The 140,955-nt window shown below is 28.6% G+C and overlaps 2 protein-coding genes across 2 annotated transcripts; both read left to right on the top strand.

Moving 5' to 3' along the window:
* Positions 1–43,031: 43,031 nt before the first annotated feature.
* On the top strand, positions 43,032–87,238 carry LOC129961765 (Krueppel-like factor 8). Its single transcript, XM_056075326.1, has 7 exons — positions 43,032–43,094; positions 78,400–78,498; positions 79,629–79,800; positions 82,072–82,162; positions 83,069–83,340; positions 83,791–83,997; positions 84,978–87,238. The coding sequence occupies exons 2-6, from the start codon at positions 78,412–78,414 to the stop codon at positions 83,961–83,963; spliced, it is 795 nt and encodes a 264-aa protein (XP_055931301.1). The 5' UTR covers positions 43,032–43,094; positions 78,400–78,411; the 3' UTR covers positions 83,964–83,997; positions 84,978–87,238.
* Positions 87,239–96,612: 9,374 nt separating this feature from the next.
* LOC129961987 (vacuolar protein sorting-associated protein 29) lies at positions 96,613–111,012 on the top strand. Its single transcript, XM_056075639.1, has 4 exons — positions 96,613–96,722; positions 96,904–97,095; positions 98,129–98,364; positions 108,619–111,012. Exons 1-4 carry the CDS (start codon positions 96,720–96,722, stop codon positions 108,734–108,736), a joined length of 549 nt encoding a protein of 182 aa, XP_055931614.1. The 5' UTR covers positions 96,613–96,719; the 3' UTR covers positions 108,737–111,012.
* The last annotated feature ends 29,943 nt before the right edge of the window (positions 111,013–140,955 follow it).

Genomic DNA, 140,955 nt, shown 5'->3' with positions numbered 1-140,955 from the left:
GGAAAAAAGTGTGCTTGCATAAGTAGCATGTATTTCCCGTTTCTTTCGGATTCATGTCTTATAGCAACTTTGTAATCATGGTGAAGTGGATGTAAGAAATAAAATTATTAAATTATTGGATGATGACTCAAACATAATTGTTCACCATTAGAAATTATTCAGATATTATTTGCTTTTACTCATTCTTATTTAACTTTCTTGTTACATGTTTGTAAAGATTACATTTTGTAATCAATATTTCACTCTCTTCTACGTATACTAGAATTTTGACATTTGACATTTTATTTATTATTATCGATGACAATGCGCTATTTTAACACTTTAAAGGGCCATTTTTTTCTAGTCATATTATGTTAAAATATTTTTAGGCTTGAAATTGGAATAAGAAAAAGGATTCATTTAGCTTATTAGATAAATTTAATTTGATTAATTAATTAATTTGGTTAATTAATAATTAAGTAACAAATCAAGACACATCATTTTGTCTGAGATAAAGAACTGCAGCATCTAAGTTTCTGACTTACTAAAAAAATTTGTCAGAACTTATGCCAACCTACATAATTTCATACAAAGATTGATAAATTTGGTGGGAAGCATACTTCCCACTGCCCTAGAAAGGGTTAATATATTCAGAACTGTAAATTAATTGTAAGTTGATCAATTAATTTAAAATAATTTCAATTCTATACGGCTAACACCACCTGGTAGCGAATTTGTGAAATTTTTTAATAAAATTTATGATAATGAATTATACATTAAATGCTAAACTATAGAAAATAATTAAATTAAAAAGAAATTTCTATTTTTTAGCACATTAATACAAAATGTGTATGTATATAAACCTTGTTCAGGTCTGTTCTATAAAAGCTGGTATTCTTGTCACCGACAGAAGGTTAGACATAGTCTGTCACATTCCTTCAGATAACAAATACAATGAGGAATGCTTAATGTGATGGCATTTAATGTTATCTTTTATCTTTGTTTATATGCTTTGTCTAGATCATAAAGTCTGCATTGGCTTAAAAGAACAGCTACGTTACCATGTCTGCCTTGCAATCTATTGAATAGCCATAAACCACTATTGCCCACGATTGAATAATGAAAGAAAAATGGATAAACAAAATTGGACGTTTTTGAGTGTGAAAGTTAAAACTGAAATTCGTGATAGGTGTAAAAGTTTATCTAACATGAATCAACAGTCGACTCAGTCGAAGATTTTACAGCCTTTCCTTTGTAAAATCTTGAAAAATCGTGAGCTTTATGTGAACAAGGCCAAGCATATGGTGAGTTTGATGAGGTTGTGTTCCAACGAACGCCGATATTATTCAATCATGTGATATTTTGAAACCTAACATGTAGCACCCATCGTTCAACGAATTTATGAAATTCTTGGGAAATAATTAATATTCCATTATTCAGTTAATAGAAAAACATTCAAATACGTAATAAATCTAATTAATTCATACGGTATCATAATCATATGAAATGCAAATATAACCGCGCATATTTGCTTATTAATTTCTTATGTTATTCTGAATGAGTCGTGGTGATTTATTGGTACTGCCTCGATTTCATGACCAGAGTTCCTGGGTTGTTGTATATGAGAGCCTTAAGTATGCTAAATTCGTCGCGGATCAGTCAACTCACGTCGGTTTGATGCAGAAATTTAGAGAAAAGACGCCAGTTAGATGTCATCCTTATCTTCTGACCATTGTTCCAAGTAGAGGTCTATCTTAATACAGTTTCAAAATGGATGTTAATATATCTACATCAAATCATACTTTATGGTATGACTCATATCCTTTCTTCTTCTATAAAATGTTCAATGTATAGTACACTCCCGAATATCGGTTCGCGACTATCCGACTTTCGTACAATCCGGCCTAGTTTTTTTTTATCGTAATTAAATAAGGAAGGCAAGGCGTTATATTGGCAACACTGCCAAAGCATTGGAAGCGGACGTCTGCTGCGATTCTTCTACGCGTCGTGAGCAAAATGCAAGTTGTGACAGGAAAAGAGCAGCGTTCTGCTCGTTGTTCATTGTTTTGTTAATGGGTAAACGGACTTCAGTTCTTGCAGTTGTTCCTGGACTTAGTACTCAATAAGAAGCGAGAAAATACTTATTCTAACAGTGAGTTTTGGGTATAAAAACTTTGTCTTCTGGTATTTCTGGACAAAGAAATGAGTGCATACAACTCCGACCTATCCGGCTTTTTTGTCATCCGGCTTACCCTTCCGCCACATTAGGCCGGATATTTGGGAGTGTACTGTACTTAAAAATTAGATCGGGAAAGCGTATTAATTAGGTTTTAAATAAACATGAACTGACTTCATTTTATTCCATTGTGATAAATTCTTATACTTTTTGCCACTATTTATCTAATAAATGGCACCTTTAGATTTTTCTAGTAAAGATAGTTCTGCAAAGAATGCTTTCCAATTCTGCCGATTAAATCTAAGGATATCCCTAAAATTTCTAAATCTTATAGATAAATATGTCTACAGTTTCGACTGAAACATTTGATTATTACTAAAAGTGTTTCCACAATCGAACATTTTTTTTTTTTTAATTTGAAGTAAAGGAAGAGATCAACGGACCGTTACTCGTTGAAAATATAAATTTTCTGCGAGAGAATAAACCAAACTCTACAAATCTCTGGTGGAGGAGAAAGAATGTTTTTTTGGTTTGGTTTTTTAAAAAAATATGCAAATGCAAAACTAAATCATAAATCATTTTATTCTTCTGAAATAAATTATCGATGCAATGATTTATTTTAAATAATATTAATTAGATAAAGCAATGGTTTTGCTTTCATATCTGGCATGGAATATCTTAAATAATACCAATGCTTTTTTTAAATTCAAATCGCCAAACGATTTTCTATCCAGCAAGCAACTTTTAAAGAATTACATTGGACTAATTTTGGCTAACTATGTCTTATAATGTTAATAAAAATTAAGAACGTTATTTAAGTTTAGATATCATATTAAATATTTATTTACAATGTAAAACTATTTCTCAATACCCAAAACAAATGATACTTCAATAAATAAATCTATCACAAATCTGAAATTCTTCCAAAAATTATTGATATCCGTATGGAAACTGTTGGGATTTTAGGGCGTCGAACAGGTAATCTTGGAAGACCGGAATTAAACCAAATCAGTAGTTTTAAAATAATTTAATTCAAGATTCAGGCCCATCTTCCAAAACAAAATGAAGCAACAAAGCAGTTTAGTGCGAATCATCTTCAAGAGAATTGGCTTCAGTACCTCGCCCATAGCAGTAAATAAACAGTATTCAGTTCAATATGATAGCAATTTGAAAAAGAATATAGCAGTAGCATTAATTTTGAAAGAATAGTAACGAAATTGCAAAGATTTTTAACTCAATTCAAATTAATTCAAAATTTATTGGTTGTTAATTTATAAATCTTAGCCAACTGCACGGCAGAAAGAGAGAGAGAAAAAATAGCGAATTGTTATACTACACTGATCTGCAAGTGGATACGAAAACATGAAGAAAAAAATAACTTAAGAATAATATTGTGAATTACTTGATACTATTTGAATAAAACCGGTTAAAATAACCTTGTAAATCAAATAAAAGTATAAAATTAAATTTTTATGAAAGAATAAAATTATCGAGACTACTTCAACTACCACCTTAGTTTTTTTTGATAATCTAGTTTTGGGGGCTTAAATATGAAGAGCAGTGGTACAGGGGGAGCAGGGATAAGTGGCATCTGGGGTATAACATGACAATTTTTCGTCCCTAATCACCTTCAATGGCTTTGCAAGTTTAAACTATCCCCGGAACATGGCATTATTATTTCGGCCTTTCACTATAATTTTCTCTCAAAAGTGGCATATCAAGAATGTTCTAAAAAAGAGGAACAATGATTTATTTCCTTTACTATTGCAATTAGACATATACTTCCAAGATCATCAAATGAGGTACCCAAATGTATGAAATACTTTGACTTCTGTAGAACGGGGCAATAAAAAATTACAAAAATTAAATTCTTATTAACCTACCCATAACAGAAAAATTGTCAATAAGTAATATGCTCTTCTTACTCGCATCAATAAGGATAAAAGTTTCATATTTCTATCAGTAAAATTTAATGAAATATTAAAAGGCAAATTTGTTGACTTAGACCACTTTTTCATACTTCTGACCGGTGTTTGAAAGTAGCTTTCATTGTAATTTTCAGGGATAATATATATATCACGAAAGATCATTAAAAAAGCCAAATATGAAAATAGAAATGCATTTTAACTTTCATTAAATTTTTAAAAAATGGTCATTAATTGTAGTGCTAAAAAATTGTTGAAAATAAAGACTTTCGACAATAATACAAAATTGCATTCTTTTAACAATACTTGTGCATTTGCGGTGATTTCATCATTTATAAATAAAAGACAGAGATCTACGACAGAGAAAGGGACCGCGAACTGCCAAAATGGATACATAATGTCAATCAAAACTAACTGAATATATCATACACCATTCGGCATTCTGTTGTACAAATTAAAGCCAACCAAAGAGTTTCTAAAAATGCCACACCACAGATTTATAGAAAATTGCCTCTGAAGGTGAATCTTTGGTACGAAGAATGGATTTTTATCTTTCCAAAAGTTATAGTTTTTAAGATTACTCTTTCTATCGTGATTAAAGCAATATTCATCTGTCTGAATTGCGTTTCTCAGAATTTGATTTTACATAAGGTAGGGCCCATTTGTGGTCCTATCTAAGCATCGATAGTGCAGTTGTCCAAGTGTGTCGTGTAGTTACCGAAAAGATGTCCTCGAAATGTCCATATAATCGTTGTAACAATCCATGATTCCACGAATGCTACATGGATATCTATAGTTAGTTTTCATGGATAGTTATATTTAAATAATCTCTACACTGTTAGGTTTGTCTTGTTGAGTTCTGGATTGAATATACATAAACTGGCATGAAGGTAATTTGAAAAATAAGCCAAAGTCTTAATTTTTGCACCGAGTTTGTAATGCCTCATTCTTCCTGTCATTCTATAAGAAAATAAGATTCTGCTATTTATAATTCACTAAAACATTCTGTAAAAATATTTTCTAACAAAAATGCCTGGAATCCAGAAAACGATGTTTATATTTTTCTATAAAGCAACCAAAAGTGGCGTTACACCGGTAAAAAGCTCATAATTAGAATTAAAAAATTAGAATTTTAATAGCTATTAAAGGACTAGCTATTCAAAAAGAAATCGTTCATATGCTTGCATACTAGATGCAAAAAAGCATAAGTATATATATCTATAAGTCAGCATTACGAGCAGCATATCCAAACGTTCCTTGTTACATGTCATTCTTTTAGAAAGCACACAAGTGCGTGCAAAAAAATTTATTTACTTTTTCGGTATTTCAATACTTCTTTAAGATATCTTAAATGTTATCAGTTTCCTTTCTTTGTAAAATCGAAGTTTCAACTGTCGATCAACGGAAGTGAACAACATTATTCGTGATTATCAAATTTCTTTGAAGTCGCGATGACTGGATTATATACTAATGGCAAATATTCACATATGACAGTTTTTTGTATTGAATAAATTTGAATTTCTAAAATAGATGCTTACATCCAGCTTTGGGATCAGTTCCTCTAAAATAAAACATAAGCATACATCTTCGAATTTTGGAGACAGAAACATGAAACAGTGTGTACATAGATGAATGTAAGAGAAACTTTTTATTCATTGATTTTTTTTTCGTTGTGAAAGTTGTATAGGAATTTATTTTCTGTAATTTATCATTACTCCCCCCCCTTATACTTTTACAAAAGCCGATGTTTTTTCATACAGTTGCCCACCTTATATAACGAAACTTTGTAATTAGAAGTACATGCGTAAGTGCAATATTTAGGAAACTGAACACTTGTTCCATTCACTGACGCCTGAACGTTTTGTCACCATGGCACTTGATTATGTATACCTTCCTTTGCCCCTCTGATAGCTACACTTCTATAAAGAATCCAGAATTCTATATTATACTTATTTTATTTCTGTTATTCAAGCTATCCAATCAAAACGTGTTCGTTTTAAAGTTATGTTATTGAGTTTATCGTTACGACTCCGTCTTTTTTTAAGTTAACAAAAAGATGTTTGTTATAAAAATCAAATGTCGATTTATTTAAAATATTTTCCCTCGAAATACTGCGTTTGTCCATCTTTAGAGTAATAAACAAATTCTTTGAAGGAAAAAATATTGTTTCGATGCAACATGATTATCAATGAAATGTCTGATATTTGTATGAGAATTTATCTATCCAAAAAGGCACTCTGCACTAAGCGAAAGAAATAATAGATTGAAGGAGCATTATCTGATGAATGGGGGGTGAGATAACACAACCCAGCGAAGAGATTCTGAAGTTCCTTTCATTGATTTGGCAACATATGGGCGAGCCTTGTCATGTCTTTCGTCTTATAGATATTTCTCCTTAGTTCTTCGTTCAAACATTTTTTGTTCGTTCTTCTTGGTTGCTAGTATCGTATAACATTGTTGATTTCATCAAGTAATGCTACCAAATCTACTCATAATGGATACTGAAATCATCATTTTTTGGAAGTGTTATCGATAGGGCATGCTGTTTTTATAGGGATTTCTGTCCCACATGTCGACTCAGGAAAAGGAATCTTAGATATCTTTAAAAGGTATGAGTAAGTATTAAGGACTTTTATCCTTTCGTCCCTGGTGTGGTAATCACGGCATCAGCAATTTTGTTAACGCTTGTTCGAAATAATGAAATAAAAAAGTGAGAATTGGTTCTGGAAATAAAAGAACATTTTAGAATAATTTTGACATTGGCTAAATTAAGATAAAACTTTGGAAATTAATTAGCATTTAAATCAGATTAAGAGATATCATTACACACACACACATACATACATGCATATATATATATATATATATATATAACCAATCTAAAGTAAGAAAAAGTTTGAAAACGAAACTAAAATGAAAACGAAACAAAACAGTTTCGAAATCGCAACTAAAATTTATTACCTATTTAAACTAAAACCAAAAAGGAACTTCATAGTATTTAGAGAGCGCAATTGCAGCTACTTCTAAAACACAGATGAATTGATACAAAAGTATTAGAATCAAGTTAATAGGAAAAACAAAAACCAAATAAAAATTAAACCAAAAAAATTATTAAAAAATATTAAAAAAGAATCCGGCCTGAAGACTTTTTCAAGGGTCACCCTCAGGCAGGGATTCAAATAAAGGGATTTTTTCTGTGAGGACATACAGACATTAAGTCTAACAATGATTCCTCGTGACCCGAAAATCCCCCGAAATTATGCTCAAGAGATATACCATTTTAACAGAAAGGAAATACAAAATAACAAATTAGAAAAAAACCACAAAGTAAAAATACAATAAAAACAATAACAATAAAAACAAAAACAGCATTAAAATTAAAATTAAAATTAAAAACGAAAAGGCCAAGACATACCATCCAACAGTGAACGAAACTTTAAACAATCGATTGTGATTTCCTGTTTTTGAAAGTTAACGGTAAATTATGTAAACAGAGGTAGGCACCCAGCGCCATAAATATGCAAGTAAATTTCTATTTTTATTTAAGCCAAAAGATTAATCCCAAACCATACCTTGTTTAATTAAAAAATTGACATTACAGTAATTTCTAGGAAAATCATTTTTAATTAAATTTTTAAGGAGGATATTTGATGCTTCAATATAAGAATTTTTATTATTGCAAACCCTTTTGATCCTGTTAACTTGTGAGAAAATAAGATTTTTGAAAATTTTAGAGTTTAGATTGGAATGGTAGTTACATAGTTTTGTTATTTTAAAGTTGAAATCATCCCTTTTATCGTATATACCAACTATTGTTTTATCATTAGCAATTTCGATTTTTAAATCTAGAAAGGTAGCCTCAAGTTGATTTATATTTGTATCTTTTAGAATTAAATCTTTTGGATAGCAATTAGTAATAATATTAGTATTGTCGAAGTTAATCAAAAGTAGGTCATCAATATATCTCCACCCGTTTATTAAATTATATTTAATTATTTTTTTCTCATAGTAATGCAGGAAAATATTAGCTAAAGCACTTGAGAAAGCTGTCCCCATTAGAATGCCCTTGACTTGTTTATAAAAATTAATACCATTAAACACGTAATTTTCAGTAATATTAAAATTACATAACTCAAGCCAGTTATTTTTAGGAATGATATTTTCATTTAAATATTCGTCATATATAAAAGTGCAGACCTTTATTAATTTTTCATGAGGTAGATTAGTGTATAAATTTTCGAAATCAAAAGTATTAAGTTTATTAATGTTGTTATCTTTAAGAAAATCCAATACTTCTTTGTTACTAGAAATAATAAAGTTGTCTTCATTTTTTATTTTGTCCAGGATAATTTTTAAGTATTTAAAGAAATGTTTACCCGTATAGTAATTATAACTACCAGTGCTACAGGTTACGAATCTGAATTTTAATGGATTTTTATGAAATTTAACTGTTGGGAATAAATAAGGATAGTTAAGAGAGCAAGTCTTAGTTTTGGTTTTTTTTGCGAAAGCTAGCATTCTTTTATCTAATTCCTTTTTCCCGGTGTTCTTTAACATATAAGTTGCATTAGAGTTATATTCATTAATTAAAAGTTCTTTATAATAATATTTACAAATTAAACAGAAATTATTTGCTGATTTATCTATTACTGTAATAACAAATTTTTCTTTTAAATTTTTTATTTCATTTTTTAATGTTTTACTAAAATAAATCCCACGTTCTTTAGATCTGTCAAAATCAGTATTCAATTTTATTTTAATTTCCTTTAAAATTCTCACTTTCCATTCCCCGAAACTTTCCGCAGGCCAGTGGTATTTTCTAGATAATTTGGCAATAAAAACATCCAAATCATTACCAATAGAAATCAAAATTTTGTTATGGTTTATTTTTTCTCTTAATCTAAATTTTGTTCCTCTTCCCATCAAATCTCTTAAAGAGTTGGATTCAATAATTTTTAAATTACCTGTAATAATATGACCTTTATCAATATCTATAAAATCTTTATATTTTTCCTTGTAACAGTAACAATCTGTTTTATTTATTTTATCTAAATTTTTGCTATAGTAATTATAATTACAAATTTTTTTCTTTAAAGTTGAAGTGTAACTAAACGCTATTGATACATTAGTTTTATCTGCAAGAGGAAAAAATATATTATTATTATGTATAATTTTGGGTAATTTAAGATATTCGAAGTAAATATCCAAGAATTTAATCACACAGTATTCTTTGTAAACATTATTTTTATTATTAAAAAGTAAATCGTTTTTTCCAATGTTAAGTTTACATTTAATAAGATCTAGAATAATACATTTAGTGTACGAATTTTTAAACTCTAATTCCCCGAATTTATTATTTAAAAACCATTTCATTTTATTATTTCTAAGACCAAAAATGTATTTCCTAATTCTGTGAATGTTTTCACTATTGTGTTCCAGATTACAGTAATTTTGAAATTCCTCAAATATAATTTGAAAATTGCCTCCTTTCCCTTTACCTCTTTTAAATCTTTTAGAAAAGTTATCTTTATTTAGAAAATTTTTAAAAATGTTAAATTTGTTATAAATGCAATTATTGTTTAAATCTGCATAACCTTCCCCATTTAATTTACTATTGAGACCATAAGGAAATAAAGTTTTCAGGTTGCAAATATAAATGTTTTCCAGATCTAATCTTTTGTTTAATTCGTTAATATTGTCTTCTAGAATGTAGATATTAATATTGTTAAAGTTATGGTTTTGAAAATGCTCCAGTTCGAAGTCAGTGGTCCTATTTTTTATGAAGTTTTTTATATCGGATCTGTGATTGTTAATTCTTAAATTAAGCTCGGTGCTAGTTTGGCCAATATATTTTAAATTACATTCTGAACAATTAAGGAGATAAATCAAATTTTTGTTTTTACAGAATGTTTGTAATTTTGAGTTTTCATTTTTGATCTGTTCCTTATCTGCCAAAGGACATGTCCTACACTTTCCGTTTCCACAAATTTTATATTTTTTTGTATTTTTAAGATTTTTTAAACAAAACAATTGTGTCAGTAATTTTTTCTCCGTGAATGCTCCTGACACAAAGCTATCCACAGTGCCCCTTGGTAGAGCGCGCGACGGGCCATGCGCTATGATAAATTCGTTATTAACTTTTTGCATAGTTTAATTTATTTATTAAAATGAAAATATATCTCCTAAACGCCAAAAAACAAGGAATTCTCGAAAAAGTAAAATCAGGAAAAATGATCTGAAAATTCTTAAATTTTTTAGGCAATACACCAAAAAACCTATTGAACCACCAAAGAACATATTGGATCACTCAATAGATGGCGCTGGGTGCCTACCTCTGTTTACATAATTTACCGTTAACTTTCAAAAACAGGAAATCACAATCGATTGTTTAAAGTTTCGTTCACTGTTGGATGGTATGTCTTGGCCTTTTCGTTTTTAATTTTAATTTTAATTTTAATGCTGTTTTTGTTTTTATTGTTATTGTTTTTATTGTATTTTTACTTTGTGGTTTTTTTCTAATTTGTTATTTTGTATTTCCTTTCTGTTAAAATGGTATATCTCTTGAGCATAATTTCGGGGGATTTTCGGGTCACGAGGAATCATTGTTAGACTTAATGTCTGTATGTCCTCACAGAAAAAATCCCTTTATTTGAATCCCTGCCTGAGGGTGACCCTTGAAAAAGTCTTCAGGCCGGATTCTTTTTTAATATTTTTTAATAATTTTTTTGGTTTAATTTTTATTTGGTTTTTGTTTTTCCTATTAACTTGATTCTAATACTTTTGTATATATATATATATATATATATATATATATATATATATATATATATATATATATATATATATATATAAAATTTAAATATTAATCAGAAATCACATACTAATTTTTAAAGGCTACTGTCAAACCTTTTTTAAATACAATTTTCCTGCTTTATTTTTAGACAAGCAGTGCTACTAACGCCATCTATTAAAACTGGATAGAGTTATATATATAATACATATTCACCATCTTCTCTAACCATTCATCATCATCTCCACAAGATTCCCTTTTTTTTAGCCCATCCATGTAGGACAGTCATTAATGGGACACCACGGTATGCTAATTGGTTTCTCTGGCCCCTTTCCCCTCCCGCGCCTTCACCGATTACCTCTGTAAATGCCTCGACAATGCACAGTGTACAAGTTCCCTGCACCTCGAGTCACAATAAACACAGATACTGCTAACTGCTCTCGCCTCATTTCTTCGCTCAAGCGCCCACACTAATTTCTACAATGAGAATCGTTTTTGATGCGGAAGGTAAGGTTCATGAATGAATAACTTTAGTCTCACGAAAACTTAAAATAATGATAATAATAATAAAGAAGTGCCATTCAAAATCCGAAAGAATTGCCATATATCGTATGCATTAGGAAATTTAACTTGTAAAAATCGAAACGTTCTTAAAATGATATCCACAATATTTTTTTTACAAGTTCAAGAAGAGAACGGAAAGCGAACGGACTTGTGTGCGGAATAGATGTGACCACAGAAAGATTTTTAAAAAGTGGTCTGGCAATAGACATTCTTATGTAGCAGCTAAAAATAAATAGATGAAAAATAATGCCATTACTTTTTTTGGGGTGGAGGTGTTGTAATCATAATGGCACTTTTTATATGTAAAATACTTGATATGGAAGAACTTATTATGGATAATATTATTATAACGCATAAAGTGCTTTTAGGATATGAAGACACGCAAATAAAAAGTTAAAAAAATGTAGGGAACAGGTCACTGGAAATTTTAAGTGTTTAGTTTTGATAAATTGAGATCCAAAGCAAACTTGCAAATATAGAAAATTTAATAATAATTTTTAAAAAAATAAAAATTGCAGCATTTTTATATAGTAATCCGAAATACCTGTCATTTGAAGTTTAGAAAAAGTTAATAGGAAGTATTGTAAACACTACAAAATACTCCGTTTTTATATTAATTTAAATTTATTCACTACAGAAAACTAAAAAAAAAAAAAAAAATGTATACAAAAGCTAGCTTCCGACTATCTTATATAAATAAAAGTCATCGTAGCATGCAGGTACGTTTCTTACATATCTCTTTTTAAACAATTGAATCAAATTCAAAGAAATTTTGCTCACTCATTATTTAAAAAAGAGAAAGAATATTGTCAAATTTTCATAACTCAAAAATTAATTAAATATTCAATTAATTAGAAATCAACCATAATTTCGTTCCTAACTTCAGAGGAAATTATTCCAGAAGAAATATTTTTAACCTAAAATTCAAAATTTTACCATTTCAGTGATACCCATTTCATTTCTTTCGATTCTTTTAAATTTAAAAGAATTTTAAACGCATTAAAATTAACATTAATTTTTAATTACTCTACCATTATTTTTAAAAAAAAAACATATCCGTTTTATTTTATGCGCATTTTTTCTTCCTTCCTTTTAAAAGAAGAAGGAATAAAAAAATAGGTTTTAAAATAGTGATTTAATACAAATGTCTGAAAGCAAGCCAAAGTTAATTTCTCAAATGGAAAGAAAGTAAAGCTCTAGAAAGCAAATGAAACAGATGATTGATGCTTTCAGATTCTAAGAAATTAAACAATATGTTTTTTTTTTTCACTTAAACTCCGAAAAAAATTAACATTATCTTAAAATTAAAATTAAATTATTGTTTTCTTTTTAATGATACCAATTTCGTTTTCGTATAATTTTTGTTTCTTCAATGATTTTTAATTTAAAAAAATAATACTAAAAAAAATTATTTTGAAATTAGGAAATATATAGGCCTTTTTTTTTTTTTTTTTTTTTTTTGCTGGGACACTAAAATTGAACTATTCTACCAATGTGTGTGTGTGTGTGTAAACACATAATTTTTTAGCAGTTTCGTGGTCGAAGAGAGAAGACACTTTTGCAATTTTAAAACTTCTCTTCTTTCCATTACGGGAGGCATATTTTATTTAAAAGTAAGACGCGACGAGGTACATTAATCACAGCAGGACACAAGAGCAAAAGAGAAAAGAGCATAAAGATAGACAGAAATATTTCCCCCGATCATTATATACCATGAGATTTTGATAGGGATTTCTTTACACGTGTCGTTTTAGGTAAGGGAATTATAGGTATCTTTTAAAAGAATTTATTTAGGCTGACAGATTTTTATCCCTTCATTCGGAGTGTGAGAATTTGCCGATTTCAGCAATTTTAGAGCTCGTGTAGCATTAATTAAATAAAAAAGGTGAAATTGGATCAGGAAATAAGAGCACATTTTAGAATTAAGTTAATGCAGGTTAAATTAAGATCAAAATTAGGAAATTAACTAGAAATTAATTTAAATTTAGATACATCATTACATATGTATAAATTAATTCCCATACATCTGGCATGGAAAAAAGATTTTGTATATTAAAATATTTTATTCAAAAGTAATTTTTGAGTTAAACATATTATATATGAAAGAATGTTAAATTCGAACAATGCGAGATGTGTCAATTAATAATATTATAAATTTGGGAATGAAAACAAACTAGTCGAGGGGTATCCGAAAGAGTACATAAAAAAAAAAAGTGCGACGAACACCAGACGTTAGAAAATTTGAGCCGCTCAGTGTTGCCACGGAGAAGTGCAAACATTTAAATTTCCTTCCCATCGGGTTTTCTTGCTGAAGAATACTGCAGATGCTCGGAACACACCCAAAATTCCAAACAGCAGTCATCCTAATGATGGGGACAACTCCCATGTCTTCAGAGATGACACCGAGTTTGCTGAAGGCAGCTGTTGCCCCACTTCACGCCGCCCTACCTTTCCTCCCCCCCTTCCTCTTCTTTCCCGCCACGAGGCCAGGGCTTAACCGAAAGGTGAAGATGCGCTGCAAATGTTCATCCAAAACAGGTTTGTTGAAGGATTTAGGAGAATATGCTCAGCTGGTTCTTGCGACATGAGTTTATTTTTCTGGAAGAAGAAAATATATACACCCAGTTTGTATTCCCGTCGGCATTTATTCAGTTTTTTATTATTATTATTTCTCATCCTCGTGTTTTTAAAAGATGCTGACTAAGCTGGTATTTTGCGCAAATTTTATTCCATCCAATTACGCGTGTCTTGGGTGGAGATGGGAACGACGCCCTGAGTTTTATGGGGAGGAAAAAAATTCCCAATAATAATGCAGGTATGGATTTGTGCGGGTTGTAAGAAAGCAGACATGTATTGCACGAGCGAATATTTTGATCCTTTTTTAACTACAATAATAACGTTTATTAACCTTTGGCTTATGCAATAATAAAAATTATGCGAATACAAAGAAAATACAGATTTTTTTTTTTTTTTTGAAATTCGTTTATAATATAATGGGGGGAAAAAATGATTACTGTTACTCATTTTTGAAATGTGTAACCAATGAAGGAATAAATTTCAAAAAAGTAGGAATGAAATTCATCTGAACTGAAAAGTAAGAATCTGAAGAAGTTTTTATGAAGAAGAAAATGTCAGAAGCAAATAAAATAGTGCCATGAATTCTTGATAATTTGAGCCATTTCGTGTTGCCTCCAAAGATGTAATAGTTTAAATTTCTTGCTTATAGACATTAACTTAAGAGAAGAGAGTCTCTTCTAATCGATTTATAAACTTTAGATTGATTGTAAGTTTAGTAATCAAAATAAATGCCACACTTTTATGCGAAAAAAGCACGAAGAACATATTGCAAAAATTTAAAGGAGATTTGAATCTCTATTCGACTTACAGGAGCTTGAAACTTTTTTAAGCTTGATTCGTGTATCTTTTATTTTATTTTAAATATTTATTCCTAATTATAGGGTACAGCAACATGCACACAAAATAAACTTATTCAATATATATTATATTACAATGCGCTTGAGTATTAACACAATTACCAAAACATTGACATGCATTGTTGTAAAATATATTCTGTATTTGAAAATAATGTACTATACTTTAATGTTATTGATATAAAAATTAAAATTTTGATTAAATCTTATTCGAAAACTAAGCAAAAAATTGATAATCATTGATTGATTTTAATAAAAAAAATTATTTAAAACGAATTCTTAGTGAAAAACTAAATAAAACATTGATAATCGTTGTTTGATTGTAACAAAAAATTTATTTAAAAATTGGAAAAAAAAAAAAAAACTTTTCTTAATAAGCATCTTATACCCAAGAAGTAATTACATGTCAGATTTAGTAATTTTATATCTAACAATTTGCTCTATAAACAGTTTCGAACATTTTTACATCATGCTTGTCACATGATGCAATTTGCAAACGGTATGCCACTCTGTAAATATTAGCATGTTAAATTGTAACAAATTTCCCTTGGAAAGATTTTATCTGTTTAATGTAATCCTAAAGACAAGTTTTATCACATCTTTCAAAATTTGAATTTTACATTAATTAATTGCCAAAGTTTTATACTATTTAAATTCTTGTTCTTTTAAAGTTTTATAACAATTACGTTCTAAAGATTAAAAAAAAAACGAACAATTGTTCTAATTTATTTTTATTAATTCGTGCTTCTAAGATGTTTCTTGTCATTAAGTCATGCTATCCATTCATTTCATTTTTTTTTTGACATGTAATTGAATCTAAAATTTTATTTAGTTTTACAGGAAATATAAATAAAATGTTCCTTTTAACTTCACAATTAAAATAGAAATGTTGTTAACTTAGAAGTTATTATAAATATCAAAATCTGTGGATAACGATATTTCTTTTTCGAATCGCTTATTTTATATGTTAAGGAAATATTTTATGACCATATTTAACAAAATTATTCGATTGTTTACAAATATACTTTTTTTTATCGTTTGAAGTGAATAAAATTACTTTTACCCTTTTTTTAAAAAAATTCAATGATTAATTTAAACATTTTTATTTTTGTTGGATGCCTTCATGAATGGTTGGGATAACTGGCTTGTTATGAATTTTAAACATGATCCACTTTATTCCTCCTATTTTTTTCTAATAAAAACTTGTTTCGATGTGTTAAAACATTATATGAAGCGCAGATAATCAAGGACAACTTTTAATATTTTTTTTCAATCTTAGTAATTAATTTTAAATTACAAGAACATTTCATTGTTTACTAGTTAATGACTGATAAACATTTATAAATTCAAAGAATTTTCTTACAAGTAAATAGATGAAATGTACGTTGTATTTGGAATAATGTAAACTCTATATACCCTAAAAATAATTTTAAATACTAGTCGATGAGTTGACAATTTGAAATCGTTCTTCAAACGAATATCGAATAAAATATTTTTCAGAATCGTCAATTAAACTGGCTTGACTTGTTTTTAATTTTTCTTCTGATGTAGTGGAGATTTTTCAACTATACAGACTAAGCAGCTGTCTAGGGCCGCTTGGCTATGAGAAGGCCAGAAGCAGGCTGATTAAAATATTTCCTTTTCCTAGTTACCAAATAAATAATTTTGTAAAAAAAAAACAAGTTCTATGAATGATAAAATATTAGAATAATATTATCAAGCATATTTGGTCAAATTCCTATTTATTTCATTACGTTCACATAATTATTCGAATGTTTATCAATCCAAACATCGATTTCAATAATATTTAAAACAAACATAGATACCGGGAAAATGTTAATTATTATAAAGAAATGAAAACAAATATGCATTCATATTATTATTAATAGATGACAATTACTTTATTTGGCTCAGTTCTCTAAATATGCCTATTACTTAATTAATCATAAAAAAACATAAAAAAATCTTTTTTTTTAAAGAAATTTATTTATCATTTCTTGAAAAAGAATCCAACTTTTTTTTAAAAAATAATTTATTAGGATACAGACATATTTAATTTCTTGAAAAAAATCAGATTTTTTATTTTCGGATTTTTATAATATTTTACTCTCTGCTCATTCGTAGAACAATTACAAACGTCAACTCAGCTACTTGTATTTAAGATTATTTTTAGGGTATATAGAGCCTTCACTATTCCAACTAATGTGTACATTTCATCTATTTACTTGTAAGAATATTTTGAGTTTATAAATTTTTATTATTCATCATTCATTAACTAATAAACAATGAAATGTTCTTGCTATCTAAAATTGAAAAAGAATATTAAAAGATTGAAAAAGAATATTAAAAGTCGTCCTTGATTATCTGCACTTAAGAATAATGTTTTAACCCATCGAAATAAGTTTTTATTAGAAAAAAATATGAGATTTTGTTTAAAGTGGATCATGTTTAAAATTCATAACAAGCCAGTTATCTGAACAATTTATAAAGGCATGCTACAAAAATAAAAATGTTTAAATTAATCATTGAAATAACAATTTAAGAAAACGCAAAACATTTTATTCACTTCAGTCAATAAAAAATTATACGTGTAAACAATCGATAAATTTTGCGAAACGTGTTGTCTTAAAATATTTCCTACATATTTAAAAGCACTGATGCGAAAAAAAAAAAAAATATCGTCATTCACATATTTTGATATTTATAATAACTTCTAAGTTAACAACATTTCTTTTTAAATTGTGAAGTGAAAATGAAGGTTTTATTTATATTTTCCGGAAGAACTAAATAAAATTTTAGATTCAATCACATGCCAAAAAAAAAAAAATGAAACGAGTGGATAACATAACTTAAACAAGAAACATCCTAGAAGCATGAATTTACAAATATAAATGAGGAAGAAGGAAATTAAAATTTTTCGTATTTTTATTTTTCATTCTTTGGATCGTGCTTGTTATAAAACTTTAAAAGCACAAACATTTACAGTAGCAAAAAAAATTGAGAGTACACCTTACTTTTACTTGATAAATCCGACTTTTAATATAAATAACACATTGCCTGGAAGTGCAAACATGTTTTTATTTTTACACATAACAAATGGTTTAATTCAGAGTAAAAATAAAGAAAAATGAACGAAATTCTTTTAAATTGAAAAGTTTCAGAAGCATTTTAAATAAACATACGCAGAATTTTGCTTCAAAAAATTGAGTATACACCAATGAAATTTTTGCAATATCACGCATAGAAACAAAGTGTCACTATTATGTTGCATGTCTTTTGGCTTTTATACTGGCCTCTAAACGTCGTGGTACCGATTCGACCAAATTTTGGTGGTATCTGAAGATATTTTACCCCATTCTTCTTGCACCACTTGTTTTAAATGGGTTTTATTTCTAATTTTGTGTTTCTGGACGACTGTTTCGAGTGTGGCTCTCTGATATTCAATGGTATTGATGTCGAGGTACTGTAGTTTAACTGCTGTTTACAGTGAAAAATACACCATATTTTGACGTTACATGCATTCTGTTTGGGGTCGTTGTCCTACTGGAAAATGAAATTTCCATCTAAACCCAAATTAGTGAAACTAGTGATACTAGTTGGAACAAAAGTATCACTTAACTTAATTTTAAAGATTTATATTCGGAATTTCGAGAATCATGTTCCTGATAATTTTATTCTTATTGAATTTATTAGGATAAAGATATTAATGGTGAATGTATTTATTAAATTTACTAAAAATTTTGGCAAGCTCATTTTATTAAGGAAAAAAATTAAATGCATTCCTAATGGAGCTAATGAATTAATTAAGTAATGAAAAAGGAATTGATTAACTTGAAAGTATGAATTAAATTGGTTTGTCACAGAAAAAAAAATTGCTTGAAAAAATAATAGTTTGAATCCTATTCTTATAATCTTAATTTTCTTATAATCTTAATAGTTTGAATCCTATTCTTATAATCTTAATTTTCTTATAATCTTAATAGTTTGAATCCTATTCTTCATGGTAAAGCAACAACTCTCATTGCTTTGATGAAATTGATAGATAATTTGTTGTTATTGTTATTAAAAAGAATTAAATCCAATGACTATTGATAATTTCTTAAATACAATTTCTATTGAAACCAGAGGGCGTAGTCTTCACAAAAATTTCTCGCATACTCTTCAGTAAAAGCCTTATTCGCCCATCAAGCTCACGAGCATAAAATTGTGGACCTTGGTTAAGACAGCAACTGCCTTGCATGGCACTGGTGAACAATAACTACAAAATACTGATCTTTGACATAAATTTACTGTTTTATCTTGTATATTTTGTGATCTTTGAAGATTAATCCCTGCCATTTAGCAATAATCGAATTTGCATTTTAATCGGAAAATTGAATTTGTGTTTTAAACACGTTGTTTCCAACCGACTGAAACCACCATTTTTTATGGAATTATAATTGTAATCTTAAAATCACATACTAAATTTCATATACTTAAGTCATTGCGTTTTTCAGTTATTGCGTCTACATGCTTGTGAAAGTATAAGCCGACAGAAAGTCATGCCCATGATGGATTTAGTTCCAAATTTTATAATATTTACACTTTAGATATTAATATTGTACCATCTTTGTAGTTGATTTTATATTCGAACAGCCGCACAGGTAGACTTCGTCTGAATTAATTTCGCTCAAAATTTGAAAGAAATCTACATATTTGAGCGTAAGGACCGTATACCAAATTTCTTTAATCTAGCTCAATTCATTTTTTAATTATCTTTGTCACAGACAGACTGGACAAACAGACAGGCATAATGCCAAAAATGCATTTTTCAAACTCGAGGAGGTCTAACGCGTAGAAATTTTTGATGATTTCGAGTTCGAATTTTTTAATGATTGCAGCGCTTTTTCTATACTTCGGTTACGAGAAAGCAAAAAGGTTGTCAAAAGTTAAAAAGTCAAAATATATTAATGAAATCAATTCAAACTCATTCTCATCTATGAAATTGCACATTGTGCGGTTAATGGTCCTTACTTTAAAATAATTCTTTGCTTTTTAAATATTTTTTTTTATTTTTCATACCTATTTTCTTTAATAATTTAATGCTAATTCTTCCAAATTTTCCAAAATATATATATATATATATATATATGATAAAAAAATCAAACTTGAACTGCTTTTTTCAATATTGCTTTCTATTCTCATTCATATTATTAATGTCTATTAACATTATTAAAATAACTTTAATTAAAATGGTTTTGAGAGATTTTTAGATTTATAAATAACTGAAATTTATAATAATTTTTATAATAATAGATATGATAAATAGTTGAAACAATACTAACATGTAGTTAAACCTCGCTTAAAGGAGCAGAATTCGTTCCCAAATCTCACTCGTAATGTGAAATATTCATTAAACGAAACAATTTTTTCTATAGGAATCCATGTAAAATAAAACAACACTTTCCATTTAAATAAAAAGTCCTAAATAAATTTATAATAATGTAATTTATTATCCATAATACATGGGGTTTTTTTAACAAGAAAGTTGTCTGAAGTTATTTCAAAATTTGAGCAAATTGTTAAATGAATTTATGTCACTCATAGCTATTGTCTTATTTGGATGAAGTTTTTCAAAGTACGATGCAATAATTTATCATGTTTTCAAAATCTCCTTTATTTTACCAGGAGATTGTTGTTCTGCTACATTTATTATTTCCTCTTCTTTTGATTAAGTTGAAATACAACTTTTTACTCTGAGGCAGAATGCAAGTCCATAAGCTTTTCAATAATTCAGGTTATGTTTTTCCATCAAAGCATCGATGTTGTTGCTATCTTCCTTTAATCCCATTAACTTCTAAAAATAATCTCGTCAATTAAGGTTTCACAGGCACTTGCTCAAACCCCTGGGAGTCGCGTTCAGGAACGTTATCCGGCCAAAGCTTCTTCTATCAAAAAAAAAAGAATTATTTTCAGAAAAAAACACTCATCAAAGATAGATACCTGAGAATTCAGCCTAATACTGTGACATCACTCAGTTTGCGAAAATCGCTTTATAAGAAAGGTATTTTTTTTAACTTCTTATTCTGTTCGTTGACAGCTGATAATTTAGAGATGGTAAAAATGAAGCACTACACAACAGAGCAATGTGATAACGCAAGATTTTAATTAAATAAAAAACACAGTTTCTTTTAAAAATTTTTACATTTTTATTGGATTGTAAAGTGTATAGGATAGGGATATGTTTGGAATAACACATAGGGCAAATGGCCTCCAAGGCTTTGCTGGAACATACGCACTCTTTTACAGGGGTGGCGGCAGAGGTTTGCCGACGGGGGGACAAGACAAATCCTACAGGGGGACAAGCACAATTTCTCTAATATGGCTTCAAAATAACTCAAAACTAATTGTTACATTTAATTAAAGGATATTAAGTGTTATTTAGCTTTTTATAATTCGGATACTAACCCCTTCTTTCATTATTAAAAAAATTTATAAAGTAATTTATAAAAAAATTGTTCTCAATTTCTTTTACTGACCATCAAAAGACTGTCAATATTTGAGTCTATTTTTTATGTTGATTCTTGATATTTACTCGCTCTAAGTTCTAATTTTGGAAAAAATACAGTTATATTTTATTCTAGATTGTATTATATGGATAGAAACGCAGATTGCGCCAGATTGCCGTTTCATGTTAAATGAACAAATGAATACTCTTACCATGGAACCTATATAAAATGAATGTAGAAACTAAATTCACAAAGTTTTATAAAAAAAAAAAGTTTTTAGAAATCGAAAATAATAAACTAAAAAATATTCGATGTTCTCGCCATAAATCGATTTTTTAGCACAACGAGCAGGAATTCGGATGTATTTCGAATCTGAGGCGAATAAGCAAGCATACATAACAAAAATTTTCTATAATTCGGACACGAACAATATACAATGTTGAAAGGATACAAAGATATTGTTTCTTAAGAAGGTTGGAGAAAATATTTTGTAAATTCATGTACAAATTTACGATTTTATGTAAGATATGAAAAATGTACTTGTGAAAAACGAACTACTTAAATATTATGTTTCCCATGTATTGATTTTTCAATGTATATTTAAGATTAAAGACAGTGGAAGTGGTTTCCCCAAAACTTTCTCGCTCATTCTCTAATTAACTTGTCATTGATCTGTACGCCTTACATGCATTCGCGTGCAATAGTTACGAAAAATTAACCTTTGGTGTTAATTTAGCATTTTTACTGAATCTGTCATGTCAACCTTGGCGAGTTATTTGGCGATTAATCCCTGGCATGCAGTTAATAGTACCCAAAAATCGAATTTGTGTTTTAGACACGTTTTTCTCAACCGATTGAAACAAAATTGCACTTGTAGATACAAAATCACTGAGCAAATTTGATATATTAATTTATTATAATATTTAAGTCATTGTGTTTTTGAATTATCGAGTTTGCATGTTTCTGAAAGTACAGACCGATAGACAATCAATCCTTGGTTGGATTGAGCGCAAAATTTGACAGGAATTTATACTATGTATGTTGAATTTGTGCTTAATTTCATCTATCTAGCTCTCTTCGGTTTGCAATTCTCGTGTTAACTTATATTTGAACAGACGGACTTCCTCTGGGCATATTTTACTCAAAGTTTGATAGAAATCTGAAAATTTGGTGTAAAGACCGTATAACAAATTTCAACTGCATAGCTCAATGTGTTTTTCTGTTATCTGTCACAGATAGACGGATATTTTCAGAAAATGTGTTTTTCGCACCCCGGGAGGTCTAAATCGTGGAGATTCGTCAGAATCTCGAGTTCAGATTTTTTGACGATTACTATACTTCCTCTATACTATGTACACGAGAAAATAATGATTTTATTAAAAAAACATTAGATCTTATATATGAACTCCCCTATCTTCATTTTTATGCATAGTTAAATGTTGCCGCACTATCGATTATTTTGCCAAATATAGTCAAACTGCTTTAACCGTTACTTGGATATTTCGACTTTTTATAACATATTAACTTTCAGGTAGTTTTTAAATTATTAATTTTAAGAATGTGCAGCTCTCCATAACCAATCTGAAGTGGTTAAAATTTTTGCCGACGAAATTTTCAATGTCTCGCCGATGAGGGGGAGGGGGCAAGAGATTGCCGACAGGGGGGGAGGCAATCAACCCCCTGCTAACACCGCCTCTGCTCTTTTGTGAAATTTTCCATGACCATTTTGCATAAAAGTGGCTGAATTTCGCTGATGCAAAGCTGAATTTCCTTTATCAATATACGGGTGTTTGTGGGCTTGCTGGCATGAACCTTTGACTTCAAATAATCTCATAAAAAGAAATCCAATGGTGTTAAATCCCACGATCTAGGGAACCAGTTCTCAAATTTTCTGACTGTGGGCGCCAGAATGTCATTATTTTTTAAATACTGCTCAACAAGGAAAACACGTTGTTCTATCGTGTAACGCTCTATTTTTACTAACCCAAGCTATCAGCTGTCAAGTTTTTTTTTTTTTTTTTTTTTTTTTAATAGAGTTGCCAAAATTTTTCTGCACAAATGGTAGCAAATTCAAATCTTGCGTTAATTTTGTGGCATCCTTTAAAACCGAATTAAAATTAAAATGTAAAAGTTATTTTAAACAAAATAATAAAAATATTATATAACTTTTTTAGCACAATCTACAAGTGGTTATCAAAATAATGGAAACGCCACAAACAAATACAAGAATCTTTATTAATATTGCATAGGGACACCTTTCGCATGTAATGCAATTTGGATTCGTCTGGGAATCGAATCATAAAGGTGCTGAATAGCGTTTAGAGAAATATTGTTCCATTCTTCATAGAGATATTGAGAAAACTTCGGGAGAGGTGCCAGTGAAGGATATCAATTCCGAATTGAACGCTCTAAAATACACCATAACGGTTCGATTATATCAAGGCCAGAGACTGCGCGGATCAAGGTAGCTATTTCACTTCATCCTCGAGTTCATCAAACCACGACTGGACAAGTTCCGCTGCATGAATGGGGTCCTTATCATTCTGGAAAATTTCCTCTTTTACAGGTAACAAAGTTTACGTTATAGAATGCACATGGTCAGTTATAACTTTTTTATACTTCAGCGATTTTTCCTTTCTGGTTTACGATTGGGCCACAGAAAAACACGACACGGCTGACCATTCCAAGACAGTTCCACCTCCATGGCTGATAGTTGGAAGGAGACAATCACGATCACAAATTTATGCAGGTGTCCATCAAACGTGTATTCATTGTAGAGAAAACGTATGAAAAATGATTCGTCTGGCCATATAACTGTTTTCCACTTATCAATCGACCAAGTTTTGTAGTTATGGAACCACTTCAATCGACCAAGTTTTGTGCTTATGGCACCACTTCAATCGACCAAGTTTTGTGGTTATGGCACCACTTCAAACGACGTATGGTGTTAATATTGGTGACAAAGTGGCCAGTGGGTTGAGAATTGCTGCTATGCTGCAAATGTTTTGTTTATGGAAATGCCTTGAAGAATTTAGATGCTGATTGGAGATGAATTGTAATTATTGACATTGAAGAATCTAGATGCTGATTGAGCTTAGAAGTCATTTTGACTGTTGTGATTTTCTTTTCAGATATTACAATCCGCTTCAATATACCCATCGATCTCTTCCACTGAGCCTTTCCTTCCATCCACGATATTGCTTTACCAAGCTTGTCTTATTACTCTGTGTATATACTGTCATGACTTTAGATACCGAATCTCTGAAATCACCTGAAAACTGGAATATTTCGGTTATAGTTACTCCAGCTAATCGAGATGCTACAATTTGTTCTCTTTTGAAAATCTATGAGGGTCACATTTTAAGCTTTTGACAAAAATCCAAGACATATTCAACATTACTAAAATTAACTGATACTACCATGATATATACTTCTTATATTAAAAAATATGGTAGCTAGAATTATATTTTAAGGCTTACGAAGAGATTTTTAAATGTCACTTTTATTCACATGTGTTTACATTACTTCGATAATCACCTGTATGTGAATTAATACAAAATTTTCCAAATACAAAATAAATGATTCCATACTAATGGAGCGAATTTGATTACAAATAAAGTAAAATCTAAGATTAATATTTTTAAATTTAAACGAACTTGATTTTAATTTGAATAAGTGTGAGCACACAGCTCTTGAAAATAAAATGAAAACACACACAAACATGAAATTTTGCCATCCGAAAAGCTGCAGATTTCTTAGGGAGTTTCTTGCTTAACAATATGGCCCTGCGTGTCATGTGTTACTGTGAAGCCACTTAATTGCCACAATAACTTAAAAAAAAAAAGAATCATATTTTGAACTATTTGACGATAAACTAACAACTTTTTGTAGTATAGATTAATTTCAGGGAAAAAAATTGTATCATTTATGTTATTCACTGGGGAAATTGAAATTTTTTGTGGTTGCTTTTAATAACATAGCATTCATCTGCATGCTGTTGAACAGATTCCACAACAAAGAGCGGAAATAATTAGATCTAATTAACCAGATGACTTAAAGTAACTGCTCGTTCTTCTCAAGAATCTTGTCTGAGCTCTGAAAAGAGACATCAGCAATTTCTCCACGTCTTTCTCGGGTTTCCACAGTAGGATGCCGCCTGTAATTTGTGGTTAAAAAAATAGAGCATATTTATATTCTACAACTGAAAGATCGTGACTGTTAACCACAAAAATACTCTAAAAGTACTCACAAATACTGTTTCCACTAATTAATAATTCTAGTTTTTTTTTTTTTTTTTTTTTTTGAGTTTGTTACTTTCTATTTTAAAATTTCTGAACACTTCTTTTAGGAAAGAAATTTCCATGCTATTTATTACTTTTAAGCCAAAATTTTATTGCAATGCAAGATCACCGGAAAATTTCTGCATCTTGTAACATTCCCCGTTTCCCAGTACTGTTAAGACATTTACAGCCAGCTGTGTCGTCGCTGTTACTTACTAAACTCCTCGAGATAGCCAGATGGTGGATCTTTTCACCTGGCTGGTCTCGCATCTGTTCATTAGCGACTACAGTGAAAGACCACATGTGGAATTCCTCGTCCAAGAGGTATTGATAGTACCTTCAAAGAGAAAGGGGTGTCCAAACATCTGGAGGCTAGATGTTTCTCTTTGTGAAAGGACCTTCCCACGACCGCTTTGTGAAAGGACCTTTTCACGACCGCTGAGAGAGCATATTTCTGAACCCCGATTGGCCGAAAGAGAGCTCAAATGACCAATGTAAATTAAGAGGCGGAGATTGTCGCCAAAATAAAGTGCGGAGATTATTTTTTTTTTTTTTTTTTTTTTTTTTTTTTTAAGGGAGAGAAGAAACGAATTGCAGGCGGACTGTTGGACTACGCCCACGAGTTCGGAGTCGGAGAACCAACTGAGTTTCAAGAAAGCCTTCGACTTTGACTGTTGTATCTCCTACTACAGGTGTAAATAACTATTTATTTAACCAAGATTAGAACAAGTTGTTCTTTGTATATATAGGGCTGTAAAATAAAGAATTGTCTGGAAGTTCTGCTTCGTTATTTGATCAGTCTAGATCAAGACAATACAATCTCCTTGACCATGGTCCATATAAATCCTAAAGAATTGTGCCGAATCCTCTGTTCTTGAAAACTGTTTCGATTTGTAATACTGCTCATTTTGCTCTTATTATATTGTTTTGACCATAACAATCCAGGCATGACCCTGAGAGAGATTTTATATAGATCCGTTTCTAAAGATGGTAAATCAACTAATTTCATTGCACTCCGGGATTTCCCTTTCTCATTTCTGTGTGTATACGCTTCATACGAATTTCTAATCTTTAGGACTTTTCCTTCTGCATAGAGGGGGAAATGAACTACTGCTTATTAAGATAGTTTTTTTCAAGATATTTAAAAATGTATCAAGAATAATAATAAGTAGTTTGTTTAAGATACTTGCAAATTCAAAATATTTGTTTCCATATTTTTATTTAATAAAAGTGACCAGAAATACTAAATGCATGGGAAACACCACATTGAAAAAAATGATTTTATAAGGAGGAATGGAAAAAAATATTCATTGTCAATTGTTACGAAGGATAAATCCTTAAAAAAAAGAAGTTCAAATTTTTTAATGGATGAATTCCGAATGTTTAAGCAATTCTTAATTAAAACCTGCTATTATTGGAAAGGCTACTAATTTTCTAGAATAAATATCACTTTCAATATTGCATAACAATATAACATTTTTTTTCCTCTAAAAGTTGGTTCAAAAATTCATTTATCTTCCAAGTGGCTAAATCATTTCCTTCGCTATGTCAATTTCATGTTTTCATCTTCAAATTTCAGTGCTCTTCTGTTGTTCTCCAAAACTGTGATGTAGTTTGCGCATCTACTTATTATGTCTTTTAAAAATCTATGGAAAAAATATTAAACTGAGCCCTCTTCAGACGTTTCGACTGAGTGGTTCTGTTTTCCAACAACTGTTTTTACTCATATCATGTTTCAATTCCTACAAATTGTAATGATACTTTGATAAAACTAAAGAGCATGGTAGATTTTTAGTCAAATTTTGATAAGTCATACGAAGTAGTAAAAAAACTCGCTAAATATTACTTAGGTTAACATACCACTAAATATTAACTAGGTTACCTTCAATTTTTTAAACAATAAATTGAAAGATATGTTAATTAGGTTTGCATACCTGGCAATTTATTGTTTAAAAAAATTAAAGTTTAGTGATTGTGCCGCATTCTTTAGTTCAGTAGATATTTTCAACTTCATTTCAAGAAACTTTCAAATGTGTGAATAAAATTAAATAAAGTAACAGAAAAGAAAGCATCGTTTAAGAAATAAAAAGATTTAAGTTTTCAAAATTTTGAATTTCAATTATTTTTTTATCGTATATTTACATTAAACCCCCAAAAAATCTCTAAAGTTTTGTATGCTTGCTATTGAGAAGATATTTAAGTCTAAGTTTTAAATAAACAATCTCTCACCTCTCTGGGTGAGACTTTCTTTGTACTTATACTGCCATAAAGTTTAAAAGAATTGCTCCAGAAGATATTCTAAAGCACAAAATCACCTCTTTCCATTCGCAGACGTCTGACCATCAAATGTTCTGTGCCTCGGACTATAAAAGAGAGTACATGTGCACAACATCGTTCCCCTATAGTTGACACATGAATATACAGCAAATTAGCCGCCTTTGATGACCAGTTGGTTCACAGGCATTTGTGGTGGCTAATGCTTGCGATTTTCAATTGTGGTACTTTCAATTAAACAGTTTATAGAACTTTCTTTTAATGGTTTTCTCTGTAAAATATTTTTGCACTTTCATTTTCGAAATTTTTATCGTACTGCAACTATTTTATCACACTTTTTTAGATAATTATAGCTGTTCTATTCATTGTGCTATGCATTTCTCTAAATTTATTTCTACACTTTTATATATGCAATTAAAATAAAGATCAACATGTGCTCAAAAATGAACTTATTTTTAAAAGCTTTTCATCATGACTTCTTCAGAAATTAAGCTGTCGTTGTAAGAACAACAGTTTAAAAAAATATTAAAAGCATACTTTATACTGTAATTTTCTTAATCTATTAATAATGGTGATGTAAATCATACAGATATTAAACAGAATTCTTCTTCTTCTTTGATTTCTAATAATAGATTAAATAAAAAGCACGCGATTAAATATCTAACTAAACAATGAAAATGGTTTGGATTTCATTCACAATAATGCACTTAATTTTACTCTTGAAAAATATACTAAAAATATCTTAATTAAATCTAGAACTAAAAATTTTTTGAAGCAACTAAACTAGTAAGTTTAAAAGATAATGTATGCATTCCCACACTCCAAAACGTATATATGTGTCAAATTTAGTAGCTCTAGCCCAAATGACCTGACCTGTAAAGTGCCATCACACACATACATATTCTCCTTTATTTTTAATAGAGATAAAGATTGAATCTTAACCGATGAAGGACGCATTGTTTGGAAGGTGAAAGTCTCGGACGAGTTCACAGATGGGTCATCTAGTTTAAAGGGGAGAGGAAACAGTAGGAGGGGGTCAAGTTTTCTTTTCCTGATTTCGATTGAAGGTGGGAAGATTATTCGAATGTGCCAATAATTGTCTCATTATTGCGATCATCTTTAATACTAAAAGTTTTTTTTTTTAAGTAAAATATCTCAATTATAATAAGTTGAAAGTCCATAAATATATATATTTTATATACTCATAGATAAGAATATATATTTGTTTCATTTTTCTTAAATCGTCGGAGGTAAAGTGTCAGGGAAGTAGTAAAAGGGCGTGAGGTGACAACTTCCGGTCGGCATTTTGTTTATCAGTTAGCTGTATTTGAAGGGATATTCGAACACAATATTTTAGTTGGTGCATTGGCGATATTTGGATTAATATGATTACAGTGCAAACGAAAAGTTTGTGAGGGGCAAGAGAATGAAGTTTTATTTATCAATTCGATATTTTTCTAAAATATTGACTAACAGTTTGTTGAAATAATTTTGTTATAGAATGAAAAACGTATTGCTTTCGCAAAAGTGGCAAAACTATATTTATAGTGCGGAGAAAAACGTGATACTGCTTCGTGTAGTTTGTAAATCTGCTTTCTTGTAATTGTAAAAAAAAAAAAAAAAAAAGATCTGTTTTTGTGTAATTTTGACAATACTTGTAATCGTCAAAATCGACCTTTTCGATCCAAAAATACGTTATTTTTGAACAGAAAACTAGATAATTCATACAACTTTTTTAAATACTTATTGATTATCAAATCATAAAATCGATGCGATTAATCGGCAAATTATGATGATGCTAAAGACAGAAAATGAAATGGAAAATAATTGCATGAAAATTCGTGATTTCAAAGAGGAAACAAACGCTATCTAAAAATCGTTTTTATTGTCTTTAGACTATGATGATTGTGTAAACTGATTATGTCATCTCTTTGCACACCAAAATAGGAAAAACGGACAGAATTTCTGTTATTAGCAGTTAATTCGAAAATAACTGGAATAATCAAGTTGCAAAGAGTCAATACAATTATAAACCCAATGGAAATGTTAATGCAACTTATAGAAGGTTGCAAAAACAGTACGTTAAATGGATTATTAATGCCATACGCGCCAGTCTCAAAAAGCGCCATGATTAAATATATATATATATATATATATATATATATATATATATATATATATATATATATATTCAGGGCTTTTAATCACACAAAACCAAATTGCCAACGTTTCTATTTTTACAAAATTGCCCAGACAATTTTCAATACCTAAAAATTATTTAAAGGATTATATTTAAAGTTACACTTGGCTATTTTTAAGTCAAATTCGTCGATAATTCTATTTTTTTTCTCTAAGTCATTAATTTCTCATAGTAATAATGATAAGATATTGTCTACAGTTCGAATATATTTTGTTTAATTCAGTATATGAATCAAAAAAGCGCTAATTTCTTAATTTTGTTTATTATTTAAGTATGTTCATAGAGTGTGTCTTCAATGGTCGTAGCAGAAAAATCCTTAAACAGTTAACTGTTTCGACCTCTTCGGAAAAATGCATATCTGAATTGTCATAGACATATATATTGCATAAATATAATAAATAATTAGTTATAAATATAATAATTTTCATTGAATAAATTCGTCACAACGCAAAATGTTTTACTTTTCCCATGACGAGTATACTCGTCAAAAACAGCTAACTGGTTTTTGAATATTAACTAGAATTTTAATTAGAATTTAGATTTCTTTAGAAGGTCCGCAGGACCAATAAACAAAAATAAACGAGAATCAAAATTAAATAATTAGAAATTCAGTTTCTGTCAAATTATAAAGTCCCCCCCCTTCCTCTTCATATTTCTCTATAAACATGATTTTTCTAATTGTCACCTATGAATTTCAGTTTTTAGAATTTGATTCTGCAGTTAAACTAAAATTTGGACATATTCATGACTGTTGTTTTCTTGTATGATATGACTGCACAAGAGTTTCACTATACTATATTTATACTACAAGACTGCATAATTTCTGAAACTTGATTTTTGAAAGAACTTGAAATTACTTTATAATTAAAATGAGCTTTAAAATTTTTTGTAGAATTAATTGTTGTGAAATAAAATCTGATTTTCAAAAAATTATTAATGAATTAATTTTTTTAAATTATATAATCATTTTCAATATCAGCTTTAATTTAAAATGAAGTATAACAAATAATAGGAATAAAGGAAATAATATTTCAGTAATAATAATGAAGCGTATCTGGCTCATTCTACTGCATTTACAATAACTTTATACAAATAAAGCATTTTTTTTTTCAAGTAAAGAAACAGTTCTTGTTTGTTATACCTTCACTTATTTTTTCACTGCTACAATTTCGAATGCGCTACTGTCGCAATATTATCATTCATTTTCTTTGATTTATATATTCTAATCACGTAATTCTTTTAGATGCAAGGCTGATAATACTCAAAAGAAAAAAGAAAAACAAGCAGAAAAGCAAAAAATCGCTGTTAACTTATGATAATTTCTGTTTTGGAAATCTGTTTTCACCCATCTTGTTTTTAATTATCTCAATCGAATATAATTTGAGATTTATTAGCATTATTAATATAGTAACTAGATTTCTTTTTTAATTTGCGGATATCTTTTAAAATTGAGTTTTAAATCAGTTCTACTTAATTCAAATAAAATTTAGAAGTACAGTTTTCAGTCCGATAAAAATCCAAAGCGATATATAATTTTTTTTTTTTCTTTTGATGCAGGAAATATAAAGAAATTGAGATAAAGGAATTCTTGCAAACGTGATCAGGAGTTTTTACATAATGTGGGATATTTAAAATCATAAGACGATTTCTCACAATGTGAAATAAAATTTTATAGTCATTCTATTGTATTATTTTACAGTTATAATATTATTTACTAATTGTCTTTTGTTTGTTATATTTTTCCTTTTTCACGAGGTATTTAGTTTTACAGACTTAGGAATGGAATGATTTGTTACACTTTCCCGAATAATAATTATTTTTCGAAATCATTACGATGCATTTTAATAATCGTAAAGAATCTCGTGTTAATCTATTAAGTTCTATTTTTTAACTATATTAGACAAAGAGTTTCAAAACTTCTCGAGCTACATAGATAATAATAGTTTCTTTTAAAAAATTAAGAAAATTTTGATAGAATTGCTACATAAATGTTGACCGTTATAAATAAAACAATTGCATTTTCTTGTGTCGTCTTGGCACTGTTAGTATTACTTAAAATTGAGTTATTTATCCCACTAAACGGATTTTATTGCATCTTCTATTAATTCTCTCTTTTATTAATACTAGTTGGTATCCGGCGTGTTACTGCCGAAGAAATAATTTTGGGAATATCGTTTGAAATTTGAAATGGCTCTCTTGTTTAATTATAGAAGATAGAAAGAATGGCATTTATTTTCTTGTCGATAATGAGTACATTTATTGAAGTTGAAAGATATGTAAAGGAAAAGTATCAATAATATTTATTCTACTTTTTTTTTACTTTATTATTCAAGTGTTTTAGAGTAAACAATATATTTTTTTTTCCGTCTTCAGTGAAAACAAGTAAATTTCTTGGCTGTCCGACTCGTGAGCATTTAACATACAACTGGCCATGTGAAAAACGAATTTTCTTGGTTCAATCACACTTGAAGTGATTGCCCTTACGCCTTGTTGATGGTCATCGAGAATGCAAGTCGAATAGGGAACTGCAGTCGTTCAAAATCAAAAGGCATGTCGGTGGGAATAATGAAAATGCGTGGGATAAGCACATCTCCATTCGACTTTCCGTTAAGAATAGTTATCTCGATTCTCGCCGCATGTTGGTCTTCTGATTCTGATGCGCGTGATCGGTTAACACATAAACGTCGTCTTTCGATTGTTGCTGCATGTTGATCTTGAGATTCTGAAGCACGTGAATTTGCAATTCATAAACGATCTGCTTCATTGCTCGCTTGTCATTCCTCGTTTGTTTGAGTAGCTCGAATTTACTTATTTCTTTTGTCGATTGTTAATTATAAATTTAAAAACAATGTTGAATCATAGGAACGTATGAAAAGATTTGTTTGTAAATTTTATTGTGTCCAAAATAAATGTCAATAATTGCACTATGCTTGTAACCTTCGGGCAGTTGCAAGCAATAAGTTGGCAAAGTTTCATCGCAATCTGATGAAACTTTGGCAGCGAGTAACGGCAGCGAATAAAACACGAACGAACAAAAATTCATTTTTATATGTTAGATTTGGCAAATGCATTTAGTTATTTAAGCAAGGACGTTCTAAAAAAATCTCCTTTTCTTTGACAGCGATCTCTGACAATCTCCTCTGGTCATTCAGGCATTCACTCCAACCCCTTACGTCAGCTGTCCACCCTCCTACACTCCTTCGTCAAAAGTGTATCTTACATAGGGATTGCAGAAAGTTCGTTTATATAACCTGCTATCTGAGGACATTCCAACACTCGGTAACATCTATCTCATCTGTTGCATTGTCTGACTATAATCCATAGTAAATGCACATATTTACGGGATAGTTGTTCCATTAGATATTTATATATATATATTTTTAATGATAGGGACGTGGAAGTAAGTTTACTGAGAGTTGTTAAACCAGGGCTGGATTATTAAATAGGCATTGTAAGCAATTACCTTAGGACTCCACAAAATTATGAGGCTTTTAAAGTCTAACGATTTTTCTGCAGTATTTTCAGAGTAATCTAATTTGTGCTTTTGTTCGATTTACAAGGGCTCTATGTACCCGAATATATTTAAACTAAAACCAACTGTTCTTTTAAATTTTATAGATTTTTATAGAATGTTTTTAGATTTCTTTTTGTTATATTTTCAAAATCGTTTGCAAATTCTTATGATCGGTTTGTTTCCAGTTGGTTGTCTAATTCTGGTATATAACCATAGAAAACTTAGATTAGAGTAATCAGACTGATTTACTCGTTTTGGTTCAGATTACATTTAACTTTAATTTTTTTTTATTCCAGATATTCCAACTCACTCTCTTGCAAAAGTTTCGCTTTTATTATTTTTATTATGTCATTATTTATTTATTATTTATTGCAGTTAATCATAACATTTGTAACTTAAAAACCCCTTATATAGATATTAAATTAAAATTTATAAAAAAAAACCCATCCAGTTTTTGCTGTTTGAAAGCAACAAAGGAGAGGGGGTTCAACTTGCATTTTCTAAGGGCGTATACACAATTTAGTTCGGCCCTGTATTTAACACTTTGAAGGATAACAAAATAGAGATAACTTCAGGAACTATCTCTATTGATAAGAAGCGGGCAGCTCCATTTCTTGATTAACAAAAAATAAAATGAGTGAAGCTACTTCTTTCTTACACCAAATGAAAGAGTGGGCTTTGAAGGGGAAGAGGTTAAACCAAAAAGATAGAAATGTAGCTCGAATTCCTCCAAAAATGGACCTTTCTCTCTTTTTCAACAAACCTTTTAAATCTCAGAGACCTTTGGTAAGAAGTTTCTTTAAGCTAGAAATTGGTAGACGTGCTTTCAAAATTACGAATTCAATCATTAATAACTTCGAAATAAAAAAAAAATTATTAAACTAATCACCAGTAAAAATAGAATATGTATTCTATCCTTTTATAACCTTATTTATCATAAGATTTTTGTTTAAATGATTATAATATTTCTTCTTGTTGATTAATCATTTTTTATTTTTCAGTATTGAAATTTTTGGAGTTCATTTTATATTTGATATATTCATTTTTTTTTTTTTTTTTTTTTTTGTAAAATTCTATTTAATTTCTACCATTCTGTTTCCAATCTTTCAAGGTCGGGTGATATGTATTGCTTTTCATGATGCTATGCATGTTTCTGTTGTATGAAAGCTCGTAAACCAAAAGTTTTTAATAGATTTTATCCAAATATTGGCATTGTTAGAATTTACACTAGAACGCCTTTTTAAAATTCGATTTTAATTGTTTCAGAGCAGTTTTGTAAACTAGTTAGTGTTTTAATCTAGAAACTTCGTGCTATTTCTCAAATCCATTGAAATGTGTGAAATTATATAGCATGAGAACATTTTATAAAAGTTATATTATTTACGTGCAAAAATTCTTAGAAACAACTCTTTTCTCTTCTCTCAGTTTTTCTTTTTAAAATAATCTTTGAAATATTGAAACAGAATTTCATTGAATTCGTTTCGACACTGTTTTGCGTATAACATTTTCGAGGCAGATAAAAGCTGAAGGTTTATCGTTTTGAAGAGATCGTGCAGTATCATATTTTAAGTCAAGGTGGCTTTAGGTCTGGTTTTACCGGTCGCACAAAACTCTCCAAGCGCGGAAGACGCCTGCCCTCAACAAAACGAAGACTCGTCCTTTTACTTTTATCGTATACGAAGTACTCGTCAGAAGATTCGAAGTCGAGATTTTGACGGGTATTAGGGTTTTAGATCCCCTGAGTTCGATAAACACATTTTCGGCATTATGTCTGTCTGTTATGTCATAAAATGGCTTTGAGCTAGATAAATGAAATTTGGTACAACAAATTTGTAAATTTCTGTCAATTTCTGAGCACAATCTATTCAGAGGAAATCTGTTTGCCCATCTGTTCAAATATAAGTTAATACAATGATTACAAAGCGAAGAAAGCTAGATGGATAAAATTCCGTATACAAATTTAATATCTATAGAGTTGATACCATTTAAATTTTGAGCCAAATCCAACAAGGAGTTGACTATCTGTCGGTCTGTACTTTCAGAAGTATGTAAATATGACAGCACAAACGCGCGATGATTTAAATATAACAAATTTGATGTGTGATTTTTGTGACCTCAATTATAGTTCTGTGTCAAGCTTTGATTTCATTTGGTTGGGGGGGGGGAGGGAACATATCTAAAACATAAATTATATTTTCGAATACTATTAACCGCCAAAAAACCTCACCAAGGATCACATGATAGATTCAATAAAAATTCTAAATTCACGCCAAAGGTTAATATTTCGCAACTATTGTTCGCCATTGCCATGCATGGCATTCTTTGCCTTACTAACAATTTTTTGTTGGTGGGTGAGATATAGCATCTTTATTAGAAAGTACGCGCGAAAGTTTTGGGAAAATCACTTCCGCTGGTTCTGGAAAATCAGTAAGTTGCTTAAAAGAAACGTCACATCACAACACGTGAAAAAATATAGCAGCTCAAATATGCAACACATTCATAAAAATCTTTTGCAATATTGCCTTTGTTTCTATAACTATTATTACAAAAAAATGAAATGTACTCAACTACTTGTTTTCAAAAATATAGCCCCTATCTACATTCCAAATCCTATCTTAATAATATATCGTAAAATCCTTGAAATATGTTTCATAAGTATGTTATAATGAAATAAGTTTTGTGTTTTACAAAATATGATATGTGAGGGTATTGTTTTTTAAGTCTTTAAACGGCGCTCGATTTATATTCGGTTTTTTTTATTAGTGAATTAATTAAATTTTTTGCTGATTCATTTAAATGCGTAATTAAAGCTCCTTTGCTCATAAAAGTTATTTTTTTAATATTAAAAAATTATCAAAACATTTCAATTTTTAAATACCACCGATATAGAAATATACAAAGGTGACAAGGTGGCTAAAATTAAATGGCACGATAGCCACTTCGCCCCAAGAACATGACCCGAGAGGTTGTAGGAACGAAATGACCACTGGGATTTCGACCAAAGATTTAAAAAGTTCTGAGCTATGATGTACGAAGTAAGTAATAGTATTTTCTTTTCCAGCTTACTTGATATGGATCCTACTTGGATTCAAATGCTCTATGATAAATTTTTTATAAAATTATATTTGAACAAAAGAAACCGCCGAAAATAAAAATTCGGATGTTTCTTTCACCTTTCTATTTATTGATCTTGTATTCGTAGTATAAATAAAATGAAAGCATTGTACATAACAGAAATTAAAAAGATCCTGCCTTAAACTTCTATGTGTAAAAAAACGTATTTTTTGGAATATATTTTTGGTTGGTCAGAAAACACAAATTAATTTTCGTACAGGTCTATTGTGTGTCAATATGCCTATTCTTTTGCATGCGAATACTAAAGATAAAAAAACATAAAAATCTATATGGATGAATTTCGTATGTTAGTTTTGTACTAAACTAATTGATCTGCATGAAATTTTGAATTTAATACATCAACGGGGAAAGACACTGTTTCAAAATTCATATTCAGTTCTCTCCAGTATACGATAAACATAAAACATGACATTTTATGAAAGCATACGGCAGAGTTTTTTTTTTTTTTTTTTTTTTTTTAGTTTTAGTTATTTAAACATTCCGTTTTTAAAGCAACACTAGGGCTATTTTGGGACTGAAAGCATAATTTTGAACCGCGGTCAGATGACGGGGGCGACACCTGAGCTGGCTGAGCTCCAAACTTTCGAACCACACCAGCTGGCGGACATTTGCCCCCGACGGATTTAACTTGCACCAGAACCGCTTACACAATGGTTGTTTAGTGGAATCGGGTCTCGAACCCTCCCTTGTCGAAGACGAGGCTTTACCACCAGGCCACCATTAAGTTTACGATAGAATCGATGGCCGTTAATTTTAAGATAGAATTGATGCAAAAATACTCGCAATGGTTTATCTTACAGCGTGACATATTTGTGTGGTCACTACTTTACAATTCTGTGGGAAACAATGGGTCATGTATTGCATTCTATACAGAGCAAGATAAGTAGCAGGTGAAACATTCCTTTAATAATACATCTATTCAGATCTGATGTGAAAAATATTCTGCTCGTCATTAGAGGAATAAATGTGCTTCGTGGAAAAGGAAAAGTAATTAAATAATATTATATAAAGTGGAGAATCCATTGTACCTGTAATGTGATGGATTGCCAATGTCTTATAATGTGTGACAATTGCTCTTTTGAAAGAATGGTAACAAATTATTAGATTCTGTTCCCTACTAGGTTATTAAGTAATATTCGTGTGGTTCTGAAGGGTCTAAAATTGTCTACTGAGAATTGTCTACACAGAACAGACAGGTTGTTCTGTCGAGGCTGAATAATTGGATATAGATAATAAGAACGAATTCATTTTTAATTGCATTGAATGCCGAATGGAATAAACCAGCCTAGATTTTTTAAAAATATAAGATGTAAATTTTCTTCAGATATAAATATTAATAATTTAATATTGATGTGGATTATAATTAAAGTAATGAAAATTTAAGATTTAGTTGTTAGCAATTGCGAATAACTGGAATACCACAGCGTGCATATAATACCCTCCAAGAAAAGTTTTATTAAAAAAATTCATATAATTTTGTGTCTCTGTGTGTCCATTTACTCGATTGGGTTTATTACTTTTACTCTTCCCAATAGCTCTAACAACTTCATAAGAGATACAATTTAAAACTTTGAAAAGGGACTTTATGTTCCCATTGTCTCTGAAACAGACCTAACTTCACTTTCGATTCCGTTGTTTACATTTCGAATTACCTCCTTGTCTCTGACAACTCCATAGAAGAAGAAAACCAGTTTCATTTTTGCCATGATTGACGAAGCACACGAACCAATTCCCTCCCTTCGAAAACTGAGGGATCGACAAGGGAGTAACTCCAGAAGCCCGGCGTCTTCATCATCCTCGCTTTGGAGGGAGAGGGGGGCAGGTGATGGTTCCACCACTAAAGAAGCACTTAGCTGTTCTAAGTATGGGTCTGCACGCAGGGTGTGTCTCCATGAATGAATGATGAATACTTTTAGGTAGGGTGGTGGAGCTGATCTCTGCCCTCCCCCCAACATCCCCTGGAGTTTTTCCTCCAGAGATGCAGTGTTTTGGACTGGCAGATGGCCTGGTGGGGTTTTCTTCTTTGTTGATGGGTGTGTACTCAGAGAACGTGAACCTTGTTCCCACGTTTTGGAGGATAGTTCGAGTTCAAATGATCTTCTGCTCAGGCTGTAAATTGTATGGAACGGCTGTTATGCAGCTGGAAACCCATATTCAACTAAAAAAAAATTAAAGATTACTGCAGGAATAAAATTCGATACAATTAAATTTTTCACAGATATTGCATATTGATGAATTCTTAATTCAAGGTATGTGTCATTAAAGCAAAAACAATATTTATTATAATATTCTATTTTTGAAAATAAATTAGTTAATGGAATACTGAAAAAAGCTAAAATGAAAAAATTAATCCTTATTCTTTTTTTATATATTTTTGATTTCATATATCTGGGTAGAATTTTTTTTCATTTAGATTGTATTTTATTCTAAATCTATTGATTTCTCATGGAATTTAGTATAAATCTCAAGTTTGAGACTTCATTCTGCGACCAAAAGTGTAGCAACGAGAATATTTTGAAGTTTGTACTAATAGACACCTTATTTAAAGCTAGGGATTCTTAAGCTGGAAATTGCTATCTGAGTGAGTTTGTGGAAATTTCGCTACTCCTTTTTCAGAATTTTTTTAGAGCATGCTTGTAAAAATTGAAAACGACTTCGGTTAATTAGTCTGAAATTCGGTAAGGCAAACTTACCGAATTTCGAACTGATTTAGGGAGAATATATATCTGCATTACAGATATGGGTCTCTTAAACTGCTCAGAAGTGTTAGCTGAATTTAAATTAGAAGGACATCTCGATAAAAATTATAGGATTATTATTATTGAAAATTATTTCCTTAAAGTGCAATTTTCTTTCATTTTGTCGGTTTTCAGTATTTTTTAAAACCAGGAAGAATTAGAACAGATTCACGGTCATTATTGTCAGAGAATAATCTGACGAACACACAGACGATGAGATAAATTGTGTTCTAGACGCATTCGCATATTTTGCTTCTTCAAATGTTCATATACTCGTATTTATCTATAAATCAATAAATAAGAAGAGATTTTCGCCGATGCAGTTTAATCTTCCTCATTCTCTTAATTACATTAGCATTAATGACAATGTTTTCGTATTTATATAGAGTGCCCCTCCCAAATATAGATAACGACAAATCATAACTATAAAATAGGTTATATTCTATGGAATGACAGACAATATCTCTGAGTGGAAGAATGGATAATTTTTCATAAGTATCGGATGTTTATGTTTTCTTTTGGTGATTCGTACGCCTAAAGAATGCTTGTTAAGATTCTATTTCTTAAATTCTAAAAATTTGTTATGAAGCATTCAGCATTTTAAACAATATTTTTTTAACTGGGCACTTTAAAGTGAATTTATTCAGTGAGCATTAGGAGAAAGTACATCGCGTGTTCTATCTTCCTTGAGTAAGTTGTTTGTAGGCATAATGTAATAAATGCACTTGCACAGAATCTACTTCATCGTTGCTTTCTTTCTTCATCGCATCTCTCTATTATTTGTAAATAATAATGTATCCATGTCAAGAATGCCATCCATTAAATGTCAATTTCAAATGCAGTTGTCAATTAAATTGTGGTTTTGAACAGAAAACATTTCTTTACCTCATTTCTTGAGACAAGTCATTTTGATTTGAAATTTGTCAAACGCGTCGGGACGATTTAATTTTTGTTGGATGAAATCAGAAGTGACGTTGTGACACAACTTAGAATAACGGGCGGTTAGGTGACAGACACAGTTATGTTTGTCATATGATTATGACATTCTGTAAAAATGAATTCTAAAGGCCTGAAATAATATTATGAAAATGAACATTAAGACATTCTACAAGAGATAACGAAGTCTTCATAATCACTAAGAATTCCGACGAACAATAACAACAACAAAGCTTAGAAAGGTTTTGAAATAGTGAAGATAAAAGGGTTAACGTCTGCGATTGAAAGGAATGTCCCAAAATGTACCAACTTTTCAAAAGAGGCAGATTTGTTTTTGAAAATTAGATACTGAGAAATTTTCCTTCAAAACACTTAATATGCAGAGAATATCTATGATTTAGTTTTAAATTAGATATAAAAATTTAGTTTTAAATTAGATATAATAAATTGAGAACTTAAAACTATAACATTGTAAGTCGCTTTTTTTCTCCTTTTCTCAGAAATTGATTTGTCGTTAGAGACTCTATATTTAACAAAATAAAAAAGTTGTAATGTTATTTTTTGGGGAGTCTCTTGGATGGAAATTTACCACGGGTCTAGAAATGTATTTAATTTGCGCATTAGTTAACAATTTTAAATTTCACTTTTATTCTCTTTTAAATTACTTAAAACTACTAAAAAACCTTAACCTTCCCAGTCACTTTACATTTCTTCTCAGAATGGGTGCGTTAAATTGTTAAAATATTGTAAAGTATTATATTAAATTGTACCAAATAAAAATTCCTACTTAAAATCCTATTTCAATGTTACTGTTGTAATTTACAGTAATGATAGTTAGCACGCTCTGAAATTCTGGTGCGCGTTAAATCCGTCGGGACAAATGTCCTCTTACTGGTGTGGTGTGGTAATTTATAGGGGGGACTTCCAACTCGGGTGTCGCCCTTTTCATCTGACCGCTGTTCAAAATTACGAGGTTCGTCCCAAAATACCCCTAATGTTGCTTTGAAATGGGACATTAATATAACTAAACTAAACTAAATTAAATACTCTGGCTTTTAATTAGTATCAATAGTTGAGTGAGGACACATCCTATGTTTTGATAGCTTTCTCAATATCTAAAATGGCCATATTGAAATTTATAAAACCACCATTTTAAACTATAATGAAATAAAATTTAAAAATTTGATGGAAAATGACGTTTTCTTTCTAATTGAAAGTTTTCTTTAAATTTTTGAAATGCAGATAGTATGTAAAGTGTAAAGAATAAATTTTAAAATATTTAATTTTATGGATAGCGGAAAATTTGCATTTATTTCAATGTTGACGAAAGAACATTATCTTTTCTTTTTCCACATGTTCTTTTGAAGAAACTAACGAAGACATAATTGAATATATACTTGCATCTACCAATTCAAGGATATTGTTTCAGTGAATGATTCTTGAGCAACTTATTTGACAAAACAATGAATGTGAATTGAATGGATTGAATTATTTCTTCTTTTGCATATTTTAATTATTTTACATTTAAACTGAAAACTTGACAAAGTATTCTAACACTCATTGACAAAATAGAAAGAAAAGAAATTGTATTTTTAACTTACATTTTTTTTTTATTTAATAAAAGTTTTGATGGTCATTCTGAAAAACAAAAATGAATTAAAACTCAAAATTCATCGGGTTATTTCAGAAACGACGCTATAATCATTTCCCCCCCTCTCTTTTATACTTTAGTCTTTGTTTGTACGAGAGTAAAGATATAATAACTGTATACTGAATCATCAAATTTAATTAATTGATAACAGTTTTCTAAAAAACTTTTGTAGTAATTATTGATTGCGAAAGTTATGATTGAGGTTACCTTTGTATATTAAAATCAAATTGTATCATTTCTTTTTCTTTGCCTTGTAATAAATAAATGCTTAAATAAAATGTGTGGAAAAGACTTAGTTTTTTAAATTCATTGAGAGTAAAACAGTGACATATTTATGATATAAAGATATTTAATTAAATGAAATTCTAATTATGATTCGAAGGAATCTTAGTATTAAATCGGATTTTTAAAACGTATTTTATTCTAAAATTATGATTTTCCATGCATAATATTATAAAATATTTCTACTGCCATTTTTGTTATTAGTAAAACAACATTAATTACGTTAGGTCATGTATTATAGTTTGGTAATATAGCGAAATATTTGAAATCCTTTTTTCTTCATAAATAAAATAAATTCAAAGTTAAATATATCGTTTGCTAATTTTTTATTTATTTATTTATATATTTATTTTTGCTATTTTTATAAACAAAATAAATTCAGCCAAAATAAATAACCTTTTTTCCAGATGGATTGGATAATTCCGATAAAAAAAAAAAAAACTTAAAACATTTTCTTCTATTAAAAGATACATTTTTGTCACACAGACCTTAGTAATTCAACGCAAACATAATGTCATTTTACTTCCAACCGATCCTCTGGACAAGGGACGTGTGTATAAATTAAACCACAAATGAGGTGGAGATGGCCGTAAGCGCGGGAGTCGTCCCTAATTAGAGACAGCCGGTAGCCCGGATGTTGGGTGTGGCAGGGTAATCAATATGGCTGTAGTGTCAAGGTCGCTGCAAGAGAGGACCCTCTTCTTTTAAACACCGATGGACGTCCAATCAAGGTAAGACGAACGTTTCTCTCTCTTAAGTATAAACGAATGATAGATAGATATGCCTGACTAGGTTTTCGCGCGTTTTGCATACATGAAAATGTAAGGTACGTTTTTCTCTAAATGACAGTGGGATTTAACTAAAGAAGTTCTCATTTGTTGTTATTATTTATTGAGATTTGGTAAGTGGTTGGTTCAAAAGAGGAGAAATATTTTATTTGTTAACATGAATGAAAAATACGATTTTTAGTGCTTCAATTCTTACAGTTGCAGTTACAGATAGTTACTGTGAGAAATTTGTTTATTCATTCTATGTTTTTTTTTTTTTTTGTAAATATATATACATGTATATTAAAAATTTCATTTTGAATCACCCAACCACTTTATTTCTCATAAATATATATATAAATATTATATTTATTTCTCATAAATATATATATATTTTTAGAAATATCCTTTATAATGCTCTATTTTATAAAAATTCTTTCTTTATAAAAAATAATGGAAAATTTAATAGAGTCTATTAAATTTTCCATTCTTTTTTTCCCTTTCAATACAATACTATAAAAAGAATATTTTATATATTTAACGCAAAGCTCATTAGCCTTAAGTTTTATTTTTTTAAATTAGATTTTTCATAAAATTTATATATATATCTAGAGAAAATGAATTTTGGAAGGAGAAAAATAATATTGAGGACGGAAGAAAAGTAATTTCTGTTTTATTAGCATGCTACATATTTTTGCAGCAAAATTTTTATAAATGAATCCATACATTAGAAATAGAATTTAAAAAATAAAGCAATTGGTTTGAAATAATATCATTTGTGATATATATATATATATATATATATATATAATAATAATAATAATATCACATTCATTACTTGTCAAATAATGTGGAATAATAGAACAATAATAATGACTGATAATGAAAACAAAATTCACTTAAAGAAAAAATAATTTTTTAATATTTATTCATTAGTTTACGCGCTATTACAATATAGTTCTATATTAGAACAACTTCATAAACTTAATATAATTTGTAAAATATGATATAGTAACATGTCAATTTTCAGCTGCAGAGTTTGAATCTTCTTTAATATTTAATAATAATTTTTTTTTTTTTTTTTTGCATTGGAAGGCGTATATTTCATAAATTGCTGACATAATTCTACAAACTGAAACTTCTAAAATGTATAACCTAGTCTTAAATATCAATTTTTATAACGCAAATTTTTTTTGACAAGGATACTTTCAACCGAATAATCAATTAATCATCATGCCACTTTAAATTAAAATTCATAAAATTAGTCATTACGTTAATCAGATTTCATAAATTTCTTTTATTTACATTGTTGGTTCTAAATGTTATTTATGTTCTAGTGTAAAAGCATGTTTTATGTATCTACGTAAAAACTTATACATAAGTTTTAAAAATGAGTTTTTTTAAATTGCATTAATTTAATGTGTTTAAAAATTCTAATATGTTTTGATTTCAACTATAAATAAAATGTTTAACTGAAAATATTCGAGGAAAAGGATAGAAAAATAAAATTATTACATTCGTTATGATTGCGAATGCATTTCCGATTAAGTGTTCGAATATGCTCTTCCAAAACTGAAAACAATATTTCTAAAAACAGATTTTTATTTCATATTAGGTACTTTATTATGTATATGAGGGAACAACTTCGGTTGTTGTCTTTATATATAATTGTTTTTTAGAAAAATTACGATGTTGTTGAAATTAATAAATAAAGGATAATATCGTTTTTTTTAAAAAATAAATATCTTAATATCGCAAAAATTGATCGTTTCCTAAAGTAAGCAGTATGATAAAAACGCATTCATATACAAATTAGGTAAATGATAATAAGAAAGAAAAGAAGATAATAAAAACAAATAAATAAATAAATAAAATATATTTTGATAATTTTTCTCTTACTGAAACGCGCTACTTACAACAAAGAAAACGCATGGAAGGGACTGAGTTTTTTTTATTTCTCACTTTTTTTCTAGTTATTTACTAAATTTATGCAAGGTATAAAGCAGTTAATGGAATTATATGTCTCTTATTTTTTGCGGTAAAGAAAGAAGCTAGTGGAATGATTTTTAATTTTTTCACAAATTATCTATATATTAATAACTACTGGAAAAAAAATCAAGGCATTTTTTTTGACGAAATATTTATTATACTGAAATATCTTTTAAAATGGCATTCATACTGAAGGAAATATTTCCAAATATAGGTCTTCTTTGATATTACGGGTCTGATAAAGCATTTATATTCTCCCGCTTTGAAGGAAACACCCAAAACCATCTGCAACAGTGTAATGATGCCACTGTGTCAAACAGGCCATCATTTAGAGAGGGGATTTTTTTAAAATTTTCCATCTGCGACCCATTTTTGTCAGGGGAATAAATTCACGACGCTGTCTATTCGAAATTTTTTCACTATATATTCTACGTACAGGTAGATAGATCAATAAAGTCTTTATTAAAAAAAATGTATAAAAATAAATCTATTTAACATGGAATTATTTAGAAAGACTTAGTGAAATGTTTTAATTTATGATGGAAATATTGATTCATTTTATTTTCAACATTTTCTTTACAGCTGGTTGCATCATCTTAAAACTCAACAATAATGAATCTTAAGATGACGCAAAAACCATTTTTTGGAGATTAATAATTTTGGAAAATATGTTTTTCAATTTTCATTGATCAGGTATACCGATTATCCATATGGCGATTACCCTTATTTTTGCTCACGACTAAATCTTCTGCAACGCCTATTTCTTGATTTCTTTTACATTTTCTTTCTTTTGACTGAATAGAATTTTTGGTGACACAGCGAGGTGTCACCAGAGCATTTATAATAATAGTTTGTAGTTCCATAAATTAGCAAAGCATTGAATTAACTGTACCTGTAACGTTCGTTTGACAATTTGTTTACATTTGACTGTTGCCACTCGCCAATAAATTTTTAAAAAATCGATTTTTTCCTGTTAAAGTTTTATGTATATTGATTGCCCAAGTAATGAAGTGAACTGAGTATGTCTAGTGGACCTCTTTTATTTGCCTCCTGTTTGTTTTCAAAATTTATCACGAATCTATAATTTTGGTTCAAGACTACATGCCAAATTCTATCCATCTGGTTTATTGAGTTTCTGAGTTATCGCTTTAAAATACGCACGAATGGACGGAACGATACATTATTAACTATTTAAAGGATTTAGAATCAAAATCTGACTAGATAAATAATTTTGATGGCAAAATCATATACCATATTTCTTCCATATAACAGTTAGTATCCTGAATTATTGTATATATATATATATATATATATATATATATATATTCAGAAATAAAAAATAATTTGGAGGGGATTTTAACTGTACAAATGCGTACGTGCAGTTAGTTGTTTGATAGTTTGGACAATTTCAGTTCAAATATTTTCTAAGCTTTTAAATGTCAAAAGTAAGTTCAATATGCTCATAAGGTACTGTAATATAACTCCATGGTCTTCTATAATAAAACTTGTTTCAAATTCTTTTCAGCTATTGGGGGAAGTTCTCATAGAACACGATTACACCGATCCAAATCGGGAAAAAGGAAATTCTCCCTAAATATGGGTTTTATAAATCAATATATAATATTTATATATATATCGCTATATACATATTATTAAAGTGAGAGAGTGGATGAAAGAGAAAAAGAAAAGGTAAATTTTTAAGGGAAAAAGAATCAATAAAACAAATTTGTTTGGCAACGATGTCTGAAATATAATTTTCGGACAATAAGCTTGGCGAAAAAAAAAAAAAAAATTAAAGTGAACTATAGTTTATTCAATAATATTATTAAAAAAAAAAAAAAAAAAAAAAAAACGATTTATCTGCAAAAAAAAAAAAAAAAAGTTTATGAGAGAAATTTATAAATATTTAGCATCATTTAGCGAAATTAATAAAAATTCTTTTAGCTGGAAGTTTAAAAAATTGTTTTTTTTTAATGTTTTGATTGAAAATAAATTACAAAGTAAAGTATGGGGGCTTTATAGTTTTTTTTAGTAAATATTTTTTAATATAAATCATTTTCTTAGTAAATATTCTATCATATCATTTTTTTGCTGAACTGACTTTTTATAGTAATTCTTTGTCATACAACAGTTATTCATGCAACAGGTCAATTTTCAAAAATATGGCAATTATTTTATAAAAGAAGCTTCAAGGCATAAAAAGGGTTATTATGTCTTGGCGCTAAATTTGGCGAACAGCTTGTTCGCCAACTTTAGTTTTTGCTTAAAAAAATAGAACGAAGCCTGGTGGATTTTTTTTTCTTTCGAATTTTTAAAGCGAAATAGGACAAGAAGAAGTAATGTAAGTTGCTATCAGCGGTATCTATTTAACCTTGCTAAGATTTGCATTATCTAAGGGAACTGCGTTCTTGGCTGGTTTAAAGCAAGATTTAAGACTTTTTGTTCACATGAGCGCAAAAACACAAACATATATATTTAAAAAAAAATATATATATATATATAATTTACACATATTATTGAAGAAGTGCCATAACAGGAATAAATTAAAACGTTGTAATATACCAAATTCACTTTACCGTAATTTAAGCGATAAATTAGACTTTCCATAATTAGTGTATGCAGCAATTAATGGAATAAGGATAGCTTTAAATTAATAATAATAATTTTCTTTTTTAGCTGCTCTAATTGTTCTGAATTTTCTTATTAGTCTACTGCTGAGAGTTAAAATGTTTAAAAGCTTTTAGACAGAATATGTTATTATGAATCTAGTGATTATCAGAATTAAAATGTATTTTAGACGAAATGAATATTTATCGAAGATAGATAATTGTAATTTTGGCAGAGATGCTTATATTTTATTTTACACTGAATTAATTATCCGTAGTGTAATTTTCATGTGCATTCCTTGTTTTAGATGCCATGCTAACTTTAAATTAGCAAATTTTTAATCATTATCTGAGGCGAAGATATCTGTTCCTAATGGATCCTGATAACACAATTTTAGTCTCAAAAAATCAAAATACTTCTTTTTTTAATTAATCTAAAATAATTATAATGTTCAAATTTCATTACAAAAAGTCCATTAGAATTTCCAAATAATTACATTATTTTTTAAAAAATTTTATTTATCAGGATCGTAGCCACATTTAAGATTTATTTTCCTACTTTAACAGCGGAAGAGTTAAGCTCCGATTAAAAAAGTCCAGGTCAAATAAATTTATGAAGAGGGTTTTGGTGTAAGTAAACGAATAAACAACTCTACTTTATGTAATAAACGGACTATATTTGCTGAAAATGCTGAATTATTTCAATCCCTTGCGATGATTCTGAGAAGTAATCTGTTTATGTTTAACTTCATAAAGAAGTATTTTCAGCAGAAATAAATTTATGTTCGAGCAACAAAAAAGTTTTGATTGAATGTTGTGACATTTCCCAAAAAATGTTTCCTGCTGTTTATAAAATATGAATTATATTATACCTTCTATAAAAGATGTATACACAACATTTCTTACTAGTTTGCGTATATTAGCAGTTTATTTCAAATAACATCCTGTTATTTTCTATTCCCACTGTTTTAGTTTTCCACGAAAAATACCGTTTTCTTTCTTTTAAATTATTCATCTTTAAGATTTTTTTTTTAAATACAAAGATATCAATTTCGGAGTTATAGGAAATATTAAATAAACATTATATAATTTTTTGAAAACAAATAATAGTCACTAATAAGAAGCAACACGTTGTTGAACCATCATTAAAAGTATTTGAGGAGAATTTATTTATTTTGATTGATTTATTGATTTTGATGGGAAAATTTTCAAAAAAAAAAGCCCTTCAAATTTCATCTAATTTTTAAATATTATTCTTTAACACGATTGCTGTAAAATAATTATTTCCAATAAAATTTTACGATTTTTTTAATTTTCATCTCTTAACGAATAAAAGTGATATTGCTTTTCATAATAACTTCAATTTTTATATATAAGTAAGTTTTACTTTTATGGTTATCGCTATTAACATATTTAATTATTATCTGAAGTTATTGTTTACTTCCGACTTTGAAAAAAAAAAAAAAAGAGATAATATCGTCTCTTTAAGCATTTAAATATAAATAAAAAAAAGTAACTATTTCAACACTATTATTATTTAACCGAGATGTTTTTTTTACTATATAATACAAATTTATCTACGACGAGCAACAAATTTTTCCGCGATCAGAACGCCACAGTTACGGTTTAACTACAAAACAGAAAGAAATAAACCAGATGTGATATACTAGTGCATTGTAATCCAGGCTGTACATTACTGTTCTGATCAGTGAAATAACATGATAAGTGCGATTTACGAGGCAGTCGCCTATTGTAAAGTTTTGGGAGAAGACACACCATTTGCGTGGAATTCTCTTCACCTAGGCGCGATAAATCTTCGGTGCCTTTCTAGCCCCTCCCGCTGGGTTTATGCTTAATCAGTGGCAGACCCACCGACATCCCAAGTTCCCCCTTTAACTCGAATTTCCTTGTCTGTATTTTTCTTCCAAGGAGAAAACACCCAACCCACGTGATTGAATTACACACACGATCCGAACGAAAGGGACCGTCTACGAAGTGCGTGGAGTTGATTTTCGATCCATTTTCAGATAATGGATGTCGGATTTTCTAAATTTCAATCTAAGACGTTCTTGATTTTAAAGAAGAGGAAGATTCAAAAATCGAAAATGTTCTGGCTGATTTGTGATATTTGATCATTTTGATTGTGAATCTATGTTCCAAACTTGGGTCGAAGCAAAGATTGGCCTGTATTAATTTAGTTCGATTTTTTAGATTTTATTTGAATCATCTTTTGAAGATGTTAAAAGAAATTTAAAAATGAAAATGAAGGAAATACAGTTTCTATTAAATAAGGAAACGGGAGAATGGGGAGTTTGGATGGGGAGTATTATTTTAAATCATTTTACGTAAAGTTAAATCGAAAAATTTCACTGTAACTTTCTGTCTATTCTAGTTTCGAAGTACTGAAAATTAACGATTCTGCATATTTCGATCACATACACAATAGATTTTCTTCAAAATTTGGAATTAGAAAACTTAATTAAATTTTAATCAAAGGAAATTTGTGAAAAGTTATATTATTTCTTTACACAAAACTTTTTAAAATTTATTTTTCATTTTGGATGTTATATTTAAATATTTAGCTTGTGTACTGATATTATTATTATTATTATTTTGTACTTTAACATAGTTTAATCGAACTCATTCGACTTGGATTGTGAACAGATGAACTTATTTATCAATATTTTTTATTATTATAAATTTTCTAGATCTTTTTAAGACTGTTTTTTTCCATGAGATTATTTGTTACATTAAGAATAGTCTTCGAGAACGTTAAGAAGAAACTGAAAGTTGCTCACAGTTCTATCTATGAACTGATGGCTGCGAAGAAATTACCGGCATTGATATGGATGCACAGAGACAAAATGAATATCACCACCTGTTCAGAAACGAGGAAACTGTTGCGTTGATAAATGAAGTAAAAGATGTAAAAAACATAAATTGAGGAAACAGAGGCCGATGGGCAATTTAAAATGACTTGAAGTACGAGTGAAGGTTATTGAAGATGCTGTTTGTTGTTTTGGAGAACAAGGTGCCATGGACACTGAATGCCTCCGATACTCGTTTGATGAAGCAAGACTCAGATAACAAAAGAATGAGAGATAATTATCATTGTAGTTTTACCCTTATGGAAAATAATGAAAATTCTTGCTCGCTATTACTATAAGAAACAATTTTGTTTGTTTATAAGCTAATTTTGCTTAATTAAATGGCATTTAATCATATAATAATATTGAATTGATTAAATGATTTTGCTTCTGTTCTGTATTACTTAAAATTATATCATTTAATGAAAGAGTTATATTTAAAGAATTATATATCATGTAAAAAGATCAGAACCTCAAAATCTTTAACCTCTTCTACTGAAAATATTAAATTTGTCATCTGCAACGTATCTTTTCTGTTAAAAATATGCTATTAAAATTTATGTAAATAAAATGTACCTTTTTTTTTATCATACTAAAACATGCTTTTAAAAAAATGAATTTTTTAATTTATTTTTTTTACAAAATATTTTATTAACTATAGTGAATTTTAACCTTTTTAAGGTACAAAAGAGTACGTAAAAAATATTTTTGAAAAATGCTCTTTTTCGTAAACAGTATGAATATGACAAAAAAATTAATCGCATATGAGCAATAGATTCCGAGAAAAGGCACAGCGTGGATGAAAATTTATGTTTTGTGAAAAATGCATTTTCATGTAAAAATATATACTCATTAAACTATTTCGGCTAAATACACGAATTGAAAGAATGTTAACAGCTAATGATGACTTTTTAATGTCATCATTTGCTGTTTCATTATTTAAAAAGTCTATCATCTTTTTTTATTTCCTTTATTGTTTGTAAATTAGAGCAATAATTAATTTTAATAGTATTTTTAAAATAGTGGGTTTTTTTTTTTTTTCTAGATTCTATACTTAGTTTTTCTAAAAAATTCCATTTTTTTTTTTTTTTTTTTTTGACATTGCCTTTATTAAATGATGATATGACATCAGAGGTACATAAAAAAAAGTTCTGTTTGTATAAATCTTTTTTTTTGTTTGTTTTTATTTGGATTTTAAAGTATTTTTATAAAATTATTTCTTCAGTGATCTCGAAAATGGCCTAAAATCTAATACCATATATTTCAAAATATATCTATATCATGATTTTCACATTTTTTTTTTCTCTGTTCCGATAATGATTCTATAGATATTAGCTTTATGGCACTTTCAATTATCATAAAAATAAGACTTTTTAGAAAGATAATACTGTAGCAAAAATCTAAAATTCTTCTTTTTTTAAAAAATTCTTTTGAGTTTCCGACACTTCTTGTGTTTAATAAAAAACGCTTGTAAAAAAAAATTCTTTGTATATTTATTACTGTAAAAAATTAACAATGATGCGATTAAAAAGTGATAAAAATGAATCACATTTTCCGTTTGTCATATTTGTAATTCATTCTTTCATAATTTTGTTTTCTTATTTAACTTTCTTAATTTAACTTTTCATAAAAAATGAAAATTCTTCATTAAATACATAGAAATTTACTAAACGGATTTTTCGCAGTTACAAATTTCAAATTGTATTTTTACCCTCACATCAGAATTTTGAATGAGAGATATAATTTGTAGTTAGTGGAAAAGATAAAAAAATATCTTAGGAATGATTTTAAATTGAGCTGTTTGAGCTCTGGAGATAGATAATCTTTTAATTATTTTAAAAGTACTATTGTGGATGATTTATTGTGATTGCCTTGGTTCATCTGTTGACTGATTAGCTATTTATTTATTTTGGTAGTGTTCTTGGTTCAGCTTAACTATACTTTTGAAGTAATGTGAAAGCTATTTTGGGACGGACATTATCAATTGCGTTCAGGTCATCTGGACGGCATTTGAATTGTCATCTTCGTTTCAAGTTCATCTGCGTCATAATAGGGTGATGTTTTATCTCAGTGTCAGTTTAACGAGCACTGTATTTATACAGAAAGCAGAGCTTCAACGGAATCGGATTTCGAACTGGAGCTGAGACCTTACCATAAGGCCCTGCAGCCTATGTAGAGATTTCCGATATAAGACGCATTGAGCTTTTTATAGATATCTAAGGCTTAAAAAATAAAGTAAAAATAAAAAAGTTTCATTATTCAACTTGGCATCGACTGTGTTTATCCTGTACACTAAAATGGATTTATTACGAATGCACTTTTTATATGAATATCGTTTTTAAATGAAACTGAGATGTTTAAATGAAATTTGATACAATTCTTTGCAAAGGAAATAGGAAAATAATTAAGGATGTTTTATGATAATTTGTAATAAATTATTTATTAAATTGCTGAATATTATGAAAAAAGATTTTTTTCCCCTTGTGTTTCAATTTTCTTGATCCACTTGATTAAAAGAAAATTTCAAAAAGTGAGCTTTGCTTTTTATCTTCTGAAAATAATTTTCACCATGCCATTATAAAAGAAGAGAATGAGAGAGGGAAGATTAGTTTTCTTTCAAGATTTTTAAAGTTTTCTTGCCTTATAAAAGTAATTTCATATTCAACTTTCACCTTTCCCTCTTTTTTTCTTTCCTCACTGTGTTTCGAAACCAACGTAAACTCATCTTTTCTGCAGTCTCTCGACAATCATATTCCTCTCACGACATTAATCATTTCTTTTCCAAAAAAAAAAAAAACAAGAATATAAGCAAAATTAATGTTTAGGGTACAAGATATGGCATTACCATCATTTTATGAACAGAAAAGAACGGGTTACTACACACACCGGTTCAGAAGGAGAGAGGGAAAAAAAAGTTGCTCCTAACAGCTTTTCGAACGTTAATAGCTATAATACTCTCGTGTTCCTTTTTATTATTTTTCCTTGCAATCCGCAATGCATGAACGACCCCAACTAAATACGACTACGGAAGAGAAGATACCCTAGCACCGCCTACGTCGCCAGAGGGCACCAGCTACTCGTCTGTCCCTTCCAATGTGGGCGGTGTTCTTTTGTAGTGCCAGTAACAAGCCGCTCAGGACGGATGCATGTCGAGGTTTCGCCAGTTCTGTAGAGAAAGGGCCCCTGATATTAAATCTGTGGTTTTATAACCCTGTTGAATTTAACTTTCTGGAAGAGGCGTTGTATACCATGTTGAGCTTTCATAAAAAAATCTGCTTCAGATTCCACTGTATATTGTGCCTGTAAAAGTATCGGAGGAATAGTGCCTTAGTTTGTGATGTAACTTGTATTGCGAAATCATACGCTCTTCTAGTTAGTTCAGGAGCTTAGACTGTGATATTAACTTGTTGATCATTTTCTTTTCTTTCCTTTTTTTTTATTTTGACGAAAGGGGATATTTTATTCCACCTGAATCGACTGAAACAATGTTCAGTCCATTTGTGTATCGACCTGTGGTGAGTAAATATACATTTCATTACTTTTTTAAATTGTTCTTTTTTATTTTGGGGAAAATTGGGAGAAATTAATTTATAGAAATATGCATTAGCTTTATTTTACAGAATAATTAAGTCATTGATTTCAGATTAAGTTGTGAATTCTTATAATTAAAAGGAAAAACAATGTTTCTTGATGATCAATATGATCCTCGAGATTATTATTTTTACGAATTGACAATTTCGCAAGTATAAAAACTCTGATAAATTAAGTGCAAAAAATTAAAATTGTTGAAATTGTAACAATTGATTTATATTTTTCTTATTCATATGCTGGACTCTGAAATTTATAGAAATATTTATTATTATTTTTTAAAGTTATTTTTTTAGTTAATACATTAATTAACAATGAACAATCTTTTAAAAATATATTCAGTTTTTTAAAACCAGATTATAATGTAAATGTTTATCTCTACCAAAAGCGTGTTTGAATTCTTAAAAGAAAAAATTTACATGCATATTAATTATTAGTTCATCAATCAAGAATATTTATTTCTGAACATTTTGCTTTTTGAAATAATGATGAATTTATATTAAAATAATTATCATATTTTGAATTTATAATGTAATATATTATCATATAAACAGGGAAGAATGTATCTAACAAAATTAATCATTAGTCAAAAGTTAGTACATGATATTCATACTGAATTTGAACTATAAGAAAACCATATGTGAAAAATATATGATGTTATAGTTTAGAAATAAATTTAGCCAATTAACTTACTTATATCCATGGTATATTAAATCGTTACCAAAATTTCCCCAACTTTTTGATATATTTTGAGTGGCGAAATTTTTTTAAAGAAATAATAGCAGAAAGAATTAAAATATAGAAACTTTTTTTTTCAGCTTTTTATTTTAATTAGAATGTGAATAGTATTTTAACGCAACCCATATTTTGGTAACAAATAGTCCGATTTATAATTTTATGTTCATGCGAATTCCTTTAAGATGAATGGATGCAAATTTATAGTCGATATCATATTTTGTGACTTATTATCTTATATAGATATGTTTCCTCCTAAATGGATAGAGCAAGAGAGTTAAATTTAAATAATGGAATTATGCCTTTAAAATTATGGTGTAATTGTCAGTTTCTGAAATGTCAGATATACAATATTTTAATCAGTATTTCGGAATTAAACGAAGACTTTTTCATTGTGTTTTGAAACAAATATTGATATAAATTTTTGTACTCCATTAAGCTTATAAAATTTTATCTGGTGATATGCATGAGGGAAAATTAGAACAGTTAGATGTGACGCCTATTTTACTCATTTCATCGTTTAATATTTAAATTTAAATTTTAATATTTTTAGTTCTCTTAAACCTATTGAATTTTAATTGCATTAATTTCTCAACAAAAATATATGTTCATTGAATTGCATTTATGTAGTACATTCAGAAAATGTTTATTTGTACATGTTAAGTTCAAATCCAGATTATAAAATATGGTATATTTAATGTTTACTTGTCTGTATACAATTCTTTTTCTTACAGTTTTTGTTTTTTAAATAACTTTCAAATCGATAAAAAATTTCGCATTGCTTATTGAGTCAGTGTTGATCTTTTTATGTTCACACCGAGTTTTCAGTCAGCCATAACACCCAACAACCGATCTGCATTAACAGCGTTATTAAACGCTGAGATACAAGAGGGTGAAGTCCACTACTGCGTTGGAAAAAAGATAGTCTGTCGTCGTGTTTTTTTCTTTTCTTTCTTTTATGTTGTTATTTTTATACTTTTTTTTTTTTGCTTGAGGAATTATCGATCATCAGCTCTGTCTTACACCACTTTTTTTTCAATTTAGCTTAACAAAATGGGAAAATAAGAGGAAGCAGAATGGGACAAAATTTATACTTTGGTTCTAAATCAATTTACTATTATGTACATTAATTTTTAGTCTGTGAAGAGCAAAATATGTATGATATATTTCAGTTTGGTAATGTAATTTCTGAAAAAATATGCTGTATTTTAACTTGAGCACTGTGAATAAGTTATGCAGTATTTTAATTTGAGCGCTGTAAGTTTAACACGAAAAGTGTACTGTTTGTTTGTCATTGACATGAAAAAATGTGTGTATGGGTTAAGAATATAGACGTGCTGGCCGTTTCGTTTGCAGATTTAAGTAGGATTTGGAATTCATTTGTTTTCAGAATTAATTTGGACCCTAAAAGTAATAACTGAATTTTTCTGACTTCTGCAAACTAAGCAGATCAGAATGCCATAAAATTGCAGACATTTATTTTAATTCCCTGTTGAATGTAATAAATTTGGAAAAAAATTAAAAGAAGTGCTATGCGAATGTTAATAAATAATTAAACTTTTATTTGTATTGTATAAATTAAAGCACTAGAGGAAGAATACCAAATTTGTGAAAATGAAATTGATAGTCGTTGATTTGCACGAACAAGAAAAGGAAAGATTATTCTAGAAGTTTTAAAACTTATAATAAAACTTATAATATTAAATATACATTGGGGATACTGTACTAGTTTCTATAATTTCATATGCGCTCAGTTCTAACTCTTTAATTTTTATCTTAATGTGTTAAGATTTAATTGATTTCAAGTTTTCTAGCAATTCTTTTTGAATCGAAAAATTTACTGTTCTTTACTTCACTTTGGTGAATTTCTTTAAAATGTATTGTTTTCATAATTTATCGTAACTATAACTGTGAGGGAAATGAATTAAAATTAAAACTCTTCATTATAGCGATAAGTACGTACTGTACATTTTGGTCTTGCTAAATTTGCTATACATTAATGGATTCGCTGTATCAGACTCAAAGTTAAGTATTTATATTTCAATGTATTTATACAATCCTACCCCGTACACCGCGAGCTTTGGACTCATTGTGATTCGTGCGTGATCATCAAAGATTTTTCTTTCATTTGCCGCTGCCCTAAATTTGATTGAAGTTTCTATTCAGTGGAAATGATTTCGAAACGGCGGAAATCTACGAAAATATGAAAAGTCGGACCGAAAATTATCTGCAATATTGTTTTGCAATATTTTTTATAGTTGTCCCAAAAATTTCTCATGTCTTGCAAATATATATATATTGATGGAAAAAATTTTTGATTAAAATATTTTATATGTAAATGCATAAAAGGTTTTCTTTCTTTAAGAATTTCTTTAATTCAAAAACAAAAATGAAGGAATCATGATAAAAGAATGTATACCTCTTTAATTGAGCAGTTTTTATTGCGATTTATAATTACGTACTGATAATGCTTTATCATTTGTAGCAGTTAATACGTGTGAAAAGATGTTTAATTTCAGTTGTCCCTCAAATAAATAGAGGAATAAACTTCGGCAGTTAATTTTCTTCCCAAGTGTCAAAACATTTTCTCATGTTATTTAATTTTTTATGACGCTAGATAAATTCGCGTATAATTTTAAATATTAATTTTAAACAGCTGAAATTCCATAGAAGTTTTAATAAATCTCAAATGTTGGCCAAATAAGTCACTTTAGTGGCATTTCTGTTGCCAATAATGCATTCCAATTACTTCAAATGTTTTCGAATGATGTAAAATTATATTATATGACATTTAAAAAGATTTAATTGTGGATTAATATAATTGACGCTTTTAACGAGTGTTTAGACCAAATATTGCAGCCTGGTCGCGCTTTTGTTTTAAAAGCGCAAATTAATTTTTTTAAAGTTCATTACACTATTTGGCATGTTTGGGTGTCTGTCTCTGATTGATATTGGTTCTACCAATAATAAAATTATCAGTGCATTTTCAGTATTAAACCAACTTAAATCGGTTGGACTCCAGTTACTATGAAAAAAAAAGACAATTTTTTTTAGGCAAGAATTGGATTATAACTTGAAAGGCACACTGACTTGTATATGCTGCTCATTCTATGATGTTTTCACGCTATGTATTAATATTAATTTTAATTTTAACATCTAGAATGAAAATAGACTTGAGTAGTCTGAATTGGTCTGATCTGGAAAATTCACTTTTAATTTCGGACCGACCATCGTTTTCAAATAAACCAAATTTTTCTGCTCTGATGAGAGTGCGATTTGTTTTATTCTTTTGAATTATTTTGTTAAAAAAGTTTAAAAATATATTAATAATTTTAAGAAACAAATGTTCAAATATTGATTTATACTAATCAGTATATTTAATCAGTCTTTCGAAATTTCTTTTTATGGATGAATGCGAAGTTTATTATTTGTTATAAATAAATGCGAGGTATCTTGATTTTTCTTCAGATCCGTTCTAAGTCCAAAGAAACTCATATATTTCATTATGTTGCACATTTCAAAAATGGACGGAGGGAGTTGGTCAAGCTGGCATTTACTAAATAAATGTCTGCGTATTTACTTTCCTTTTGTATACTTTTCTTGAATGTGCTTGTAAAAGTAGATTTTAAAAAAAAATATTTTACCAAATTTACCAGAAGGTATTGTCATCTTGCTTTTCACTATATATTTTGTTTCGATACTAGAATTTCTAATGAAAAGAATATATTACATTTGAATCAAAAGTTATATCCGAATTGATGGGTTTGTATCTGCCTAATTCGAAAATACGCAGCTCTTCGAGAAATTTACCATTTTAGAAATTTCTATACAAGTACGCATGCTTGGCCATCGATATATGCCCTAAAAGGCCATAACACACAATTGGTAATGTGCTATTCCAAATTTAAATCCACCCCATCTCTCTTTCCAAAGACGTGGAAACTCGCTTTATGTTTTCCGACGATTTCATGAACGGAATTCCAATGAGTGCCTGTAGAAATATGTTGGAATTATTAATAAATCTTCTTGAAGAATTTCATGCAGTAAGTGATGTGCAAGGTCACTTAAAGGAGACTTGGTGTTTTTCTAATTAGGGTGTGAAGGCAATAAAAAATAACTGTATGATGAGACCTCTAAATGGTGCATAAAATGTTTCTTATCTGACAGCTAGGGTGTAGTATCAAAACCCACCTGTAGGTGGAGTGCCTTAAACTAAAGTACTAAATAAAAAAAAGCTCTGGGATGGGTAAATGTCCAAGTTTCTGTACCATCTTGTTTTAACAAAATTATTTTTTTCTTTGAAATTTTGGGAGTTTTTGAAGGAAACATGAAATTATTTTTACTGTTTTTATTTAAATTAAATCATTTTCAACTTCAGTACTTTGTAATTTTTACAAAAAAAAAAAAAAAAAAAAAAAATGTTTACTTGTAATTAATTAATGGCTTTTCTTTTAAAATCTTTATTTTTATTTACTGTCGATTTATTCGTAAATTTTTTTTATTTGAATTAAGTCACCTTTCACGAATTGTCTTGTGAACAAATTAATCGTTTATGCATCCAACTTCAATCATAATCATAAGAGTTTATTAAAAAAATAATTTTTAATACGTATCATCTATCGTATTTTAAGTTAAGTACATAATAAATACTAGAAAGTTTTCGTTTAGTGGGAATTAAATTGTTATTTCGTTAGTTGCTCTTTGAAGAGTTTCATTTTTGGATAAATTTGGGATATGATGAAACAGCTGTTATGAATTAAATTATAAACGTCTTAATCTATTTGAATTAGTTTATATATTATTTTATTAAATTATTTCATTTTCGGAAGCTGGAACTCTGATTTGAAATTTTATCTATTTGCTATGACTTTACCACTGTTTTTTTTGTTTTTTTTTTAATTTTTAAAGAATTCACTCTTTTTTTTAAAAAAACTTTTTCTTATTTAGAAATTAATCAAAAAGATGGAATTTCGCCCCCCCCTCCCAGGGATACAAAAATTAGACTGGCATTCAGAACGCGACGTCGATCTAATAAATCAGTCATTATTTCTTGAGAGAATTATAAGAATTTTTTCCACTGCATTATCTAATATTAATTTAATAATAATGAAATTAAAGATGTGACAGAAGGGACGGAGATTATTTACCTTAGGAGTTAATGATCATTTCTTTTTTTGCAACAAGTATTTCAAATGACTATTTAGTTACCTGGTTTTATAAGAAATATATATTTAGAATTCATATTATGTGTAGAATTACCATAATAGCAAATTATGAAATTATTTGACTGTTTGGAATATCTTCTGATATGCTGATTTGAAGCTTTGTATTTTTTTATAGTTAAAATTCGCAATTTAATTTAACATTAAATTAAAACTTATTCCTCTACTGCAGTTATATAGATGAAATTTTGTTAAAATTAGATTTAAATTTAATAATTTTGTATGTAATTTAAAGTGAAAAAGAAATAAAATAGTACTATCTGTGCACTAATCAATTTAAATAAAATTAGAAAATCAATCATTTCTGATTTATCAAATCTTTGCAAATTTCGTTGTTAATCTGGATGTTTATGTGTCCGTAATTTCTTAAGAGACGAGCTGAAGCACTACTTTTAATCTTTTTTTTTTATTCAGACGAAAAAAATATAACTGAATGGATCAAATTGCATTTAAAATCCCGAAATGTATCGAATAGTTAGTATAAACACTACTTAACTAATCAAGATGTTTACATGAGCGCTTTGTTAAAAATCAACTATTTAGCACGGCTTCATGTTAAGTGGCCAATCGCTTTCCAGTCGAGCCCTTCATCACGTTGCGTGGAAAATTAAAACGCATCGCCAAAATAAACGTTTTTCTGGGACACGGCTTCCATTTCATTCCAAACACTCCATCATTGTATCATCAATCGAAGAGCGCCGCAACATCGTCATAATACCCCATTTCATCTGTCTCCGAATGCACGAAGAAGACATGATGGATCCCACGTCTTCGCCTCATTCCCAGCTACGAACAAAAGGCCAACGTATATAACGGCACGCCATAAACAAGTATACTAATAAAAAGCTAAGAGGAAGAAGTTGGGCAGGGGTAGAGCGCAGAGGAAAGAAATAAAAAAAAAAGCAACTCTGCTGGCTGGCAGACATTGCATCCAGTGATTTATGCCGCTGCGAGAAGGAAGTTCCACCAAGGCCGCTTGGTCTTCTCCTCCTTTTTTACTAAGGTTGTAGACCCGTCCTGACCTTCGAACTTTGGTCGCCCACTCAACTTCTTTTCTTTTTTTTCTTTCTCTCTCTCCCTCTGGTATTCGTGCGCCCTTTGGTCCTGGCGGTATGGGTGTTGGTTGGAAGGATGAGAACTGGGATTGTGGTTGTTGCGGATGTTGTGAGGGCGCGGTGTGTTTTGCTTAAGATGGGTGTATTTGGCGATCGTGACTCACGACTGGGAGGGGTTCTGTACCTCTCCTAGGAACGAAAATAGTGTAACTGAGCAAACGCCCCCCCCCTCCAAGTATTCATGTTGCTGCAATTGCTGATGCATAATGCTGTGTTGGTTGATGCAAGCCATTTTTCGCTATTTTCGTGCTTTGCTCACACATTCATTATCCCCATTTCGCTAATTCACCTTTCATGCAAATGTTTTTGAAGTGAAAATGAGGAGTTCCGCGATATGCCCTTTCTTTCCATTGTGAGTTGGGCGTTGTTGCTTTGCAATTAAATACGAAGACTAGAAGGCATGAAGCAGTTTCATTGTAAATTGAGCTGATGATTAAGCAACAGCGTGGTTGATATTCGAATATGAAATCTTTTTGGTAGAATGAGATGTAGACGACTTTCTCTTTGAAGGAACATCTGCGTCTTAGCATAATTAAGTATTTTCTTGATATGAAACATAATTAGATATTTGTCATAAAATGCTTAATTGTTTTTGCAACTTGTGTTGGATGGGCAACCGGAAGATGAATCTAAGCAATTCCAAGAAGTCTAAAACTGGGAATGACCCAATTTATTTAGGGTACCTGATGAAATTAACTCATTCGAGATGGATTGCATACCGTGTGTGCAAAGAATTTCCACGCCAAAAAGACGGGCAGCACACTGTGTGTGCAGTGATTGCAATTCCATAATTTCAGCTTCTGGGTGTGGTCAGGGGAAAAAAAGAAGCATAATTTCGAATGCATCAATGCCAGCTGTAACTCACGCATTACCGAAATTAATTATATTAAAAAAATTACAGCGTAGAATTAAAAGTTATCATAATACAGTATGTACATTTTTAAAATAAATAATATTTTGGAAGGATTTGTTTAGAACCTAATTTTTTAAAAGCTGAATTAATTTTGAACTGTTTTAAAAAATTGCTTAACTCTAAACGTTCCAATACCTGAGGTGGTAAACTTAGTGTTAAAAGATAAAAAAAAAAAAAATCAACCATTTTATTATTCTAAAACGACATTTGGAAGTCTAGTCATTTTAATTTCGTTTGAAGTTTTGATTTGTGTGCAAAAATCCGCACCAGATAAAAATATTAATCGATTCTGGAATGAGAATGTTGCGTATTGGTAAATCTATCCTCTACTTCAGTGGAGATTCTGCTCTTGTATAGGGAGAAGGAAAACCCCTTCCTAATTGCTATATTAGCTACAGACCTTTTAAGAATTGAGAACTAGGAAGTTTCTATATGGGGTCTATCCTTTCCATTTCATCATGTATTTTATAAATTTTATAGGTTGAATGAATTTCATAGAAGTAAGACTGAATAATAGGAAAGGTTGCAACATCCCAGAGAATGTCTACAGAATTTTTTTGAGAACAAATTTGTTATAAGAGGGAAGAAATCGAAATAGAATGAATGCTTCTTTACAATTGGGTTCACTCAAATTGCAAGTTGTAAATTATGAAAAATAATCAATTAATTTTATAAAAAGAAAAATTATATGAAATATATTGAAAAAGGTAACTCGATATGTTTAATTTTTATGTTCTTAAAATACGTGAAAACATTCAAAATGTATTAATGTTAGAACAATAGTCAATTTGTGATTTCCATTGCAATCATAGAAATGATGCCTCTAAAGTAAATATAAATAGTTTTCTTCTGACCATCGTAAATTAAAATAATAATAAAAAAATTACACAATTCGCAAAAATTAAAAGGCATTTCAAAGTGAATATGAAGGAATAAAAAAGAAGTCCTTTATTATTATTATGTACATGAAGCACCGGGGTTATAAAATAATACATCTTAATGTTTGCGATTCTATTTTTCTTACTAAAACAAAAATTTTAAAAAACAAAATAATAAGGTCTAACTTCTTCTTTTACCTTTTTATATTAATCTTGAAATGTCTAGAGTATCGTGGTTCTATTACAGAATTACTATGTTCTATTACAGATTCTATTCCACAGAATTTAAACCCTAAGTATATAATTTATAATGATTCTAGGTATTTATGTATGTTTTCGAAACATTATATCCATATGTTGATTTCCTGTGTTTGATTTACAAATTTTATATTGACACCATCGTTATTAAAAATATCTAAGATTCCCCACAGTAGTTCACATCGTATCAAAAAATTGATGTTTGAACTTTTTCGTCTAGAATAACTGAGAAATAATTTGAATAAATATCTTTTAATTGCATTATCAATCGAAGCATTTTTGTAAACATTTTATGAAGCGTCAGAATTTCATTGTCATTAATTCAAATATTCTGTAGATACGAGAAATTTATAAAGTTCACAAAAGTACATGTATAATGGTGGACTGTTAAAAACACATAAAGTAAGGTCTGAGAGCCCTTTCATTTCCAGAGTATAATAATTAGATCTGGAGTAATTGGGAAGCAAAAATAAGAATAATGCAACTTTCGAAAATGGCATCTTCTTTTCGTGACGCACGTGTATTGAATCGATATGTAGCGTATCTCTTCTGGAGATCTTGGTTAAAGATGTCACCTTACTTTATTGTCGTGTCCCGAAAGAAGGTCTCTTCATTCCTTGCAAGAATATTAAAGAGTTTTTGCGTGGCATCCCAAAAGTGAAGCATTTTTTTTAAAATTATTTTTTAAAGAATATTTCCTTAGGTTTCAAAATCAAATACTGGTAGAAGCATACAAATTAATTTTCAAAACAGTTGCCTGGTCAAAAAAAAAAAAAAAAAAAATCTTTTTATGATTATTTAGAAGTTAAATCTACTTCTTTATGGCCTTAATAAAACTACTACCTTCTTTCTATATAGTGAACAAATAATTTGTGTTTTGCTCTGCAATGTCTGTACATTTTGGTTATGATAAAAAGGTGAAATTTAGGAGAATTAATGCAAGCGGCATCGCAGTCAGAACACAAACTAGATTACGCATATAATTTAATATCTAATTGCATTTTGTCGTAAATTGTATCGTCATATTTTTTGCCCCCAAGCAGTTCCTACCCATCCCCCCCCCTGAAATTTAAGTGATATATACGATTAATATTGATTTATATTAATCATTTTGGGCCTTTTTTGACGGATATAACTTCTATATTCAGCGAATCAATTAAAATCGCATAAAACATTTTAAGGTTGGAAATTTTAAAATAATTCTATTATTGAATTTTAAATTGTTTTATTTCGTATACATTATGAGTGACATTGGTACACTGCTAAGTTGCATGCATCAAAACACTTCTAAGATAAATTCTGCTTTGATTTATTTCTTCTTAAATCCCATTATATTTCAAAAGAGAATGATCATTTTATTCTAGTGTACTTCACGAATTATTTTGTGAAGATACGGTAATTATAGTATATATACTTTTACCTTATTAGCCAGAGCTCCTGAATTTGTCAGTTAATTTATATAAGTCGATTATATTTCGATCTGTAATTGTTCTGCGTTATGATCTTACAATGTGAAGTTTCTTATACACATAAACTGTAACTGTAAATAAGTGAGTTAAACTAAGTAACCGGACGTATCATTTTTGCGCAATTAGAAATACAAATCTCTCTGTTTATTTAATAATATATTATTTATTTATTTTACTCAGTAGTAAATAGCTCATATTTAGGAAAATTAATTGAACATAATTTTTAAAAAATTAGCTTCTGACGAATTTTCCTTATCAATTTTTACTACACATTCCGATGTTTGCGTATACTGTGCATAGAATTATGTCATCCTATGAACTATTATGATAAATCAATCCGATGCGGGAGAAAGTATTAGAAAAGTATATTATTTATGCATCTCCTCTAAAAGGTTTTACTGATTAACTATTTCGTTGATTCTGAATATATATTTTTTTTTATTTTTATATTTATTTATTCATTTGATTTGGTCCAGCGTTAGTTCGTTCTTTCCCTTAATTGAAGCCCCAAAGCTGACATCCGAATTCTTGTGCATTTCGGATAGAAGTTCAAAACATCAGATAATCAGTTAAAATTTTCAATTAATATAACTATTACGAGTCGTCTTAGCAGCACAATAAATATTCCCCTTCTCTCTTCCTCTGAGATCCTATCTAGATCCTAACCTAAATGCTTGATACAAATTAATTTTAGCCATCTCTTGGTTATTAATGGCTATTGTGTTTTGTTTTCTTGCCTTCTACGCTAGGAAACCTGTAACTGATATCGAGGTTTCTCATTACATTTTATCGTAACAACGATTCGTTGTTAACAGATTTAAAATCTTTAAAGATTGATTATAAACAGTTGTCGAAGACTGTGTTTCTGTACCGTAAAAGAATTCGTTATGTAAAGAGTATATACAGGATTATTCAAAATGCATCATCTGATTTCAAAATATTATATTTTCATAAATAAGTTGTTTTTTCTGACAAGGGTTTGACACAGACTGTGATTGCTGACTGTATAAATTCCTGCCGATTACGTTGCAAAGTGTCGCTGGTAATTGATTGTACTACAACAGAAACCCGTTTTGTAAGACTACATAAATTTGTGGCTAAGGGTGTCTCATGAATATTTTTTACAAATCCTCTGAAGAATAAATTATAAATATCATTGGGTTATATCAGGTGATATAGGTGGCCAGCTGTGTAACATCGAATCATCTGGGCCATTGCAGCCGAACCAATTTTCGAAATAGCTCTGTGTTAAGGAAACGACGAATTTTTGTGAACCATTGGGATAGTACCCCATCTATCATTATATTTTCACAATATATAAAACTTTCATATTTTTCCTTTATATTCAAACGTTATCAATCTGTGTCGCTTGTTTTTAAAAAGGTAGAATTTTGAAATCGAATGTTTCGTTTTGAATAACCATGTATTGTGGTTTAGGAAGTGACTTTTGGAAAACGATAAACCTTCTAAGAAAATTTTAATTGTAAGAACGACCTTGTACTGTTCTTTTCAGTGTTCTGAGACGACCTCTTTTAGACGATTCTTTCTCACTAAGGAGTGAGACGCAGAAGGATATGCGCATTTCCTAAGGCATAATATTGTTTGCCAATGGATTCTCAAACCGTCCGCGGTTTTGCGCATGCGTTAAGATGGGTTTAATTCTTCAAAATAGGGGTGAGAGGAAAGATGAAAGGAGGGGATGTTTACATTTAACAATAAAATAAACTTGAATTACTGGCAGACTGAATTAAAATAATACGACTGTAAAAAACTAAAAAATGACGAGATATTCACATACACGTGAAAAAAAAAGTATCTAATAGCGCGAAAATCAAGGTCAAAGAATGACGAAGAATTCCTGAAATGTTCTCATCATTCCACGTCTTTCCCCTTAATGAGATAGAATTGTCGAAAAGTGGTCGTCTCAGAATACTGAAACGAACAGTACTTCATTGTTAAATGTAAACACCCCTCCTTTCATCTTTCCTCTTGCCCCTATTTTGTCGAATTAAACCCATCCTAACGCATGCGCAAAACCGCGGACGATTTTAGAATCCATTGGCAAAACAATATTATGCCTTAGGAAAGGAATTTTGAAAAACGATAACTTTTAAGAAAACTTCGAATTGAAAGAATATTAAAAAAAAAAAAGTTTCACGATTTAGGAAAAAGGAAAAGCAGAAAATTGTTTATCGAAGAAGCTAACATGATTCCATCGAATTGCTCTTCTCGCCTATCGAAATAAAGAAAGCTAAAGTCAAGCAGCGAAGTAACCATTAAAAATAAACTAAAATGATGGATTCAATTCATAGGACTGATGTCACGTGATAAACCTAACTGCGCTTGTCGTTTCAATGTCAATTACATCCTCTCTTAGATGGCGCAGAGACGCTAGATCGTTTTGCAACCTACAAAATAACCATTGGTTCCAAAATTACAGTGATCGTTTTTTTTTGTTGAAGCATTTCTAACTCGGGACTGATAATCATAAAATAAATATTCATTTTTATCGAGTTTGGATCAGATAATTAATTTTGTAAATATAGACATTGAAAAAATATTCTCCTAATTACAGTAGCGAATCAAATAAAGTTGTCAAAATATATATACTTTATGAACCATAATATACTGGCATTTTTAGACTTAACTTTTTTTCGAATTTTTTTTAGAAAGAACCTGATAAACTATTGTTTGCCAACGGATTCTAAAACCCTCCGCGCTTTTGCGCATGCGTTACGATAGATTTAATTCAGCAAAATAGGGGTGAATGGAAAGAGGAAAGAAGGAAATATTTGCATTTAACAATAAAGTAAATTCTGAAAATGCATGTATCCCTCCGCGTGTCACAACTTGAGATAGAATCTTCCAAAATATACAGATTCTGTTCGTCTCAGAATACTGAAACGAACAGTATCTTTGAACTTTGACCATAAAAAGAATAAATTCCATTCTTACTTCATTGAAGATTTGGCCATGGCATTTAGGATATGACCAGAAATGAATGTAGAAGTAAATGATAGACTCACTTCGTTTTAGAGAAAGTTGATTATATTTAGAAACTATTGACGATGTTTTTCGCTGTGCTGAACATTTTCATATGTTCATTAATGAAAAAAGGTATTTAATTTTTAAAAAGTTTCAAATTTCCTTACATTTTTGTTGTTGTTTTTTCTACGTTTTCAACCAAATTACAAGACACTGAAAGAATTGGGACCACCTTTTGTTACAGTGGCGGCTGCCATTTTTTCAGGAAAGATGTCCACTGGTTCTAGGAATATATTTGCTGAAATGCTTGTTATTGTTGTAAAAGAAATTTGGTAAACTCTGTCAGCGTTGTGGTCTAACCCAAATTCGACGTTCAAATTCATTCCAATTATGTTCTGTGGTATTGCAATTCGGGCTATGAGCAAAACATTTCAAATCCTCATTGCAAATGCAATCAAATACATTCCATGCGAGCCTCAAAAGCCGACTGTCTTCAAGCATTAACAATATGTGGGAAGTCAAAAGCTTCCGTGGTACTTAAAGACTGAGCGAAAACACTTTGAGCTCTCTTCAACTGTGTTTATACCTTGATATAGGGTTGTCAGAAAAATAATAAAGTCACGCTATTTTTTTTTTTTTTCCCATAGTGAGAAAATGGCAATCTTGAGCTATTCAGTTCTAGTATAACTTTTTATTACAGCAGAGAAAGTTTGTCAAAGTTGTGAGGAAAAAAAATAATAATAATAAAAATGAACAATACTACAAATGGATAAAATAGTTGCAAATGAATAAAAAATGAAAAAAAAAGAAGAAAAAAGAAATAATAATATTTGAAATGTTCAAATTAAAACGATACTGGATATCAGTTTGAATAGTTCCGTCTACATTTTTGCAGCACTTTGACGATTAAAAGTCCTTTGGTCGTGTCACCTACCTTATTGGGAGCATTTAATTCAGTCTACTAAATACCGACTTATTTGTTAAGTATTAAGAATGACAACTGTTAAATAGCATGGAATGTTATTAGATACGAATTTTAATTATAATTTGTTTAAAGAAAAGTTCTGTCTGTTAAAATAAAAAGTTTGAATATAATTTTATCCTTTAAGGTGTAAAGCGATGTTGAAATTATTGCTTGGAAATTTCCTACGAGATATCTTTTGTTTATTCGAAACGTTTAAGTTGTAAAAATAAGTCGCTGCTTTATCCATATAATATTGTTTACCAGGGTTGATGAATCCAATCAATAATTGTGTAATATATTGAATAATTGTTAAACTGAATTAAAAATAAAGTTTTGAGTCATTGGAAATTTGTTTGATTTCCTAAGATTTTCTTTTAATTATTAATTAAATGATTAATTATGAAAAATTAACTAATTTCCCTCATTTTTTTAACTGTCAATACACGTCACCGAACAAAATGGATCGACTGTAATTTTCTCTCATTGTTTAAGGAATTTTGTTGAAAAGAGAGGGAAAAAAGAAAGTTCTGTCCGTGCCTGATTAATAACTTCACTCGAGTTGATCGATGCATCATTCCTTGTGAAGACAAAGGAAAGGGGACGAGCGGAAGACTCCTCAGGTCATCCTGATTTTCGGAGTCACACTCAAATGACGTTTGTTTTTCTTGAATGCTCCAGTGGCGAGGGCGCAGGAGCGTTGCGTAATCGGTCTTCGAGCATCACAGGGGCGTGGCGAGTGGCGTGATGCGCCTCACCTGGGAACGTGGGAACGGAAAAAGGGTGAACTCCTCGCTGGAGATCGTCTGTCGTGCTTGAGAGGATAAAAATGATAGTCCTCTCTGAGAAAATCCTTTAGGAAGGGTTTTTAGGAGTGGCATCACCACGGGCACCGTCTTGTTCTGTGTGACAAGTGTGCCTGGCCCATGCATCTTTTAGTTTAAAAAGACGCATTATTATTATTTTTTTATTCTCTGATTTTGTCTTGTGATATGCCAGTTTGATGCTAGTGGAGGACCGATTAGTATGTGTGTCTAGTTGGGAAGGGGTAGATGAAAAAGAAAACATACCTAAAAAAAGCTATCACGGTTGTTGTTGTTTTTTTTTTGGAGGGGGGACAACAGTAGATAAGTGGAGTTTTGAAATATTTGTCTTGCATATAATGTCAGTCTGAAGATTAAATCCTTGACTTGTTGAGCTTTTATCCTCCCTCCCCCTTTTTTTTAAAGGTTTGAAGATATTGAAAATGTCTAAAATAAACTATAAAAAATAATAAATAAATTATCAATTCGAACTGAAATATGAAGAGATGATTTTATTAATACGAAAATCGAATTTTGTCCTTAAAAGCAAGTATTTATCTCCAAATAATATAAATTATTCCTTAATAGAATGTGTTTAAAATTCTAATTTTCTGGAAAAAAAAACCCACACATAAAATGAAGCAAAGAGTAGCACTTAATATGAAAAGTTGGGATAAGCAAAAATATAAAGGGGTATGTGTTGTTAATAATACGAGCAAAAGATTTTTATCTTCATAATCTTAACCTATTAATTTATTATTTATTTTGCCTTTATAAATATTTGATAAATTATGTGTCTATTTAAAGACCTAAGATAATAAGCTAATGGCCTTAATGTGATAATGTTAAGCACATGTAATCTTATTTCTTTGGAAAACAGCACTTTTATATGATAAATTGAAATATGAAAGGCAGATAACAGTTTAAACGCGTAAGATATTTTTATTCTTTTTATTTTATAGCATTTTCATGTTTTCACCAGTTTTTTTTATATCATATTGAATGGCAAATGGAAGTATTTTTTTCAAATTTATAATAAATTTAAAAAAATTAATTATTTCTGTAATTTTGATTGAATCTTGGTTGTGTTCATTGTTAAATGTGTTGATACAACATTTTTGAGAGCAGTTCACTGGTTTTATGATGGAATAGTAAAAGCACATCTTCATTTTGTGTGTTATGAGAAATAAGAGCTAACAGCTGTTGCAACGAGTATTCGGTTTAATTGAAAAAAAATATTTTATAAATAAAAAATTACATTTTAATGCAGTCTTGCAAAGTATTTCTTTGCTACTGAGAAGATGGAAAATGCAGCCAATTTATTTCGAGAATTTTATGTTAAGTGATAAAGAGAATTATTTTTATCATTTGAGAAATGCCACTTTTATGAATGAAATGATGATTTATGCATTTTGTATTATCCTAATTATCACAATTTTGTAATTCTGATTTTAAAATTTCAGTGAATAAAATATAATAAATGCATACTAAAAGAATAATGTGACAATTGAATTTGAATTGATTCAATTGCTGCAAGTTTCATGTTATTTAAAGAACAAGGAAACTAAACAACAATTCCAACTGAAAGTATAAAGCTTATATCTTTGCCTGTCCAAATTTTCAAAATGAGATTAATAATTGTTATTTCTTGCCTTCTTTAAACATAATCGAGGAAAACACATTTGTCTTGCCTCAAATTTCCAAAAGGAAGATCCTAGGACACTAAATAATTGTTCAAAGGACTAGAGGTCAGTCAAGAACATAAACGGGAAAAACTGGATAGTCGCTGCTATTCGAATATATGATCATTTTACATTAACTCAAAGATAATACAATACCATGCCAAGAATGGAAATTGATAGTATTTTAAGAGATAGGGTATTGTATTACAACATAATACCTTATATTGAAGTTAGCAAAATGAATTTTTCAGAAGCTTTTGCATATATGAACGTATTGTATAAGTTAATTCCTTAAAACTGTTTGATGTGATTTATTGACTTATATAAGTGTTTTAAAGGGAGATTATCTTATTTAAACAGAAAAAAAAAATTCGGAGACAAGCAATTATGGTTCATAATGCTAAAAAAAATAACTCACCATCTTTGAAAAAGTAAAAAAAAAAAAATATCTGGATCGAAACCTTATTATTAAAAAAAAAAAAAAAAGGCGCTGATCAGTTTTTTTATTTTTATTATTTATAATTCATTTTTTTATCCTCTTCCTTTTCTAATAACATGGAGCTCTATGCACATGGATATATATATATATATATATATATATATATATATATATATATTAAGTCACAAAATAATTATTTTTTGCCTTACTTGACGAGGACTTTTTTTAAGAAGCAAATTCCTAAGAAAAGTTAAATGTAGAAAACATTTTTCGTATGAATTAATTCCATATGAAAAACAGGATCATCTTGAATTGAAATAATGCCATTTTAACTTTCTTTGTGGTCTTTTCAATTAAATACTAGTAAGTTTTTATGTTTTAACTGTCTGAACTACGTTACCGAAAGTAATATAGTAATATAGAATTAATTCCATATGAAAAACAGGACCATCTTGAATTGAAATAATGCCATTTTAACATTCTTTATAGACTTTTCAATTAAAGGCTAGTATGTTTTTATGGTTTTAATTGTCTGCACTGTATTACCGAAAGTAATATAGAAAAATTGCTTTTGGAAATTCTTAAAGTGATTAGTTCGTAACCTGCTCTTTGTATAAAAAGATGTCTTTATTTTTTCTATCTTCCATTTTATCTCTGTTTACTGATCTCCAATGAAGTGATTTATAAATCAATATGTTGTATGAACAACATTACCTTGTTTACGATTTGGATCTTGGTATTTTCTTATCATGTTGTCGAAGCAGATAGATATCTGTTATTTACCATGATATAAAAATCATAAACTTTGTTTTGCTATATAAAAACTGAATCCATATTTATATTATTTTTTTTGATAAATTACATTTGTTAACATTCTGTTGATACCTTATACTGTGTGATATCTTAAAACAGCTACTATTGGGAAATTTAAATTGCCTTTTTTGAAATTGCGTACCACACATAATTTTCATCGAAATGCTTCATTTCTGACTCATTTGCATAGTAGAGTAAATATAATCATTCTGTTATACTTGTGTCTGCTCTTTTTCGCTTTGCCGTTGGTAGCGAGCGGTACGAACATTCATGCTTCGTTTAACCCTTTTTTTTTTGCTTGTTAGTTGTTTGTCATTATCTCCGGAGTGTAATCTCGCGGCTCTGATCAGAAAGTAACTTCCGCCTGTAGGTGCGCGCACTATGCCACCGTCATTGCGTACAGGTAGAGATGTAAGCAGCAGTGGCTTAAAAATAATAAACATCGTGTTGAGGTTGATAATTAAAATATGCAGACAGTGTCATTTATGTTATCGATCACTTCTTAAATCGTGGGTCTTGAATCTAAGTGAATCTCATTTATACAACTTTTGGGCATCTCAGAAATGGGCTTCTGTTTAATTTTTGAATGCTGATTTGAAAAATAATTGTAGGAAATGCCTGTAATATAACACTAAACTGTGTGATTTAAAAAAAAAAAAAAAAAAAAAACTGAAATGGATGTTAAAACAATACAGTGAAAAAATGTGTAATTACATTTTTCCTTTTTTTAAATAAGTTATTAATGTTTTCTTAAAAATTTTAATCGCGTAATTAAAAATATCTCTATGTAATCTTTCTTACTTGATGTTTGGAAAGCAAACTGTGTTTCCAAAATAGCAGCAGTAATTTGCAGGCTTTAGTTTTGATTTGTTTATAAATTTATCTTTTAACAGAATTCAAAATATACGATATAGTAATAGTGAACATATAAAAAATTATTGCTACAATACTAATCATTTGATAAATTATGAAACAGTCCGAAATTTATTGGTTTTCCAGCGTAAGAGAATTTTTTTAAAAAAATAATAATAACTGCTCAATGCGGTTAATAATGTTAGTAAACTGAAACTTTGTATCTTTAATTTTAATACTCAAATTGATAGTCAAAACATTTCTTAAAAAAAATTTTCAACTGAATTTAGTTATAATAAGTAATTTTCATGCTCTGAAACGAACCAGAAGTCCTTTTATCTAATCCAGTATTATTTGGGATTACAAATTATTAGAAGTTTATGATATCCATGAGTTTATTCAGATTGATATTATCCTGTCATCATTACATTTTCAATTCATTTAGTTCCTTCTTTGCCGCCCTCCCTTTTTATAATTTCATATTTGTCTACTTGTGACAGATATGAATTATGTCTTAGCCTGTAACTATCAGAATGATTTTTTTATATATATTTTCCGCAATTTGCTTGATTGATAAAAATTCGAATTCGACATTTTCGCTTTTAGATTAATCGGTTTAGGATCAACTTTAAACAAATGAGATGCCTCAAATCTATGATTTTAATAGTATAAAAAAAAAGGAATGATTTCTCTTTGCATCTATTCTTTCTTTTTCTTCTTTTTATTTTCTTTTTATTAAACTGCATACTCTTAAATATGGAAATTACACAAATTTTTTATGAACTGAAAAAATTCGTTTCTAAAATCGGTATCTTTGCTTGAAGTAAGTGATGCGATGCAACTAAAAACATCCTGCCATTCTTTCCTGTCTTTCGTAATTATTGTAATGGAGAGTTAGAGAATTAATTGAGATCAGAGCTGATCGGTATAAGCTTATATCAAGCTGGATAATTTGATAATTGACGAGGAAAAAAAAGGTTAAGGGAAAAAAATCTGAAATATAACGTATTAATTTAATGAGTACAAAAACAATGTTGTTTACAGTTTATACACTTACATGTTGTATAAAATATCACTGCTTGAACATATCAGTCAAAATCTATTATTTTGCTGCTTGTCTGGTTCTTTACTCGGTAAGATTTTATCTGGAATCGCACAGTATAGCTAAATGTCTCGTAAAAAGCCAATAAATCTATCCATCTTTATTTTTGTCCTCCGAAAATAATCCGGATAACTATATATAAAAAAAAAAATCTGAATTCTACCGTATTTCGAAAAATATGTTTTTGATTTTCTCTCAAGACTCTTGGCTTGATTACAGAATGCAGTTGGACTGTTATAGGAAGAAAGATCAATTATAAAACTTTTAGTTTTTTTTAATTAGTTAAACGTTTCATATTTCAATCAGTTTTTTAATAATTTTTTCAAAGAAGTATATTAGACTATAAATTTATTCAAAAATTAGCCAAGTGCCTGTTTGTACTGTCAGCAGTTGTACTGTCAGTGAGAATTCAAGTCATCAGTAAGATGGGAAGTGATGTTTTCTTATTTCTAGAAAACAATCTTTATTATGATCTTAATGTGTACTATCAACTTAAGTTGTTGCAGCCTGCTGTTAAAAACATAGCAGAATGTTTTACTTAGGTTTCCTTACAAAAAGAAAACGCTTATATAATCTTATTGTATTGTCAACTTGAATTTTCTCTACCTTCTGTTAAAAAACTAGTAGAATGTCGATTTAAGTGAATTCATCAAAGAAATAATGTCAGATGTTTAGTATACTAAAGGAGATTTTCAAAAAATATTTTTAGAATTAAAAAAAAATCGACGTTTTCATCAAAAATACATTTATTTTTTTTATACTCATATTTTAGGTAAAAGAAGTTTCCATTCTTTGTAATTTTTGCCTGTAGGAATATTGTGCTCTTCCCTGCAGGGGAAAAAAGAAAAAAGAAAGAAAAATGTGCCGTCTCGAATGGGAAGTGGTAGCTCTCAGGCGACTGGTCGTTCGGTGTCAATACACTTGGAGGAAGACACGCTTTGATTCTCTTGGTTTGTTCTCAACTCCTAATTAGATGAGATAACTCCTGGAGCTGTTCGCGTAATCAGTGTGAGATTCCGGGCATCCAAGGGCGTGGTGCCTCCTTGCGCGATAAAAAAAAAGGCCGCACTTCAAGACTTTTTTTTTTTTTTTTTTCCTTTTTATTTTGAATTTCATAGGCAATGAAGCTTTCAGTTCACATTCTAAGTACGATCCTTTTATAATGTGGCTCTAATGACGGTGGAAAGTCTGGGAGTCGAGAGTATGATGTGTTTTTTTTAAAGTTGGATTAGAGAAGCTGCTTGCGCTACTTATAGTATGGTAATAAATTAAAAGATAAAACGTGGGATTGAATGGCAGTTAAAAATTATATGTGGAAGAATTACTTTGAAAAATGTTTATGTATCAAGAACATTGACCATTGCCTCTTCTTTCTAGGAAAATCGTAAAGATGTTTTTCTCACATTCAACGTATTTTCTACAAGTGTGTTTCATTGTAATTCTTTATTATTATTCTCTTCAAAATATTTCGCAATTACTCTGTTTGTTCCCGTCATTAAAAAACTCTTGGCTCTGCTAGAAATTATTATAGATTTTTATCTCCCGGAATTATAAAGATGCACCAAAAAAATTCCTCGAATTATTGTTACCTGCAGTAATGCTATTTTTAAGACTCCCATGCTTCAAAGTTTTACCTGCTCATTATGTCTTTGTTATGAGATTACATAATGAGTTTATAGTTTAGTAGATAACAGTAAGTACTGTGCAATTATAGGGCAGCAATTTTATGAATTTTAGTCTCCTTCTGCTATGTATTTTTATCGTGCGTAATCTAACCAATTCTAATCTGGTATATGATACTACTGATAATACTTAATTCATTATTCATTCAATTAATAATTTTAAAAAAGCCTTTGGAAAAAAAAAAGTTAATAAAAAATCACATGTGTTATTTTATTGAAGATTTGAAACTTTTATTTGAACTTTTTTCTATTTTTAGTTACAAAATTAGAATTAATTTATAAAACTATTTCTTAATTTAATTTATAATTCAGGTCTAATTTGTAATCTATATTTCAATATTATGAAATTAGATTTTCCTCTTGAAATTTACTAATATCGAATACCGCTTGTAGAAATAAAATTTCATTAATATATTTACAGGTAATTATGTTTTTAGAACTATAAAATAGAACTATAAATTTGTTGTTCGGAATCTTAGATGGACACATTTCTAAAAGTACTGAAGAAGCGGATATAAAATCCCATCTTTATAAATATGAAATTTAAGTTAAATAAAAGTGTAATAAAAATATTTGTCTTCGTGATGGATTTGTTACATAAGCTCTTTTCTCAGTTCTGTTCTTTTCTTCCAAAATTTTCAAATATGTTTTGAAATTCGTTGTGCTTGTGACAAAGGGGGGGGGGAGGCAATAGTCTTCTGTTTTATTGCAGTATTAATATCTTATCTTATAAGATATCGATAAATATCTTATATTTTCATTATCCAGACTCTATATTTTTCTTCATTCAGGGAAAAGTTTGAATTGAATTTGAAAAGAAAATGCTGCCATATATATATATAAGGATTTTTTTTTGTCTTAATCTAATTTGTTTATATTGAGAAGATTTTGTATCCAAATGTAATTCCTTTCATTTTATAAATCATTCTGGATGCGGTTTCCTGTGTACTGCTTAACAGATTATAAATTCCATCCTGGGAACAGAATTCTTATTTTATTATATTTTATTATATTTTATTAAAGGGTTCTTCGTAGTGACGTAAGAGCGAGCGAGTGTAAGTTGCTCTTGGAGCATAATAAGGTTCCTTCGCCCCCCTTCCAATTACAATCAGTAGATTAGAAAGGATAAATGATGTCCGATATGAGGAATTACTTTTTCTCTGCCATATTATATTTCATTTTATAAATTACTACAATGCACCTCGTTTCCATGACACCTAAAAATAGTGCCGAGGATATTTATTGCTCCCTTGCCGCCTCTTTCTTGGTTGCTACACCATTAGTGCTCCATATATCAGATTTATGCATGCATACTGCTACCGTCGGAGTATCGACGGATAGATGTTTGAAGCAGTAATCGGACGGGATGTCGCGATAACAAAATTGTAAGTACTTTACCAAATCCCAGTGGAGTGTCATTTACTTTTTATACACCACATGTGAAAATAGACGTTAAAATTATTTTATGAAAATTTAAAACTAATTGTGTACACACACACACACACGCAAAAATCATTTGGGGAGGGATGGAGAGTGGTTGACGTTTTATAACAATAAATACTTTGATGAGTAAATGGTTTCTTAAACTTTTAATGACATATTTTTTTGACAAAAAATAATTTCTTCTATACTTTTATACTTCAGTGTGTGTGTGTGTGTGTGTGTGTGTTGCGCTCTACAAGCCAGATCATTCGACCTACAGCTACCAAATTTGGCACATGCATACCTTGGAGGTCGGGAATGTGCCCCTTGGATCCCTTTTTTTGAATTTTTAATTAGAATTTTAATTATTAATTAAAAACTAACTTTCCCGCCAAAAATCTTTTCTTTTCCACACCGCCAAATGAGTAAGGCTTCAGTTTTTTTCCCCCACGCTAACGAGGATAGGCTTAACGTATTTTCGGCCGATTATATCAAACGGTTCTGTTTATTTTCTTAGTGTTTGATGCATTTAAAATTAAACATTGGTGATTAACTGATTTTCCAGATTCATTCTGAAGTACTTTTGAATTAAAATAAAACAGAATAAAGGAAATTAAAAATTTCTAATCTGCGTAGCGTTACCCCAACTGGAGCATCCTGGATTTTGTCAGTGGTTTAAAAATTTAAATTGCACCCAGGGCACAATGCTATTTCTTCACCCCATTATATTTGACTTTAATAGTGACATAATAGCATTAATGTTCCATTTCTTTGCCGCTCTCCGTCAATACGCCATCTATATGTGCTTTTATTTGATAAGAAATAAATGTATAATTTTATGAAAAGCTTAATTCTGTAAGATTTATTTGCTTATTATTATTTTCACAGTGTGATAGGTTCATGGTTCCTTATGAAATTTCAAGGCTGTCACCAACATTTGTACCCTTGCTTGGGCTACCCTCTGCATGTATTATGAACACAGAGCGAGTAAGTGTACAAATTAGCTTATCTGATTATTATGTATTATGTTTATTTGCATGAATAATGTCTTGAGTAAAAGATACTTGAATATTAACTACATGCCTGCGATTAATTGTTAAAGATATTTATTGTAACCAACAATTAATCCCTCCAAAAAAATGGCAAAAAATGCCATGTTAGGGCATTGACTACATTCGCTAGTGGCTCTTAAATGTTAATTTTTAAAAAAAATTAGGAACTGTTTCTTTAGCCCATTTATTGGCAAAATACGCACTTTATATTGTAATATTACATTGAGAAATTGTTTCTTGCCAACCTCATGGAACTAGATTGTTGGTTTATTTACTAAATTAGGTTAAGCAACAACAACAAAAAAGCTCCATGCCTTACATATATGCTAGGGGGTAATTCAAATGAAATGCAAACATTATGTATAATTGAAATTTTTTAAACTAAACAATAGAATGTTAAGAGATGATTTTATTAAAAGCAAGATGTGATGTGAAAGTTACAGTCATCTCTTTTATCTAACACATATGTTTTATTTTATATTACTTCCACACAATTCCACGAACAATATGTGTTTACTGCAAAATAATTTTTTTTTCTGTTAAAAAATATTATTTTTATAAATTGAAATAAGGAGGTACAACTTCAATAAAACTCTAAATTAAATTATTAAACAACAGTGACAAATTACCCATTGTATTTTAATATTATAATTTTGTTTGTTTAAGTGCTGGCACCCTAATTGTTAAATTGCATGATACAAAATTTGTTGAAAATGCTCTACAGGGTCCTAGAATGACCAATTTGACCTAAAATTGTTTTTTAGGTATAGTCTTCATTAAGAAAGAGTTATTAAAATGTTAATTAGAATTTAAAATTAATCAAAAATTTAAGTAAATCGGATTAGATTAAGACTAATCAAAATTTTAATAATATTTTTTCACAATTTATTTAAAACATAGCATCACAGAAAGACCATTTTTACACTGTTTGAAGCTTTTAAAAATTAGTTTTTTATTATTCTTAATGTGATTAGTTATGGTCTTGTGATCTTGAAGTATATATAAATTAAAACTAGAGACCAATATTATATATCCTATTTAATATTAAAATCTTTTGTGTTGCAGACAGTTTTTTCACCAGCACAAATGGAACCAGTGGACTTAACAGTAAATAAAAGTCGGTACTCACTTTCACCTGCATCATCACTTGCCAGTCTGCCCTCATCACCTGCAATTCCATCATCACCATCATCCACAGCTGATAGCTACTCTTGTGTTGATTTGAGACTGAACAAAGGTAAATAAATTAATGATGCAGATTTTACAAAATGTATCTTCAATAATAGATTATGATTGTTAAATAGCTGAATTCTGTCTATAAATATAAATAAAACATTTAAACTTTTTTTTTTATTCAGTACTTCCACTAAATATTTTTACTTCTTTTGAGAGGTATTAATAATTAACAGTTAGCAAAAATGTTCCTATGTTTGTGATGGATGAAAATATATTGTTATAAGCAATAGGTGGAAATGAAAAATCTTTCTTCTAATGCATCTGAAAAGATGGAGTTATGTAAAACAATTACAAATTGCTATAACTTCCTTGTAAATAATAATAAGAAGAAGAAAAATGTTGCACAGGTTGCAGATGGAAGGTTTTCTTTTATTTGTATGAGGAATGATTGCCTTATGTAATTTCCCTTGATTTATCGCAAGGGCAATACTTAGGTAGAAGCATGTTTGATTTCATAGCCATTTACTAAGAATTTAACTTTCTGAACAGGGCTGATCCAAGGAATTTTTTAATGATGTGAGCAAACTCATACAGTGATGTTGGTGTGAGTGATCCATATTTCTGAAAGTCCCTACATTGACTAATTTTGCTAAAGAAAAATACTTTATATATATATATATATATATATATATATATATATATATATATATATATATATATATATATATATATATATATATATATATATATATATATATATATATATATATATATATATATATGCATTTGAATTATACACACATTGAAGACATTTCATGTCCAAGGCAAGTTTGGATGTTGTGAATCGTGGAACATTGATAGATTAGCTAATACTAATTACATAATTCTAGACTTTATCAAAAATTTCATTATTATTTTAAGACTAGATTCAAAATTATTTATGGCAAGCATAAGATTTTTTTTTTTTTTTTTTGCATGGATATGGTTTGTAAAAAATATAATTAAAATTATATTCATAAGTGTCTGAAATTAATTTTTTCAAATATTTAAAGCTATAAACACAACTTTGTAAGAGCAGATTAATTTATTTAGTAAAATTTATAATCAAGTTTTGCTTTTCAAGTTCACAGTGATATGATTTAGAAATAATTTATCAAAATTTTGTTACTGTTTTGAAAATTATATTGGCCTTACTAATTACCATCATTGGAGATTTAATGTTATCTAAGAATGAGTTATCATCTATGATATTTTATATGTCAAATCCAAATTTCTTTTTAAAAAGAAGTTTTTATCATTAAATTTGCTATAGAAATATAATACAAATGAAATGTAAGTCTCATTATTAACCTTATTGTAGTAATTGGCATACTAAGCATAAATCTATGTAACAATGATTAAATTGTTAGTTTTATAAAATAATTTTATTAGTTATCTTCACATATTCCTTATGTCCTTGTTATGTAATAAATAGTAAAAAGAAAAAAACATGATTTTGTGTTACTTATTTATTAACTATATGCCATTAGTACTAGCCATGTACTATTGGTGAGCATAGTCAGTTTTTAGCTGTGGAAGAACTTATTTGCATGTAACCTTTGGCAGTTAATTGCAGACATGCAGTTTATATAATAATTAATATAATAAATAAACAAAATTAAGGCCTTTAAATCAACCTTACAATTTTTGTTTATGTTGACTTTCTTGTAAAGTTGCTTCTTCTCCCTTCATTTCTTTGGAATATATTATTCACTCTTCTCTTAACACCTTCATTGCTTCATTTGAGGAATTGAAGGTATGCTTCTCATGATTGTGGAGTGGACAACTGCACAAACAACTTTTTGGCTGTGTGATCAATGTAGGCACATATACAAATTATTATATATTATGCAAGCAAAACTTCTTTAGGAATTTTTTAAAAATTTTTGTTCTTTTATCTGTACTATTATTATTGTTTACATTTGCAATTGGGAAAATGTTTTGAATAATACTGTGAATTAAGTAAAATATTTTAGTTCATATAATTTAATTTAGTTATTTAAAATGTTTAATTTTTTATGTATTAGTATGAAAATAATTGAACAGAACTTTTGTTCAGTTAAATTTTGCAAAAAAATTCCGTACCTTTCTGTACAAAATTTAAACTTGTACATAATCAAATAAATTTTTCTAAATATTTAAATTAAGAACACAGTCAGTTGTAGTATCCTTGAATGTGGAGAAATGATGTATTTCTTTTTTTAAAGTTATCAAGCTTAAACATATTAGTTTGGTAATACAGATAATAAATCATATATTTTATTTAAATAATATTTTCTGTTTTCTTCTGTAGATTTTAATTCTGATGAAGAAATTTCTGATCCTTTATCTAAGTCCGAATCACCAGCTTCGTTTTCGTTTCAAAGCATAAATGAATCACCACTGTAAGTACTCTTCCCCCTTTAATTTCTAATACTAGATATATAAATTTAAATGTTTTCTAATTTCACATAAATATTTTATGCTAATTTTTAGTACATGTAATATTTCATTGAATTTGTTTTCAAGTATGATTTTTTTTTTATCAGAGTCTTAAGTTTTTGCTGGTTATATTTTTTATTTCTCCTTTTTACATGATTTAAAAAACATTTTTCTGTATTAAATTATGATATTTTTGTTTTTTGTTTTTATTAATGAACAAATTTATTTTCAATTTGAAACTAAATTATTAATAAAATTAGTAATTTTCTGAGGCAAATAATCATAATATATATGTTTTGTTTACCCCAAGAATGTTAGTTTTGCTGTCTTCATTCAATGTAGAAAATCTAAAAACTACAATTTATCAACATTTTTTCTGTTAATTAATATTTCCACATTTTAAACCTTTTATAAAATGAGGAAAAATTAATTTAGAAATATTTTTAATATTTAGTGTATTAATTTTTAAATATGAATCATAGTGGTTCTAATGCATGTGTTCTTATAATTTATAAAAAAATATTAAGATGTATCATGTCTTTTATATACCATTAATATATTTATTTATTCATCATTAAATGAGGTTCCAGTTAACACTGAATGGTATTGCAAAAAATTATGCAATTCCACTATATAATCAAATCCTGCCCAAATTCTTTATTTTTGTTTTGTCTATAACAATACATGTTTGTGGAAGAAATGAATAATTATAATTATAAATTAATGGTTATATTTTTATGTTCTTCTGCTAACTTTAACTTTTCTGATTATTTAAGTGTAACAATTTTGATAATATATTTATGGTATAGTTGATACATATATTTTCATCAAAAAATGCTTGAAAATGTAATTTATTTCATGTTTTTTAGCTCAAGGTTCCAGAATGAAAAGCAACCTCATTTTCTAAATTTGTTGCAAAAGCTGGATCAGATTGAAGATCCCCTCATGTGCAATCCCTTGTTAAACAAGGCTAAAATATTTAGTGGAAGCATGGGACTCCCCAGTAATGTGGTAAAAGAAGGACTGGACATTTATTCTGAAAATTTACGTAGAAGAAAAACGCACAAATGTGACTTTAAAGGCTGTGAAAAAGTCTATACAAAAAGCTCACATTTAAAGGCTCATAAAAGAACACATACAGGTTAGCTTCTTCCCTGTTTGCAGGTTTATATTTTCAATATATATGATTATTGCCGTATATTTTCTTCATAAGATAAGAATTTGCATGTAGGAAGTATGAAATTTTCCTGTTGTTAAAAAAAACTTTGAAGTACAAATACTGAATGAGTAATTTTGTATACATTCATATGGTAGTAATAAATTATTAGATTCCCACACAAAGTATTCATTATAAAAACATTTTTTCGAGATTTCGAAAAGAAAATTTTCAAAACCTCATTTAAAAAAGTATCATTTGCAACTTTTTTCCTGTATTTATTGTTTTAGAAATGCTAACTGAAATACGTTAAGTGTAATCATCATCATTATTATTTTTTTTATCTCTTTTTATATTGACTATATATTTTTTTGCTTCATTATCATATACATTCTGTTTTTAAATTGTAATTTTTTTGTGTATTATTTACTTTAGGAGAAAAGCCATACTTATGTACTTGGGAAGGTTGCACCTGGAAATTTGCTCGATCTGATGAACTCACTCGACATTACAGAAAACATACTGGTCAAAAACCCTTCAAGTGCCAGCTATGTCAGCGATCGTTTTCTAGATCTGATCATCTTTCTTTGCATATGAAACGTCACTAGGTCATCTTACAATGAAATTGTTAATTTTTTTGAGGTATGATAAGAAAAAAATGTGAATTAAGATTTAAATTTTTATTCTGCTATTTTATTTCATTTCATATATCAAATGATATTTTATTTTTAAAGATGTGTAAAAATAATATATTTAATCTAGTTACTAATTATAGGGTTTCATAAAAAAATGAACTATTATAAATTGACTACAGAAGCTGAATTATTATGTATTATTTTATAACTGTATTTCATTTAATATTTTCTACTATTTTCCCACTATGCAAAGCTTCATATAAAATTTAAAATATAGTATTTTCTGTTGGTCTAACTCTGAAAATAGGTTTAGGAAAAGCCCAACTTTTGTATATAATAATACTATTAATTTGAAAAATAAATTAATTTAAAAAATTCATTGTTAAAATAAGATTTTACAAAAGTATTTTTACCAAACTTTTATTTATGATGTCTAGAATAATTTAAATAGTTTATTTTAATTTTTTTTCTTGATAATTTAGATAATGCTTCATTGACTTTTAAAAGCAAGGAAGCAGAATGGCCATTTATTAGAAGTATTCGTAATATTTTTCTATGCAAAAAAAAAAAAAAAATGATGCAACTTCATATTATAATAATTAGCATTTAAAAAACATATACCAAACATGAATATAAGGGCTTAAATAAATTTTAAAAAATAAAGTAAATAGAGGAATTAAGTTAGCTTTTGATTTTTGGGAAAAAAAGAAGAAATGAATCGGTAGTAATTTATTTTCAAAGGTCAGTTTGCTTTTAATTTATACTTAGTATTAAAATGTTTACCACTATTTATTACAGAATACTTCAGATCAATTCCAATAAATGATTATGATTAAGTTTTTCTTAAACTATTCTTAAGAGCTATTTATTAAGATTAAAAAATGACTACAAATTCAGTAACATTATGTAGCTTTCTTGTATTTGTTATGCCTGTGTCATTTTAATAGTATAATATTGTTAATATTATTCATATTTTTGTTTCAATAGAGAATATATTGAAGCTGTTCTGACTTCGGAAGAAGAAAGCACACCATTACTCATTTTCCAGACAAGAGTACAAAAGTTCACAAATGTCATTCCACTGAATTTCAGCACTTAAAATATTTTCCTGTGACGATCTCTGGTATTTCAGAGTGATAAGACTGTTAAATGTTTTATATGTTGTATTTTAGTAAATTCATTAATAGATAGTTCAGTATTTAAGTCTAAAAAAAGTAATGAATATAAAATGCTAATACACACCCAGAACTTTTTCAGTGGGCCAAAAATTTTGTTTTGAAAGATGTTCTAATTTGTTTAAATATTATTTTATTGCAATTAATAAAGAATTAAGACAACTCAATGTTTCATATATTTTTTGAAACATTATTTAATTGTTCGTGAGAAATAATCAATTTGCCACTACAAATTTTAGAATTACTTTCATAATTTTGGAAATTAAGAATTCATACTTGAAGGACTTGGAAATTATTATTTGCTGAACTACTCTGAATTCTTATCCTTGCATCAATTTCAATTTATTATTAAAAATTTATTATAATGCTTGCATGATTTTTTTTAATTCTTAAATATGATATCAATCTGCAGGATTCTATACCATTATTATATCTGGTTTTAAAACCAAATATTAAAAAAAATTTCCTTTAATTTGTTTAAGTACATGATTATATTGTGTTATAAAACCAAGCATTAAAAATATTTTCTTTAAGTTATTCCTATAATGATTTATTTATTATTTTTTAAATAATTTTTATCTGAAATGAGCTATTATTAAATGATTAATTGCTGTTATTAGATTTTACTTTAAAATAATAAGTTCAGTATGAAAAAAAAAAAAAAAACTTGCATTCATCTATTGCATTACTTTTATTTATTATTCCTATTAGGGCATTTAACATTATCAATTGGTCTTTTAAAAAAATTGAGTGATGATGATGCTTTATCCATCTAACATTCCTTTACCTAGATAGAGAAGTGTTGTGTGCGAAGTCATTGAAATTTCATTTTAGTTTTTTAATATTCAGGTTGTTTTATTTTATCATCTGTGTTATCAATAATAGGCCCATTTTATGTATTGGCCAGTATTCCTAATAAACGAATAATGCTATTTGCATTGTGATTAGGGCTTGAAACTAGATTGAGTTTTTTCTCCCTTTATTTGTGTGTTTGTCTGACGAAGTACATGTTTAAGTACTGAAATTTACTTATTTAATAAGAATTCCCTTGGTAAGGTTTTACAAAGTTATTTTCAATTTGTTTTAGTAGACTTAAGTCATCTTTTTTGACTGGAATATTTCTCATTGTAAATGTGTTTTAAAAATGATATGTTTTTCTGTTGGTATACACAGAAAATACGAAGAGAATATTTGTTTTTGTGGCAAGAATATATTTTGTGATAGTGTTTTTGTGTGTCTTAAGTGTTATATAAGGAAAACTTTCTAGATTATTTATGTTTATTGTGAAAGAATTTTATTTTTTGTAAATACTGATAAGCTGCAATTCATAGTTTCTGTTTCTATTTTAAAGCTTTGTATTTAAATACACTGGACTATTTGACTTTATTTCAGTTTAGATAGTTGATGTAAATTTTTATTTGGATGTGGGGAGGTGAATAAATTTCCAAACTTGCATTATTTTCTGCAATAATTGTGATTTTATTTCCATGGGGAAAAAAAAAGGAAAATATAAGCCTAATAACTATTTTCACTCTTGCTGGCAGGATTGACAAAAATGTGGTGTTAAAAGCAATAGAATTGCCATGTAGTGATTTAATTAAGACCACTGCAAAATAAAATGGCATAACCTGATATAGCTGTAAAAAATAGATTATCTGAAATAATTTGTGTTGAAATAAAATGAATCTATGATCCAACTGAGATTAACTGCATCATTTGATGTTTTTGTTTCAACTTCAAAAAGTGAAAACAAAAGTTTTTTTTTTTTCTTTTTAAATTTCTCTAGATGATATTCTGGTTTAGAAAACATATTTATTATTCATAATAACTTATCTAAATTTTGAATTCTAGATCTGAATAAATGATGAAATTTTATGTATATAACTAATCTTTTACCCAGTGATACTATATATTAAAAAAGGAGAAATATAGATTTTTTTTTCTACTTATAATGGTTATTCGTATTATTGTTCTACTTCAAATAGAAATATTAATGTGCATTCATTAATATTTTTTCAAAAGAAAATTTAATTTTTATAAAATCAGCAGATTTTCTCTCATTAAAAGAATTGATAAAATATTGATATTTGTATTAGAATAATATTACATAATATAATAAGAGAAGAAGAATATTCTAATTATAATAATAAAGTATTCTTCTAAAATATTTTTATTTTTATTTTGTATAAATGTTCTACTAAATGGTGTGATTAATACATTGAACATTTTATGAACAATTAAAGATGTCTACTATAAAAAATTTTCCATTTGTAAAGTTCATATTAATTCTTGATGATATTTGTTATTATATTAAATTTTTAATACATCTTAATTAATGATAAAGTAGATCTATGATTATATTGTTGAAAAAGTGTGATGATATGACAACAGTATTACTTCACTTAAAATGTTATTTGTACGTGTAAATTGCTCAATCACCCTTTTTAAATGTTATACTATCCAGTGTTTATATTATTAAGTATTAATGATAGAAATTAAAGTCAATCATTGAATATAAAGACTTGGTAAAATGTTATTTCAATTTGATATAAGCTTATATATATCATGTTGATGTATTTTATCGAAGAAATATTTAGAATTGAAGTTGAAACATTCAAATTACTACTTTTCAATGTATATACTCATGCCTTTATGATCAAAATTCATCATTAAATAAGAATTTGATTTATTAAAAATTGCTACATCTATTTATCAAGCATTGAAAGAATCATCTTCCTGTAATAATGAAAGAAAATGGTTATTGTTATATTTAAATAATGGTTAAGTGTTCATTTTAATTAATAATTTATCCATTAATTATTAGATATCTAAAAATAATGCTGTCTGTTGCCCTTTTTTATGTCAATTCTATTTTTTTTTTTTTTTTACTTTAGAATAGATTTTTCCCCTGTATTTTGAATTTGAAATATTGAAATCTGTATTTTTACTTTTATAAACTATCTTTATAAACTAATAACTTTTATAAACTAATTCTATCACGCTTGATATCCAGATGTAGAATTTCCTCAGTATTCATATAGAAATTTTTTATGGATTAATCAGTTTATTTAATTTATTAATATTCATTTAAAAAACTTTTTCATTACATTTTGTTGTAGTATGGTATAAGTTTGTTTGTTTGAGATTGTACCAAAAAATTTTTGTGATTTTGCTTTTTATAAAAATGTAAACTTTTTTTTTCATTTTGCCATTAACTTAAAAATATAATAATTTAAAATGAAGAATCATAATGCTCTGCACATTAAAACTTTTAGGAAAGAAAAATATATTCATAAACTTGTTGGCTAAAATGATATTGATTAACTGAATAAAAATTTTTTAAAATTAAATTTATAAATAAGTAGGAACTAAATTTTCTTTTTAAGTCTATGTTCATGTATATTCTTCTTTTTCCTTTAATTTCATGATCATGTGATTTATATTTTCAAAGACGATGAGTAACAATTTGTTCAATAGTTACTCAGATATTTATGTAATCTTGTTTTAAAATTATGTATTGTTTAATGTGACTTATTTTGATTGACATTGATTCTTTTTTCTGTAAAAGATTCAACATAATACATCATATGTGATTTTTATTACTGATGTTATTATTATTTTCAAAGTGAACTTGATACTATTAAGAAATTATAAGTCCTTAGAGTAGCAGTTGTGTAATTCAGAATGAGGAATGCTTATTTAAATACTAAACAAAATATTTTTTTTAATGTTTTTAAGAATTATTATTTCTTTAAAAAAGTTTCTAAATTATTTTAATAATTTTTTTATTATTGCTAAAATATAAGCATTCCGTCAGTTACAAGTTTTCTGAATAGTGCTACTGCATACTTGATCAAACATTCCTGTGGTTTCTTGTGCTTTATACATTTATGACTATGTATATGGTACTGAATACTTACATAATTTGACGCCTGCATTGCAGAAGAAATAAAATCAGGTTAACTGTAAATATCTATATTTTGTACTTCCTATAAATTATAATAAAATGTTGTTCATTAAAATACTGTTTTTAATGTGTTGTTCCTCTCTATCTCGGATATTTTAATATTCATTCCACAGCTCAGTTAGCTTTTAAGTTATGCCATCCATTAAAACCAGAAATAGCATTCAAGGGTTTGAGGAATCCTAAGATCTGACATTGATTTTAGTGCAAAATGCAGTAGAATATATTGTGATCTTTTTTAAAGAAAAATATGAAGATAAATATATAAATTAATATTTTTAAGATAAGAAAGTTATCTGTGCTTTTATGTTCGCTTGCTTAAAAAAAGAAAAATTATCTTGATTTGTTTTAAAAGAAAAATTAACGCGATTTGGACATTGAAAAGAGTAATGCACTGTAGGAAATTTTGAAAAAATAACAAGAACTTGAAGCAAATTCTCTAGTTCAAGAAATTTTTGTTTAATTTCGCTGATTATGTTTGTATCCTTGAATATATATATATATATATATATATATATATATGTATGTATGTAATAATATTTTAAAATCTAATTTCAACCTTAATTATTTTCCAAGTTTTAATTTAGCCCATATAAAAATCATTCTAAAATGTTCTCTTATTTCCTGATCCAATTACACTTTTTCTCTCTAATTAATTCATGAGAAGCTTTGTAAAAATGCTTTCGTCAGCGGTTCCCTCGCTGCAAGTGAAAGGATAAAAATTGCTGATCTATACAAATACTTTTTAAAAAGATTCCTGTGTTCCTTTGCCTTGTTCGCGCGTCTGTTGGAAATCCCTGTCAGAATCTTAATAATATATTAGCACTGTGAAAAAATATTTTCCCTATCAATATCTCATGTTTTAAGACGAGGTATAATTTATTTCTCGCTGCTTCCCCACTTCTGCTTTTGTAGCGCTCTGTGGCGGACCTCCCTTGCCCGCGCCTTCTTGTAAATAAATTATGCCTTCTCGGGATGAATTAAATCGAATTTAAAAATGCAAAGTCTCTTCAGTGCTTGTCGCTACTGCATTCTGCTTCACATAAAATAATATATATATATATATATATACTTTGCCAAGCCATTTAGAATGTTTTTATCCAAAAAATTCAAATTTTTATCACTATTGAATGCTTTCTTAGTAATTTTAGTAAATAATACAACATTCATCTCATCCTTGTTTTTTTTTTTTTCCCTAAAAGTTGCTTTTAGTAAAGTTCATATGAATAGTTTTATTTCTGGATTTTAATCTAAGGCAAATGTTTTTTTATCAGTAAAAATTTTTAAAAGTTTGAGACAAGAATTTTAAATATCTGCAATAATGTTTTTATTTTATTAATAGCTAAATATATCAGCTAATAAATATGATATTAATTGATCTCAGAAATATTGTTGCATTTTAAGCTTTGTTCCATAATCATATGGGCTATTCAGAAAAGATAGGAAAATGATCAGTGATAGCTGAAGATGACAGTGCAGTGAAAACTATATTATATGTCTTACATTTTTAGATCGGAATTTAGTTCTAATCACTAATAGCATGTATTCTTTGCAGAAAACAAACAAACTTGATTTAAAAAGGAAAGTTATTAAATTCGACTTCTTCTTATTCATTTAGTAGCTCTAAGATGCACTTAAATTAAAAAACATGGTTGTTTGTATTTATTATTATTATTATGTCTGCTATGTAACTGTGCTGAAGTTCCTTTTCAGTGCGGAAATCGCATATTAATAGCAATCAAGGGGCTATTGCTTTGTAAAGAAATAGCCGATGAAATTATTAAATGTTAAGACAATGTATAGAAATTTGAAAATAGTAGTAATTAATAAGTAATAAATATTAATGAATCTTCTTCTATATGCTCTAAGTTCAATTTTTCTTCAAAAACAAAACAATATATATACATATATTTATAATAGCGTATATGACAGTGGCTTTAAAACTTTCTAACTTTGCTTTTCAGCCTAAATAGAGAGTCAGTTGAGAAAGAAGTTTTACTGGAAAATAGAATTAGTAATTCGTGCATTTAGTAATATTTTATCTGTAGAACTTAGGAACATTCACAGTGGATAGATATTATCTTAGTGTGAGCATGCCGTATGATGAAATAACAACAAAGTTGATTTCAACTGAATACAAAACCCTATTAGTCATCTCTCTATTTGTAAATCAAATCAAGTTTAACTCAAAAAATTCCAATATGTGGAAACAGTTTTTAATTTGCATATAAAGTACTGAAAAAGACTTCAGAAGTAAAAACACAAATTCCCTTGCACTTTCTGATAATACTATAACTTTAAAACATTCAAAAAAAAAAAAATACCTCCCTAAAAGGATACAATAATTCAAAAAAGTAAAAAAATGACGATTTTTATACTTGATCATGAACTTGTAACATTTCTTCGTTTCGCATGTGAAGAAAGAGAGCCTTTTCACTGAATCTCTATCTATAAAAATAGTACCATCTAATTGTAATGTGTTTTTACTTTTATTAAAAAGAAACTTTTTATTAAATGTATTTGATAAAATCAGAACATTTATTTAAACTTGGAGACATTAATGTAGATTTCCGAAATTCATGCTTGGTTTTTACGCAATTATTCAAATTGGGAATTTCATATCGAGTAGGAAATTAAGCTACAAATTATATATTTGTATAAATTTATGCAGAATAATTTTAGATAATGTTGTGATTTTTATAATATCCTGTTTCATTTTTTAATAATCAAAAGCAATAGTAATATCTGTATATCACCGCATTTTTTACTTTCATATCTTTTGAAAAACCTTTACAATGAAATTGAAATCGGAAAGGGGGAGGGAAAGAGAAATCAATGCATTTACGGACATGAACTGTGCTCAGATAAATATTGAATATTAGTTGTTCGATAATATCCGAGTTCACTTGTTGCCATTTTTCCGGCAAATATCGAAATTTCATCCAGTGATTTTTTTGAACTAAATTACTAGAAGCATCATTACTTGTGTTCACTTTCAGAAAAACAGAAGAAAAAAAAAACCCGGGTTTTGTTTTTAATCAACATAAATGGAATCTCTAATTATTCAAACTTTCATAGAATTGGACGGAAAAACTAAAGAGATGAAAATGGGTATATAGTCAAAAAAAAAAAAAAAATAACTATTACAAACCCAAGTACTCCGAAGAAAAAAAAGTTTTCATATGGATTTAACAACGCACACTGTAGAACTCATATTACCCAAATTAATTGCAATGCTGTTCTATTCGAATAATTGAAAAAAAAAAAAGGAATTACTTCTTAGAATTAAAAAAAAAATGCTTACAACTTATAAATTTAATATTAGAAGAAACGATGTTGCTTGGATCTGTGTCCGTACATACTATACTAAAATATCTCTGAAAAATCTGTTAAGATCACTTATTTTTACTCGAAAATAATTTTTTGGATTCATTTATTTAATTTATTTATTTCTTTTTTCTTAAAGCGATCTACAAAAATAAAGTTTTACTGTTCTTTTTCTCGAAAAAAATAAACTACACCTTCACAAAACTAGCGGGAATGATCTCACAAACACTTTCTCACATATTCTGCAATAAAGGTGTTTATTCCCCCTACTTGCATGAAATTATGGACCTTACGCAAAAATATAAATGCCATGCAAATCAAATTTCTTAATTTTTACAGGGTTCTTTTTGTTATTTTCAGAGTCTCACACACGGGAACTGTATCATTCGTAGTATAGTGAAGAAAACTGGTGTTTTGTATTAATAATTGCATGACATCGACGAAAAATTGTTATGAAATATCGATTTTTAATGTGAATCTAGCGTGATCTTTAAAGATTCTTCGCTGGCATGTGGGTAATATACAAGTATCAAAAAATCGAATATGTATTTTGACGCTTTTTTTCCAACCAATTGAAAACAAAATTTGACATAGAAGTACAAATATAGTCACAAGATCATGTGCCAAATTTCATTTATTTAAGCCATTGTGTTTTTGATTATTGAGTTTATGTGCATGTTTAAATGCATGTCAAAATGCAGATCAACGGACGGGCAGCGCTTTGATAGATTTGGTTCAATATTGGATAAGAATCTGCATTTTAGGTACTAAAACTATGGATCAAATTTAAATTATCGAAATTTTTACACTTTTGAACTATCGCGTTTACATATATACAAAATTACAGACAGAATGACAGTCAATCCCTTATAGAGTTTAAATTTATAATAATCGGACAAATTTGAAACGGATCGACATTTTAGAGGCTTAATCTGTTAGCGAAATTTTATTTATTTAGTGTTTTGCCTTTTATAATGATTGTGCACATTTCTAATCAGACTGATGGACAAATAGATTTCTTCTGAAAGGATTTTGTTCAAAATGTTATAAAAATCTACAGATTTGGTGTTAAATTCATATACTAAATTTCATACGTCTAGCGTAAAGCTTTTTAGAACCATCGCTTTCACAGACAGACTTCCTCTGAACGGATTTTGAAAATTTGATAAAAATCTACAAGTTTTCTGTAAAGACTACGTACCTATTTCATCCGTCTAACGATTCTTTCCGTCTTTCGATTTCAAGAAAGTGGAAATTCGTGAAAACTTCCAGGTCGAATTTTTAACGATTACAATAGGTTTCTCTTTGTATATTTCGTATATGAGAGAGTATATATTAAATTCGAAGATCTCTCATTTTCAGCTGTTCCATTTGAAAGAATTACATTTTTATAAGTTCTTAAGAAGGTCTGAAATTTTGTAAGTAATTAGAGAAAGTGTTTCCTCCTTGCTCATCTTGTAATTTTACACAATAAAGTACCTTTTCTGCTGTATATTGCAGACCAGAAAAGTAAGTATGCATCTAAAATGTCTTTACTTTGACTAATTAAGCTCAAAATTTGCTATAGTTTTCTACAATTTTTGTAATACGACTAAACAGAAATTTCATTTATCTAAATTGTTGTATTTTCAAGCATGCATATCTATGCATACAAATAGATTGACAGATGATAAATCCTTGAAAAGACATGGTCTAATTATTCTTATCTATAGCTCCAGTAATTAAATCATATGAGAAATTCTTGCAATCTTGTTTCGTTTATGAGTTTCGTTATGATACTGGATGAAACGATGCACAGAATTCCCGTTAATGCATTTCAAAAAAACTGAATAGAAAGAAGCAATTTTGTTATAAAAGCGATACATCAATCTAGCTTGTGGCGTTTTTCTGAATTATCATGTTGACAAATATTAAATCCATTCCAAAAACGGTTTTCTTCAAACTCAGGGAGATCTGAAATATGGAGATTAATCAGATTATCTTAGTATTCTGACTAATCTTTTAACAATAATAATATTTTTTCTTCATATACGAGAGTATAACTAATGAAAATATTTTCCGTTCCACTTTTTTATACTCTCACACTATGATGTCTTTGTATGGTGAATAGAACTGCATGCATTTTGGACATCATCCTTTTTTCTGATTGATCCAGAATTTGATGCAAATCTACAATTTTGCTGTTTAGGTATCCATGCTTCTGTGGTATATCAACTATTGCTTTCACACGAATGTGAAAAGACAAATCGACGGGCTTTAAACCATCAGTAATATAACGAGGATGGTTAAAGTATCTGATAGATTAACTAGAAAGCAATCTTAGGGATTGCCATGGGGGAAAAAGTTAGTGCTTTTTGTCACTTTTCAAAGCTAAATATGAAAACAGAGGAAAAATAATATCATGCTACTGGGTGCTATTTTACACTTGTTCTGCTTCTGATATTGATTAGGGCTGAAAAAATGATGTTAAACCCTGAATCTCAAATGCCGTCACTTTGCCAATGTCAATCAGTTAACAAATTTGATATAGATTTACACAATTCTGATGATGAAATCATTTTTTATATATTTCACCCCTTTTTCCCATTGTGTTTGATCTTGATCAGACATGCAGACAGGCATGCTTTTCTTTAATGTCTTTCTCCAAAACTTGATAGAAATGTATAAATTTGGTACAAATACCATACGATAAATTTGATCCTTAGAATTCATTACGTTTTAAAGTTATCAAATTCATTGAGAGTTAGGCATATTTCAATACTCAGTATTCAATTACACTCAGTGTGGTCTAAAACGTAGAAATTGTTTAAACAAGGGCAAAAAATTTTTTCACTATTTTTATATCAATATTTCATATTTATATTGATATCATTATTATTTCGGAACGTACATTTTTTTAAAAAAAATTCTTCAATATTGATTTTTAACAATAATTTGGCGTCAATTCAAATTTCTTTTATGTGTTTTTTTATATATATTTGAAATATTTTTAGGTTCATTTATAATATTTGTTCGGGTTTGCTTTTCAATGTGGAATTGAAATAGTTAAATACTATGAAAGTATTGTTAATTGTTCACTCGCTATTTTTTTTAAAGTTTACTTTTATTGCAAATATTGCCCACTATGGTTATAATGGTGCTAAGATCTCTATTATTATGCACCATTATTAGCGCAAAATGCCAAACAATATTATAGTATCTTCACCATATTATTCGGCTTTCAGAATATTAAATAATAATATGGAAATGTCGTGAAATGTCTTGTATTAATATGGAAGCTACTAATTAGAACTACTTCGATTAAAAGCGTGTACGAAAATTTGCTGTTATCCATTATTTCTTAAAAATTGCGAATATTGGTAATCTTTTTTATTTGTATCAGCTATAGCAGAGGTTCATAAAAAAATGACAATGCTCTTTCCTTGTTTCAACATCAAAATAATGTTCAGTCGCAAGCATTGTGATTCATTCACAGCAATTAAATATACAGGATTACCAACTAAAAACATTTGAAATGCCGATAAATCAGTGATAAACACTGAAATGTAATCGAATTTTTAAAATCTTGAGCAGGATATCGATCTTCAATTTCTTGAATATTTTTTTAATGAACAGAATGGTTTAAAGAAACACAAGCAATTAAACCCAGGAGAAGATGGGCCCATGTTAAGAATGTGAAGCGTTGAAATATTTTTATAAAGATTAATATTATGACTATTAAAATACTATTAAGTAAACAGATATCAAAATTCACTTTGCAATTTCGGTAAATACAAATTCGATTAATCAGCTTATCTACCCTTATGACTTAAAAGCTTGAAGAGGAGGGCAAAAGACTGGCTCAGATGTCATCGTCTTCATCTGACCACGGTTCAAAATTAAATCATTTCCAGAATAACACAAAATGTTCCAACAAAACAGAACTTAAATGGAAAGAGGAGGAAAGAAATCGACTAACTAGCTCGAGTGTGGCAAGAATTTTTCACGATCTGATCTCCCATAATTAAATTTGAGTATGAATTCTAAAAATAAATTTATGATAAATTTATAATTTCCTAATCCTCTAAATATTTCAAGCAATTTTTAAATTTATATTTGGAACTTCGTTACATGAATGTGTATGCATCATATGACATATCAACATCAGCTGTTACCCAAGCAATCATATTTTTCTGATGAATATGAGTGGCAACAAATTAGTTGATTTGGTTTTCTTTTCTTGAGTTTGTGTATTTTTTGGGGTGGTATCGCTAAACGGAAATCATGGTAAATTGTAAAAATCTTTTCTTATTTTCGTCATGTTTTGATATTTTTGATAACTATTATTGGTGTAACCTTTATTGCATTTAAAATGTTTTTTTTTTATTGTATGCTTTAATTACATTTTGGTATATGAACATGCTATGAAATCTTACTCAATCTTGTCAAATGTGTTGATATATTACAGCTAGTTCTTGTACTTGGTGACCTACACATTCCTCATAGATGTCACAGCTTGCCGGCAAAATTCAAGAAGCTGTTGATTCCAGGAAGGATTCAAAATATTTTGTGCACCGGCAATTTGTGTACCAAAGAATCTTATGACTACTTGAAAACTTTGGCAAGTGATGTTCACGTTGTTAGAGGCGACTTTGATGAGGTAAGTTACATAGAATGTTGAATTTTATATCAAAGTATAAATTCCTTTGGTTTTCAGGAAAATTCTTAAAGCAGTGAAGATAACAATCAATTGACTAATATAACAAACTCATGTAGTTTTATATGCAGTAGTGATAATTATTATGTAATTAATGTTTCAGTGAGCAACTATCATGTTGTTTATCATTTCCTTGGACTTTTTTGCAAACAATATATTATAATATATTTGAAATTATTATTATAATATTAATATATTTGAAAAAAGTAGTTGCTCAGTCACCATTTACAAAAATATTGAATGAATGTTAATATATCCATTAAATTTACCCATAACTCATAATTTTCAATATTCAAAAAATGCAACATAATTAAAATAAAAATGATTTTGATATGAATGTTATAGGAGGGGAACAGTCATAAGAATATGAAATCTTGGTGCTATACATTTTGGAAAGTAAGAAAACAAATGAATTGAAAAAAAGAAGGAAAATAACAACAAAAAAAAATGTATGGTAAAAATGACCATTTTTAAAAAATTTAATTTGGAACCCTTTTGCTTATTAAATTTCAGGTGGTTATAGCAGTTGTAATCACCTTCACAGGTTTGATCAATTTAGATTGCTTGGTATAATTTTGGATAAACCTTAATCCAAATGCTTAATGAAATTTTTTTGTCTATTGTTATTTTTCATTTTTGAACATTTTTATATAATTTTTTTTTTTTACTGTTATATATTATTGAGATTTAAGATATTTATGATTATTAGTTTCTTTTCCCACAATATTGTAAATAATAATTTCAATGCTTGGTAAATAAATTATAATATGGTTTCTATTACATTGATCTAAATTTTTTTCTTCTTGCTAAATTTGTACTATTTGTTTTGTTTATAATCTAAAGTTTTTGTATACAAGATTTAAAAAAGTTGATTAAAACGTTGATTACCATTTTAATCTGTAAAGATGTACAATGTTTAGAATAAAAATTTTATTGCTTCTTAAATGATATATTGAAATTTAATTTTATTTTGCAGAACATGAATTATCCCGAACAAAAAGTTGTCACAGTTGGTCAGTTTCGCATTGGTCTGTGTCATGGTCACCAAGTTGTACCTTGGGGAGATCCAGATAGTCTAGCTTTAATCCAGAGGCAATTGGATGTAGATATTCTTATATCTGGACATACTCATAAATTTGAAGCATATGAACATGAAAATAAATTTTACATTAATCCAGGTTCAGCAACTGGAGCATACAATCCTTTGGATAGGTAAGATTATTTCAAAATATACAAATTGTTATTTCGAAATATACATATTATTATCTTTTTTTAATTAATAACATTTTTTTTTTTTTTTTTGTAAATTTGTAAGTACCTGAATGATATTCACTTATTTATAATTTATTTTTTTATTACAAATATTTTGAAAACCATTTCAAAATTTTTTAAATCTGAATGCATAATAACTAATTTTTAACTATGCCTACTGTTTTAGGATCAGTTAAAATAAAGATATATAAATATTTTATGTAATTTATATTTGTTCATTTGATTAATTAAATATTTGTTATTTAAGACAATATATTTTTTTTTTGTGATATGTTCAAATTTGTAAAATTTTTTTCGGATGTGCTTAAATCTATAGTCATTATATTAAGAGTAATTTAAGATTAAATAACTATTAATTTTGTATATTTTGTCTGAAATAATAAGTTATAAGCATTCTCATTTAGCATATTTTAAAATGAATTTATATTTTCATAATAAACCTTTTACTTATTGAATAATTTTTCTAGAAATTTTTCAAATTTTTACATCATTATTTAAGTTTTGATGCAAAACAATCACAGGAAAAGAGGAAAATACTTTTTAAATTAAAATAATTGATTTCATAATAAAATATTTTTAATTCTGCCTTTAACTGATATCTATTGCTTGCTGTATATATATATATATATATATATATATATATATATATATATATATATATATAATAATAATAATAATAATAATAAAACCAGAAAAATAGTCATATTATGAAGAAATTAATCCAATTTAAATGGTGCTATTAACTACTGGTAAATAAAGGATTGATTACTTATACAAATACAGGAAAATCTTGAAATCTATTTATTAGTTACATGGATAAAACAGTCTTCACTTTTACTGTATGGGGAAAGTTAGAGGGAATAAGAAAGCTGCATTTAGGTCTAAATAAGATATTAGAATCTATTTCTAATTTCTCCATTAGAAAGAGCAATTATAGCCCCTTGCTTGAGATTGTTGCATCAACTATAATATTATTTGTATTTAAAATTTTCGTACCTCGGAAGTAAATACAAGTTCTTATCTTTTCAATCTCCTTATTTGTAAAATAAAAATATTTTAAATATATAATAAACTCAAAGATATTTATAAACTAACAGTCAAATTAAATTTAAATGTAGCATGTTTTATGTGATATGCATTTTAAAAGAAAATTCTGTAGTGAGATGAATGGCGCAAAATCATTTAAGGAGGTTCAGGACATGCTGCATTACATTTCAGTATAATTTTTAAGTAGCTAAATATGTTAACAGCTAAAGTTTTTAATTTTTCTGAATTCTGTTTAATAAAATGAGTTATTGGTGTGATATACAATGCAATAGTAAATTGTTGATTTTAGATTTCTTAAAATATATAAATTAGTTTACATTATATATATATATATACTAGCTGCCTTTGGCTACCAGCCGGTTCGCCAATCTTCATGTTCGTTAAAATTTTAATAATTAAATATTTTATGCAATTCCTACTTTAATAGCTTCTTCATCAAAATATTTTAAAACTTCAAATTTTGATATATAATTCACTCATAATATTATAAACGCCTTCAATCATAACGTAATATGTATCTCTCTAATTTTCTGTTAGTTCCCGTAGAATTTATACTATAAATTAAAGTGGAAAGGATTAATCTGCAATTAATATAATAATATTTTTTACTGAAACAAAGTATTTTTTTGTAATATGATTACTGAAAACAGTCACTGAGCGTTTAAACTTTATGGGCACTAAAGAATATCTTTCCTAATTTATGTAATATTTCAAGAATTTGTCAACAAAATATTCTCAGATTCATCATGACCAGAACGATTAATTAACAATGTTTAATTTTAAAATCATCAAACACTAAGAAAATAAAACGAATCGTTTAAAATAATCGGTTGAAAACAGGTTAAAAAAAAAGTACTTAAAAAATGATGTACTTAAAACTATAAGCATATACAAAAAATATATAACCAACATAAATACAATTTAACTACAAAAACATGCAACTAACCTAAAAATAATTTAAATCATCCGTTGATAATGGTTGTCAAATCAACAATCAGAACACAATGCGCATGCGTGAATTTTCAACGCCAGATACGAAACATAAATGCGTGAGGTTTTCTACGCCAGTTGGGGTAACGCTATGCAGATTAGAAATTTTTAATTTCCTTCATTCTGTTTTATTTTAATTCAAAAGTACTTAAGAATGAATCTGAAAGATCGATTAATTAACAATGTTTAAATGCATCAAATGTTAAGAAAATAAATAGAATTGTTTCAAATAATCAGCCGAAAAATCTTAAGCCTAGCCTCATGACTGTTGGGAAAAAAACTGAAGCCGTACTCATTTGGCGGTGGGGAAAATGGAAAGATTTTTTTGGCGGGAAGCTTTGTTTTGAATTAATAATTAAAATTCTAATTAAAAATTCAAAAAAAGAGCTACCCTATCTTTTAAGTTAGATCAAACTGCACACGGTGTGCAAATTTGATTAAAATCGGTTAAGTAGTTTAGAAGTCCATCGCGGACAAACAACGTGACACGTAATTTATATATATTAAGATGTATATATATAATTACAGCAACAATGTACTACCATTAAAAAAAGTCAGCCTTCTAGTAACCAAAACAAAAACATAAAATAAAATTCCACTCTTTTTCAAGAATTGACTTAAGAGAACCGGTGTCTTTAAACATGTTTTGTTATTCTTTATTTTTAATTTTATAATTGTCTGTATCTTGTCAATGAAATATGGAAAATTTCTGTATCATAGGAATGCTGTGTGGTTCTTTATTACCAATATATTCCATAAAAATTTATGTGAATTTATTTTTTATCATAGTTTTTATCTGTGTCTCTATCTGTTCTATCTGTTCTATTCATAATGACTAATTTCATATATTCATTTATTTTATTCTGATCTATCATGAAACTGACTATCATGAAATTTCTTATTGTTTTTCTTGAGTATGTATAAAATCTACAGTAGGCTGGATATTATAAAATTCATTCTTTTCTGCTTCTGGATAAGAATTTTCTTTTTAAAAATGTAATTAAAGACCTATAAAACATTGAATTTGCACTTGCATCATATGAAATATTCATGTATTAAAAAATTAATTGTCAAATAAACAAAAAAAAAATGCTTGCTTTATTAGTTATGCACATTATTTCAAAAATTAGTGAGCGATTGCAATATATCCATACTTATAATAAAGCTCAATGTGTGTGTGTGTGTTGGCGCACTACAGGCCAGACCTACAGCTACCAAATTTGGCATGTATATACCTTGGAGGTTGGGAATGTGCACCTGGGGGTTATTTTTTAAAATTTTTAATTAAAATTTTATTTATTTAAAAATTAAGTGAAATTTTGGCGTATTTCTGCTATAACTTCCGAAAATATTACCGCACAAAAAAGATTTTTACCTGAAGTTAAAGATCAAAAATTTATCTTTTAAATGATACCAATGTTTTAACCTTAAAATTAAGTTTCTATTTTTATTTAATTTTTAAATAAATATTTTAACTATATTTTTCAACGATTTTTTCCCGTACAAAATAAAATTTAAGCTACACGCATTCATGGGAAAAAATTAGCTTTTTTCAAAGTGTTGCCATCACATTGATTAAAGCTCCAATTAAAAATAAATTAAATCTTTTTGGAAAAAATCGGCAAAAATATAATTTTCAGCACGTTTCTGTAGGAAATGAAACAAATATGAAATATTATTTTTTCTAAAAAATTAATTCAAGAAAAATTATTTTATGATCTTTTACACTCTCTATATTATTAATCCAATAAATCAGTTTTATTTTAAGGCAAGTTTTGTTTAATATGAACAGGATATCCATTCAAATCAGGGCCACACAACTAATTTGTAAACCTTTAGTAATAGACACAGATCTGTTAAAATGGTCTAAATATGAAATGATTATATTTTATGTAACTTGATTCAATAAATGCTCTAATAAATAACGAATTTTTTATTTTACATAAAGCTTTTGCTGTGGGAATCACGTTTAACAAAATGTTCTTGAAACACTAATATTTTAAATAAAAAGAGTTAACTAAATCAAACACTTAAACTGACTGATTTATGAAAATTTGAATATCACTATTCAATAAAAAAATGATAATTTTAGATTTTCCATCGATCGTTTCAAAGAAAATACGCCGATCAGCGAGCAGGTTTCTCAAGATTAATTGGCCTAAGATTATGAAAATGTTGAGTTTTTCTAAATTTTTAACATTCAGAACTTTATAAATCAGTCTTAGCTGATCGTGGAAAATAGAAACATTCATTCATTTATTTAAAATTTGGTGTGTCCAGAATATTTCTCAGGATATGATACCTTACTGCATTAAATTTAGACTCCATAATTTTTGAAATATATTTATAGGCCAGAACAAAATATTATTATTGATTTCATTTCAATCCTTTTGAAAGCAAAACTAAAAACTGAATTTTATGCTGAATCTGAGAAATTTTTGTTGAATTATTGTTTGAGATATTACATAAATTATGAAAAATATTTTGTAGTTCACATGACTTAAATACCGAGCGATTCTGTTTGCAATACTCATATTCAATAATAATAATAATAAATAAATAGCAATAAAGATGATAAATAAAATAAAACGCTTGGTTTTATTAAAAAATATCTTTATATTAATTGCAATTTCAGCATTTCCACTTTAAATTGAAGTTTTACTCGAAATGACAACACATTAGAAAAATATATATATAGTAAATTGAACGAAACGATCTAAACAATAGTATAAGTTTGGTATGACTATCAAAATTTGAAGATTAAAAATGTTTTGTTTGAGAATCTATTAAGAGGCCAGTTACTTAAAATATTTAATTTATAATTGTAGCGAGTGGTAATACTGGCGAACCGGCTGGTCGCCAAAGGCGGCTAGTGTTAAATAAAAGTTGAATAATAGTACAATACGTCTATTAGCTTCTTTGGGATATAACAAAATTTCGTTTCGAACACAGAATACTTGTTAGGAATATAAAAGTGTATGATTTTTCATCTACTTTCACTTTCTCAGATCGGAAGCAAAGAGAAAGTATTGCAATCTTCAAAAATTTTGATCTTAGATTTTGACAAATTTCCTCGATTTTAAATTTCTTGACTCTAACTCTAAAAAGACATTTTTGAAATTATATTTTTCTGATTGCTAGTCCTTAATGATTTGATCGAAAAAAGTCTGTATGTTCACATTCAGAATGTCTTTAAAATGAAAACAATAGCATGGACGAAGTTTGATACACAGATTTACTATCCCAATTGTAGATATTGTTTCAATTTTCGACTAAATTTGTAAAAGAAGATTACTACTTGTTGCTCTCTATAATCAATTATATATAGCACAATGATCGAAAGTGCAACTATTGAGATAGATAATTTTCGGAACGCAATCTTCTGTCTGAAATTTGAGATCTGCAACAAATATTGGTGTCAACGGACGGAAAGTAAAGTGGTCAAAATACATATTTAATTTCCTTCGTTATAATACAATATACTAAACATGCTTTTTATATAATTAAAAACGGAAATTGGAGGTATAAGGATCACTACTTATGCATTTCTGGAACCTTCGAGGGTTTGCCATCTTTTTACCTACACTATTCCAAAACAGCTATATGATCAGGTGAAGAAGAGAAAAGGAATGAAAAAGAACATATTTGATTCTCTAAACATATTAGAAAATCTAGAAAAGATATTTCTTCCGATTAAGTTCATTAGCAACATATTTAAAATCATTTAATAAGACATAATTGTATGTTCCATTCTTTTCCTGCATTATCCTTTTGATCAATTTTGACTGAAAAATGAAACGATGCTTAAGAGGCAATAGGATCTTTATATCTGAAATATTTCGAATTTTTTTATGATTACATTTCATTGCTGAAACTTTTCTTGAATTTCTTTGGTATTGCATATGTCTGTACATTAATCAGTTAAAAAGAAATGGTCAAAAACATGAAGTTCACTGTTGACTTTTCACTCAGAAACATTTACTTTAAAATCATTTTTTTCAATATTGCATTTTTGTGGGCATGATTAAAAAAAATGGTTCATCGTATCTACCTGGATTTTTCCAGATATGCTTATACACACATAATAAAGAAAATCATGCAAAATGAAAGCATTGCTATGTATATTTTTTTCAGTACTTGCTTATAATTTAAAAATGTTTTTTTTTAAAAAAGCATTATCGTGTTTTAACAACATAAAAAGTAAAATAACTCCGGTAAATCATTTAAAAATATTTATCACTTTGCATCATTATCAAGTTATGTTCTTTGGGAGTAAATTTATATAATATTATTTAATATAAGTTGCTTATTTTCTGAAAAAATTTGCACACAAGCAAATTGTATCTTTGGTAATTTATACGGAGCATGTTTTATTTTTTGTCGATATTTAAATTAATGAAAATCATTTTAATGACTTACAAATTCATAATTATAAAACTGTGTAAAAAAATTAAGTTTAAGAATTTTTCCTATGTAAGGGAGAGTCGTATTTGACCAGTTTTTGAGGTATGTTTAGTTGTTAAAGATACTGTAGCCTCCTTGGAAACCAATTTGGAACTTTTAGAAATAATAATAAAAAAAAAAAACTTAAGACCTATTGTTAGGAATATTCGAGCCTTTTTCAAATAAAATATTCCTAACTTTGGATAGCCTTCGAAGAAAAAATCGTTTTTGATGTCAGAAACATTTATTGGAATGATCTGTCATCTAGCATAAACCAGTATCTCAGTATACACCTCTACACTACAAATTTATAACAAATGAAACCCGAAATCATTTGTTCCCTATTACTTCTTAATTCAAAAAACAAAAGCTCTGAAATTCGATTAAAAGAATGGCAATGTTTAAAATTACACGTTTCCGAGCATGTGTCATCATATGCATGTGAAAGTTCAGCAACCCAGTCTATGAGAAGTTCTGCACGCGCGTTACTGGTGGCAATCCATCGTGGTATCTTTTTGATGGATGATGATTCCTTTAACTGGGCGCGGATGCCCTACCATGTCATTTATCAAACTCCCAATGGAAGTTAAAATGCAGCGAAGAAGCAATTTTTGAGAGATTTGCTGTAATTCAATGATAACTATTGCTTTGAGTTGCTATTTTTACACGTCATTTCATACTTGGGAACAAAACTTGCTGTCAGAGCTACATCATGGCTTTTTATTTACCCATTTTTAATCCATTTGTTCCCATAAGCGTCAGCACACAATGAACTCTCAGTTATCCCCAATCACGTGATGATGAGCTAGTATATGTATATATCTCCTTCCGTTTGAAATAATAAAGTTTCATTTTAATCTTAAAAAATTTATCTTTTTTATTTACATAAATAAGTTCATAATTCATTTCTGTTCTGAGTTCCAAAATCTTTGTAATTTCTAACTATTTTAGATATTTCCTGAAGATTATTTTATTATTTGGTCTTCTTTAGAATGCAATCTGCTTTATTATGTTTTTGAGAATATCATTTTTAGAGCAAAACCAATTAAACTTGAATTAACTGATAGTTTTTGTTCTTATAAGCATATATTATAACCTTATAAAGGTATATCATTGATATTTTCTTTTTCATATTACTATATTGGAGTATTGCAGTAGGAATCAAGTCATAAATCTCTATTTTAGTTAAAAAAATCAAATTAAAAAATTGTTCTTATTTCAAGTTTGAGAAATTAAAATTTTTTTTTTATAATATGTTTATTGGCATGAAAAAATATTAACAATTAAATCAACAAACTCAAAAAGACAAATGGCAATTATTATTTTTTTTTCTACCAAGATTCTTAAATTTTCTGTGTTTGCAGCTATTTTCTATTCCCTTTGAAAAAGTTTTACTGCAATAAGGGATTTTGCAAATTGTTCTTGAAATACTAGAATGCAGCTCTTATTTACTTCATTTTATTGATTTTCTTTTATAATGAATATTCACATATAATATTTATTAAATTCCTCCGAATTAATTTATCAGCAGTTTGAGAAAAGTGTAGTTGGTCATTTTTAAAATCTAAGTAGAGAAAGTATGTTATGTTGAACTGCCAAACTGAACTAATATAATGATTGATATTAAGCATTTTAAATAATAAAAACCACTTGCTCTTTCTTCTAAATTTAATAAAGAGATGGTCATAAAGAAAAATAATAAGTATTGAAATAATTTATTATGCATTTAAATAATTTCAGGTTCAGTTTCATGATGGAAAGCCTAACTTATCTAAAATCTTATGGTCTTTTGATTAATAATTAATGAATTAAAATTGCATGGTTTATTAAAAACAAAAATACATTTTTTTTTACTATGTATAAGTGCATATATTTATTTCTGGGAATTTAACTTCCTTGTTTGTAAAACTTGTGCAATTTGATGCCTTTTTGCATGATTTTAGATCTCAAAGATTTTATATTTTTATTCCTTTTAGTTTTTAATGTATTTTCTGATTGGTTTATTTGAAGACCTAATTCATTGATAAATTGAGTCTTCCTTATATAATGTAAAATTAGATTTGTATTTGTCTTCTGTTCATCATTGTTTCTAAAAAAATTTTTTTGAAGTAATGCAAAAATATCTGAATTACTGAAATACTTAAGAAAGTTAATATTTTTCATGACAATCTTTTGATTTCACCTATGAAGCAATATATATATATATATATATATATATATATATATATATATATATATATATATATATATATATATATATATATATATATATTATAAACTAAAAACTAAAAAAAGAACAGAAAAAGCACCATTGTATTTAGAGTGCGCAAATGCAGCTACTACTAAAACAGAAATGAATCAAGACAATAGAAATAAAAATCAAGTTAATAGGAAAAAAATTATGAAAAATTAAACCAAAAAAAATAAAATAAAAATAAGAATCCAGCATGAAGACTTTCTCAAGGGTCACCCTCAGGCAGGGATTAAAAAAAAAGGGATTTTTTTTTTTTCTGTGAGGAATACAGACTAAAATGTCCAACAGTATTGATTCATCGTGACCTGATAATCCCCTAAAATTAGCGGTAAGAGATGCACCATTTTTACAGAAAAGGAAACAAAAAATAAATTAGAAGAATACGACCACTAATAAGCAAAATTACAATAACATAAAATAACCATATAATAACACTTAAACCAATTATGTAAACAAAAAGGAAAGAACATACCAGCCTACATTTTTTCGGTTTCATTTTGATATTTTTTCCTATTAACTTGGTTTATGTAAAATAAATTGAAGGAAAACATTTGAGTTCTTAACTTTTTCAAAAATAGAATGATCTTTACCAAACATGCTGTATTTCTAAGAAAGGTTTTTTATCCCCTTTAATTCTCAGTATCTGCACTACATAGGAGACACTTTTTTCCCTCTGTTATCTTAGATTTTCTCTTATTTAATAATTTTATTTTTGAGTTTATGATGAATTCATAAACATGCTATGGCCCTATGATATCAATCCAAATATGTGAATTATAATTAAAGTGGAAAATCTGTTGACATCTGCTAAAAGATTAGTGTGCATGTATTAAATTTATTAAAATAAAATGAAGTAATTTTATAAAATATATAGATTTGAATAAAATAGTTATTCCAGTCTATAAGCAGTGTTTAGAATAACATTTCCCATGGCTAAGTTTTTTTTTTTTTCAATCTAGTTGAAAATTTATTATTACAAGCATTCCAGTTATTAAATATTATAGTTCTCAAATATGTGTATTATAAAATGGGAAAATAAAATTTTTATATTGTGGTTTTTAATGCAAGTTGTAAAAGATATAATTTGATGTGTGGTAATTTTGTTCAAAAGTATTTATTCACTTAGCATTGAAAATAAATGGTTTGTAAATTAGACTAGCAATGCGAAAATCCTTGCAAAATTTTGCATTTCTTGTTGAGTAACCAATAATAAAGCAGTATTTCTTATTCTGAACTGAAATAATTATATTATCAGACATTTTATCATGAGATATTTTTACTTAGTAGAATGCACAGGCAATGAAAAAAAAAATTTCATGTGAAAAAAAAGTACATATCTGCTGTGTTATATTAACTGCTCTGTATATTTAAAGTTATTGTATTGCTTCCATTTTTGTAAGTTTCTGATTATCCTTACCCTTGCTTTAACATAAAAATGTAATAGTTATTTTTTATTGCAGTGCTGTTATCCCATCCTTTGTTTTAATGGACATTCAGTCAGCAACAGTGGTCACATATGTCTATCAATTAGTTGGAGATGATGTAAAAGTAGAAAGAATTGAATACAAGAAAGCATGATGAGAAACATTTATTTGCACTAAAGTTATAATATTCCATTTAACCACTTGTGGTTATTGTATATAATATATGTAATTAAAATAATTTCATTTATTGCTAAGTAAAATTGAATCATTACAAAAAAGATCAGGGATGAATTTGTTACTTTATAAAATTGCGATGTTGCTTTCAATTATGTAAAAACATAAATTATCATGCCTTGAGTAATGATGATATGTAATGTTATATTTTGTATGTGAAAGTGCTTTATGAATTATTCAATTGCATTAAGTTTTCTTGTTAATTTTTCTTTCTTGCTTAAACTTAATTTTTTTTTTATGTGCATGCTATTATTTAACTTCATCTTTCATATAGTTCTTTGTTTAGATTTTGTTTGAAAAAGAAATGAATTTTTGATTATATTTAATATACTGATATCAGATGACTAGCAATTTTGTTCATTTTCAGTTTTTCGTATTTTTTTAAAAAGAAATTCTATCTTTTGAGATAGTTTACAGCCTTTTAAGTGTTTTTAAAACATTTAATTAAATGAAATTGTCTATTCTTTGCTTGATCATTGAATGGTTACAAGAAATTATGAATGGTCTGTCAAGAAATCAAGCTGTTTAACTAAAATATAGAGTAGTGTATAATAACTTTAATTTTCCTTTACCTTTAGACCAGAAATATAATTAACGTATGTTCCAGCATTTTTAATTCATATGTTAGAAATTACTATAGCTGAATCATTTACTTTTTTGAATATGTCTGATTCACTTATATATAAATGCTTTGAAAAACTTAGGACTCTCATTCAAAAAGGAATTCTGTAATTAAGTTAGAAGATTTTAAAAATAAGATCCATTCTTACATCTTAAATTTGTTTACATTATTTATAAGATCTATTTAAAATATGAAATGAGAGACTTGGTTTTTGCAATTATACATATTCTAATCAAAATTGGAACAGCCATTATTATTATTATTTTTCATTTTAAATAGAGATGCGTGAGATTTTAAAAGAAAAATTTTTTTTCCATCACTAAAAGGGGGAAAAACATCTCATTACTAAAAGAAAAAAAAAAAAAATGCTTATTGCAGTAGCATGTATAAAAGTTTGAGTTGAAAACATGGACATCATTTGTTGTCCTATTGGATTCTTCAATATTAGTAAGGAAAATAATGTTAAAAAAGGCAATTTGATTTTCAACAGTTTGTTGAATTCTTCAAATATAATTTCTTTTTATTTGTCATTAATATTTCATTATCTTTGTGTTTTTTTTTTCTCCTTATATTTAAACTTTGGATCACTATAGAAATTTTTTAAATTATGGATTGGGTCACTCAATAATTTTACCATCAAATGCAATTTCATCTGGATCTGTATAAAATTCTCTATTCTAGCATAAGTATGATTTTGCTAGCTTACTAATTATGATTTACACCATTGATAAAAAATAATGCAAATTAAAATGTATTATCTTTTATGCAATGAAGTCAACTTAGCAAGGTTAATGTCTTTAATGAAATGTGCCTTTAGTGTATACTGTTACTCAAGTGATTTCAATATCCCTCTTCCCCTGTCTCTTGAATAAATATTTCTAAATATAATTGTTGGATTCAGTTATGCTTTATTGATTTGGAAAGTGTTGCATTTCACTTAATTTCAGAATATAAACTAATTTTTGACCTATCTTGAAATTTAATTTCTATTATTAAAATAACTGTTTGCTCATGTCAGTTTATATCAATTGCAGATGAATGTGAGAGGATTTTGGATGAATCTTTTTGTAATTATTTTTTTATACTTATGAAAAATATATGCATAAAATATAGAATTGTTCGTTTTTATATCATTTCATTTTGCAGATAAATATCAATAAAGTTTCTTTCATAAGATTGTTAAACTAAACATATTTTTGATATCCAAGAATATGACAGATATATTTTTCTTACAAAAGAATTTTGTTTTTTACATTTTTTAACTGAAAAAGTTTTGGAATCATAATTAATGAAAACTTTTTATAGATAATGAACTTTGCATAAAATTATTGCTTTGTAAATTGATTCTGCTATCTAGATCCACATCTGTCTGAATAGCTTAAAATTATTGCCTGAAATGAGAAATTTTACATTGCTTTGAAAAGAACGAAGAACATGATGATCTGCAAGATGTCATAAATGCCTAAATACCTAGTGCATGGTTCATATTTTGATAAATGTCCTGTTTATGGGGAAAATTCTATTTATATATATATATATATGGATCCAATAAAATAGAGTAACTATGAACCATATTTTATTTTTGAAGCATTTTTTTTTATAGAGAAATAAAAATTATCTCTGATTTTCCAAACACTGCTTATATGAAATTTTACTTACTATTGATATGTAAAACGTTATATACATATTATCTAAGAGTAACTCTTATATATATACAGGATATCCATTCTTATTGTAAACGAATAGCTAATTTCTGCACCATTGTAAACAGATATACAGTTCCGATTTTAAAAAAATGCTTTAAATGATGGTAATAATTATATTTTATATTGTTTGAATCATTAAATTATTGAATATTTAATGATTTATTGTTGAATCATTGTTTCTCAAAAAGTTGCAAAATATAGCTTTTTATACTTTCTCCCAGTCTTAAAAATCATATTTAATAAATTATTCTTGATAATCTAGTATTAAAAAATCCATTGTTCTGAACTAAAATTGCTTGATCTATAAAAAGTTTGAAATCATCATTTTAGTTCAAAATTTACTGAAAATTTTGGAGTCTCAAGAGAGATTTTAGAGATCATTTGTACACTGATGTTGTGCACAGTTGTTCTCAAAATAAACTTTGTATTTTCTGTCATTTAAATTAACTACAATGCAATCAATTTTAATCATAAATTGATGGATTTGTTTTATTACATATTTCAGAATGTCCACTGTTTTTTTACTAAATTTAGTTGATAATATGACGGGAGATTGTATGTACCCAGTTTTTTGAAAAAATATGTTTTGACTCAAAAAACATAAAATATAATATCATTTAAAGCATTTTCCCAATTGAAACTATAAATCTATCTCTAACATTATAGAAATTAGCTATTGGGCTATGATAAGAGTTGACAACCTGTATGTGCATTTTACAAACAATACATATGCTATACAAGATTTTTTTAAAACCTCTACTTACAGGTTATGCATGGTTTTCGCTAAACTATTGTGTTTGATTTCTGTTGGCTGTGCTAATTTATTGTTATCCTAATCATATTGTAAATTTTTTTTTTATTATCAGGTTGTAACATAAGAATCTTTTTCCTAAGTTCTAACATAAGATATGCACCATGGTTAGATTTATAACTAATGGAGGAAGGTTTGGAAAAATTTTCACAGCATTACAAATTTTATCTTCCATTGACTTGAAAAGAGAAGGGGAATTTTTATGTATACCACAACCATTTTCTTCTTGGAAATAGATATGGACTTTAAAAGAAAATCTCCCTTCCCTGAAATTTAAAGATTAATATGATGCAATTTCGATGATTCGTAAAGCTCACTTGCAAATGAAAGAAAAACAGTATCACTATTGATAATTTTTTTCTTATTTTAGTTTTTGATTTTTTAATAAATATTACCTGAAAGCTAACATTTCTAATCATGTTGACAGTTATTTTAGTTAAAAATCAATAGTCTTTTAAAATGGAAAATTGTGCTTGTGATTTCGAAAATATTGAAGAAAAGAAAAGGTTTTCTTGCTAATTAATAAAAAAAAGTACGAATTTAATGAATAGACTCAGTAATTTTTAAATGACTAACTTGAATATAAACATGATGGAATAATTAGGAGTTGATTTTATTCCATTTCTAATTTATCTGAATTAAAAAAAAAATCTTTTATTGTCAAATACATTCGTATTCTGTACTATATCATATCATTACCGCATATGAAATTGCTAGTACAAAATTATATTAATTCGAAGCAATAAGGGAAAAAACAGAATGGAAAACAGTCCTCTGCATTTAGTTATGTATCCTTTTTAACACCAAGAAGCATTTGCAGTTTACTATGTAGCAACCAAAGTTTATAAGAGTAAATGTAATTATGGAAGAAAATATGGACATTGTTAATCTGTGCTCTGGAGGAAGTTTAAGTCGAACCTAGAACAACAATGAAACGGTGCTCATACGAAGCCAAGTATTGTGACTCAATGGAAAGCCACGCCTACCTCAGGAAAATCACGAGACTCCGATTAGACAACGTTGCCTCAACTTTTCACATTAGGATAATAACGCAATTATTACACGTAATAATAGGTCTGTCTGAAGATTTTTAACTTTACATTATTTTATTTGGCAGTTTTTTGTTTTTGTTTTTTGTCGTTCTTTCGAGGAAAATTGTTAACAATTTTTATAGACAAAAATAAGACTATTTTTCTTAAGGAATTTTTCAAAGAATTTTTACTTTGTTTGCTTTGGCAGTTGCTTCATTCTGTTTTTACAAAATCTGTCCGTTATTCATGAAAAGAAAATATAATGATTGCTTTTTTTAGAGCTTTTCATTAATTTTACTAGTTTTTCAAAAAGATTTAAAATGATTAATTTTTGTTGATCTTGGGATCTTTAATTCCATATAGATTTTTCAATGAATACCGAACTGTTTATTGTAACATTGGAGCAAACAAGAATCCAGTATATCCGATTTTTTTAAATAAAAATTTATATACAAAAAATTACAAAATTATTAGGAAGATAAATTTTTCCGGAAGAATCAAATTATATATATATATATATATATAATATGTAAGCATAGTTTTTGAAGCAGAAAGTTTCGAAGACAGTGAAGAGACTTTTGATTTTTTAACTTCGTTTTGTTTCTGTCCTGGGAGACATGACTTTTTGCACAAGCAAAAGCCACGGGCACAACACAGAATGACACAACACGAAAGGAGAAAAGCTGATGAAAATTTTATTCCTGTGAATATAAACTGTGAGATTTTACTAGGGATTTCTAACGCGTGTCAATCACAAGTAAGGGAATCATATGGATCTTTTAAAAGAATGTGCTTAACTGGACAGTATTTTATCTCTTCACTCGGAATGTGGGAACATCTGACTAAAGCATTTTACAAATTATTTTTCTTGGTTTAATTAAAAGAAAAAGTGGAATGGGAGCAGGAAATAAGAGAATATTTTAGAATGAAGTTAATATGAGATGAATTACGATAAAACTTTGGAAATTGATTAGAATTGAAATTAGAGTTTAAAATATCATTACATATATATATTTGAGCAGTTTCGTGGACGAAGATAGAGAAGATACTTTTGAATTTTTAAATTTTGCGTTTATTCCATTCCGGGAGAGATAATTTATACACAAGCTAGAAGCGACGAGATACATCAATGATCAGCGTGACACAAGAGCGAAATAGTTTCCCTTGTCACTATATACTATGGGATTCTGACAGGGATTTATATATACGTGTCGATTAAGGTAAGGGAATTATGAGTATCTTTTAAAAGAATTAGTTTAGATCGGCAAATTTTTATGCCTTCATTTGGAGCGTGTGAAAGTGCAGACCAAAACAGTTTTACAGAGCTCTTGGCGCATTAATTAAATAAAAAACATGGATCTGAATCAGGAAATATGAGAACATTTTAGAATGGTTTCTGTTGTAGCTGTTTATGTTATTCGCTTTATTCCAATAGTTATTGTTTTTTAAACTGTGACTCAAAACTATCTATACTAATAATTAAGATGAATGTGTGTGTGTGTGTGTGTGTGTACGTGTTTTGGTGTTTACAGACTAGACTTAAATTTGCCTCATGCATACATACGTGAGCAGGAATGTGCATCTCGGAGAGATTTTTTTTTTTAATTTTTAACTAATTAAAATTAAATTGAAGATTGGTGTTTTCCGTGATAACTTTAAAAAATAATATTGCACAAAAATAAAGTTTACACTGTTTTAAAATTTTAAAAATAGCCTTTTTAATGTTACCTATTTAGTACTGGCGCGAGTTTTTATTGAATTGTGGAAATTTTTTGAAAATATCTTTTTGCCTTTTTTTCCAAAAATAGATTACATTGTTGCACTGAAATTCAAAACGTTTTCATTGTTTCATCAACTATCTGAGCGCATAATTTGCTTCTATTGTTAAAAGTTAAAAAAAAAAAAAAAAAAAAACCGAAGTAGAATTTTGTGAAGTTTAGGAGATAGGTGAACCGGATATTACATTTTTATAGTGCTATGTCATGGGCTTGATTTCAGTGGAAAGGTTCATGTACACAGTGAGCATACGCAGGGAATTAAAATAATACGTCTTTAATGTCTGATAATTTACCAAAATCATGCCATGAATTTATTATGCGACTTAAATAAAATTAAATATATCAGCTGGCCACCATAGCAGGCTAGACTTCCTTCATCTGTCAAAAAAGGAAATAACGTCACGTGACTGTACACTAACAAAATCTGTGAAAATTAAATGATGCATCCTATAATATTTAAATTAAATTCTTTGAAAAATAAGTGTTTACACTTTAATCTAGCATATAAAGTATTTTATCTCGTATTATTTCGGAATCAGCAAGATGAAGTGAATTTTAAGTCGAGCAAAAATACTAAAATTTGACTACTTAATTATAGTTAATTTTGGTTACTTAATTAGATATTTTAAGAAATAATTAATTAAAAATAATAAATAGGAGAAATATCACAATTATCTAGAAATATATCCCAGAATGGCATGTGCAAATTTCATGTCTTAGATGTATAGTAATGTAAAAATATTTGTTGAAGAAATCATTGAAATATAGTTTCACAAAATATTTAATTTTTAGCCATCATTAATTCCGGTGAGCCAGCTGATCACTAAAGGCTGTTAGTTTTATGTAGTTTGTAGAATTGTTTTTAAACCATGGCGAAAATCTGGAAAGCTAAAACAGTATTATAAAATTTTATTACGGTGATTTGAAAAACTGAAATAAAACTCTACACTGAAAGGCAAGCGTTCATCTTATAAGATTTTCTTCTTCATGTATAATGTATCATAATACTCTTACAACAGTAACTTCAAAGTTCTGTTGTGCAACATACAAGTTTTTTACTCTAGTAGTCCTTAGTAAATTAATAAACACTTGTGTGTATTAAATTCTATCTTTAACAAGCAAATATCGTTAAGATATCAACCAAATCATTTCCCTAATATTCCTTTCCCTTTTTTATACTTTTTCTGTAATTGTTTCAATAATTTATATTTGTTTAAATCATAGTTCCCTTAATTTGGAAGAAAAAAAAAACATTACTATCTTTAAAAAAATTCAATATCTTCGAATCTTGATGGATCTTCGTATTTTAGAACCAAATTTCGATCCAAAAATCGTGAAATTTTGAAATTAAATCTGCATAATCATCGTTTTTCGATTACAGTGATCACAAGCGCTATAAACTAAATGGATGAAATTTGGGATACAGTCTTTATACTAAAATTATAGATTTTCAAATCCACGGATAGAAAAATTTGGCAGTATTCTCTCTGATCATGCATTCGTGTGTGTGTGAAAACAAAATAATTTAAAAGCACAGTGAAGTGCAAGATCTATTTTTATTAATACAATTGCAAATATGTATCAAATACTTCAACGAATTATTTGCCTGTTGATCTGTCCATGTGTATAAAACCTTAAATGCCTTAAATTAAAACTGCAACCAGCTAGTTAAATGCTGGTCTAGTAAAAAGCAGCTTTTTTTTTTATTCCTTGTGGTTGGTTCATAAGAGGAAAAAAATAATTAAATTATGTGCTTTATTTGTATACTATTTTTAAAGAAAGTGTTGTAATCTTGAAAAAATTCGATTTTGAAGAATTTCCTCGTTTTAGACTTCTTTGAATTCGAAAAACACATTTTTTGGAAAATGTATGTTCTTTTGTTTATCTGTGAGAAAAGTAACTCGAAAGCGCTTTGAGCTACACGGACGAAATTTGATATGAGGTCTTTATAGCAAATTTGTAGATTTCTTTTAAATTCTGAACAAAATTTGCACAGTGGAAGTTCGTCTGTTTGAATATAAGTTAGCATGATAACTTGAAATCTGAGAGAGTTCGATAAAATCTGGTACACAGATTTAACATATCTATACTTATATAAAGCTCAATGTGTGTGTTTGTTACAGGCCAGACCGTTTGACCTACAGCTACCAAATTTGGTACATGTATACCTTGGAGGTCGTAAATGTGCACCTGGGGTCCCTTTTTTTGAATTTTTAATTAGAATTTTAATTATTAATTAAAAACTAACTTTCCCGCCAAAAAATCTTCATTTTAGCACCGCCAAATGAGTACGGCTTCAGTTTTTTTTCCCAACAGTCATGAGGCTAGGCTTAAGATTTTTCGGCTGATTATTTGAAACGATTCTATTTATTTTCTTAATATTTGATGCATTTAAAATTAAACATAGTTAATTAATCCATGTTTCAGATTCATTCTGAAGTACTTTTGAATTAAAATGAAACAGAATAAAGGAAATTAAAAATTTCTAATCTGCATAGCGTTACCCCAACTGGCGTAGAAAAATTCACGCATTTGCGTTACCATAACTGGCGTTGAAAATTCACGCATGCGCATTGTGTCCTAATTGTTGACACTATTATCAGTGGATGCGGAGGTGATTTAAATTATTTTTTGGTTAGTTGTATGCTTTTGTAATTAAACTGTATTTATGTTAGTTATATATTTTTGTATATGCTTATAGTTTTAAGTACATCGTTTTTTAAGTAATTTTTTTAACCTGTTTTCGACCGATTATTTTAAACGATTCATTTTATTTTCTTAGTATGTGATGCATTTAAAATTAAACATTGTTAATTAATCGATATGATCATGATGAATCTGAGAAGATTTTGTTGACAAATTCTTGAGATATTACATAAATTAAGAATGACAATCTTTAGAGCCCATTAAAGTTTAAATGCTCAGCGACTCTGTTTTCAGTAATCATATTATAAAAAAATGCTTTGTTTCAGTAAAAAATATCATTGCATTAATTGCAGATTAATCCTTTCCACGTTAATTTAAAGCATAAATTTTATGGGAGCTAATAGAAAATTAGAGAGATGCATATTACGTTATGACTGAAGGCCTTTATAATATTATGAGTGAATTATATGACTATCAAAATTTGAAGTTATAAAATATTTTGATGAAGATGCTATTAACATACTAATTGCATAAAATATTTAATCATTAAAATTGTAACAAACATTAAGATTGGCGAACCAGCTGGTCGCCAAAGACGGCTAGTATAGTATAAATATAAAATTTGGAGCCATATCCGACAAGAAATTGACTGTTTGTTGTTCTGTACTTTTTAAAACATGTAAATGCGATAGCTAGAAAACTCAATGACTTAAGTATATGAAATTTAGTATGTGATTCTGAGAATAGTATTATTGTTCCGTGTTAAATTTTGTTTTCAATCGATTTGAAACAACACGATTAAAACTGAATTTTGATTTTCTGGTTTACTGAATGCCAGGGATTAATCAGCAAAATACATGTCGAAGATCACAAAATAGATTCAATAAAAGTGCTAAATTTGCGTAAAAGATCAATATTTCGTAATTATTGTTCGCCAGTGCCTTGCTAGTCGTTCTCTGGGATAATACCGTCATTAGAAAGTATGCAAGAAAGTTTTGGAGAGACCACCACTCCCACTGGTTTCAATACTTCACTCAGATTTTTGATGCCTTGCATCATCATTATCAATGGCTCGACACCCTGCTTATATCCTAGCCTTCACTATGAATTTATTTCATCTTGACTTGTTTATTGCGATACTTCTTCAATGAATTAATCTAATAATAATAAAATATTTATCAGCATGCCGGCGTCCTGGCATAGGGGTAGCGCGTCTTCCCCGTGATTTGGGCATCCTGGGTGCGAGTCCCGGTTTGTGCAGGGTTGTTCTTGATCTGTTCTATGTGTGAGATGTGTGAATGTGCCCTCCTGTAAAAAGGGGTTGTGCAAGCGAATGAATGATGCGTGAGTAGCAAAGTCGTACTCTTGGCCCTAGTTGGCGCGTATATAAAAACAAGAAACGCTCCCCCACCGGCTTAAATAGCTGTCTTCGGAACAGCGGGCTTGTCCATGGCAAGTGCCATAAGAAACAACAACATATTTATCAGCATATCCAGGTTATGTAGTTTTGGGCCTCCAACTAAGACGTTCTGCCGTTAGTTTTGAAAGAAATGTCTTTCTAGTTGATTACTAGCCTGCATGCCAATAAAACCTTTCCATCTCTTCTTTTGCAATTTTATGGACTTGCAACATTTTGTATATTATAATTAATTTCATGCAATAAAATTAGAAAGTAGGTATAACCATTCATTAAAAAAAATTGTTTACTTTGAATGCTGTATTCTAATAAAACTCTAAAACAACCTTTCGATTTATAGTTATTTTAATACTAGCGTAATTTGCTTTTTTTATTACAATAATGTGACAGGAAAAAAGGGTTAAAATTTATATCACAGTTGTAGTATATTCATACTCTGTTCATAGAGAATGAAACTGCTTTAGGATTTCTTTGTGGCATAATTCAGATTAGGATTTTTTAAAACTGTGTGTCGAATACAACATTAATGGATGCACGAAAATTTTCATGACGTGTCTTTCTACAATCTCAATATTTATAAGCAAAAAATAACCACGATATGAAGAATTTAATTAAAGCATGCTAAACAATTTTTTAAAAAAAGATTGTTACATTTAATGATATATGTTATTATTATTTTTTATTAACCACTTTATCGAACAACTCAATTTTTTTATCAACCAACTTTATCGAATTAGAAGGCAATCAAGAGGTTTATCAGCCTAAGAGGCTCTATAAGGTATATATATATATATATATATATATATATATATATATATACTAGCCGCCTTTGGCAACCAGCAGGTTCGCCAATCTTAATGTCCGTTAAAATTTTAATAATTAAACATTTTATGCAATTCCTAGTTTAATAGCTTCGTCATCAAAATATTTTAAAACTTCAAATTTTGATAGTCATATAATTCTCTCATAATATTATAAACGCCTTCAGTCATAACGTAATATGTATGTCTCTAACTTTCTGTTAGTTCCCGTAGAATTTATATTATAAATTAAAGTGGAAAGGATTAATCTGCAATTAATATAATAATATTTTTTACTGAAACAAAGTATTTTTTTGTAATATGATTACTGAAAACAGTCACTAAGCTTTTAAACTTTATGGGCACTAAGGAATATCTTTCCTAATTAATGTAATATTTCAAGAATTTGTCAACAAAATATTCTCAGATTCATTATGACCAGAACGATTAATTAACAATGTTTAATTTTAAATGCATCAAACACTAAGAAAATAAAACGAATCGTTTAAAATAATCGGTTGAAAACAGGTTAAAAAAAAACTAAAAAAACGATGTACATACAAAACAAAAAAACAAAAAAACATATACAAAAAATATATAACTAACATAAATACAATTTAATTACAAAAATATGCAACTAACCTAAAAATAATTTAAATCATCCATTGATAATGGTTGTCCTGTCAACAATCGGAACACAATGCGCATGCGTGAGTTTTCAACGCCAGTTACGGTAACGCAAATGCGTGAGTTTTTCTACGCCAGTTGGGGTAACGCTATGCAGATTAGACATTTTTAATTTCCTTTATTCTGTTTCATTTTAATTCAAAAGTACTTCAGAATGAATCTGAAACATGGATTAATTAACTATGTTTAATTTTAAATGCATCAAATATTAAGAAAATAAATAGAATCGTTTTAAATAATCAGCTGAAAAATCTTAAGCCTAGCCTCATGACTATTGAGAAAAAAAAAAACTGAAGCCGTACTCATTTGGCGATGTGGAAAATGAAAAGATTTTTTGGCGGGAAAGTTTGTTTTTTAATTAATAATTAAAATTCTAATTAAAAATTCAAAAAAGGACTATCCTATCTTTTAAGTTAGATCAAACTGCACACGGCGTGCAAATGCTATTTTCTTTTTCACTTCTAGATTGTTTCCTAATTTTTTTGAAGGAAACAGGTAAGATCTAACCATTTTTTTAAAACTTAGAGCTGTTTTTTTCCCTCCCTTTGCCTAGCTGAGCCACTGAATCGGGACAGTAAAAGATTCTTGACAATGATTTACGCTCATTGAATTCAGTCAGAGATGAATTCACCATGCATCCGCAAATAATGGAAGAGTTTTTTAAAAGTGCTAAATCCACAAATGTACTTGTTCTATGATTGCAAAAGCAATTCAAGGAAATAAATATTATCATATCTAATTCTGATACTAAGTCAAAGATTCCTCAAATGAATCCTTTTCTACTGCAAGCATATATTAAGGAAAAAAATTAACCGAAACTCAAATATTTCAAGCAGGAAATTTACCCGACAATGGGAGATGATCTTTATGACGCAAGATCCAGTCTGTGCTGCACAACTGTTAAACATAGAAAGAGTCATGAATATTCCTGTTAAAACGAATGCAATATGGGAGAACATAATGTCTCGTTTTCGTTTATTTGACATACCTACCAAAGTATCATTTGAAGAAATAGCAGAAAAATAGAGCAAATATAATGATATAGAAATCGCCGAAATGCCTCGATTTTTAAAACAAAATAAGAAGGGAGAAAATTTTACTTGTCCGTATCACCACCCTTGGAACTTTCTTGCCAAATTCAATGAAAATCTGGTTCACAAATAAAAAAATCCAATCTTTTGTAGATCGCCCAAGGTAATGTACAAATGTTTCAGCTTTGTCCACTCGTCAAAAGCTTGTGATAAATCAAAAGTTTGTCACCTGTTCGCCACATCTCATGATGATGGATGTCAGACTTATCAAAAATGTATTAACTGTCAAGCTGCTACGCTCCCAACTACGGTGAAGGTTTGTCCCTTATATGTTAAAGAACAGCAAATATTGGAACTAAAGTGTCGAAATCACACAACAACAGGTGAAGTGCATTGAATTTATAATCAGCCAACATCCACAAAATATTCTACAGTCATCAACAGCAAATGCAATCGAGATTGAAAAAGCCCATGAATGACAAAATAGATTCTATTATTCAAACTATTAATGAAAAAAATGGCACCGCAATCTCTCTTCGAAAGGTTTGAAAAAACAGACGAGACTCTTCTTAAAAAGTTTTCTAGTTTATTTAATCAGGGTGAAAAAGCTGATTTGTCGATCAGAAGGGGAAAAAAAAAAATACTTAAAATCTTTACCAAATCTAATTGGGTTCCGTTACAATTTGATGCAAGTATTTACGGTGAAAAATCTGGGATTTAATTTTTTCCATTTTTATGGCTTCTTTTCTTTAATTTTTCTTCGTCTTCTTTCTTTCAGCTTGTTTTTCTCTTTTTTTTCTTTTTTCTTTTTCAATTTTTTCCCCTTCTAAGTTCTCTTTGGTTTTTTTTTTTGTTCTTGTTTGTTTTTGAGAAATTCTGCATGTCATTTATTTAGTGGAACTGTAGAGGCCTTAAAAATAAAAAAATAAAAATTCTACATTAACATTTTTTACATCAGAATCCTGGATCCTTCAGGAGACTTTTTTTTAAAACCAGAAGATCATCTTTTCAACTCAACAAAGACCCTTTCCTATTTACACATTCCAGATCAACCTGCCGGAGGCCACATTATTGGTATCCTCAAGACTGCATCAGAGGTAAAATTATTCCGATAAGATTTTCTCACAACATTGGCATTGAAATGTTAGCAATTGAAGTAGTCTACAATGGTCTAAAATTTATCATCATACATTTATATGCTCCTCAAGGCCTTAATATAGCAAATACGAAAGCTTTTTAAAATTTATTTTCCGGTTCTGTTTTCATCTTTGGTGCTTTAACCTACACATCTTTTATGGCGTTCGAATAGATCTACTCCAATTAACAACGATTGCATTGATTGGCTTCAAAACACCAATTTCATCCTCCTCAATTCTTTGAATCCTACTCGTACCGCTTGTTCCGGTAAGACTTTTTTACTTGATCGCACTTAATGATTAGTATCCATTTCCCATCTAGTTCAATGCTGTTTCAGATTCGAATTTCGAAAGCGATCATAGTCCAGTCGTAACGACTTGGTCAAATTTGAGAAAAATATCCAGAAAGATGAAAACGATTGACTGGAATAGCGTTATAAAAAAACCTTAAAAAATTTTATCGACAGAAAGTAGTTCTGATTCATTAGTGAGTACTGTTTCAGAATCCACCAAGAAGAATACAAAATCTGTTGCATTACTAACTAACAATTACCCCCCATGGGGGAATATCTCATGTCATAATTTCAAAAAGCTTAAGCAATTGTTTCATAGAAAAAGCCCTTCGTCAAATTTCAGTTGCGTATTGGAATAAACACAAAAAATACACGGCAAAATTTCGCTTTCACATTAAAAAAAGCAAGACGAAATTATAGGACAAATCTATAGCATAACCCGAGACCCTCGTATGTTCTACTTAGCACTTAATAAAGTATATAATTATTCAAATCAAGAAATGAATTCTTCACATCTCATCATTTTTAAACATCAATATATTTCGAACCCATTTCAGCAAAGTAATCTCTTTGCCGGTTTTTTCTCCGATAATAGTATAAAGCATGAACAGATTCCTCTCGTTTTTTTTGGGTGTTTCAAACTCCAATTTTAACATGCCTGTTCGTCTTCAGGAAGTCAGACAAGCTATCAAAAAAAAAAAAAAAAAAAAAAAAATTGCATCAGGAAACGATGGAATCCAAGCAAATTGGTTCAAAAGTTTAAAAATTGCAGACTTAATGAAAATTACCTCAATTTTTCCAGAAGTATTTTTAACTTTTCATGTTCTAGATCAGTGGAAATATTCGCTTATCATCCCAATTCCAAAACCAAATAAAGATAAAACGAAGATTAATTCCTACAGATCAATCGCCCTATCTGTCGTTTCAAAAAATTTTGAAAGAATAATGGCCTAACGTATTATTCAACATTTGCTACTCAACAAGAAAATACAACCTTTTATTAATGGCTTCCTTAATTTTAGGGATAATCAACTCGCTGTTTATAATATTCACACAGCCATTTCTAAAGCACTACAAGAAAAGAATAACTTCATTGAAGTTAGTCTGGATATTAAAAGCGGATATGATTCTGGGTATATTAATGGGCTTATATTAAAATGTCTATAGCTTAATATTTTTGGCAATATTCCAAAATTTGTTCATAAATTTCTTTATAATAGAACTTTACAAATTTGTTGCAGAAATACAGGGTGGTTATAATTAAACGTCCCCTATAAATAGCATCCTACAAAGCAAACGTGTGAACAGATTGCAACGAAATTTGGTATATAGACTATGCATGAGATGCGCTCACGAAATTTCGAAAAAGAATTTTAGTTCCAAAATGTCCACCAGAGGGCACCTTTTCCGGAAAAACATTAATTTTAAACAATAAATGACCAAAACAGATTACAGAAACAATATTAACATTTATTGACTAGTTTCTGATCGCCTTGATATCGAATCATATTATGTAAAGGTAAGGAGAAAATAACAGTACGCTGTTTGAGAAAAACAGTTCAGTTTGCAGAAACAAGAACATATTAGGACGAAACTGCACAAGAGAGTTGTTAATCATGTCCAAGATGATGTAAAGAAAGGTGCTCCTTGTGACTATCGTCATTCACCTGCAAAATTTCAAGTCGATGAACAGTGTGTTCAACAGCAGATCGTAACTGAAGTTGTGGTGCTTCGCACATGAAGCGTTATGGAGTTCTTTAAATCATTCAATGTCACAACAAGATACCGTCATCATTACAGCCGGAAACCTCGACATAAAGCATGACAACGACTGCAAATGTTTCATGTTTTGCATAAAATTTCCTCTTCTTCGCAAGCATGCAGATCTCGAAATTTTTCTCCCAGAATTGACAACTTTTCTCAGTTTTACATTTTATTACTCATAATTCTTGTTCTAGTTTGTTAATATTGTTTCTGTATTCCGTTTTGGTAGTATTTCTGTATTTGGTTGTATTAAATTTAATGTTTTTTCGGAAAAGGCGCCCTCTGGTAAACATTTTGGAACTTTTTTTTTCTTGAACTTCCGTGAGCGCATCTCGTGTATACACTATATACCAAATTACGCTTCAATCCGTTCTCGTTGTAGGATGCTGTTTATAGGGGAAGTTTAATTATAATCACCCTGTCCTTTTTCTAGCACAAAAATTGTACAGAAAGGTCTTCCTCAAGGCAGTGTTTTATCGCCAATTCCTTTTTTTTGCTACATGTCTGATTTTTTCGAAACCCTCGATGAAGGAGTTGAGTGCTCTATTTTTGCTGACGATATCTTTATTTTTGCTCTCACTCTTCGCTTATTTTCGTTCTCAAGAAAACTCAAAAATACTAAGGAAAACCTCTTCAGTTGGTGCAACTCCTGGAAACACAATATTTGTCCTCAAAAATGATCTATATTCGATCTCACAAAATGAAAGTTCCATTGTTTGCCTTGGATCAATTATGGAGGTTTTCCACTGCATTGGTAACAAACTAACAAGTATTTAAGTTTAATTTTTTCCAAAACAAATCAAGATGGGATTAACTTAAAGAATATACAGACCAAAACCCTAAGAAAAAAATCAATGCCTTAAAATCTATTGCCTACATAACATATGGACCCAGACCGAAAGATCTTATTAATATCTGCTATAACTGCATCTGTAGTTTATTTTTATCTGTAGTACAATTACTAATAAATTTTCTAAAATTCAGTTTAAAGCCTGCAGTTCCATTCAAACAATGACTTTCAGAATTGCTTTTGGTTTTCCTAAATGACTCCAAACGTTGTCTTGATGAACATTGCTAGTCAAGAAATTCTTTTGGATAAACTAAAAAGATAGGCTTCTCAATTCTTTCTCAAACAAATCGCTAATGATTCTGAGTCGCCTATATATGATCAAAAATCTAAATTCGTCATCAAATTGATTAAAAAAGATGAAGAAACTATTGTTAGTATGCTTCAAGAAATAGACATTTCTTCTAAGCAAATTATATCCCTTCATGATCCTCCCATTTGTAGAAATGCAATTTGCGAAATATTCCTTTCTGAGTTCAATTTCTAAAATAAAGCACAACTTCCTTCTATCAAAATGTTTTTTCAAGAAACTCTCAACAAAGAATTTCAAGATTATTTTGTCATTGCCACAAATACATCTAAATCACATTTTATCACCTCTATCGTAGGCCTTTCAAAACTCAATCCCTTAGCTATCGTATTCATCCTATTAATTCCATCTTTGCAGCCGAAGCTTTAGCAATATATCCTGCCATTGATAAACTCGCAATTCTAAGGAAAAATCTGTTGTTAACAGATAGTTTTTCTTTTCTTCTAGCCTTGGAATATTTTTCAAATCTCCGAAAGTTATTCATTGAATATCCAAATAAATAAATAAAAAAATTACTAATTAGAACAGATCTCAGTCAAAAAATCGTATTGCTATGGACTCCAGGGCAATAAAACATTACGCGAAATGAAAAGGCGGATTATCTTGCAGGAACAGTCACGGAATCGTACCCATACTTTGAGTATATTACTGTTGAAAATTTAATCTTTTATCAACCTTAAAGAATAGAAAAAACCTCGTTCCAAAATATGCACCAAATTTATTGAAATAGCAAGTACCGAGAAATTTTAGGCGATATTCCATCTAATCCTTACCCTTATCACACACCTTAATAACAGCACGTCTAATTCCGTGGATGATGATCATCCCAGCTGTATTGAATAAATCTGGACTTTATAACAAATCTGACTGTCTGTCATGTAACCAAGAAAATGACATTGAGCATATTCTAATGCACTGGTTGAAGTATTCAACTCAATGAATATATCTTTGAATCAAACTCACTTTCAATCACCAAGAAATTTTGTCTTTTAAAATTCTAATCGAAAAAAATGTTTTTCATAAGCGCTTTCTTCACATTTTTCTTCGTTCATTAAAGGTTTTTTGATATTTATTAACTCTGACTTTCTGACATTAGGGGATGGCAGCCTTTGCTGCTAAAAATCTTAGATTTTCCAATTCAATTAATCAATCAAACAATTACTTTATTGAATAATGTACTTATAGAGGGCTCTGACATCGGTCGGTAATTTGAGATAAAGCAATTGAAATCAGTATTAATCAGAAAAAGCTTTCAAACTAAACTTATTGAACGTTTTTTTCAGTTGTATTTACGCTAGTAGATGTCAGTAACGTCGCTAATTAACTGAGCTGCAAAATATTATTAAAAAAAACTCAAAAACTATTTTATTAGAAAAAAACAAGATGTATAAAAATGAAGAAATAGCCATCAAACAAAGTTTAATAGAGCACGAAAATGTTTATTTACTACCAGATGCGTAACAGCTATGACTTATAAACATTGATAACCATATCTTCCATAAATATTATTTTACAAAAATGGTTTTTGCATTATCTTAAAGCTCAAAAAACTATCTTTTTAATTATATCATTTTCTTCTATTTACAATGTTTTCTTTATTTTTAATAAATTTTTTAATTGAATATACAACTTGTAAAGCTATAATGAAATCCAAACTCATCCAACAAAATATTCAACTGCTTGCTTTTGTTAATGTTTAATGTTAAGATTAAGATTTATTTTTAAAAATGCTTTCTTCCGATATTAATTCCGAAATAGGATTTCTACTTACTTTCTCGTATATGTTGTATTGAGAAAGTATTGTAATCGTTAAAAAAACAAAAAACAAAAAAAAAAAAACACTTAAGATTTTGAGGAATTTTCACGTTTAAGACTTCCCTGAGTTTGCAGAAACACATTTTTCGAAAATATCCGTCTGTCTATCTGTGACAAATATAACTAAAAAAAGCTCTTTGAGTTGTACGGCTGAAATTTGGTATACGGTCTTAACATCAGATTTTTATCAACTTTTGTGTAAATTCTGTTCTGAGAAAGTTCGGTTATTTAAATATAAGTTAACCGTTTCTAAGGCCGTGGAAGTATGCTTCCCACCAAATTTATCAATCCTTGTATGAAATTATGTAGGTTGGCATAAGTTCTGACAAATTTTTTTAGAAAGACAGAAACTTAGATGCTTCAGTTCTTTATCTCACACGAAATTATGTGTCTTGGTTTGTCACTTCATTATTAATTAATCAAATTAAATTTACCTAATAAGCTAAATGAATCCCTTTTCTTATTCTCATTTCTAGCCTAAAAATATTTTAACATAATACGACTAGAAAAAAATGGCCCTTTAAAGGGTTAACGCGATAATTACAAAGCAAATAGAGTCAATAGATGAAATTCGGTAAACATATGTTATAGTAGTGTAGATATCTATCAATGTTTAACCAAAATTAACAACGGGCAAAACAACCGTCCATCGGTATTTAACATTTAAAAATGTCATTAATTAAAAATTAAAATTCAACAATGGATTGATCGTCTGTTAGTCTGTACTTTCAGAAACACGTAAGTGTGATAATTCAAAAAACGCAAAGACTTAATTATATATAATCTGATATGCGATTATAAGTGTTGTTTTGTACTAAATTTTTGTTTCATTCGTTAAGGAAACTCGCGTTTAAAATACAAATTCGGGGGCCAGGGATTAGAAGTCAAAATACTCGCAGAGGTTGAAATGATAAATTCAATAAATTTACGCCATAGGTTAATATTTCATAAGCATTGTACGAAAATTCCATGCAAGCGGTTTCCTGGGATAATACTGTTTTTAGAGAGTATGTGGGAAAGTTTTGGGAAGACCACTTATGCTGGTTGTTTCGTGGTATATACACTTTTTAATTTGTACACATTATAATTTGTTTTAATGTATTCAGTTAAATTCATGTTTTTTGGTCTTATCAAATTAACACGGTAAGTTTTTTTAAAAATAAAATATGCAATTCATTTTAATATTCAACTGTCAAAAAGTTAATAATCTGAGTGTACAAATTGGTCGACAAAGGCGGCTATTTGTTAAAATAACTTCACGGTGCATGAAGGGAACATGAAAATTTTTTCTACCAAAATCTGATCAGAAAAAAAAATTAAAGAAAACTTAATATAAGAGACTCAAAAAGCTGCTAATTTTTGACAATATCAGTTTCTATCAGAATTTCCATGATAGTAAAGACCAACAATTAAACAAATATATTCATAAAATGCATTTAATTTAAGCATACTAAATTTCTTTCTGAATATGATTACTTTGTTTTATTTTCTTGGATTTTTTTCGCTTGCTTGAATATACACTTGGATTTTTCGATTACATTTTCTTCTTTTTATCTTTTTCTTAGTGTTTCATAGCTTAACCATTTTGTTTCGTCGTTCGAATTTTTTCCATTTTATATCTACATTCGTTTGTATTGCATTTGAGAAGACATTTTATTTTTAATTAGTTTAATGAATTAAGTTGATTTTTTCCTGATTTCATCTCTCTGGTTGTTTTCAATATGGTTCTGCTGATTTTTCGATTGCCTAGTAGTCAGCAACTTAAGGCTCTGGAGCTGTATGCAACTCTTTTATGGTTTCGTAGAGAGACTAAAAATTTCCCTGGACGTAACATAAATTTTTGCACCCTACATTTTCATTATCAGTGATTTAAAAGAAAGTATTTGGCGCCCTAGGATATGGCATTGTTTTTTTGACAATCCTCATCATGTTTGACCATCCATCATCCATGTTTAATCCATCATCAAAATGGATTAAACACACTAACATTTTGCCTCCTTGGTGCTTCCTAAAACTGGAGTCCAGGAATCTTTGCTTCTCCGATCGTTATTCCATTCCTTTTCAAAGCTTCTTTTTAAATTGGATTTTTTAAATATAAATTTAATAAAACACTTGTGCATTTGGATTTAAGATATTATGATTGACATACTTTTAGGGACAACGCTTACGAAAATAAATTTTATTAAAAAGTTATCTAAGAGATCAGTTAAATAGTGTGTAATGGCATCTTATTTGAAAAATGTAAATGACATCATATACATCGAATTTAAATAGATTTTTTCCAGAAATTTCAGTTGTAGAAATATTATTAAAAATTTTAATTCTTATTTTTTTATGATATATGAATATAAAATTTATTTTTTTATATAAATTAAATTGACTATAAAGTATTTGAAATCGTAGAATACTGCTTAACGAAAGAAAAACGATAATTCAAGAGTAATTAATAGCATTTTTTTTAACTTAAAAAACTTTATTTTATAAGTACTAATATTGTGACATTGATATTAGATGCACAACTTCGCTTCAGCGGTTTTTTGGTAGATGGCAGCTGGAATAAGTGCTTGTTGAAATAAGAAGATCAAAGATGTCACACAGGCATAGCAAAGATGTCTCACAGGCACTAAAATTTAATCTTATGCATCTGTCAACAGAACTACAGCTACATATTAGTGAATTTGTATTTGCATTATAAATTTATTCACGGCTGATGGTGTGAGTTCTCGAACCACATTCTTGCTATGCCTGTGTATGCTATATGTTGGAATTTTTGATTTTCAGCATCCATTTGAAGAAAACTATGACTGAGGCGCAATAAATACTCTGGCGAGAAAGAATATGTTGTGAGTAGTTTCAAAGCTTCAGACCAATGTTCACGGTCCAAGATTATACCCTGCATTTGGTGGGAACAGCACTGCATGATACATATTGTGCTTTTCAAATCAAGTTTAATAACCATAACAAGATATCGGTATCGAACGCAATCGATACGTTTAAGCTGAGGATTAAAGGAGAAATGCGACATTACCAAGAGAAATACGGCCAAGTTATTTTCCAGCATGATATTGCTCACTCATATATAAGTCTAACTAGTCAAGACATAGTTGGAATGCTAAAATGGGTGGTCTTATCTTACCAGTCGTACATTCCAGAATTTGCTCCTTCTGACAATTATTTGTTTTGATCGATGCCGGACGGCCTAACTGATCAGCATTTCAGATCTGATATGGATCGATTCTTGGATTGTCTCAAATGGCGCATCATTTTTTCGAGATTATATAAGTCAATTGCAAAAAGATGGGAAAAAGTAATAACTAGCTACCAATAGTACTTTGAATCATGAATAGGTAATCACTTTAAAAAACATAGCTTAAAAACACTTTTTAAACATCGAAAGCAAAGTTATATACCTAATAGTAAAAAACTTAATTATAAATTTTTTTTTATTAGAGTACTTTTATTAAAACAGAAACAACTTTATTTCAACAACAAAAATATTTTGATTCAGTTTTCAAAACTTTATATTTCATTATTAAAGTTTGTTGATTTGCGGCCCCATAACTATTAGTTTGGCAAATATGATTCTGAACATGAAATTTTCAAGGAAAAATAGATTGCCGACCTTTACATAACCTAAAAAGAAAATTATCAAAAAGTATTATATTACGCAAGTTCCGTTATAAAGGTGAAAAATCAATTTGCCTCATATCCTGTCGATTGGAAATTGATTTCTGCTGTATTTGGCAATCAATTTGCCTGAATTTTTTTTATATCTTTAAAGCAAGTAATTTGACAATTTTTTCAACGGAAACTCTTTTTTTTTTTTATCAATCTTTTTTCTGGTGCTAGAGCGTTTCTAAAATGATTTCAGTCACTTTTCTTTTTCTTTTTGATTTCTCGATGAAATAGGAAAAATTGATTTTGAAAGACAATATCTATTCTTAAAACAAATTTTTACAGTTCAACAGATGTTTTTTGACAGGTTAAAATTTAAATTTTATACAAGATAACTATATGAAAATTGAATCTGCTTTTCATTCGTAATGATATATATTTCTCCGTATAAATCTCCAGTCATCTGAATACATGAAAAAAAAATAGTTTATGTTAACATTGCTATGACAGTAAACATATTCCTTTCGAATTAGCCAATATAAAAATTTCAATTTAAGGATTTGACTTATGAAGCAGCTTAGAATGGGAATGCCCTCAACTTACAAAATTCTATGCAAATTCATTTTCGAATTCAAATTGTTTGCAGAAGTATAGCGAGGGTGAGTGGCGCTGTGGTATAACAGGATTTTTTCGCCCCATTCATCATTAGTGGTTTACCAAATATAAATGGCTCTGGGGCCTTTTCTTGCTTCTCTTAGATGTTTTTCTTCATGAATTAAATCAAAGGCCCTCATGATTTCTCCTTATGGTGCCCTCTATCATGACTGTCAACTGAGACGTCATCTCTGTTTCCCATCTCCCAATCTCTATGACCTTGATTGTCTTAGATTTCTGAATTCTGAAAGTGTATGTAGTTAGTCAATAAATTGTGAAAGGTGCTCCGAATGTCAAGTACTATTTATTGAGAATACAAATAACTTCCATAGCAGAATTTGTCTGTATGGAATGTACATTTCTGTTGCCCGCTAAATATTCTTTATTACATTTAAGCCCGTCCTTGAATGAATTGAAACATTCTTTTCAGAAAGAACTTTGAAATAATATTTGTTCTATATAAACAGAAACATTGTCACCCAATATATTGTAGCAAAATATACAAGAAATGCGACATAAAAGGTAAACATGATGAGCGGCAATACCACGGTGGCCTAGTGGTAAGGTCTCGGCTTCGGAACCGAAGGGTTTCAGGTTCGAGACCCGATTCCACCGAAGAACCGTCGTGTAAGGGGGTATGTTGCACGTTAAATCCGTCCTGACCAAACGTCCTCCCGCTGGTGAGATGTGGTCTGGAGAGGGGGCTGCCAGCTCAGGTGTCGTCCTCGTCATCTGACCGCGGTTCAAAATGACGAGGTCCGTCCCAAAATAGCCCTATTGTTGTTTGAAACGGGACGTTAATATAACTAAACTAAACTAAACTGCATTTTCGGAAGAACGAGTTTTTTCATAATTCTACCGTACGAATATAGTCATATCTCAAAAAATAATCAACATATCTGAATAAAATTTATAATGAGTGCTCGTTATGCTATGCAAAATGTAATGAATTATGGATTTGATGTTGAATAATCTAGAAGTGGATTTATAATTGTTTAGTTTAAATATTGTTGAAAAAATTCCCAAATTTCATGTTATATATAAAAATTTTATTTTTGAGTATAATTCTTAATTAATAACTAGTTACATTGTAAGATATGTTACAAAGAAAAAGGGGAAACAGTAACAAGTTTTTCTCTAGGACAATTCTAGTTTTTGTAAATAAATGCTAAAATTAACATCAAAATATTCTTTTTTTTCAGAAGTTACATACTTTTTTAATTAAATTCCTTTTTATTTATCATTTTATTCTTATACCCATAAAAATCAATTAAACATTTTTTTTTTGAAAAATCTATTCCGAACCCAGTCGGATACCTTAAAGATATAGATTCAAACATTTTCTGATTTTTTTTTGTGGCAATTTTTTAAATACTAGCCGATTTTTTGCAATCAACTTGTTCTGCCAGATTATTACTTTTTAGATTGTTAATTATCAATGTAGAATGTATATTTCTTTTAAAATTTCCCCTTGTTATTTGCTAAGGTCGAAAAACATGAAATGATTAAGACAAAACAAGTTAAGGTTGGAGCAACTTAAAAACTGTGTATACCAAAAAATAAAAGTGGAAGTGAAAATCCTATTTCGGAATTAATGTACAAAGAAAGTACTATTTTAATTTTTATTTTAAAGCTGTCAAAAAGACGTGATCGAATGCTTTGGTGGATAAATTTAAATTTCAAGACTTTAAAAATTAATTTTGACAAACTATAAATGATACATAAAAAATTATTTAAAGTAAAGATCACATTGCGCTTAAATGAAATTTTTATCATGAAACAGGTAATTTTTCCAGTTTTAAAACGATGCAAAACCTACTTTTTTATGAGATAATAATTTTGGTAGATATGGTCATCAATTTTCCTAAGTAAGTTATAGCGATTAATCGTCTGACAATACTTCAGCTTATTTTCGCATTCGAGTAAACTTTGCTTGAAATCTGTATATACTATATAAATATTATTATTTCTTTTGCATCTCATTTCCTCTGAGCAAATAGAGTTTTTAGTGAGTCCTGTTCAGAGTATTTCTAATAATAATTTGCAACTTCATTATCTATCAAAGCTATGAATTTAATGCAGCTGTAAAAAACGTTTTAATGAATTAATCTGAAAAATTTCATATATTAATATGTTTATATTTCACTGCTGCCAATCGAAAATAAGTACTAAGGGCAATTTTTGGGCCGAGTACGTTAGCGTTTTTTTATATACTGGCCGTCTTTGGTGACCAGTTCGTTCGACCAATTTATCGACTTTTTAGGTTGTTAACTGATTAATTTGTTATTTGATTCGGCTGAAAAACATGAATTCAATCAGTATATTGCAAATTAAAAAGTATATATATATATATATATATATATATATATATATATATACGAAATAAAAGCGGAAGTGAAAATCCTATTATTGAGTTAATGATTAGTAAAAACACTCTTAACTCTTTTGAATGTTTTGATTATAGTTTGAATTCCTTCAAAAAATTTAAAAACAGTTTTTTGATATAATGTATCTAATTGAATTAAAAATATCATTTCTTTTAAAGAGTAAATTGTGCAGAAATGAAATTGATATCATTAAAAAGATAATACAAAGATCATTTTTTTTGTAAGATAATTGTTTTAGAAAATATGAATATTGTAATATCTTGATCCAGATCGATCCAATAAGAGAGCAGCGTAGCAAAACAATTATTTTATTTACAGCCTTATATACTCGTATGTACAAAAAACCCACTTGTTCTTATGTAGGTTAATATTATTTACAAATTTAAAATAACAGTTTAATCATGAAATGTTCCTCAATCAACTCGGAGAATAAGTCTCTCTCTCTCTCTCTCACACACACACTTGAGTAAATTCAAAACAAAAATATTAAATTTGTTCTGATTGTAATAGTGTTGAATCGTTAACATCGTGAAGACCAACGTGTTAATAAAGAAATTTATATTTCTGTTAACAGATTTCTTAAAAATTGGTTTTTTCAAGAAATAACTGCAGCATTTACATATAATTTTTTTTTTAAATTAAAGTTATCAGAAGTCGGTTCTGAAAGACATATTTCAAAGTAGAATAATATAGGGCAAGAGTAACCGCAATGATTGCCATAAAAATATCCTTTTCACTTTTTTTGTATATATAGAAGTAGTATATATATATATATATAATATATACTTGTATAAACGACAATATTGTAATCGTCAAAAAAATTCAAACTCCAGATTTTGACGAATCTCCACGTTTCAGACCTGCCTAACAATGAGTTAGAAAAACACATGATAACTCAAAAATGGTTTGAGCTAAATGACCGAAATTAAGTACATGGAATTGCAACTAAGTTTATCGATTTCTATCAAATTTTGAAAGAAAACCATTCTCAGGACAGCCTATCTTTCTCTTCGAATATAAGTAAACTCGATAATAACAAAAACGGAAAGAGCTAAGTAGATAAAGTTTGGAACACAGGTTTAGAATTTAGAATAAATATACTTATCAAATTTTATACCAAATCCACACACACGAGCACGCACGCACGCACGCACGCACGCACGCACGCACGCACGCACACACACACACACACACACACACACACACACACACACACACACACACACACACACACACACACACACAAACTGCTAACAGGCTGTTAGCTCTAAATGGCTACTCCAAGGGCCGCTCCAGAAATCCACCGATCTTTATCGGATGGATCCTAACACAGAAACCCGAATCACACGGAGCTTCTGAAAAAAATCAGGGACAACTTCTCCAGAAACCAACATCTCTCCGAATTCCAATTCGAAGCCTCTCACTGCTATCCTCTCTGACTTAAAACAAATAAAAATACCACATTTTATTTCCATCAGATATCGGCCTCCGATTTTCTCATTGGTGAACTTGTGCTCCCTATCACCCAATAGCTGCTCAGCAATGCTTCCTCAATGGTCTCCATTTGATCTTGGAAGTGTCTGTTAATCTTTGTAGCTGACCCCTCTCGAACACATGTTAACTATAATTAATTCACAGTTAACATCAGCTGAACCACCATTAATTAATCTGAAATCTTACCACGATTATTTATCTTGAAATGGTTAAGGCTATTTTTGCGCTCGATTAAATTTTTTGTTTAATTTATATTTATTTCATTTATATCTTCTTTCCTCTGACTGTATGTATTTTTTGTGAGATGGCGAAACATCTCCAGAATATTTCTAATAATGTTTTGCCGTTCGATTAATTAGCTGAGCAAAGCGTTAGATTTAATGCACCTGAAAAATATTCAATGAATGAAGTAGTCTGAGATTCGTATAATGATTTGCTGATATTTTAATGTTGCCATTCTACTGTAAGTAATAAGTAATAAGCGCGATTTCTGTGCCTCGTACGTTAGCGTTTTATATGTATAGATATTTTTTGCTTGATTTTCACGAATTCACATTTTTTTTGTTTGATTATAACGAATTTTTTTTTCTTTAAATATTTAATCGCTCGTTTTTATTCCATTATTGAAAATCAATGAAAAAGGATTCTGTTTAATATTGCATAGTTTACGTTATGAATTAGAAAGTAAAATTGCAAAACCGTGAAAGTTAGAAGATAAATGAATTGATCAATTATCTTTTTCATTGCTATGATGTCATTGGATTTTATTAGATTGTTCCTTACTCGCAAAGAAACTGAAAAGGGAAGATAACACGGTTTTGATTTTTTTCTTTAAAAATATTTTCACGAAAGAATCTTGAACATTAAGTTATGCACAAGCGATTCAATTGAAGGAAAATAAAATCAATATTCCTGAAAAGAAACCGGTCGTCAAAGGCAGCTAGTATTCAATAAAGCTATGCATAAGATCCATGTTTTGCAAACTACTAGGTTTTATGTATCTGAAGTACATACTCTCTTTCGCATTTAGGAAGAACCATAATTTTTTTTAACGACACTCCATTTTCTTATATAAATGAATAATTTTTTTCATTTCATGATCTCGTGCTAATTTAATATTGAAATCCATTGTCTATTTTGATGGACAGAAAAGAAAGAGCATAGCATTTCTCCAAAAAATAGAGCAATCAGAGTGACTGTGACGTCACATGATCAATTAACATTCTTAACATTAAATAAAACCTATGAGGCTTATTTTTTATTATATTAATATTTATCATCTTACGTAATATGCGGATACAGAAGCTTTAAGTATGTATTTGTTTATATATTATAAGCTTATTTTTAACCATTTAAAAATCGTTTATTTACATATATATTTTAAATTTATATAATGTGCTATCAGAATATATAATTTTCCAATGAGTTCTTTAACACTGTTTTGGCGTCTAGCGACTCAGATAAGTTCGTTTCTTTATGTATGAGATTATAAACATCACGTTTTATTTACATTTTTTTAAATGCCGGATTACAACAAGCAACAATAAGCCAAGATCTGCATACTCTCGTTTCACATGAAGTTATTTCTTCCTTTTTATGGATTTAGCAACTTCTTTATTTTGTATTTGGTATGCATTTTATTTTTTGTTTGCAGTTTGCGATTTATTTCAATCCGATTTTAATGATTCATTTCCATTTAAATGTTCGGGAACATTATATTTAGAGAAGATCTCTCGGCAAGGAAACACAAGTTAGCTCGAGTCAAAGTATTCAAGATGAAGAGAGAGGTAAAGTCAAGATAATAAGAATAATGATGGAATTTCGAACTTCACATTTTTTAAATTCTGAATTGTAACAAATGCTATTGAGCTGAGATCTGCTGATTCATTGTATTCTCAAATCACTCATGATATTTTCTCCCATTTTTTTTTTTTTTTTGTATTTGAATTTAAATTTTTTACTGCTAGTTTTATTATTTGTTTTAATTTATTTCTTAATTAGTTTTGATTTGAATGTTTGTGAACATTAAGGATAGAGGAGATCTCACTGCAAAGAAACAAATGTTTAATATTACTAAATAGTTACATCTGAAGTGTACGATAAATAATAATTTTTTTTGTTTCTTAAGCATTGTAGAATATAAGGGATCATTTCTCTAACGAAGTGTTTCAGCACTGTTCGTGAGCACATACCCTGTGCTCCTATTTGCAAAAAATAGAAGATTCTACGCAAGAAAAATCAGGAAACAGTTTTCTTGACTAATCATCCATTTATTCACATCAAACCACACCTAATATTTATACAATTTCCGATGAGCAATTCCATATCACGATTACGAATATTTCTTAATAGTCTTAACTATAACACTTATTTTCTTCATAAACTACTAATTTTGCGAGAAACTCGTTGGGTTTCCGCATGATCATTAAAATAAATTTGCTCTGCTTTTTCTCGCCAGCTATTGATCGCTCATACACCACATGGCTTCAGTTTTCTTGATTGCCAAGGAACTCTTTTTGGCATGACTTTCAAGACAACTAGAATGTGCTGCCATCCAGGGTTAGGACTGGGAACTAATCCTTACACGCACGCTGTCGATGTCCATGAGATTTTCTACTACAACTTTTGTTAGTTAATCTGTGATAACTTCCGAGACATTGTTAGCAGGATAAAAGCCTATCTAGGTGAGCACATCTTCTAGTTTATATACTATATTATAAGCCGAAATCGGCAACGTTTTTATAAAATAGGTTAAAACATTTCTAGTATTTATTAAAACAGTTTCCACAGGTTTATTTTATATCTTTCTTGCAGCCTTTGACTTCCATATGGTTGGCAAGGAATATTAATTATATTCAATGTCACTTAAATCCCTTGTATATAACCTAATACTCATGATTCCATCAACAAAGAATTGGAAATTCGTATGGTTGGGAACATACGATAATTGGATTTCAACTTGACATATAATTTTGATTAAAGACGTTTTTATTTATTATTTTGATAGAAACGAGATTTCTCTTTTGAAAACTTTGGATTCTTATTCGGGAAAATTTGGTCCCTGTAACTTAAGGCAAGATTAATTATTTTGTAAATTTATGTAATTAAGAGAATTTTGTAAAACCTTTATCCATTTACATCATTCGAAAAAGCAGAAATTTGCCCCATATCACCAAAATTGTTTTTATTATATAAAGATAGAAATATTTCAAAATGATAAAAAAAAATTGAAAAAAAAAAAAAAAAAAAAATCTTTTTACATTTTCGTATACGAAGTATAGAGAAATCGACAAAATATTTGAATGCGAGATTTTAATAAATATTCACGTTTTTGAGCTCTCCGAGTTCGAAAAACATAATTTTGGCATTATGTTTATTTGTCTGGTTAGAACAAAAATAATTCAAAAGCGCTTTAAGTCAGATAGATGAAATTTGGAGTATGAACTTAAGAACAAACTTTTAGGCTCATATCATATTTTGAACATAATCCATTCTCAAGAAGTCCAATGCTCTGGCTGTTCAAGTACAAATTAACTCAATAAATGAAAAAAAAAATCTAGATTAATAAAATTTATTACAAAAATTTAGCATCTAAAAAGTATATTCTCCAAAAATTTCTTGCTAAATCTGTTAAAACGTCTATCCTTTGTACTTTCACAAGCATGTAAATGCGATAAATCAAAAAGACAATGATTTAAATGATGGAATTCGATAGGTAGTTTTGTGACTGTAATTATAGTTCTGCGGCAAATTTTGGTTCCAGTTAGTTAGAAACAACGTATCTAAAACCACATTCGTTTTTTGGAGTCCATTGCTAAATATCAGCCATTAATCTCCGAAAAAAGTATACGAAGATCCTATAATAGATACAGTGAAAATACTAAATTTGCATTACAGATCAATATTTCAAAACTATTTTTCTTCACTACCATGCATAACAATCGTAGCATTACCCAAGATTCATCATTTTATGAGGGAGGAAATAATACGTAAATATTACGATACTTATTGTGATGTGATTTATAGTAACGCAGTATCAGCGCAACTAAAATGTTACATTGACATTTTTCTGAAATATTGCCAATCCAGTTAAATTTCTTGTGTATTCTTACTTGCCTCCTTTTTTTTAAGGACTTATAGATCCCTCCCTCCTCTCTGTCATCTGAAAGTTTTTTTTTTCTCTCTTTTTAATCAAAATATAAGAACACAAAAGATTCTTGCTGTTTGTTTGCACAAGCAAATATCTTCTTTTGTGCAACTAACAAACCGAATTTTGCTTCTTTTGCAGTTTTGATTTAACTGCAAAATTTTGGCCCATTTATTTTGTTCGAATACGATAGACTTGTTGAATCAACTTCTCACTCTTCATGATCACCATCCTTATTGGGAAAGTGAGAATCCAGCTGATTGAATAAATTTCATAACTAGATTTAAGAATGAAAATTTTCTTACAAGTATGCTTGAGTTTTTCTCTTTGGAACACATGCTGAGCTGAAGTGCTTAATATTTCAATAAACACTATACCTATCGTAAGGATCAAGAGATTGTGTAATTTTTCCAGTACTCCTTCTTAAAAGACTGCCCTCATGGACAATATCGAATATATAGATTTCTAAAAGCAAATGATTGGGTTAAATGTTACTTTTTCTTAATGTATTAGATTATGGTGAGCATCATCGGAGTTGTATGACTATCAGATTCTTCGTAGAAAAAAACAGTTTAAATGTACATTTTAGACAGATTTAATCAAAAATTTGAGAGAGAAACGCAATTTTGTTGTAACATTCACAAAATAAAATTCAACCAGCTAGTTATTTGTTTTAGAGCTATCGTTTTCATGTACATATGTATAAACGAAAATTATATGATAAATTTCATCCATCTAGATCGTTCTGATTTATTGTATTTCAATATATCCACCTCGAAAAATCAACCGTAATTCCACAAATGATTTTTTTTTCAGGTTTAGGGAGGTCTAAATCATGCATATGAATCAAAATTTGAAATTGGAATGTTTTGATGTTAATTACTAAATGTATGAAAAAAGTAAAAATAACAGCGGGCAACTTGGGTGTATCTTAAAAAAAAACTCTTCAGAGCAGATTCAAGTTTGAATTAAAGAAAAATTAAAGAAAGTGAGTAATCGTAGATATTTTGTCATCTTCACTCGTATCAATAGACATAAGCACGAAAAACATTTTAATGGGGAATATATCGTGTCTAGTGTCCTCCTTTTCCTCTATCGCTATGCCACTAACACTGTATTTATGGGGTAAACTGTTGGTTTCCTTTCAA

Source organism: Argiope bruennichi, chromosome 2, assembly GCF_947563725.1.
Source record: "Argiope bruennichi chromosome 2, qqArgBrue1.1, whole genome shotgun sequence".
NCBI lineage: Eukaryota > Metazoa > Arthropoda > Arachnida > Araneae > Araneidae > Argiope > Argiope bruennichi.
This window is presented reverse-complemented; position numbering and strand designations above follow the sequence as displayed.

What these genes read in the sequence shown, in the direction of transcription:
- LOC129961765 (XM_056075326.1), top strand. Translation starts at nt 78,412, where the DNA reads ATGGTTCCTTATGAAATTTCAAGGCTGTCACCAACATTTGTACCCTTG. An exon ending in GTATTATGAACACAGAGCGA is followed by an intron (nt 78,499 to 79,628) that starts GTAAGTGTACAA and finishes TTTGTGTTGCAG; the next exon opens with ACAGTTTTTTCACCAGCACA. An exon ending in AGCATAAATGAATCACCACT is followed by an intron (nt 82,163 to 83,068) that starts GTAAGTACTCTT and finishes CATGTTTTTTAG; the next exon opens with CTCAAGGTTCCAGAATGAAA.
- LOC129961987 (XM_056075639.1), top strand. An exon ending in TTAGAGGCGACTTTGATGAG is followed by an intron (nt 97,096 to 98,128) that starts GTAAGTTACATA and finishes TTTATTTTGCAG; the next exon opens with AACATGAATTATCCCGAACA. An exon ending in GCATACAATCCTTTGGATAG is followed by an intron (nt 98,365 to 108,618) that starts GTAAGATTATTT and finishes TTTTTATTGCAG; the next exon opens with TGCTGTTATCCCATCCTTTG.